Source organism: Pristiophorus japonicus, chromosome 11 (genome assembly GCF_044704955.1).
Source record: "Pristiophorus japonicus isolate sPriJap1 chromosome 11, sPriJap1.hap1, whole genome shotgun sequence".
NCBI lineage: Eukaryota > Metazoa > Chordata > Chondrichthyes > Pristiophoridae > Pristiophorus > Pristiophorus japonicus.
Genome location: NC_091987.1, coordinates 76915069 through 77059247, shown reverse-complemented (window position 1 = coordinate 77059247; position 144179 = coordinate 76915069). Strand labels below are relative to the sequence as shown.

The window sequence follows — 144179 nt, the reverse complement described above, 5'->3', positions numbered from 1 at the left end:
AAGTCTGTCTAAAGCTGAAAGAGCCTACAGTATAGTTGAGAAAGAAGCATTAGCATGTGTATATGGGGTTAAGAAAATGCACCAATACCTATTTGGACTTCGGTTTGAGCTTGAAACCGACCACAAACCGCTCATTTCACTGTTTTCAGAGAGCAAAGGTATTAACACCAATGCTTCGTCCCGCATCCAAAGATGGGCACTAACATTGTCCGCCTATGACTATGTTATCCGCCACAGACAGGCACAGAGAACTGTGCTGATGCCCTCAGTCGGCTACCATTGCCCAGCATTGGGGTGGAAATGGCGCAGCCCGCAGACTTGCCTCTGGTCATGGATGCTTTTGAGAGTGAGGGGTCACCCATCACTGCTCGCCAGATCAGGACCTGGACCAGCCAGGATCCTGTGCTATCACTTGTAAAAAGTTGCGTCCTCAATGGGAGCTGGTCGGCTGTTCCCGGGGAAATGCAAGATGAAATTAAGCTGTTGCACCGACGCAAAGATGAAATGTCCATCCAGTCAGATTGTCTCTTATGGGGTAATTGTGTGGTTTTGCCAAAAAATGGCAGGGAAACATTTATATGCGACCTACACAGTACCCATCCAGGCATAGTCATGATGAACGCTATAGCCAGGTCGCATGTTTGATGGCCTGGCATTGGCTCGGACTTAGAGTCACGTGTACACCAGTGCAACATGTGCTCACAACTGAGCAATGCACCAAGGGAGGCTCCATTGGGTCTGTGGTCATGGCCCTCCAAACCGTGGTCCAGGATCCACGTAGATTTTGCCGGCCCCTTTCTCGGAAAGATGTTTTTAGTTGTAGTGGACGCTTACTCTAAATGGATTGAATGCGTAATCATGTCATCCAGCACATCCACTGCCACCATTGAAAGCCTCCAGGCTATGTACGCCACCCATGGCTTGCCCGACGTCCTTGTCAGTGACAATGGACCGTGTTTCACCAGCTCGGAATTCAATGAGTTTATGACCTGCAATGGCATCAAGCATGTCAGGTCTGCCCCGTTTAAGCCCGCGTCCAACGGTGAAGCGGAACGGGCAGTCCAAACTATCAAACAGAGCTTGAAACGCGTGACGGAAGGCTCCTTGCAGACCCGCTTATCTCGGGTTCTGCTCAGCTACCGGACGCGACCTCACTTGCTCACTGGGGTTCCCCCTGCAGAATTGTTAATGAAGAGAGCACTCAAAACCAGGCTCTCCCTAGTCCACCCGGATCTAAATGATCATGTGGAAACCCGGCGTCACCGGCAAAACATGTACCACAATCGCGTGGCTGTATCACGTGACATTGATGTTAACAACCCTGCGTTTGTCCTTAATTACCGTCATGGTCCTAAATGGGTCACTGGCACTGCCTTGGCCAAGGTTGCGAATAGAGTGTTTATAGTCAAACTATTGAATGGACAAATGTGCAGAAAGCATTTGGATCAGACCAAATTGCGGTTCACCGACAACCAGGAACAACCTGAAGAGGACATCACCATCATCGATCCACCAACACACACCCAACCAGCTATCGACCTCGCTGTCAATCAAGAGGATGAACCCACCATGCCCAACAGTCCTGTCAGACCAGCCACGCCGCAGTGCAGCAATGGTCTGACCAACTCACCTGTGCCAGAGTTTGAACTCAGACGATCAACCAGGGTACATAGCGCCCCGGATCGTCTCAACTTGTAAATGATTTGTATCAAAGACTTTGGAGGGGGGGAGTGATGTTATGTATGCAAACATTGTAACTGTGTAAAACTTGCCACCAGAGGGCGCAACTGTTGGAGGCCCAATGGTCACCTGCACACCTCATGCAAGGGAGTATAAAAGGTTGTCTGCCATGCTGCTTAGGCACTCTAGAGTTGTATTAAAGAGACGAAGGTCACATCAGTTTTAGCTCACAGTACTCAGTCTTGTGGAGTTCTTCCATACTTAACACAAACCTTGCATCTGGCCTCGCCCACACAGAGCATGGGGTCAGACACATTACATTGAGGAGAGACTGTGCATTGAGCTCGGAGCATGGCATGCTCAGGTTAATGTAAAATATACTCACCCTCAGCAACCGAGTCGTTGTTCCACTTCTTTTAACATTGGGCGTTGTCCTGGGCACCGTGTCCTCACTGACACTATTTCAGCAATTTCCTGCCAGAGCCTGTGAAATGTTTGGGGCTGTGGCCTCCTTCCAGCCTCCATCCTCAGTAGTTCCTGACGCCTCACCAGGGCATCAATAGTGCATCCACAGCGGCATCAAAGAGCCGTGAGCGCACTGGCGAGCTGCTGTTGCATCTGCCATCTTCACCCCATGAGTGAGTGCGTAGGAAGTGAATATACGTATGAGGCAGTGCCATGCCCAGTCCCCATCTTAATTGAATCCAGGTGGCAGCAGTATGTCTGTGGTGCACTTACATAAGAACATAAGAAATAGGAGCAGGACTAGGCCATTTGGCCTCTCGAGTCTGCTCCGCCATTCAAAAAGATCACGGTTGATCTGATCTGGGGCTCAGTTCTACTAATGGTGACAGATTAGGAAGGGGGAAGGTGCAGCGAGACCTGGGTGTCAAGGTACATCAGTCATTGAAGGTTGGCATGCAGGTACAGCAGGCGGTTAAGAAAGCAAATGGCATGTTGGCCTTCATAGCGAGGGGATTTGAGTACAGGGGCAGGGAGGTGTTGCTACAGTTGTATAGGGCCTTGGTGAGGCCACACCTGGAGTATTGTGTACAGTTTTGGTCTCCTAACTTGAGGAAGGACGTTCTTGCTATTGAGGGAGTGCAGCGAAGATTCACCAGACTGATTCCTGGGATGGTGGGACTGACCTATCAAGAAAGACTGGATCAACTGGGCTTGTATTCACTGGAGTTCAGAAGAGTGAGAGGGGACCTCATAGAAACGTTTAAAATTCTGACGGGTTTGGACAGGTTGGATGCAGGAAGAATGTTCCCAATGTTGGGGAAGTCAAGAACCAGGGGTCACAGTCTAAAGATAAGGGGTAAGCCATTTAGGACCGAGATGAGGAGAAACTTCTTCACCCAGAGAGTGGTGAACCTGTGGAATTCTCTACCACAGAAAGTAGTTGAGGCCAATTCACTAAATATATTCAAAAGGGAGTTAGATGAAGTCCTTACTACTCGGGGGATCAAGGGGTATGGCGAGAAAGCAGGAAGGGGGTACTGAAGTTTCATGTTCAGCCATGAACTCATTGAATGGCGGTGCAGGCTAGAAGGGCTGAATGGCCTGCTCCTGCACCTATTTTCTATGTTTCTATGTTTCCCTGATCGCTCCCCATAACCCTTCACTCCCTTATCAATCTAAAATCTGTCTATCTCCACCTTAAATATATTCAATGACCCAGCCTTCACAGCTTTCTGGGGCAGTGGAGGCTGGGCCATTGAATATATTTAAGGTGGAGTAGACAGATTTTTACAAATGATGATTCTTCTTCTTCTTCGGCAGTCCTTCGGAGTTGAGGATGCCTTGCTTCCACACTAAAAATTAGTTCTCAGGTGACTGATGAGTCCAAAGCGGGACCTACAGTCTCTGTCACAGGTGGGACAGACGGTGGTTGGAGGAACGGGTGGGTGGGGTGCTTGGGTTGCCGTGCGCTCCTTCTGCTGTTTGCGCTTGGCTTCCGCTTGCTCCCGGCGAAGAGACTCAAGGTGTTCGGCTCCTTCCCGAATGCTTCTCGTCCTTGAGCGGTCTTGGGCCAGGGATTCCCAGGTATCAGTGGAAATGTTGCACTATTTCAAGGAGGCTTTGAGGTTGTCCTTGAAGCGTTTCCTCTGCCCACCTGGGACCCGCTTGCCGCATCGGAGCTTTGAGTAGAGCACTTGTTTTGGGAGTCTCGTTTCGGGCATGCAGACAATGTTGATTGAGCGTGGTCAATGCTTCAATGCTGGGGATGTTGGCCTGAGCGAGAACACTGACGTTAGTGCGCCTATCCTGCCAATGGATTTGCAGGATCTTGCGGATGCAGCATTGGTGGTACTTCTCCGGTACTTTGAGGTACCTGCTGTACATAGTCCATGTCTCTGAAGCATATAGGAGGGCGGGTATCACTACTGCTCTGTAGACCATGAGTTAGGTGCCAGGTTTGAGATCCTGGTCTTCAAACGCTCTCTTCCTCAGATGACCGAAGGCTGCATTGGCACATTGAAGGCGGTGTTGGACTTCATCATCGATGTCTGCCCTTGTTGACAGTAGGCTTCTGAGGTATGGGAAATGGTCCACGTTGTCCAAGGCCTCGTCGTGGATCTTGATAATCGGGGGAAGTACTGTGTGGTGGGGGCAGGTTGGTAGAGGACCTTTGTCTTACGGATGTTTAGTGTAAGGCCCATGTTCTCGTACATAGAAACATAGAAACATAGAAACATAGAAAATAGGTGCAGGAGTAGGCCATTCGGCCCTTCTAGCCTGCACCGCCATTCAATGAGTTCATGGCTGAACATTCACTTCAGTACCCCATTCCTGCTTTCTCGCCATACCCCTTGATCCCCCTAGCAGTAAGGACCTCATCTAACTCCTTTTTGAATATATTTAGTGAATTGGCCTCAACAACTTTCTGTGGTAGAGAATTCCACAGGTTCACCACTCTCTGGGTGAAGAAGTTCCTCCGCATCTCGGTCCTAAATGGCTTACCCCTTATCCTTAGACTGTGACCCCTGGTTCTGGACTTCCCCAACATTGGGAACATTCTTCCTGCATCTAACCTGTCTAACCCCGTCAGAATTTTATATGTTTCTATGAGGTCCCCTCTCATTCTTCTGAACTCCAGTGAATACAAGCCCAGTTGATCCAGTCTTTCTTGATAGGTCAGTCCCGCCATCCCGGGAATCAGTCTGGTGAACCTTCGCTGCACTCCCTCAATAGCAAGAATGTCCTTCCTCAGGTTAGGAGACCAAAACTGTACACAATACTCCAGGTGTGGCCTGACCAATGCCCTGTACAACTGTAGCAACACCTCCCTGCCCCTGTACTCAAATCCCCTTGCTATGAAGGCCAACATGCCATTTGCTTTCTTAACCGCCTGCTGCACCTGCATGCCAACCTTCAATGACTGATGTACCATGACACCCAGGTCTCTTTGCACCTCCCCTTTTCCTAATCTGTCACCATTCAGATAATAGTCTGTCTCTCTGTTTTTACCACCAAAGTGGATAACCTCACATTTATCCACATTATACTTCATCTGCCATGCATTTGCCCACTCACCTAACCTATCCAAGTCGCTCTGCAGCCTCACAGCATCCTCCTCGCAGCTCACACTGCCACCCAACTTAGTGTCATCCGCAAACTTGGAGATACTACACTCAATCCCCTCATCTAAATCATTAATGTACAGTGTAAACAGCTGGGGCCCCAGCACAGAACCCTGCGGTACCCCACTAGTCACTGCCTGCCATTCTGAAAAGTACCCATTTACTCCTACTCTTTGCTTCCTGTCTGACAACCAGTTCTCAATCCATGTCAGTACACTACCCCCAATCCCATGTGCTCTAACTTTGCACATCAATCTCTTGTGTGGGACCTTGTCGAACGCCTTCTGAAAGTCCAAATATACCACATCAACTGGTTCTCCCTTATCCACTCTACTGGAAACATCCTCAAAAAATTCCAGAAGATTTGTCAAGCATGATTTCCCTTTCACAAATCCATGCTGACTTGGACCTATCATGTCACCTCTTTCCAAATGCACTGCTATGACATCCTTAATAATTGATTCCATCATTTTACCCACTACCGATGTCAGGCTGACCGGTCTATAATTCCCTGTTTTCTCTCTCCCTCCTTTTTTAAAAAGTGGGGTTACATTGGCTACCCTCCACTCCATAGGAACTGATCCAGAGTCAATGGAATGTTGGAAAATGACTGTCAACGCATCCACTATTTCCAAGGCCACCTCCTTAAGTACTCTGGGATGCAGTCCATCAGGCCCTGGGGATTTATCGGCCTTCAATCCCATCAATTTCCCCAACACAATTTCCCGGCTAATAAGGATTTCCCTCAGTTCCTCCTCCTTACTAGACCCCCCGACCCCTTTTATAACCGGAAGGTTGTTCGTGTCCTCCTTCGTGAATACCGAACCAAAGTACTTGTTCAATTGGTCCGCCATTTCTTTGTTCCCCGTTATGACTTCCCCTGATTCTGACTGCAGGGGACCTACGTTTGTCTTTACTAACCTTTTTCTCTTTACATATCTATAGAAACTTTGCAATCCGTCTTAATGTTCCCTGCAAGCTTCTTCTCATACTCCATTTTCCCTGCCCTAATCAAACCCTTTGTCCTCCTCTGCTGAGTTCTAAATTTCTCCCAGTCCCCAGGTTCGCTGCTATTTCTGGCCAATTTGTATGCCACTTCCTTGGCTTTAATACTATCCCTGATTTCCCTTGATAGCCACGGTTGAGCCACCTTCCCTTTTTTATTTCTATGCCAGACAGGAATGTACAATTGTTGTAGTTCATCCATGCGGTCTCTAAATGTCTGCCATTGCCCATCCACAGTCAACCCCTTAAGTATCATTCGCCAATCCATCTCAGCCAATTCACGCCTCATACCTTCAAAGTTAGCCTTCTTTAAGTTCTGGACCATGGTCTCTGAATTAACTGTTTCATTCTCCATCCTAATGCAGAATTCCACCATATTATGGTCACTCTTCCCCAAGGGGCCTCGCACAACGAGATTGCTAATTAATCCTTTCTCATTACATAACACCCAGTCTAAGATGGCCTCCCCCCTAGTTGGTTCCTCGACATATTGGTCTAAAAAACCATCCCTTATGCACTCCAGAAAATCCTCCTCCACCGTATTGCTTCCAGTTTGGTTAGCCCAATCTATGTGCATATTAAAGTCACCCATTATAACTGCTGCACCTTTATTGCACGCACCCCTAATTTCCTGTTTGATGCCCTCCCCAACATCACTACTACTGTTTGGAGGTCTGTACACAACTCCCACTAACGTTTTTTGCCCTTTGGTGTTCTGCAGCTCTACCCATATAGATTCCACATCATCCAAGCTAATGTCCTTCCTAACTATTGCCTTAATCTCCTCCTTAACCAGCAATGCTACCCCACCTCCTTTTCCTTTTATTCTATCCTTCCTGAATGTTGAATACCCCTGGATGTTGAGTCGGTGAAGGTTTTTTTCGATGGTTTGGAGTTCAACCTCCGAGTATGCGCAGGCACAAGCATCATCTGTGTACTGTAGTTCAATGACAGAGGATGGGATGACCTTGGATCTGGCCTGGAGGTGACGGAGGTTGAACAATTTCCCATTTGTTCTGTAGAATAGTTCCACTCCAGCCTTTCTTGACCCCGGTCCGCACATGTATTGGGTCTGTGGTGGATCCGTTGGTCAGGATCACGGCTTGCATGTCATCGTGAAGCAGGCGGAGGATGGTGACAAACATTTGAAGGCAGCCGACTTTGAGGAGGACGCACCATAATCCCTCATGGTTGAGAGTGTTGAAGGCCTTTGTGATGTCAAAGAAGACCATGTACAAAGGCTCCCTGCCTTTCTCTTGAATTTGACACGCAGTGAAGATCATATCCATTGTGCCCCTTAGTGGGTTGGAATCTGCATTGCGACTCTGGGAGGAGCTCTTCAGCCACTGGGAGAAGGCGATTGAGCAGGATTTTACCGATGACTTTCCCAGTGGCAGACTATTCATCTTTCTTGAAGATGGTCATGATTACAGCGTCTCTGAAATCCCCTGGCATGCTCTCCTCCTTCCAAATAAGAGAAATGAGTTCATGGATTTGCACCAATAGTGCTTCTCCGCCATGCTTTAGTGCTTCGGTGGGGATTCCATCTGCTCCTGAGGTCGTGTTGTTCTTCAGTTGTCGAATGGTCTTTTCAACCTCATGCCAGGCGGGACTTGTTCTGAGGTGGTGGCAGGTAGCATGCTGTGGGATGGAGTCGAGAAAGCTCATGTCGAAGACACAGTCTCGGTTAAGGAGATCTTCGAAGTGCTCCTTCCAGCGGGCATTGACTGCCTCTCTGTCCTTGATGTGCACCTCTCCATTCTTGGTCCTCAGTGGGGTAGGACCTTGGGTGCTTGGGCCATAGGTGGTCTTGACTGCGCTAAAGAAACCTCTCACGTCGTGGTTGTCAGCTAGTTGCTGGATCTCCTGCGCTTTCTCTACCCACCATGATGATTGCCGCCTGGGTGTTGCCATCTCACATACCGCCACTTACCGCCTCCAGAGTAGAGTGCAACGCCTGACTTAATGCTACATTCCCGTTTTCAGGCGGCAAAACTAAATGTTACGGTTGGAGGCGGCAACTACCGCCTGGCATTAAAATCTCCATTTAGACGGTGACATCGCCTCAAGAATGACATCAGAGAATTTTGACCCCTATGTCTTTGGCTGCAAATGAGGAAGAGGTTTATTGGTATCAGGAAGAATGTTGTGGCAGGAGGAACACTGAGCTTTGGGGTGGGGGACAAGGGGCAGGAGGGATGGTGGGGGGCGGGTAATGGGCATTGCCGGCAGACAGCAAAGAGCAGTGGTGCCCGAGTCTATTTTTTAATTTAAAGACGACATTCCATTCAGCATTCTTTTTAAATGTGGTGGCTCCAAGCCGGCCTTGCATCGCTGCCTGCCCTGGGGAACATTGGGCGCCTTGTCCCGAGGTTTCTGCACCCAATTTTCAGAGGAGTGGGCACTCACTATCATATCATTAGCCCCATCAAGTCTCTTCCCCCAATCACACCAATCTGCACATGATCTGCTTTGTGATTAGTGATTTAATGATATGTGACAGTTGCAGTTAGCCCAGACGTTATTCGTTAGAAAAAGGTGTAGTGCCAGAGAGTTGGTGGATAGCTAACGTAATACCTATATTTAAGAAGGGGGATAGAACATGTCCAGTCAGCTTAACATCGGTGGTAGGAAAAATAATGGAATCCCTACTAAAGGAGAGAATAGAAGAACATCTAGAAACCGAAAGTATAATAACAAATAGTCAGCATGGATTTCAAAAGTCTTGCTTGACCAACCTCACTGAATTTTTTGAATAGATAACAGAGAGAGTAGACAATGGTGATGCAGTAGATGTAATTTATCTAGATTTCCAAAAGGCTTTTGATAAGATACCCCATAATAGACGAATGAACAAGGTCAGAGAATGTGGAGTCAGGGGACAAGTAGCAGAATGGATTGCTAGCTGGCTTCAAGACAGAAAGCAGAGAGAAGGGGTAAAAGGTAGCTATTCACAGTGGCAGAAGGTGGGTAGTGGTGTTCCACAAGGATCAGTGCTGGAACCACTGTTGTTCACAGTTTATATTAATGATTTAGACTTTGGAATCAAAAACACAATTTCTAAATTTGCGGATGACACCAAGTTGGGGTAATAGTCAATACTGAGGAGGACTGTAACAAATTACAGGAGGACATTAATAAACTTGCAGAGTGGGCATATAATTAGCAAATGAAGTTCAACACAGATAAATGTGAGGTATTAAATTTTGGTAGGAAGAATAGGGAGGTCACTTATTACTTGGAGGGTGCAAGTCTAGGTGGGGTAGAGGAACAAAGGGATCTTGGAGTATAAATACACAAATCACTAAAAGTTGTGACACAGGTTAGCAAGGCCATAAAAAAAACAATCCAAGCACTAGGGTTTATTTCTCGAGATATAGGGCTAGAACCTCTACTTTATTTGCCGGCTTAACACCCACTTAACCGCTGAAATGACGTATAATGCCCAGATATCACCCATTTTGGCACAAAATAGAAACTGGCGGGCTTTTTTAGGAGACTTATCACCAAGCATTATTTTCCCCATGTGCTTAACGGCAAGAAAAAATATTACCACCCGTCCACTTTTTTTGGTGGAATTAGCAGAATGGACGATTTCAACGCCCATATTATCGCCCAGCGTTACTATCCTCACGGACTTAACGCTGAGATTCAATAATAACGCCCGCCAACTGTTTTTTGTCGTAAAGAGCATATTTACCCAAACTAGCGGTCATGGAGATCGCCCACTGTCAATTTCATCATCTTGCACACATATCGCCCAGAATATCGCCCGCTCCAAAAACCGCCCACAAAAAATGGAACTAACTGGGACGGGCGCCAGCGGTGTGGTTGGCATTTGTTAAATCCCACTCTTACTTGAGGAGCTGATATCGGAAAGAGCGCTGATGTGAGTGACAACGCTGACACACTGCTGTGTGTGTGCAGCTCAGACATCAATGGTGCCCATCACCTTGGTACCAGTTAAAGTTTATGTTGATTGATCAAAAGTTGTATTTAACCCTTTCACCGTAAGGAATCACCAGTGTGCAATGGTCCAGCTATCTAAGACAATGTGCAACAAGGTTATGTTCAATAACAAAAGTTTAATACCAACATTGGTCTGAAATCATAAGTGACACAGCCAATAACACCCAACCCCCGCCCACATCCCACCTTTTCCACCATTGACATAAATCACATGGTCAACATGTCCAGCAACACATGCGTGGTCCCCAGCCCCCATACATTGCAACAAATTGCATACACCCAGGTGGAGATATAACACAGCCATCACCTACACCTCACTTTCCTTCCCCCCTCTCTTTCTTCTCCCCACCTCTATCCCTTCCCCTCCTTGCTCCACAGGGCTTGGTCAAGAGGGATGAAGGCAGATGCGGTGGGTGCACGAGTACTGGAGTGGGGGGTGCCGAGGGGGCAATATTCTCTGATGAAAAGCAGGATCTTGGTCCTTGCTCTCATCTGTCATTCGCAGTGGTGGTGCGGAACCTAGGGGTGGAGTGCCGTGCTCGGGGACCACTGGGAGCCCTCTGTCACCATTATTCCTGGCTACCAGCTCCAGGGCCCCCTCCATCCCTTCCATGTTGTATCTTATTTGTTGGACAAAAACTCGGTGCCAACTATGTTCTTGGTGCTTAGTAGGCTTTTTGCTACTGGTGAATCTCCGTCGTGCCTCCCACAACAGCCAGACAAGCACACACCACACCCATACACGTTTTCAGTGCCTCTGAGCTCCCTCTCTCTCTGTCTCCTCTTCTGCGCATGTCATGATGACCCTTGACCTCCTGAATCGTGAGAATCGAGCGTTGCCATGCCGTTGCTAAGGATGGCCACACTTTACGGCAGAAGGTCAGAAAAATTTAACGCTACTGCCCATTTGATATCGCTCACGGTAATGCCCATTTTCAAATTTGAGAATGGGCGAGAAGCCGGCGATCTGAAAACCCTTTTATAGCGGCCACACCGGAAATAACGCCCATTTTTGGGCGATAAGCTCAAAAGTGGAGGTTCTAGCCCATAGAATTGAAAAGTAGGGAAGTTATGCTTAACCTGTATCGAACCTTGGTTAAACCACATTTAGAGTACTGTGTACAGTTCTGGTCGCCATATTATAAAAAGGATAGAGAAGCACTGGAGAGGGTGCAAAGATTTACAAGGATCTTACCAGAAATGCAAGGATATACACATCAGGAAAGGATGAACAGGCTGGGTCTCTTTTCTCTTGATAAAAGAAGGCTGAGGGATGACCTAATAGAGGTCTTTAAATTATGAAAGGTTTTGATAGAATGGATACAGAGAGAATGTTTCTACTTGTGAAGAAGAGCAAAACTAGAGGCCATCAATATAAGATAGTCACCAAGAAATCCAATAGGAAATTCAGAAGAAAATTCTTTACCCAAAGAGTGAATGTGGAACTTGCTACCACAGGGAGTGGTTGAAGCGAATAGTATAGATGCATTTAAGGGGAGGCTAGACAGGCATATGAGGGAGAAGGGAATAGACAGTTGCAGTTGGTCCAGACTGACACTGTGTAGAAGGAAGGTATCTACTAGAGTTCAAAATTAATCTCCAGGGAACAGGAGTACTATAACTAGGGCCAATAAAGAATAGAAAATTGCTGACACTGGTCTCCAAGTTATAGGCACAAGTACAAAATCATGTATGGTCGTTGGGTTCAATGTTGCCTTGGCAACATGACTGCTCTGTAGTCATTTTATCTCAGTAAAATACACCCCCAGTATTTATTAGTTTATTTCTTTCATTATTTCATTGTTTTATCTTACATCCTTCCGAGCAACAGCTGTTTTCCTCAGCTCCTGAGTTTCAGCTGAAACTGCTTCCATATGGTTTCCATATTTATCAAGTATTCCATCCTTCAACTTGGTATGTAAAATCGAAAAATTCTAAATTTATAATGATTCTATTCCTGCATTATCTTCCGATTGTTTGTTTATTCGGAAGTAATGGACATTAGAATTTTCCGATGTTTGTTCTTGCACAGCATCAAGATTTCTACGGAAGAGGAAGCAGTGACAGATCGAATAGTAAAATATTGATTGAGATATATAAAAGAGTTATGTAGCTCATTACTTTGTGCGATTTTGTGTCAAACATCAGTTGTTCTACAGGGCTGCTTTCGGTTTCTTCTACCTCAAGGGTTGGGGATTGTTATTGAAATTGTAGTCCTGACATCCCGCTGGAATAGTTGTTGCCTGTACACTTGTTCACCAGAGACTAATATTTTAACTTGAGTGACAGGAGAATATCTTTGTACATTAGCCATGAATCCTTAGCGATATATTGGCAACAAATAACAGTGAATCTTACTGAGTACTTCTTAACCTTTTATCTGCCTTCCTGGGTCCGCCTGTGTTCTGCAACAAAGAGCCCGACAGAACCGTGTGGAGACCTGAAATGTTAAAAATGTGCATTACCGGTAACAAGGTTACAATTTTCTTTTGCTCTCCCACTCTAGTCTTATATACAAGTCCTGAGTTCTCTGTGTCATTGCTGTAAGAATTGTTTTAGAATCATATTAAAAGGAAGAACAAAGAGTAATTATGGATTCTGAAAAAATAACCTCCTGATATCTCGCACCATCATTATTCATGGCAGCACGTGCACTTTGATGACTCACTGCCCATGCACATTTTCTATTTCTCTCTTTTATTTTTCTCTTGTAAGTTACTTATCTCCACCTATTCCTTTTACCTAACAGGCTAGGCAATGGATTACTCAATGACCACTGTTAATGGAGCATCACAATAACTGAGCAGGAAACATGATTTGAGCAGGGCGACCCACACAATGCCAATGTTTCCTTCATTCAAGATGGAGCACTGTGTCTGCATATAGTGGGGAGAAATTGCTCCCTGTCGTACAAAAGGGATGTTGGGGGGCCAATTGATAATTTGTCCTTTCATAATAGAGAGGAATTCCATTCCCTGAATGTCCAGCTTGTTTGCGGCCACAGACAGCGCACGGAATGGGAGGTACCTAATTCCATTGGAGATAACATTAATTGGTTGGGACTGAGGTGACACAGAGTAGGGTTCGTTCTCTGATTGGCAGGATGTGACAAGTGGTGTTCCCCAGGTATCTGAAATGGGGTCTCAGCTATTCACCATATATATTAATGACTTGGATGAAGGACTAGAGAGTTGTACAGAAACACAGAAACATAGAAAATAGGTGCAGGAGTAGGCCATTCGGCCCCTCAAGCCTGCACCACCATTCAATATGATCATGGCTGATCATTCCCTCAGTACCCCATTCCTGCTTTCTCTCCATACCCCTTGGTCCCTTTAGCCGTAAGGGCCAGATCGAACTCCCTTTTGAATATATCTAACAAACTGGCCTCCACAGGTTCACAATTCTCTGTGAAGAAGTTTCTCCTCATCTCGGTCCTAAATGGCTTACCCCTTATCCCTAGACTGTGACCCCTGGTTCTGGACTTCCCCAACATCGGGAACATTCTTCCTGCATCTAACCTGTCCAGTCCCGTCAGAATTTTATATGTTTCTATGAGATCCCCTCTCATTTTTCTAAATTCCAGTGAATTTAAGCCTAGTCGATCCAGTCTTTCTTCATATGTCAGTTCTGCCATCCCGGGAATCAGTCTGGTGAACCTTCACTGCACTCCCTCAATAGCAAGAATGTTCTTCCTCAGATTAGGAGACCAAAACTGTACACAATATTCAAGGTGAGGCCTCACCAAGGCCCACTACAACTGCAGTAAGACCTCCCTGCTCCTATACTCAAATCCTCTCACTATGAAGGCCAACATGCCATTTGCCTTCTTCACTGCCTGCTGTACCTGCATGCCAACTTTCAATGATGTACCATGACACCGAGATCTCGTTGCACCTTCCCTTTTCCTAATCTGTCACCATTCAGATAATATTCTGCCTTCCTATTTTTGCCACCAAAGTGGATAACCTCACATTTATCTACATCTGCCATGCATTTGCCCACTCACCTAACCTGTCCAAATCACCTTGCAGCCTCTTAAAATCCTTCTCACAGCTCACACTGCTACCCAGCTTAGTGTCATCTGTAAACTTGGAGATATTACATTCAATTCCTTCGTCTAAATCATTAATGTATACTGTAATAGCTGGGGTCCCAGCACTGAACCTTGCGGTACCCCACTAATTACTGCCTGCCATTCTGAAAAGGACCCGTTTATTCCTACTCTTTGCTTGCTGTCTGCCAACCAGTTCTCTATCCACATCAATACATTACCCCCAATACCATGTGCTTTAATTTTGTACACCAATCTCTTGTGTGGGACCTGGTCAAAAGCCTTTTTAAGGTCCAGATACAACACATCCACTGGTTCTCCCTTGTCCACTCTACTAGTTACATCCTCAAAAAATTCTAGAAGATTTGTCAAGCATGATTTCCCTTTCATAAATCCATGCTGACTTGGACCGATCCTGTCAGTGCTTTCCAAATGCGCTGCTATTACAACTTTAATAATTGATTCCAACATTTTCCCCACTATCGATGTCAGGCTAACCGATCTATAATTCCCTGTTTTCTCTCCCTCCTTTTTTTAAAAAGTAGGGTTACATTAGCTACCCTCCAATCGATAGGAACTGAACCAGAGTCCATGGAATATTGGAAAATGATCACCAATGCATCCACTATTTCTAGGGCCACTTCCTTAAGTACTCTGGGATGCAGATTATCAGGCCCTGGGGATTTATCGGCCTTCAATCCCATCAACTTCCCTAACACAATTTCCTGCCTAATAAGGATTTCCTTCAGTTCCTCCTTCTCGCTAGACTCTCGGTCCCCTAGTATTTCCAGAAGGTTATTTGTGTCTTCCTTCGTGAAGACAGAACCAAAATATTTGTTCAATTGGTCTGCCATTTCTTTGTTCCCCATTATAAATTCACCTGATTCTGACTGCAAAGGACCTACATTTGTCTTCACTAATCTTTTTCTCTTCACATATCTATAGAAGCTTTTGCAGTCAGTTTTTATGTTCCCTGCAAGCTTACTCTCAAACTCTATTTTCCCCCTCCTAATTAAACCCTTTGTCCTCCTCTGCTGAATTCTAAATTTCTCCCAGTCCTCAGGTTTGCTGCTTTTTCTGGCCAATTTATATGCCTCTTCCTTGGTTTTAACACTAAACCTACTTTCCCTTGTTAGCCACGGTTGAGCCACCTTCCCCATTTTATTTGTACTCCAGACAGGGATATACAATTGTTGAAGTTCATCCATGTGATCTTTAAATGTCTGCCTTTAACCCTTTAAGTATCATTGCCAGTCTATCCTAGCCAATTCACGTCTCATACCATTGAAGTTATCTTTCTTTAAGTTGAGGACCCTGGTCTCTGAATTAACTGTGTCACTCTCTATCTGAATGAAGAATTCTACCTTTATGGTCATTCTCCCCTAAGGGCCTCGCACAACAAGATTGCTAATTAATCCTCTCTCATTACACAACACCCAGTCTAGGATGGCCAGCTCTCTAGTTGGTTCCTCGAGATATTGGAATATATCTATATTCAATGTTTCATTCCCCTGTACTAATGTCTTTTGGGTTGATGGATGCAAAAATTTATTGCAATTCTTTTTGCAAGAACAAAGTGAAGGATAAAACCCAGCAGCTTCCTTTAGTTGCTATACTAAATTAAGGTGGCTTTCTCCCTACTTATCAACATCATAATTCTCTCACAAAGAAAGTAGAGGGGTGAGACAGAAACAGCACATTACATCATTAACCCCACTGACAGGAGAAGCTTCACTGAAAAAAACATTTCTGACATAAGTTAAAAACACAAAATGGGAAAAACAATTTCAAAGTAATTCAAATTACCACATAAAATCTAATGATACTAAACTTGAAATAAAAGTTTTACTGGGCTAGCACTTCTAGGTTTCATCTTTAAAATGCATAATTTATGGAATACTGAAACTTTGAATTCTGATATAACAGGAGTTTTGTTTTTGCTTAATTAAAAATTCCATGACACTACAACAACCCCTGCAGCAATATTTCACTAGCTGTTATTGTCTAAAAATGTCACTTACTGAAACTTCATGAAAATAACCCACAATGAGTGTCAAAAACATGTTCCAGGTGCCATGTGGGTGATATAAGTAGGTGTAGTTCTGTTCACATTGTCTGGATGTTCGCAGGTCCCAGACTCCTGGAAACCTGTCTCGTTTAATCATTTTTAGCAGATTTTCATGGCGGGGTGAATTGCTGATGGATTTACAATCATAATTGAAATCATTTTTAACAATGCAGTCATACTTCCAGTTATTTGTATTGTAATTAGTGTCATGTTTTGTTGAGAAACTGACATTCCATTTTGTGTAAAAATGGCACTCCATGAAATAAAACACAAAATGCAATGCCATGTTGCTCTTAACATTAAGAGGCCTTATTAGTTCAATGTGAAAAAATACCTCATACAGTAAATTCCCCCTTCAGTGATTACTTAATTCTTAATCACTAGTAGATAAATCACTGATGGATAACACTGCTAGAGTGAAATTATTGAATCAAAATTAAATGTTTGAATAATTTAATGATTTATCGCAACATCAGCCCTTAAATCTAACAACCACACTGAGTTGACCTTTCCTTGCAGTGGATTAATTTTGTAGAGACCTTGGGAGAGAAATTCCCCAGCACCCCGATTGGGAGCGGTAACCTACTCAGGGCAGGACTTACTGTGCCCACCGCGGAAGTCCTGCCCTGGGCGCAGCATTGCGGTTACTGCCCCTCATTGGAAGTGGAGCTTTTTTTAATGTCAAAAAATATTCTCAGGTGAGCTGTAGTTCCCAGGGGTCATGGATGAGCTTCCTTGTGCCCGGGACTTACAGGAGCAAGTCGGTCCAAAAGGGGGCCAGCGAGTTCCGGGGCGCTACTGGGGCGAGTTGGTCAGTGCTACGCAGCTGCTCCGCGTAGCGCTGACATGTTTCAATGACCCTCCTCTTCGGTTCAAGGGTAGCACCGCTGTGTAGTCTGCCGGGCCTGTGATGGCCTCCACTGGACCACCAGAGTGGCATAGTGCTGAGTCCACAGCCCAGCACCCACAAACGGAGCACCAGGTTGCATGATGGCAGCCAGGACCACGCAAGGGAGGCAGAATTTGAACCTACCGGTGAGTTGGCCAAACTGCCAAAATGGCGGCGCAGGGCTCTCCCCACCTCCCCTTTAACTTCCGCCCGGCGAGCAGTGGTCAGCCCGGTTCGCGACTAGTGGGGCTGGTGCTGACACCACTCGCAGCAGCCTTGCAATAGAAACATAGAAACATAGAAAATAGGTGCAGGAGTAGGCCATTCGAGCCTGCACCGGCATTCAATAAGCTCATGGCTGAACATGCAACTTCAGTACCCCATTCCTGCTTTCTCGCCATACCCCTTGATCCCCCTAGTAGTAAGGACTACATCTAACGCCTTTTTGAATATATTTAGTGAATTGGCCTCAACAACTTTCTGTGGTAGAGAATTACACAGGTTCACCACGCTCTGGGTGAAGAAGTTTCTCCTCATCTCGGTCCTAAATGGCTTACCCCTTATCCTTAGACTGTGTCCCCTGGTTCTGGACTTCGCCAACATTGGGAACATTCTTCCTGCATCTAACCTGTCTAAACCCGTCAGAATTTTTAATGTTTCTATGAGATCCCCTCTCATTCTTCTGAACTCCAGTGAATACAAGCCCAGTTGATCTAGTCTTTCTTGATATGTCAGTCCCACCATCCCGGAATCAGTCTGGTGAACCTTTGCTGCACTCCCTCAATAGCAAGCACGTCCTTCCTCAAGTTAGGAGACCAAAACTGTACACAATACTCCAGGTGTGGCCTCACCAAGGCCCTGTACAACTGTAGTAACATCTCCCTGCCCCTGTACTCAAATCCCCTCGCTATGAAGGCCAACATGCCATTTGCCTTCTTAACCGCCTGCTGTACCTGTATGCCAACTTTCAATGACTGATTTACCATGACACCCAGGTCTCGTTGCACCTCCCCTTTTCCTAATCTGTCACCATTCAGATAATAGTCTGTCTCTGTTTTTACAACCAAAGTGGATAACCTCACATTTATCCACATTATACTTCATCTGCCATGCATTTGCCCACTCACCTAACCTATCCAAGTCACTCTGCAGCCTCATAGCATCCTCCTCGCAGCTCACACTGCCGTCCAACTTAGTGTCATCCGCAAATTTGGAGATACTACATTTAATCCCCTCGTCTAAATCATTAATGTACAATGTAAACAGCTGGGGCCCCAGCACAGAACCTTGCGGTACCCCACTAGTCACTGCCTGCCATTCTGAAAAGTACCCATTTACTCCTACTCTTTGCTTCCTGCCTGACAACCAGTTCTCAATCCATGTCAGCACACTACCCCCAATCCCATGTGCTCTAACTTTGCACATTAATCTCTTGTGTGGGACCTTGTCGAAAGCCTTCTGAAAGTCCAAATACACCACATCAACTGGTTCTCCCTTGTCCACTCTAATGGAAACACCCTCAAAAAATTCCAGAAGATTTGTCAAGCATGATTTCCCTTTCACAAATCCATGCGGACTTGGATCTATCATGTCACCTCTTTCCAAATGCACTGCTATGGCATCCTTAATAATTGATTCCATCATTTTACCCACTACCGATGTTAGGCTGACCGGTCTATAATTCCCTGTTTTCTCTCTCCTGCACTTTTTTTAAAAAGTGGGGCTACATTGGCTACCCTCCACTCCATAGGAACTGATCCGTGGGGCAGAAAGGGGCCAGCACTCCATAGGAACTGATCCGTGGGGCAGAAAGGGGCCAGCGCCCGACGCTAAGGGGTTGTCGCTAATGGCACTGGCGGGGCGTGGCACAATTTTGCGGGAGCCGGTAGTGCCCCCACCCTGGGTGAAAACTGTTTTACGCCCCGTTAGCACCCCCGAAGGCGCTAACGGGCATTGCAAAATGGGCAATTTCGACCCCTATCTTTCTTATAATCCATAGCACTGGGATACAAAGATCAAAATAGAGCCGAGACTGTTGTAGATAAGAAAGAACCTGCAGTTATGTAGCACCTTTCACAACTGCAGAATGACCTGAAGCCCTTCACAGCCAATAAATGAATTTTAAGGGAGAACAAATTGAATTAAAACACATTATCAATTGGACTTCTAACACAATTTACATGTTGCCCTTGAGTTCTTTTTACAATACCAATGTAGTATTGCAGCATTTGGCCAGTTTATATCACATAGAACCTATATAATTTCACACAATTGTTCAGACTTGCTAAAGTGATGGCTAGACTTTCGGCACATCATCATCCATTTAGTGCCCATATAAGCGCTGAGATTCAGGCTATTGCCCATTTTTGATGAAAAATGGAAACTAGCTCCCGAATATCACCCATTTATCGCCGGCGCAACTTTCGGTATACAGGAATGAGCTGCACAGCCCGGCCTATTTTTAAAAAAATATGATGCCATCCTTGTGCAAGGCCAAGAATACTGGGTGTAATGGAAACTAGTGCCCAATTATCGCCCAGATGATCGCTGAGCGCTACTTTCGGTTTTTCTCCCATAATTCACCCAAATGATCGTTGGCCCCAAAAGACGCTGAAGAAAAGCTGCAATCACTTGACCTTAACTCGGCACTGTGGACGCTATTTTGTAACTCGGAGGATCTTTAATAAAAGGCTGCTTGAAGTGATTGAGAGGAGAAGCAATTTGTGAGTGATTTTAAGGGCGTTTTTGACTCTTGCCAATCATCTAATCACATTTGTATTTGTTGAGGACAAATTAAGGGCATTTATAGTGATTTATAGTGATATGACTTGTAATTTTTCAACCAGTATTGATGACTAATCACATGCTGCAGAATAGAGATGGGAGAAGGTTTATTCAAGAGCATTATGTGCCCAAAGAGGTGGCAGACTGCTCTCGAGGAGGAGACGTTACACCCAACGCATTTATAGGGATAAGCGATCATACCTGGACTTGTCCGATAATACGTGCGTTAGAAGGCTGCAATTCCGAAAGGAGGTCATCAGTGAGATATGCCGACTAATTAAGGGAGATGTGCAGCCTACCAGCACCATCAGGACCACACTGCCCGTTGAGGTTAAGGTCACTGTGGCACTTTTCTTCTACGCATCAGGCTCCTTTCAGGTCTCAGCTGGCGACATTTGCGGTATCTCTCAGCACGTCGCACATTGCTGCATTCAATAGGTGACTGAAGCCCTTTACGCATGCAGGATGGACTTTATAAACTTCCCTATGACCAGGGAGGTACAGAGTGAGAGGGCTTCTGTTTCTTGAGAATAGCAAACTTCTCCAAGGTGCAGGGAGCAATAGACTGTACGCACATCGCCCTGCGAGCACCTTTACAGGATGCAGAGGTGTTTCAGAATCGCTCCCTGAACGTGCAGCTCGTTGTCGACCACAAGCAAATAATCATGGCAGTAAATGCAAATTTTCCAGGGAGCATCCATGATGCGCACATCTTGCGTGAGAGCATTCTCTCTGACCTGCTTAAGGGTCAGCCACAAGGTCACGGTTGGATGCTGGGGGATAAAGGATATGGCTTTGCCAGCTGGCTCATGACCCCCCCTGCGTAAGCCCCAGACAGAAGCCAAGAAGTGCTACACGCAATATCGTCGAAAAGACAATTGGAGTTCTGAAGCAGCACTTCAGATGCCTGGACCATTCAGGAGGCAACTTACAATACCACCCTGAGAAGGTCGCTGAGTTCATTGTGGTATGCTGCATGTTGCATAACCTAGCTATCAGGAGAAAACAACAATTGCCAGATGGGACCGCTGGTCCACCTCAGGAGAGAGGGGAGGCAGAAGAGGAGGATGAGGAGGAGGACGAGGACCTCGGGGAGAACAATCAGCCTGGTGATGAACCCATGCCTCCACACACACCACTGGAAAAGCCCCGTGGTAGTTACGAGCCACAAAACTCTTGCATCAGCAGCTCATAAATGAACACTTTGTGTGAAGTTACGTTGGTGACAGTTACAGTTCCATTACGTTTCATCCTTGCCTGGCCTGGCCATGGCCATTGTTTGCAACCCTTGTATTGATGTTTTACCTTTCGTTATTAGAAGACACTTCACAACAATTGTGAAGTTAAATCATTTTTTTAAATAATTTGACAGGTACTTGAAACATTTTTTTAACAGACATATATAACCCCCACCCCCCACCCCAACAGTGAACAACATTTTTAATATAACAACACTCTCCCACCATCCTCAACAGTCCAAATTCAACAATTTTTTTTCTAACAATATGCGGCCCACTTCCCCCCCGCCACCTGCAGCCATGCTTCCCTCCTGTAACTTGACCCCTCCTTGTTGTAATCCCGTTTCCCACATAATCCCCGAGTAACAGGACCAAGACATCTTGCAGCTGCTGCTGCTGTGGGGGGTGGGGGGGGTGGGTGGTGGTGCGGGGGGAGGGGCACGGTGGTATCAGCAGAATAACCTCAGTGGCTGGAGGAGAAGATGTTTGCGAAGAAACGTCTTCCGAGTTAGAAGGAAGTTCTTCCTCTTGTCTCGCATCTGTCATGCTGGTTGGTGGTACGGCACCTTGGGGTGCAGTGCCATATTCTGAAACTATCGCGTGCCACAAGGCATCGATAGAGTCGGCCGTTCGCCCCAGTGCCACAACTATCCGCTCCATGCCCTCCGTTATTCTCGCAGACAGTGTGACAATGTTGCCGGTCAACCCACCAAGCGCCTGGAGGAGCTCTCGACCTATGTCGACGCTCGCCCTCGACAGTGACACCATATTCTCATTGACATCTGCCCATTGCAGCGCATGCCTACCTCACCGACTCAACCTCTGCGGGGTCAGTGTGGGCACTGGACGACTTGGAGTGCCCTGCTGCAAGCTGCTTGGCCTCGCTACTTCATCCGTTGGTACCACAGATGAGACATCAGGCTTGGTTTCGTCCTCCTCCTCCTCACTTTGCTGTTCGTCGCTCGTGGTGATCGTGACCTGCAGCAATACAGGTGTTGCTGCAGGGGCCTCCCATTGCGCCTGGGGAGCTGGAAAACATAATTGAGGTTATTAGAAGAGAAAGGAAGACATGAGAATGCTTGCGCTGCGCTGGCATATGTAGGAGGAGCAACATTACTGCAATAAATGTGAACAAGAGACGTTACATCTGATTAACATAAGAGTACAGAAGAGTACAGAAACTGCATGCATAACATTACATCATTCATCTATTATAATCGAATGCAATTAAATTACTTTAAATTACCACTGCTTTACACATTACTCACGTGGCACATAAACGGGATCTGCACCACCACGGGTGGCAGAACAATTATGGGTGCCCACTAATGCAAGGGGGAGAGGGTGCAGCTCAGCAGGCCCTCCTCCGTTCCACGTCTGCTCTGCATGATTCTTAGATATCTTCCTCTGCAAACGTGTCAAGAGCATGGCATAAGCTAATTGCCCAGGTACTATTACAGAAACATAACTGAGATTGTAATCCACAATTAGTCACCCCACATGGTATTCATTGTTAACGTTAACATTATATGCTAATACGGTTTGTATCCACAATGGATGCATGGTTATAACATCTACGTTCAGAGAAAATATTTAATGAGATCTTGTTTATGAACTAATGCTTGACACCAAACATCTAGCGTACAATCTCCAGGAAAGGCCCAATCCACGGGCCGTGCCATTCTTAAGAACATAAGAACATAAGAAATAGGAACAGGAGTAGGCCATAAGGCCCCTCGAGCCTGCTCCGCCATTCAATAAGATCATGGCTGATCTGATCATGGACTCAGCTCCACTTCCCCGCCCGCTCCCCATAACCCCTTATCTCCTTATCGTTTAAGAAACTGTCTATTTCTGACAAATTTATTCAATGTCCCAGCTTCCACAGCTCTCTGAGGCAGCGAATTCCACAGATTTACAACCCTCTGAGAGAAGAAATTTCTCCTCATCTCTGTTTTAAATGGGCAGTCCCTTATTCTAAGATTATGCCCTCTAGTTCTAGTCTCCCCCATCAGTGGAAACATCCTCTCTGCATCCACCTTGTCAAGCCCCCTCATAATCTTAAACGTTTCGATAAGATCACCTCTCATTCTTCTGAATTCCAATGAGTAGAGGCCCAACCTACTCAACCTTTCCTCATAACTCAACCCCCTCATCCTCGGAATCAACCTAGTGAACCTTCTTGAACTTCCTCCAAAGCAAGTATATTCTTTCGTAAATATGGAAACCAAAACTGCACGCAGTATTCCAGGTGTGGCCTCACCAATACCTTATATAGCTGTAGCAAGACTTCCCTGCTTTTATACTCCATCCCCTTTCCAATAAAGGCTAAGATACCATTGGCCTTCCTGATCACTTGCTGTACCTGCATACTATCCTTTTGCGTTTCATGCACAAGTACCCCCAGGTCCCGCTGTACTGCGGCACTTTGCAGCCTTTCTTCATTTAAATAATAACTTGCTCTTTGATTTTTTTTCTGCTAAAGTGCATGACCTCACACTTTCCAACATTATACTCCATTTGCCAAATTTTTGCTCACTCACTTAGCCTGTCTATGTCCTTTTGCAGATTTTTTGTGTCCTCACACATTGCTTTTCCTCCCATCATTGTATCGTCAGCAAATGTGGCTACGTTACACTCAGTCCCTTCTTCCAAGTCAATATAGATTGTAAATAGTTGGGATCCCTGTGGCACCCCACTAGTTACTGGTTGCCAACCAGAGAATTAACCATTTATCCCGACTCTCTGTTTTCTGTGTCTGAGAGGAGGTAGCCTGAGGGGAGGTAGGCGGTTTATTTGAATCGATGGAGGTCCCCCAGGGGGGGGAGTCAGGACCACTGGTGAGCTCGGCAATGACAGGACTGTAATGGGAGGGGGCACCGTGTTCATGGGCTATGCTCAGAGACCTCCGTGTGGCCGGAGCTAATGTCCCAAAGGCAGACAGTGAGCCAGGGCAGCTCTCCCCCAGTCCAGGCTAGGTCACTGTGTCAGTGACAGCAGCCGGAGAGACTCACACAGTCTGGGCAAAGGTGACCAGACCCCTCAGTGCTCAGTCATGCCCCATCCACCAACGTAACCAAAAAGGAGATGGTGCCCAAGTTAAAGAGTTGCTCACAGCACACAAGAATTCTCCTTCTAAACTAAAGTGGTAGAAATGCCGAATGTTTGCGGTCTGTCTGTTTCCAGTCATTCCTTTGGCCACAATTTTCGATCAAAGCCTTTAAATAATAATAATTAATACTGTTGATTAAATGTAAGGCATCTCAGCAAAATTAGACTTAAAGGGTGCAGGTTCCGACCCCAGTCCAAATCTTAGCAGGGAATCTACCCAAGATTATCCAGCTTAATTATAATCCAGCAGATTTACATTCGAATTAATGAGTCAGTGGATTATTACAATTTAAAATGTAATAGTGATGTGAAATGGGCCATGGCGATGCATCTTGCCGATGCAACAAGACTGTTCCACCGCTTGCGGCACTGGTCTGCCTCATGCCTATTGTGGGCCACCGATGAGACCAGGGTAGTGCTATCGCCCGATATTTTTTGATAAATGTGGGGGGGAGGTTTCCCACGCCCACCCCGGGTTAATTGGCCCCACTGATTTTCCACTTCATTCACCAGGGCCTCATTAGCCTCATCAGAGAATACTTTTGCTCTCCTTCTCCCTGAAAGCTCTGGCTGCATACTATTATCGGTAGATTCTTCGCTTGACATTTTACACACTGCACACACTTCTTTCCATCTTCCTTCTCTCGCTCCCTCTCGTTCAGTCTCCTGAGCATGCGCAGATAACCCCTGACCTCCCGAATCACGGGAAAAGTTCTTTGCTGAAAAAAAAACGTGCAAGCGCAGAATGGCCGTTGCTATGGACACCAGCCTTGCACGACTAAATACATCGCCATGGCCCATTTCACATCACTAAGGCTATCGACCAAAGTAAAAAGGTGAAACTAGCGGTTTTTAAAATGGGCGATATTCCAGCGATCCTGAAAAATAAAAAAAGCACTAAGGCCGGAAATATCGGCCATTTTTGGGCGATAGCGATCATAGTGGAAAATCTAGATGTATATTTATCAATATACCTTTTAAATGTGGCTTAGATCTGAATTGATCTCCCATTCGCCTCGTTGTCATGTTAGCATTTAGCAGCACTCACTTTGAATCCTTTTACATTTATTTTGTAACATTTCAATCCTCTTCCAGATTTTTATTTATTTCCTTATAGAGCATCTGTCTCTCTTGATAGCTTCTTTGATTGTTACTTCTGATTTGACTTTTTGTTTGATTTCTAATTTTTAAAGTTTATTTAATAACAAAAATGAAGCATTTTGATCAATAATGTATAACGATATTGGCATCTTTCTTTCTGTCACAGTATATATGGGATTAAAAACCAAGTTCACTCAGAAAATGGCCCAGCTTGTTTTGTTTCAATAGAGTTGATGTGCCCCTGCTTATTTCCCAGGTGCAAATTAAAGGCGAAAAAGGAGAGCCATGATGCCAGGATGCTGCACTGGAACTTTTGGGAATTCCTACAAAGGGTGGGGGGGGGTGGTGGGGGGCAAGTGTTTGTGCCTATAATGGGTGAAACCATTGAAATTATATTGAAATGACATCACAGAGCCTCCTACTTCATTTTTCTGGGTCTCCTTTTGGTGCAGGTCCCCTTGGAGGTTTACCCACAGAGAATGGTCGCTAAGGGGCACCCAGTTCCACTCAGGCTGGACAATCTAATAAGTTGTAGGCAGCAAGCAGAAGGAGGCTGGAAACGGGTCGGGTAATATGTTCCTACAGGTGCAGCAAAGGTTACTTGGAGTTAGAGGACTCTTGACACCTTCAGCCAGTGGCCATTATTGCTGGAACCGGGCTCTTAAACCTGCAGCGGTAGTTGACTTTCCTCCTTCAATTTCAGGTACAAGACTCTACAAAGGTGTGTGAGTGCAGCGGGGGAACATAAGGTTTATTAAAATAAGCTTAATGCAGAAATACGTGGGTTCAGGTCAGCTGCTTTTCATCTACCCTGACGTGCCCATGCGGGAGGGAAGGAGGATAGTTGTCCCTAATCGCTCCAGAATACAGATGTTAGCCTAGAGTTGCCTCTGTTTGCATTATTGTGACCAGAAGAACTATTGATATGTGTGACAAACTGGAACAATTGTGATTTTGTGATGGTATTAGTTGCTTTAGTTCTATCACTGTATAGAAAATCAGCTACACTCACAGGAATCATTTCCCAGCTTGATTTTATACATTGTTGTGATGATTAGTCGCGTTGATGACTGGCCAGTTTCCTTGAGGAAGTTTGGTGCCCCACAGCTCGCCGGACAGATTTAAACGAGTCTGGGACTCAAAATCACGGGAGCCTCTTTGGCTGCTGGAATGGGTAGTTGGCCAGTGAGCTCTGGCGCTCTGATACACAAAAGTCAAAACTGACCCCACTGAGTTTGTGACCACCTAAATCCCTAATTATTTTTGTAACCTACAATCAAGTTCTTAACCAGATATTAATCAAACTTCTTTTTAAACAACAACACTTGTCTATATATAGCACCTTTAACGTAGTAAAATGTCTCAAGACGTTTCACAGGAGCATTATCAGACAACATTTGTTAATATTTTACTCGCCTCCTTCAGTTCAATCTAGCTCCCTAATTTACGATTGATTCCATGATCTTCAGTTCTTTTTCAATTAGATCAATTGCTAAACATTTGTGGTTAACATAACATTTGCTTAAGAAGAATTAATTATATTGTGAGAGGCATGAATGACACAGGACTCAAGGACCTGTGAGCAGTCACTGTTTACTTTCTGTTTCAGAAAATGAAGGATTGTGAAATACATGTCAGGTTTTATTCTGCACACTTTGTAATTTCAGTTTGGGCATTGAGCAAAAAGATAAATGTCAAAAGTAAAATATAAAACTTTACAATTATGAAGCTTTTCTCCAAAGTTACTGCCTGACTTATGGCAAGCAAAGAATACACCTTGAAGTGAAACTCTGAATGTTGGCCGGTCCAAATCTTGCACTCACTCTGTTTATTTGGGCAGAAGCTATGTTCCACACATTGTCAAAAACGCCAGTTTCACCAGTTATAGCAGGCGCTGAAGAAGGCAAATGGCATGATGGTCTTCATAGCGAGAGGATATGCGTATAGGAGCAGGGAGGTCTTACTGCAGTTGTACAGGGCCTTAGTGAGGCCACACCTGGAATATTGTGTTCAGTTTTGGTCTTCTAATCTAAGGAAGAACATTCTTGCTATTGAGAGAGTGCAGCGAAGGTTCACCAGACTGATTCCCGGGATAGCGGGACTGACATATGAAGAAAGACTGGATCGACTAGGCTTATATTCACTGGAATTTAGAAGAATGAGAGGGGATCTCATAGAAACATATAAAATTCTGACGGGATTGGACAGGTTAGATGCAGGAAGAATGTTCCCGATGTTGGGGAAGCCCAGAACCAGGGGTCACAGTCTAAGGACAAAGGGTAAGCCATTTAGGACCGAGATGAGGAGAAACTTCTTCACTCAGAGAATTGTGAACCTGTGGAATTCTCTACCACAGAAAGTTGTTGAGGCCAGTTTGTGAGATATATTCAAAAGGGAGTTAGATGTGGCCCTTACAGCTAAAGGGATCAAGGAGTATGGAGAGAAAACAGGAATGGGGTACTGAAGTTGCATGATCAGCCATGATCATATTGAATGGTGGTGCAGGCTCGAAGGGCCGGATGGCCTATTCCTGCACCTATTTTCTATGTTTCGATGTTTCTATAGGGGGATGATCCAACCACCTTTGGAATTGAGATAATCCAGTGTGATTAAAATCCACCACCACAAGCCTGCTCAGAATCAAGCCATGATTTTAATTTGCGGCAGGAATCGGGCAGGCAAGGGGCCAAGGCAGGTGGGCAGCATAAGGCCCAAGTGATTTTAACTGTCTGTCGCCTGCCAGAAACCGGCGAGAAGGGGCAGCTGATTGGTAGACGGGAACACAATGTCGAGTGGCAGGAAGATTCCGCCAGGCTCCAAATGAACGGTCCCTAGCACTCAGGTAAGTCACGTGGAGAGGGTTTCAGGAGGGCCTCACAAATAGGTTAGAGCCCAGGCAGGGGTGACGTTAACTTTCCAGCGGGTGTCCTTCTCACTTGCTCAGAAGAGCAGATTAAGATCGAAGACTGCCGAAAGAGTGTGGGGCATCAGCGGGTGATTTTACCGGTCCTCCTGGTTTCCACTGGGCGGACAATGTTAAAATCACCCCTATGCTCCAGTCTGTGAAAATTTAAAAAATTCATTCTACATGTATTTTAAAATGCATTACATTATAAATCTTTGCCAATTATAAACAGCGGGACACTGGTGGAAATTAAATTCTATTTATTGATGTTTCTTTATGAAGTACCTATCAGAACCTCTTTGAATGAAATGCAAATTAATTGATGTTTTGAAAAAAAATGTCCTCTATAAAGAATGTGTTTATGAGCTGCATCCCTGTTAATTAGGAATAATCATTCAGAATTATTATTGGAGAGTCAGATATTCAAATTAGGCAGACACATCACCTTCACAAAGCTACTTATTCCTGCTTAATAGGTTATCAGGAATAGAATGTATCTACCACAGGACTATAACACTCGCAGTTACAACAGTTATTTTTAGTCTTGTGAAGCAATCAGTTCCTTGATGGGGTTTAGGACAACAAAATGGTTACACGGGATTGGATGCATAAATGCAGTCAAGAACTGAATGCCTGCCAGGAACTATGAACTATTCCCTCAGACCCAATAGAGTGGGCTGTCTAGCAGGTAATTAATTTTCATTTTTATCAACTAAAAAACATTGATAAATGTAAAAACATATTTAGATTTTCCACTGTGGCACAAACCACAAGTGGGAGCTGCTCGCCTAACAGATACTATAAACCCAGACAAACATGCAGTGGAAAGTGGTACACATGCATAGAAAAATATTTTTTGTCTATACAGTCTATATTAAAAATTAATCCAACTGAGAATTTGGTTCGGAATCTGGTTCTGCACCTTTATAGTTAACACTGACTTATACTAATATTAAAGATATTAAAGATAGAGTAACTATGTCAATATGGCAGTAAATATTGTTTATATTTAGTGCTTCTCCCCACCTCAAAGGAATATGCTGATACAGATGTGCAGAGCTCTGCTCACTAATATCCGGTTAAATCTTAGCATTAACAGCTCGGCAACTCTATTGATGTCCCTTGATTCTCAGGAAAAATATTCAGAATTGGGGACTGAACGGCACAATGAGTTAGCTGTTGTATTTTAGGATTTGAGTTCAAATCTAGCCCAGAATGATTGGATGAAAGTCTCCCTGTGAGGATCCTACTAGTGAAATTAGTATGGGTAGTCTCAATTTAGTTCCGAGTGAGTATAGGCCCACAGTACAAAATTACCTATTAATTCAGCACTAATTGCTACTGATATCAAAGAAATCACAAGATGGCTAGTGTGGAAAATGGCAAAAATGCCGCACTGGTGCAATAGAGGTACTCTTCAAGGTTCAGCTGATACATTATGGTGGTCAGAGTTGAAGGAGTTTATTAGTATGTCACTGACTTGGGAACAAAGTCTTATGTTCCCCAGACCTGACATGCTTCGCAGCCTGGAATCCACTGGTTTTCCAGAATGCAAGGTGAGAGGAAGTGAACTACCAGCTCAACTCTGGCTCACCTAGTAGTCCAGCCCAAGCTCCCGAAGGCAGAAGCTGTCAGTAAATAGACCACTTCTGATCTCTTGCCAGGGCTGGGATTAAGGTTAGGACTAGTCACACCTACTGGAGCGACTGGTCTCCATTGCAGTTCCTGACCCCCTTTCCTTGCTCTGGTAGGAGATCTTGGTGTTGTGGTGCGAGCTCACACAATTTTACAAAAATGAGGAAACCTCCCCCAATCCCACAAACTCCCATGGGTCAGCGGCAGAGGTTCCTAATGGGCACATTCCAGTATTTATGCCAGGATCTCACACCCATGCATTTTCAGCCATTTGGCACCTGTATCTTGTGGATTTGGCATTTTCCAAAACTTAGCATTTATTTCAGCAAAGCAGGAACTGGTGTTTCAAGCCTGGTTAGACTGCAGATTCAAGGTGACGATTTGGTCTGACTATGAAGATCTAAGCTAGGTCTACACAAAGTTGATCAACAACAAGAACTTACATTTAGCACCTTTAACGTAGTTAAACATCCCAAGGAGCTTCACAGGAATGTTAGCAAAGAAAATTTGACACCGAGCCACATATTAGGGCAGGTGACCAAAAGCTTAGTCAAAGAGGTAAGTTTTAAGGAGTGTCTTAAAGGAGGAGAGAGAGGTAGAGAGGCAGAGAGGTTTAGGGAGGGAATTCCAGAGCTTAGGGCGTAGGCAACAGAAGGCACGGGTCGCCTATAGGGATTTGATTAAAATCAGAAAGAGAACCAGAATTGGAGGAATACAGAGGGTTGTAAGGCTGGATGAGGTTACAGAGATAGGGAGGGACAATGTGATAGAGGGATTTGAAAACAAGGATGAGAATTTTAAAATTGAGGCATTGCCGGACTAGGAAGCAATGTCGGTTAGCGAGCATAGGGATGAGGGGTGAATGGGATTTGGTGCGAGTTAGGATAGGGGCAGCAGAGTTTTGAATGAGTTCAAGTTTACAGAGGGTGAAAGTTGGGAGGCCGGTCAGGAGAGCATTGGAATAGTTGAGTCTACAGGTAACAAAGGCATGGACGAGGGTTTAAACAGCAGATGAGTTGAGGCAGAGGCGGAAATGGGCAATGTTACGGAGGTGGAAATAGGCAGTCTCAGTGACGGAGTAGATATTGAGTCAGAAGCTCATCTTAGGGTCAAATAGGATGCCAAGGTTGCAAATGGTCTGGTTCAGTTTCAGACAGTGACCAGGGACAGGGATGCGGTTGATGGTTAGGAATGGAGTTTGATGAAGGGGACCGAGGACAATGGCTGCGGTCTTCCAAATATTTAGTTGGAGGAAATTTCTGCTCATCCAGTACTGGATGTCAGACAAGCAGTGTGACAAATCAGAGACAGTGGAAGAGTCGAGAGAGGTGGTGGTGAGGTAGAGCTGGGTGTTTGCTGGGTGTGCATGTGGAACCTGATGTGTTTTGGATGATGTCACCGAGGGACAGCATGGAGATGAGAAATAAGAGGGGGGCCAAGGATAGCTCCTTGAGGGACTCCAGAGTGCGAGAGTGGGAAGAGAAACCATTGCTGGTGTTTCTCTGGCTATGACTGGATATATAGGAATGGAACCAGGCGAGAGTAGTCCCACCCAGCTGGACAATGGAGGAGAGGCATTGGAGGAGGATAGTGTGGTCAACCGTGTCAGGGACTGCAGACAGGTCAAGAAGGATGAAGAGGGATAGTTTACCATAATCACAGTTACATTGGATGTCATTAGTGACTTTGATTAGGGCCATTGCTGCGGCAGGGGTGGAAACCTAATTGGAGGAGTTCAAACATGGAGTTGTGGTATAGATGGGCACGGATTTGGGAATGTTCCTACCAATGTTCCCTGTAATTTTTATTTTAGGCGCGTGGTCCCTTTAAATTTACTGCACAGCATCTTTTCCAGCGTTGCAGCTGGTGAGCAGCCTGCACGGGACCTCCCAATCGCTGCTTGGCTGCGCGGCTTAGGGAATGTTGGTTCCTACCCATTCTTACAGGAGGGGCACATTGCCACTTAACTTATGACTTGAGCTCTCAACTATTAAATCATCATGGAAGAATTTGGACAACTCCAGAATATTTGCTTTGGTTCCCCAATCTCCCACCACAACTTCGGCAGAATATTGATGGAAATTCTGGAGAAAAAATGTAAACACCAAGAAATTATTGCTGGATTTACTTATATGCGGCACAGATTTCCATTGTCTCCAACAGAGCTCAGTGCAGGAGTTTATGAGGGTGCAGCTGAATATAGCAGGATTGGAAATGATGGTGCTCGACCCTGAGCTAAGCTTCAAACTCCGATCCAGTCCGTTGCTAAGTCTACTCTACTTCCACTCTGAAGCTGGGGAATCAGAAGAATCGCCACCGATATTATCTTTCATTTCTTCAGTGTGGTGTTGTGCGAACTTTCCAATATAAAACATTTCAATTTTGTTACATCTGTATTGGAAATTTTGTTTTGAAAAGCTTGTTAGTAGTAACAGGAATAAGTGTAGAAACCAGCCACAGATAGAAACTAACCTAAGCTTGGTTGATTCAACTGGGCCGAACCAAATCCAGTTCAAGTTTTGCCTCGTTTGTCACGTTTCTCGCAGGAAATTTCATGTAAAAAAGCAGTGAAAAAGCACTTGAATAATCTAAAACCAAAACTGATTTTTGAATACAAACAAAATAATAAATAAATCTTCATTTATGCTCCCAATTACTTTAGAACACTGAAAAACAAGTTTATTATTCTGAGCAGTGGGGATAAAATAGGTTGAAATGATGGGGGGGGCGGGGGGGGGGAGCGCGGTGGAGATAGAAACATTGGGCCCAAGTTTCCACAAGAAAAAAAACGGACGCCCCTCCGAGCTGGATGCCCCTTTTTAGCGCCTAAAACGGCGCCTAGAAAAATCCTCGCTATTCTCCACCTACTTACAGGTCCTCTGGCCCACGGCGCAGCCAGCACGAGCTGTGGGGGGGGTGGAGCCAGGTCCCTGCGCTGAAAACAGTGCCGGGACCTCTGCACATGCGCGCTACAGTTGGCACGCAAGTGCAGTAGCTCCAGGCGCCGAACTGTGTGGGAGGGGCCCGAAGCACGCAGCCCCTAGCCCTGGCTGAATGGCCTCACTGGGGCTGCGTGAATAAGGCTCCTCCCACGGCCAGCTCCTGCTCCCCCCCCCCCGCCCCGCCCCCTACCGGACCTGACACCCGCTCCCCCCTGCCTCTGGACCAGACCCGACACCCGCTTTCCCCCCCCACTCCCCGCCGGCCAGACCCGACCCGACACCCGCTCCCCCCTCCCCCCGCCGACCAGACCCGACCCGACACCCGCTCACCCCCCCCCCCGCCGACCAGACCCGACCCGACACCCGCTCACCCCCCCTCTCCGCTGACCAGACCCGACCCGACACCCGCTCACCCCCCCCCCCGCCGACCAGACCCGACCCGACACCCGCTCACCTCCCCCCCCCCCGCCGACCAGACCCGACCCGACACCCGCTCCCCCCCCTCTCTCCCTCCCCCTCTCTCTCTCTCTCTCCCTCCCTCCCCCTCCCTCTCTCTCCCTCCCTCCCTCTCTCTCTCTCTCTCCCCTCCCTCCCGCTCAGCGGCACGAACGGCTGCAGAATTCTCTCTGGCTGAAGCACTTTCACACAGGTAGGAAGATGGTTTATTTAATCTTTACTTGGCTTATAAATGTTTATTCAGGTTGGATTTATTTGTATAATATTTGTAGAAGTATGAATAAGGATTTATTGTCGAATTTAATGAGTTCCCTTCCCCCCCCCCTCCCCCCACCTCGTTCTGGACGCCTAATTTGTAACCTGCGCCTGATTTTTTAATGTGTAGAACAAGTTTTTTCAGTTCTACAAAAATCTTCACTGGCTCCATTCTACTTTAGTTTGGAGTACATTTTCACTGTGGAAACTTTCAAATCAGGTGTCAGTGGCCGGACACGCCCCCTTTTGAAGAAAAAATTCTGTTCTAAACTAGAACTGTTCTACCTGACTAAAACTGCAGAAAAGAAAATGTGGAGAATTGCGATTTCTAAAATAGTCCGTTCTCCACCAGTTGCTCCTAAAAATCAGGCGCGAATCATGTGGAAACTTGGGCCCATAGAAACATAGAAAATAGGTGAAGGAGTAGGCCATTCGGCCCTTCGAGCCTGCATCGCCATTCAATGAGTTCATGGCTGATATGCAACTTCAGTACCCCATTCCTGCTTTCTCGCCATACCCCTTGATCCCCCCTAGTAGTAAGGACTACATCTAACTCCTTTTTGAATATATTTAGTGAATTGGCCTCAACAACTTCCTGTGGTAGAGAATTCCACAGGTTCACCACTCTCTGGGTGAAGAAGTTTCTCCTCATTTCGGTCCTAAATGGCTTACCCCTTATCCTTAGACTGTGACTCCTGGTTCTGGACTTCCCCAACATTGGGAACATTCTTCCTGCATCTAACCTGTCTAAACCCGTCAGAATTTTACCTGTTTCTATGAGATCCCCTCTCATTCTTCTGAACTCCAGTGAATACAAGCCCAGTTGATCCAGTCTTTCTTGACAGGTCAGTCCCGCCATCCTGGGAATCAGTTTGGTGAACCTTCGCTGCACTCCCTCAATAGCAAGAATGTCCTTCCTTAAGTTAGGAGACCAAAACTGTACACAATACTCCAGGTGTGGCCTCACCAAGGCCCTGTACAACTGTAGTAACACCTCTCTGCCCCTGTACACAAATCCCCTCGCTATGAAGGCCAACATGCCATTTGCCTTCTTAACCGCCTGCTGTACCTGCATGCCAACCTTCAATGACTGATGTACCATGACACCCAGGTCTCGTTGCACCTCCCCTTTTCCTAAACTGTCAACATTCAGATAATAGTCAGTCTCTCTGTTTTTACCATCAAAGTGGATAACCTCACATTTATCCACATTATGCTTCATCTGCCATGTATTTGCCCACTCACCTAACCTATCCAGATTTGCAAGGAAACACCCCTATAAACTGGAAATAATGTCTGCCCACGTTGTTGGTGCACCACAGAAAAACATTTGTTTTCAGCACTGAAACTGCATCACAACCCCAAATTAATCGCACTTTGCAGAAGAGCTAAAATCATGTCACAATGAATTTGCAAAAGGTTCTGAAATTGAGAGCTTAAATCCAGTAGCGGTAATTGTGCAGAATGACCAGCAGTTTAAAGAATACCTACATCCTCCCTCTTTTTTTAATAACAGACATCTTTTCTTTACCACTTCCACCTGGCTCTTTGCGCCATTTTGTTTTTGATTTCTCCCTGAGGTACGAACCCAGAAGATGCATGATATTAAGTAGCTGTTGTTTTGCTGTGAAAAGTTCTTCTTCAAAACACACCATGAAATACATACAACAGCTCACCAAGACCCCTCACCGGCTAGTAAAAGTTGGAGGTCACATGGGTTGTAAACATGACAACTGGACCCCGTGGATTTAGCTCAGCCCTGTTGAATAGGTCAAGCTTTGGTTGGCTCAGTGGAACTCATTATTTTTCACAGTAATGGGGACTGGTTTTTGAAAGAGAAGGCCGGTTAATGTTTCTGGTGTAGACCCTTCATCAGAACTAGAAACTGAAAGATAAGCAAGCTCCTTTATAAATAAAGCCTTTACACTTTGCTTTTCACAGAAAAAAGGAATGTGGATGTGATTTTTAAAAATTCATTCCTGGGATGTGGCCGTTGCTGGTAAGGCCAGCATTCATTGCCCATCCCTACATGCCCATTGGAGCTGTCTTGTATTTCAGGGCGTTTTTTTTGAGTTTGTGGTTATTTGATTGGTCAGCTTTTTGGGTCTGAATTAGCTTTTTTGAAGTTGTTCAACAGCTTTTGTTAGTTTTCTGGATAAGTGTGAGGTTATCCACTTTGGTGGCAAAAACAGGAAGGCAGATTATTATCTGAATGGTGACAGATTAGTAAAAGGGGAGGTGCAACGAAACCTGGGTGTCATGGTACATCAGTCATTGAAGGTAGACATGCAGGTACAGCAGGCAGTTAAGAAAGCAAATGGCATGCTTGCCTTCATAGCGAGAGGATTTGAGTATAGGAGCAGGGAGGTCTTGCTGCAGTTGTACAGGGCCTTGGTGAGACCACACCTTGAGTATTGTGTGCAGTTTTGGTCTCCTAATCTGAGGAAGGACATTCTTGCTATTGAGGGAGTGCAGCGAAGGTTCACCAGACTGATTCACGGGATGGCAGGACTGACATATGAAGAAAGACTGGATTGACTGGGCTTGTATTCACTGAAATTTAGAAGAATGAGAGGGGATCTCATAGAAACATATAAAATTCTGATGGGACTGGACAAGTTAGATGCAGGAAGAATGTTCCCGATGTTGGGGAAGTCCAGAACCAGGGGTCGCAATCTAAGGATAAGGGGTAATCCATCTAGAATCGAGATGAGGAGAAACTTCTTCATCCAGAGAATTGTGAACCTGTGGAATTCTCTACCACAGAAAGTTGTTGAGTCCAGTTCGTTAGATATATTCAAAAGGGAGTTAGATGTGGCCCTTACGGCTAAAGGGATCAGGGGTTATGGAGAGAAGGCAGGAGTGGGGTACTGAAGTTGCATGTTCAGCCGTGATCATATTGAATGGTGGTGCAGGCTTGAAGGGCCAAATGGCCTACTCCTGCACCTATTTTCTATGTTTCTATTTTTCTCGGTGACATGTGTTTATCCAGTAAGTACCAGTAGTTGATCCATACAGACCACAAGTTTCACAGATTCTCTCGCAAATTAGTTGATCTCAATTGTGACAACAATACAGACATTACAGTTGGTCTCAGTGCCCCATATCAGGGAGGGGAAAATTGTTCAGGGTGCCGGGTTTGTGGGGGTGTGGAGCATTACCACCCGGGAGAGGCGAGCCGGCGTGGAACGTCCCTGTGCCCGATCCCTAGCACCCCTGGTGGGACCGCCTGTGAAATCTGCCAGTTCGAGCTGTACAGGCCGCAGTGAGGGAAGGAATGTCTACCTGAGGTACGTGTGATTGTTTTTTATTTTTTTATTTTTGCGATTTCTGTTGCTGTGGCATCAGTAATGTATTGGGAATGTTTTTGGTGTTTTTTTTCAGATTGTTTTTCCATGGAAGCCACTCTTGGGGCGCTCCACGGCCGACTGCTTAGCTCGGGATTTTCAGTTGCTCAGCCGGCCTAGTGCCCTAAAAGAGGTGTGGAACGCCTTCCTTAGCACTCCACTCCACATTCAGGATCCAGCTGGTGAATATTGAAACTGGAGATGCAAACCATTTCCCGGCACAAAATTTATCGCTCCGTCCGGGTTAACACCGCAGCAAAGGCGGGAACGAATTTCCACCCCTAAGTGTTAAAATTATTTTTTTTAATGTATTTTTCTGTACTTTTAAAGTCTTACGTTAATAAAAGCAGTCATAAGAATTTCAATGACATTCACTGGTCAGGAGTTGGGCAAATAGCCCAACTCTCTGTCCGCGGAGGCCCTTCACCTTCGGATGCGAGCGATCTGCCAAGAGGATTCTTGACAGATTGCAAGTTCCGTGTTTAGGCACAAGCCCTTTACATGCCTAAACCCGGAACTTGCGAGGCTCGTACGGGGCACCTGTGCACCTCGTACGTGCCCATAGGGGCCACGAATTCAGGCCCAATATAGCATCTTTCATGACTTCAGGACGTCCCAAAGATATGTCCTTACTATACAGTATAAATGCACACGAGGCCCATGCTTGAGAGAAGGTCAGTCTGTGACCTGTCCTTTATTCCTTAGCACTCAAGTGCAGGAAGTGGGTGGAGCTTCCCCTTTTATATCTGAAGGTCTAGGTTAGGAGTGTCTCCCACAAGTTCACCACCTAGTGGTCAGTGTTCTCCCGGTGTACAACTTAGGTCAGTTTATACATGGATTACAATGCTGGTTGAATACATGACATCACCTCCCCCCCCAAAATCTTATTGGGATCACAGGTTGAGTCTCTCTGGTGGTTTATGCTCCCTTGTAGAGCGCCTGAGTTGGGGCTCCGGTTGTTGGGTGCTGGCCTGAGTGTCTGCTGTTTGTGGTGCCTCAGACCTGTCCGGACTGCCCACAGTGACTGGGCTATCCTCCCTTTGGTTCCTGTGTTCGGTCACCTGTGGTGGAGTGAACTCTACATCGTGTTCTTTCTCTGCTTCTTCTATGGGGTTGCTGAACCTCCTTTTTGTTTGATCCACATGTTTGCGGCAGATTTGTCCATTGGTAAGTTTAACTACCAGAATCCTATTTCCCTCTTTGGCAACCACAGTGCCTGCGAGCCATTTGGGCCCTGCAGCGTAGTTGAGGACAAAAACAGGATCATTTACATCAATACATCGCGCCCTCGCATTCCTGTCATGGTAGTCATATTGTGACCGGCGCCTGCTCTCGACAATTTCTTTCATGGTGGGGTGTATAAGGGATAACCGGGTTTTGAGCATCCTTTTCATTAGCAGCTCTGCGGGTGGAACCCTTGTGAGTGAGTGTGGTCGGGATCTATAGGCCAACAGGAGGCGTGATAAGCGGGTTTGTAGGGAACCCCCTTGGATTCTGAGCATCCCCTGTTTGATTATCTGCACTGCTCGTTCTGCCTGGCCGTTTGAGGCCGGCTTGAACAGTGACGTTCTGACATGGTTAATTCCATTGCTTGCCATGAAGTCCTGGAATTCAGTGCTTGTGAAGCACGGGCCATTGTCGCTGACCAAGATGTCCGGTAGACCGTGGGCGGCGAACATTGCCCGTAGACTTTCTACCGTGGCAGAGGATGTGCTTGAATTTAAAATGTCACACTCGATCCATTTGGAGTAGGCGTCTACTACAACCAAAAACATTTTCCCCATGAAAGGACCTGCGTAGTCCACATGGATGCGTGACCAAGGCTTGGTGGGCCATGGCCAGGGGCTAAGGGGGCTTCCCTGGGCGCATTGCCCAATTGGGCACACGTGTTGCACCTGCGAACACAAAGTTCCAGATCTGCGTCTATCCCTGGCCACCAAACCTGTGACCTGGCAATTGCCTTCATCGTGACAATGCCCGGGTGCCCATTGTGAGTTCTCTGATGAACACCTCTCTGCCCATCTGGGGCATGACTACGCAGTTTCCCCACACTAGGCAATCGGCCTGAATCGAGAGTTCATCCTTGCGCCTGTGAAATGGTTTAAATTTCTCAGGGCATGCCCTGTACGTGGCTGCCCAGTCCCCATTCAGAATGCATTTCTTGACTAGAGACAATAGCGGGTCTTTATTTGTCCAGACTTTAATCTGACGGGCTGTCACGGGTGAGCCTTCGCTTCCGAAAGCTTCAACAGCCATGACCATCTCAGCAGCATGCTCGGGTAGCCCCCTCAGTGGTGGCTAGTGGGAGCCTGCTGAGTGCATCGGAGCAGTTTTCGGTGCCCGGTCTGTGCCGAATTGTGTAGTCATAGGCGGCTAACGTGAGTGCCCACCTCTGTATGCGGGCCGATGCATTTGCATTTATGGCCTTGTTGTCGGCCAAAAGGGAAGTTAGGGGTTTGTGATCTGTCTCCAGCTCAAATTTCCTGCCAAACAGGTACTGGTGCATTTTCTTTACCGCATATACACATGCGAGCGCCTCTTTTCTACCATCCTTTAGCCCCTTTCTGCCTGGGACAGACTTCTGGAGGCATAAGCTACCGGCTGTAACTGACCCTTGGCATTGACATGCTGCAACACACACCCGACACCATAGGATGACGCATCGCACGTTAACACAAGTTTCCTACATGGGTCATATAGCGTTAACAGATTGTTGGAACATAACAAATTGCGTGCTCTATTAAAAGCCCTTTCCTGGCTGTCCCCCCAGATCCATTCGCAACCTTTGCCTAGGAGCACGTGTAGCGGCTCTAGCAGCGTGCTCAATTTGGGAAGAAAGTTACCAAAATAGTTCAGGAGCCCCAGGAATGAACGCAGCTCCGTCGTGTTACGGGGTCTGGGTGCTCTCTGGATCGCTTCCGTCTTGGATGCAGTAGGGCTGATCCCGTCTGCTGCTTCCCTCATCCCCAGGAATTCTACCTCTGGAGCTAGGAAGACGCACTTCGCCTTTTTCAGTCGCAGCCCTACCCGGTCCAGTCTGCGTAGCACCTCCTCCAGGTTGTGGAGGTGTTCTTCAGTATCGTAACCCATAATGAGGATGTCGTCCTGAAAAACCACTGTCCCTGGAATCGACTTGAGGAGGCTTTCCATATTTTGTTGGAAGATCGCGGCGGCTGAGCGAATCCCGAACGGACATCTGTTATACTCAAACAACCCCTTGTGTGTCGTGATGGTGGTCAGCTTCTTCGACTCACTCGCCAGCTCCTGGGTCATGTAAGCTGAGGTCAGGTCCAATTTTGAAAAAAGTTTGCACCGGATAGCGTCGCAAAGAGGTCCTCCGCTCTCGGTAGCAGGTACTGGTCTTGGAGTGACACTCGATTGATGGTGGCCTTGTAATCGCCACATATCCTGACCGACCCATCCGCCTTGAGCACCGGCACAATCGGGCTCGCCCAGTCACTGAATTCGACTGGTGAGATGATGCCTTCCCTCAGCAGGCGGTCCAATTCACCTTCTATCTTTTCCCGCATCACGTACGGCACCATTCTGGCCTTGTGGTGTACTGGCCTGGCATCCGGGTTTATGTGAATCACTACCTTGGCCCCCATGAAAGTGCCAATGCTAGGTTGAAATAATGAGTCAAATTTGTCCAGGATCTGTGAGCATGATACTCGCTCCACAGAGGAAATTGCATTGACATCGCTCCATTTCCAGTTCATGACAGCAAGCCAACTCCTCCCCAGTAGTGCGGGACCATCCCCTGGGACAATCCAGAATGGCAACCTGTTCTCCGAACCTTTGTGGGTCATGACTACCGTGGCGCTGCCAAGCACCAGAATGATCTGCTTTGTGTAAGTCCGTAACTGTGCGTCAATCGGCGATAATTTTGGCCTCCTGGCTTTGGACGCCCACAACTTTTCGAACTGTTTGATACCCATCAGGGACTGGCTGGCCCCCGTGTCTAACTCCATTGATACTGGGATGCCATTGAGGAGCACTTTCATCATTATCGGTGGTGTCCTGGTGTATGAACTGTATACGTGCTCCACATGAACTCGCTGAACTTCAGCTTCCAGCGATTCCCCCCAGCGTTCATTTCTGCAATTTCTGCAGGTATTTTGCTCACCTCTGCAAACTCCAGCTGAGTGTGTGCCTCCACGCCTCCAGCATTTGCTGCGGTTTGAAACAAAAGGTCCCTTGCCAGTCGATCGTCCCTGACTGCCCCTGTTATTGCCCTTGAGTGCGCCATTAACAGGTGTTGATGGCCCCATTACTGGCCGCATTGTCCCTTGCAATGGCGTGAATCGCCATTCAGCTTGCCATTGTCTCTGTCGAACTCCCCCTCTGGGTTCGACTACATGTTGGGGTATGCCCGACTGCCCTTGTCTGCCTGGAGAACTGTGTGCTGCTTTAACAATGTTGAATCTCTGTCCCAACCATTCCTTAACACAGTACTTCTTGTCTGTTCTGCTCGTGGCCATGCTCGTGTGGTTTAAATTCTAGTTTCTTGTCGCCATTGATATGTTCTTACTATACAGTATAAATGCACACGAGGCTCATGCTTGAGAGAAGGTCAGTCTGTGACCTGTCCTTTATTCCTTAGCACTCAAGTGCAGGAAGTGGGTGGAGCTTCCCCTTTTATATCTGAAGGTCTAGGTTAGGAGTGTCTCCCACAAGTTCACCACCTAGTGGTCAGTGTTCTCCCGGTGTACAACTTAGGTCAGTTTATACATGGGTTACAATGCTGGTTGAATACATGACACTGTTTAGGCACAAGCCCTTTACATGCCTAAACCCGGAACTTGCGAGGCTCGTATGGGGCACCTGTGCACCTCGTACGTGCCCTTAGGGGCCACGGGTTCAGGCCCAATATAGCATCTTTCATGACTTCAGGATGTCCCAAAGTGCTGTATAGCCAATGAAGTACTTTTGAAGAGTGCACTGTTCAGAATTTTGTGGTAGATTTTGACTCTGTGCGACAGTGTAAAACAAGTGATAGGGAATCGGCAGCCTGTTTTACAACTCGCCCGATTTTTACTTTCATTGACCAGGTCCTACTAGTTGTAATTCTCTTCCTAATCCCTTCTGCCCGACTCTCTCTACTCCTCTTTAAAAATGCATCTCTTCACCTGAGTTTTTGGGCACCTCCAATCTTTCCTTTCCCAACTTGGCATTCGTTTTACACTCATCCATCTCTGAAGCTTCTTGGGACACTTGTACCTAAGGAAGCGTGCCACTAAATACTTGCATGTTTACTCCATTATCTCTTCCCTGCTGCCTGGGAACAGGACCGGCCAAACACATTGGAAGTGTGCTCCATCTTCCAGCCCAACTTGCACTAAAATTTGGTGTCGCAGCCCATCAGCATGGTCTATTACAGGTGCAGGCCCAAGTCTGCCCATTTGGCAAAACTTCAGAAATTCCAAGCTACATAAAGCGGTTGTAATGAGTATTCACCAACTTATTCTCTCCATAATGCCTGGGAAATTAGCAGAACCCAGGTGCTACAGACAGGAGTAGCGAGACCATTATATCTCAGCGCTTTTGTTATTCGTTTTAAAAAACCATATAGGCCCCAAAATTCCTGGGACTGGACATAAGTCACATTCATGCCTGATGGGGGAACCGAGAATATCAGCGATTGTGCTGGAATTTCACCCTTTCTGGAGCAGAACTTTAAATTCCTGTTCGGGATTGGGGGTTGGAGGAGATCCATGTGTGGAACTTTGCCCTCGTACCCCTTACATCAAAGGGGGAGTTCCTGGGCCTCTTTCTTTTTTTTCAAAAATATACTTTATTCATATAAAGTTTTCACAATACATTGGAAAATAGCTCAGTACCTTGCGGTCAGCAATTCCATACAATTCATTTGGATACTGACAGCAGTTCCATACAATGCACTAGGTTGCATTTCATTTCAAGGTACAGTTTAGTATAATCCGTAAATCACGTTACATGTAGTACTGTGCAAATGAGGGTGTTACATGCAGATGAGAACAGGTTTACATTAGATTCCAGAATACATTTCCATACCGATCACGAATCACGTTACATGTAGCACTATGCAGATGAATGCAGTACACGGACCGGATGGGGATGGGCTTCTTCCTTTTATGCCTTTGACAGGCCTCAGTGGAACCCATGCCAGTTGAGACATGCCATGTGTCCCTGTGAGGATCCTGGATCTATTACGTTTTTTAGTTAAAGTGGAAGCAGTGAGAGCTGAAGAGCTTTAAAAAAATATTCTCCGAGTCATTTGGGCCCCTGCAAGACTCCGCTCCACTTTCCCACATTACAACACTGACTACCCTCCAAAAGTACTTCATTGGCTGTAAAGCGCTTTGAGATGTCCGGTGGTCGTGAAAGGCGCTATATAAATGCAAGTCTTTCTTTCTTTCTTTTTTAGAAGGCTGAGTGAGCTCACACTAGGACGACTCCTCCTGATTTGCCCTTGATGGCTTACCCTGGCTATGCAAATGATCTCATCTCTGAAATTCGTGATAGGGTCTTCGGTCTTGGATACGGCAGGCACAGGTTCCACTCTGCTGCATTTACACCGGCAGAGTAGGGTCCCCAGAATTTTCAGGCCATTCTGTCAGTCCATTGTAAAAGGAGAGATGCAGTGCATTCATCCAGACACTAGAGGGAGAACTTTCAGCATTTCTGTAGCATGAGGAACATGTTGCTTTGTAAGCACGCTAACATTGAAGCACTGACCACACTCGATCAGCTCCGCTGGGCAGGCCATACAGTTTATACGCCAGACACGAGACTCCCAAAGCAAGTGCTCTACTGGGAGCTCCTTCATGGCAAACGAGCCAAAGGTGGGCAGCGGAAACGCTACAAGGACACCCTCAAAGCCTCCCTGATAAAGTGTGACATCCCCACTGACACCTGGGAGTCCCTGGCCCAAGACCGCCCTAAGTGGAGGAAGTGCATCCGAGAGGGCGCTGAGCATCTCGTGTCTCAATGCCGAGAGCATGCAGAAATCAAGCGCAGGCAGCGGAAACAGCGTGCGGCAAACCAGTCCCACCCACCCCTTCCCTCAACGACTATCTGTCCCACCTGTGACAGAGTCTGTGGCTCTCATATTGGACTGTTCAGCCACCAAGGAACTCGTTTCAGGAGTGGATGCAAGTCTTCCTCAATTCCGAGGGACTGCCTATGATGATGACAACATGTCAACCTAAAAACCTGCAAAAAGTGACAGTTTGAAAAGAGCTGATACATTCCTTAAAAAAGCTAACAATTAAAAATAAAGTACAACTGAAAACTAACCCTGAAAAAAGGCCTATGATCATACCCACTGATTCAAGTTTGCTAAATAAATTAAATTGCTTTTTATTACATTGGATTTCAAGATTTTTATTAGTGTTTTGAGATCACATTCTGCAATTCAATTTGTTTTTCTGTGGAAACTGAAAGCTAATGGCTTCACATATGCATCGCAGCCTAATGTTCATTTTTGAAGTGGAGAGTTAGCTTTTTCCAGCCCCCATTCATGCTTCTCATGGTGGAGCCCAATAAATTGATGATTTGGAAACCAATTAAATCCTTAGTGGGATCACTCACTTTTGTGTGGTTGCTGATTTAAGGCCGTTGTCATGTGCAATTGGCCTCGCACTTCACTGCCTGCAATGCAAGTGTATGAGAGTAGAAAACCTCTTGGGGTAGAGCTTCTGCTAGGTTGCACTAGTACTTCCGGAATAATTTGACCAAAATTGGCCAAACCAGCACAAAAGGTCGCGGAATTTCAAGCGCAAATTACGCCCAGCGCAAATAGAATTTTCGCGATCTTTTACGCTGATTTAAAAAGCAGCGTGCTGGAAGCTGGCCCCGCCCACAAAAATGGCCACGCTGTCAGATCAAGTTAATCACCATGACAAATTTCCACTATTTGCACCCATTTGCAGGCCTTCAAGGAGGTTTTTAAAATTAAGCTTTTTTTTAATGCACCAATTTATTCATTATTTAAAAGTAATTATTTTGCTAAGAAACTGACTAGTGTACACTAATGAACCTAGTAAATGGATCTGTATAGTTTTTTAAAAACCCATTTTGAGCTGTGTTAATAAAACTGCAACAGTTTACCACTCTTAAATATATCAATGAATATTTTTTAAAGCTAGGAGAAAAAAAACAAACAATTACGTTCTAAAACCGATTGTGTTGGTTCATGGATGACATTGGCCGAGATTTTCCTTATTTTGGAGGGTCCAGTGCCGCCGGGGTCTGTGGCGGGTTGCGGCCCTGCTGCTGTCTCCATCCCACTCTAGAAAATTAATTTTCCGTTGATAGGGCTTGTCAAGCCCGCCCAGCGCGTTTCTCGGTCCAATTAGAGGAAACGGGTCTGGTGACATCATTCATGACGCATCATCAGCCAGTTTCCTTAAAGGGGCCATGGCCAACTTTCTTTTGACATTTGTGCTGTCAGTGTTTTACAGCATTGAAGTGCTGGGCAATCACTGCACGGAGGTGCAGGACTGTACCCAAGCTCTCCCATGATTCCCTCTATGTGCTTATGGAGGACGTCAGAGCTCGCACGGAGGTCCTCTTCCCTTCCGATGGGCGGAAGAGACCCCCCCAGGAGACTAACACGGTCTGGTTACACATTGCTGAGGATGTCACAAGCAGGGATGTCATCAGGAGGACCTGGCTGCAGTGGCGCAAACCTTTCAATGATCTAAATAAAAAATCAAAATACTGCGGATGTTGGAATCTGGAATAAAAACAGAAAATGCGGAAATCTCAGCAGGTCAGGCAGCATCTGTGGAGAGGAAGCAGAGTTAACGTTTCAGGTCGATGACCCTTCGATGATCTAATTAGATCACGAAACACTAGTGCAAACCAACACTCACCTGCATCCTGCAGTGCCTCTCATCACAATCCCACCACTCTGCCTTCCCGACCCTATTCCTGCACATCCTTACTCACACCAACTTACCTTGCACTTCCACCCATCCCTCTCTCTGGGCTCAATTTTGGCCGAGCCCGTTTTTTGGCGCACTTACCGGAGTTGCGCTGCTTATGTACATTCCCAGATGCGCCGGAAAAAAATGTTGGCACTTTGGCAGCTGTCTGGCCTCTTCACTGCAGTCACGCAGCGTGGCCTGTCGTTCTGCACTGGAAAATGTGCCGGGATGTCTGCACGTGCGAAGTGGTGATTCGTGATGTCCGCGCATGTACAGCAGCGCTGCAAGTCTGCAACAACAGTCCCAATTGATGTAGGTCTCTCTGTCAGTTTGAGAGCGTGGCGATGTTCTTCCTCCCTCTCGTCAGCATTGTGCTGTTTCTCCTCACACTGCCGCTATTTTACCACCTCATTGGTGCTGAATTTACATCATTCCCTCTCTTCAAATCTGTGTTGCTCTTGTTATCTCTCTCTCGCTGAAACTGGGGCTCCTTTAGGTAAAATTCTCCCGTTCATAAATTCTGTCTCCTTTGTTGGACTAGGGCGGGCAGGAGAACTGATAGAAATCACCAGCAGGCAGGAGCACTATCAGTTCTCCTGCCTGCCCCTAGCCCAGGCCGAGTGGCCTCCCGCACCGGCCCAGTGCCTCCCCGGGCCGTGTGCAGAAAGGTGAATTGCAGTTTGAAGATGAAGGTAGGATTTACATTTTTTATTTCTTATAGAATTGTTAGTAGTTTTTGTTTGCAAACATTGTTCAGGGTAAGGCTTGGTTGGTTTAGGTGCAGGTCCTCTACGCTTCCCGCCCCTATCCCAGGCCGAATGGCCTCTGATGTTCCTACCTGCGCCAATTTCTTTAACTCTCCGCAAGGGTTTTCTGAAGTGGCCACATACACTGGCCTAAGTAGAAATGGAATAACTATAAGCTGGCTAAAGTTGCCTAAATGGGCAGAACTGATGTAGGTGGCTGGTAATGCCCCCTTTTGAGAAAAAAAACTAACCTAAAAAAAACGTAACTAAGTGATTCACACTGGTGAAAATTAATTGGGGAAACTGGGGATTTTTAAGTCACGCTAGAAAAAGGTTACTCCAAAAAAAAAACGGAGCAACTCCTGGCCAAAATTGAGCCCTCTGTGTCTACATTATCACATCCCCATCTCACAAGCCACCTCTCAGACTCACCCTTATCCTAGTCCAATCATCCAAATAACAACACACAAGGGTAGCCACTTGGGTATTTTATCCAATGTTCATGTAAAGTTTCTGTTAATGTGGTGTCAAACATTGAAACCTTCAACACTTTGCGTTCTTGGATAGATTTGTGTGCACCTTTGGTAGTGGCTTAGTGATTTGCAGTGAATAGTGAGACATAATGGTATCCCACGCAATGGTGGTGAGTGTGAAAGGAATGGCTTGGGCATTGTAGGGATGCTTTATCATGTTGGTGTGTGGTGGTGTCAACCTGGCGTATCATGTGGCAGCCATATGGGTGCACAGCGTCAAGTGAAGTAAATGTGGCCTCCTGTGCTCAAGTGCTGATGCCCTCTGTCCTCTGGTCAGTGGTGTTGTTGTTGGTGCTGCTGGTGTGCCTGATGCTGCTGGTGTTTGGGCTCATCGTGGTCAGATTCTGAGGAACAAGGTGAGACAGTATAAAGGGCACCCATGTTGATGGAATAGGTGGCAGGTGAAGTAGAGATGACAGAAGCATTCTGTCAATGGTGAGAGAGTTCTTCCAATGAGGTGAGAGTGGATGGAGAGTGGAAAGATGGAAAGCCTGCAGCATCAGTGCTGGAAATGAACTGATAAACAGCTTATGGCTGAGGAAAGTGATGATCTGTCAGGTGGAAGCTTTTACTGTTCATTTGCAGTTATCAAGTAATGAGCTGAAGCAATGGCCATTCAACTCCTACCTCAGGTTCACAGACATGGTCCCCGAGCAGCATGGACCCAGTGGACGAGCAGTGAAAGTTAAAAGAAAAAGTTAAAAGCATTATTAGGGGTCTGTCAACAACCCAGTAATTGGTTTAATTGGGTCGCCCGCCTCGGGGTCAAGTCGGATAGGAGATCACACACACACCATTGGGAGAGGCGTGTTGTGGCAGCTTGACAGCGGGATCCTCTGTCAAAAAAAATCTAATTTCCCACCTGACCCTCCACCGATCCCAGCCGCTGACCCCCTGGAAAATTCCAGCCGTTATGTTTGTGATTATGCAAATGTGTTTTGAGTGGAAACTCGAACCTCAACTTTACTTCGGAAGCCTAGCACAGTTTTGAGCGCAATTTGCATCCATATTGTTGATTCTGCCCAAAGTGGAAACTCTAGCTTATCATTACAGAAATCAGAATCAGGTGAACAAGTCAATTGTAAGTAAATTGGCCCAACAACAACTTGCATTTATATAGTGCCCGTAACGTAGTAAAATATCCCAAGCAGCTTCCCACCAAAAACGAAATATAGGCAACTAAGTATAAGATTTGAGGCCTTTTCCTGCAAGTAAATATGTTTTGAAAGACAACATTACATTAATTGTTACCCATGGAACCACACATTAAAAGCAGTAATTTCTTCAGCGGAGGGGAGAAGATTGGTGAGAGAAAAAAAAAATCACCTATCTTGGCATTTCTTATCTCACTTCTAAATATAGACATAGCTTCTTATGTTTAACTAGGTTTGCAATCTGTCTCACTCTTTTTCATCATGTATGACTTCTCTGATTTCAGTAACTCGGCCTATTCGTTAGACACAAGTGAGTGGAGTACTATAGTTTAATAAGATTGAAAAGAAGTAATTTCTGCAAGCAAGTTTAAGTTAAATTGGTGGTGATAACCTTCCAGGGCTGGGACTTTTATCACCCGGCATGGAAGTCCCACCCCCAATGTGGAATTGGGTCATGCGCCCCTCAAAGGTAGCGGTGTGCTGGGCTGCATGATAGCGGCGTGGTCGACACAAGTACCGCCATTGTTGGGCCAACGCAAGATTCGTCCGACAAAATAAAATGCCACCCTGGGCGCTAAAGGCCTCCCCTTTAAGGGGCACTTTGGCGGCAGATGTCAGCCAGCTTCACGACCCATGAAGCAATTTCCCCCGCGGGGCTCAAAAGGGTCGGCGCGGGGATGTTGAGGGGTCGGCGTGCCTGGCGATGTCGTCATTGCCGGTTGTGCGCTGGTCCAGGGTGTTAACTGCGGGGCGTGGCGCTGTCGGCCCCCCAAACCTCCAGGGCAATTTCCCCAGAGGCACTAGCATTCCCTCCCCTGAGCGAAAATGCCATTGTGCCCCATTAGCGCACCCCGGAGGCACTAGCGGGGCTATAAAAAGGGCCAATTTTGGCCTCTAAGAATTTGATGACGTTTTTTGAGAAGGCTGAACAGTAGGTTTTTATAGCTGGCTCATCAAATTGAATAACATCAATTTCTTGGCTAGAAGCAGGCAGCATATGTCTTGATCTGCAGCTTTGATAACTACAAAGCATTATTACAGGATGTATCACAACATCAGAACCATGTGCTAAAAATACTTCACTGCAGTTCATGCCTGTTTACCAAAACTTGTGAATGGGAAGCTTAGTTTTAAGGGAGAATTTCCCCAGATACTGAATCGTTTCCATTCTGAATGAAAAAACCCTGCTGGATTATAGCAGCAATTTAAATTGGGAAAGTTGCCCAACAGCCATAAATTTAGCCCAGGGCAGAACGTTTGCCAGAGCGAGTCAATTAAGTGATGGGCCTCTGTGCAAGGCAGGCTGATGATATATTCATAAACAGATAAAATACAGTTGGAAAGAAGGAAAGAAAGGAAGGAAGGTAGGAAGGAGCCTGTCACGACCACTAGATGTCTCAAAGCACTTTCCAGCCAATGAATTACTTTTGGAGTGTAGTCACTGTTGTAATGTAGGAAGCACGGCAGCCAATTTGCGCACAGCAAGCTCCTACAAACAGCAATGTGATAATGACCAGATATCTATTTTTGTGATGTTGATTGAGGGATAGATATTGGCCAAGACACCGGGGATAACTCCCCTCCTCTTCTTCGAAATAGTTCCATGGGATTTTTTACATCCACCTAAGAGAGCAGACGGGGCCTCGGTTTAAAGTCTCATCCGAAAGAAAGCACCTCTGACAGCGCAGCACTCCCTCAGCACTGCATTGGAGTGTCAGCCTAGATATATGTCCTCAAGTCCCTGGCGTGGGTTAGTTAGCATAATGTTTAAATAGTTGTTTCATTTAAGTTCTTCATATTTCACTTAGAAGTCCAAATACAGCACCAAAATCAATTAACATCCAGTTCCCCAAACTCAGTTTAATCTCCCTAGTTTATTTCCAAAATGGCTGGCACTGGAATTAAGATCAGCACAATACAATGGCCCAGATTTTGCTGGAGTGGGACTTCTGCTCGCCACATTTTGGGAGGAATTTCAAGGCCTTGGAGAGGGTGCTGAAGAGATTTACTAGAATGGTACCACGGATAAAAGACTTCAGTTATGTGGAGAGACTAGCGAAACTGGAGTTGTTCTCTTTAGAGCAGAGATAGTTGAGAGGAGATTTGATAGAGATGTTCAAAATCTTGAAGGGTTTTGATAGAGTAAATAAGGAGAAACTGTTTCCAGTGGCAGAAGTGTCGATAACCAGAGGACACAGATTTAAGGCAATTGGCAAAAGAGCCAGAGGAGACATGAGGAAAAAATGTTTACACAGCGAGTTGTTAGGATCTGGAATGCATTACCTGAAAGGGTGGTAGAAGCAGATTCAATAATAACTTTCAAAAGGGAATTGGATAAATACATGAAAAGGGAAATTTTGCTAGGCTATTGGGAAAAAGCAGGAGAATGGGACTAACTGGATTGCTCTTTCAAAGGGCCAAATGGTCTCCTTCTGTGCTGTATCATTCTATGATTCTATAATTTTACAACGTGCCCCATTAGTTAGACTTTTTTGCCTCGTGCATCGGCTCGAGATGTACTTGCACTGTAAGTTGCTGGAAGTGTAGCTGATAACAGCGCAGTGAGGGCAATAGGACATCTGGGACCTTGGTGAACAACAGGCACAACCATCTACCTCCTTAACTGAAAAGATTTAAGGATTGAGAAAGAAACAGGGGAATGCGGAGAAGGAAATAGGGTGAATTATCATCAAATTAGGTACAGAAAGAGAAATAAAGAGAGAAAGAAAGATTTGATTAAGAGAGAGAAAAAAAATAAACAGAAGAAAAAAATTACATTTTAAAAATCTCAAACAACAATTTACTACCTATAGAAGTAAGACTCCACAATTTAAATTATTTACTTGCTGAGCTGGAGAGGTTGATTTGCATTGCAGAGAAACTTCCTCATTAAAAAGGTACTTACGCTATTAAGTACAATCCTTAATTTTCTATGGCGCGTTTAATTGCCAATTAATGCACAAATGCAGCAACTTCATCAAACGCAATGGGAGGTTGAAGGCGAGATGTCATTTTCACGAGGCTAACAGTGGAGCAGTACAAATCATTCAGCAATTTGTGGCAATTCCCAATTCACAGAGTATCTCTTTGCCGCAAGTTGCTAGAGGAATTACACATTAATAACAGTGACTGCCATTAAACACACATTTTTTCACAGCAAATTTTGGGCTATTGGGCTGGATTTTCGGATTTCTCCGTTTTGAGCGAAAATAGAGGCTGTGCGGGATAATTAGCGTTTTCGCTCCGTTAGTGATTTAAGGCGTAACTTACGGCAGTTGGGGTCGCAAAGGGAGGTATTGCACAATTACTCGTGGTACAAATACGCGATCCTCAACAACTTTAGTGCGGAGTCGGCAGCGCTGTGAGAGAGGCCTTGGGGGAGGGGGGAATTCAAAAAAACATTCAAAACACATTACCAAGACCTTTACCTAACAAATCGCTGCAAAAAAAATAAAAAAATAAAAACTTTATCTTACCTTTTTTTTAGGTTTTCCAACTTACTGTTGCTGGCAGGGCTGCACCGCTAGGTTTTACCTGGCGGTGTTTTGGGCGCGGCGTACAGGTCGGGTGAGTGCCAAATCTTGGACATTGTTGCAATCCGAGTTGTTCCACGTCAGGCGCAACTCTCCCTGTGGTACTCTCAAGCGCCGCCGCAAACAAGGAACCGAGGATCCCGACCGGGCTTAGTGACCAGGTTTTCGCCGCAGAGCGTCAAATCACGGCGAAAACCCGGTCGTAAACTGCCCGAAAATCCAGCCCAGTGTTTTCTATCTGGTTTGTGCAGTGCCCTGCAATAATAAAATGTAAGCTAGCTTTGGATCCAGGAGTGATTGGCCCAGAATGTGTTATGTAATGATGTGATTAAATGATGACTCAACCAGGTGTAATAAAAACCCATCTGCACGAAAGTTGGAAAAGTTGGTGAAGAGTGCTGTACAGAATGAAGGTCTTAATGATCCGGTTCGATGGGAGGAAGGGAACTTTGGATTGTGCCACCTGGCTAATAGTAGTGGCAGATTTGGACTGTGTTCATGCCAAATTCTTGAAAGCTGCTGTAAATGGTGGAAGAGGAACATGGTCTGGGTGAACAGTGCCAAAAACCACTGACTTACTTTTCAGCTGCCTTTCTGCTTGAGGCAGGGTTCCAGAGCACAGCTTCAGTTCCAATCCATGAGAAGGCAGATCCTAATTAGCGTGAAAACTGCTGATGTTAGTGGTGCATCTATCAGATGCTGTGAAGGACAACAGAGCAAAAAAGAATAGGCAGGATTTTCCTGTCATGAGCAATGTGCAGAAAATATTATGGCTTTATGTAAGTTCATAAGCTTCAGTAGATCCCCACTTATTGTACTTTGATTTGTGTAAGGCTTGTTGAAAGGCTTTAAACCTTTCAAGCCTCATGTGGTCCTCGAAAAGAAACTGTAAACTATAGAAATACTTGACCAAATCTTGGATTTCATCTGGGATGTGTATTCAATTACATAGAATCATATAGAAATTACAGCAAATTTGGCCAAATATGTCAATGTTGTTTATCTTTCATATGAGCAAAAGCCCTAATCTTATTTTAGTATCATCTGAAAATTTGGACCACTCCCTCGAGCCCTATATCCTGCTCTATGTAAGAGCAGATGTGAGTTTCACTGATATTTACCGGGGCGTGGTTTAGGATTACTGGAGAGGAGTTATGGTCAGGAAACCTGGAAGTACTGGTTTCCCCAAATGTCATGAAAGTTTTAACTGGGTAGGTTTAGTGGTGATAGTGGAGAGGGGAACAGATCATGGAGGGGTGGGTAGAGCATGGTTGGAAAGGTCATTAATGGCATTGGGAGGTTGGGGAAGATCGCCGAGGAGGGGAGAGATGGAGGGGTCAGGGATCATGGGGGGAGATCGTGGGTGTGGGAGAGATGGTGAGGTCAGTGATCGCGAGGATCAGGGGAAATCGTGGGTGTGGGAGAGGTGGTGGGGTCGGAGAGATCACGGGGCAGTCGGGGGTGAAATTGCAGGTGGTCAGCGATCATGGAGAGTCGGGGGGAGATTGTGGAGGTGGGGTTTGGACAGATTGCCAGGGGAGGAGGGATAGTTACAAGGTTAGCTTTTTGGCCTGGAGGAAATACTCCTGCTCCTCCTGGCCCACAAGCAGTGCTGTAAAGGCACCTTATGGATCTGGCCCATTTCACCAACTTTATTCTGCCAGATTTCCCGAGGCCTGGGAAACCTGGCCGACAGTAGTTAAAGATAAAAACCTTGTTAAAATGGAGACACAGTCTCCTTAAAATAGCTTCAATGACAGAATAGGCTCCTGAGCGACGATTAGTCGCCCATCCCGGCTTTGTTAGAACCAGAAGAGGATAATTTCGAGGTGGTTTCGGTTTGGATTTGAAATTTTTAACATTTTAACTTCCCACCCGACCCGAACCCACCTGATTTTGAGGGTTAAAATTACCCCCAGAGGCAAGGTTGTCAACTGTTGCCCACCCTATTCAAGGTGTTCATCGATGAGTGATGGATGGCATCGTACAGGACAGCATCTGAGTGTCTGTTTCAGGCATTTCTAAACAGATAATATTGTGATGCTAGCAGAATCACCTGGGAATGCAGTGCCCTCTACTCACTATCCTGAACAAAGAGCAAGCTAGAACACAACGCTGTGTTGAATAAATGTAACATTCACAGAATATACAAACAGTCCCATGGCCAGATAGGGCAGAGGTCAAATTTAATACAGAGTAAAAATGAGTGCAATACTGGGATAAAATCAGATCAGGATGTAACTCGGCTCAACTCATATTGAAGTACAAAACTTCGCTTGACATGTAAATCCATTATCAGATTCAATAAAAGTACATAACAGCATCTGTAAACTATATATCTAGTGCACTCACAGATTAACATGGCATAAATGGAAACTAAACAGATGGGAGTGGAGATTAAAAACATTACATAGGATATACGACATAGAACCAGGCCATTCGGCCCAACCAGTCCATGCCGGCGTTTATGCTCCACTCAAGTCTTTCCTCATCTAAATCTATCAGCATAACTCTCTATTCCCTTCTCCCTCACATGCTTCTCTAGCCTCCCCTTAAATGCATCTATACTATTCGTTTCAACCACTCCCTGTGGTAGCGAATTCCACATTCTCACCACTCTTTGGTGAAGAAGTTTGGCTGGAATTTTCCGGGGTCTATGCGGGCGCTATTGGAGGCAGGTCGGGTGGTAAAGTTGAAATTTCTTGCAGCAGGTCAGGACCCACCGTCATCCCGGCCCCACGTGACTTTTCCTCGGGTGCGTCTGTCAGCGCGACCCGACCGGCAGAGGCGGGCGACCCAATTTAAAGGATTATTAGCTTGTTCTCAGACCCATAAGAGTCTTTTTAACCTTACCTTTGCAATTTCACTGGATGCCCACAGGACTCACGCTGCTAGGGGACCACGTCTGTCAACCTGAGGCTGGAGTTGAGTGGCCATTGCTCCAGATGATTAGTTGACAGCATCAAATGGAGCATAAAAGCTTCCCACCTGCCAGCTGATCACTTTCCTCAGACAGAAGCTGTTGCTGACTGCCGTCCCAGCACATTTGAGATTTCTGGAAGCTGCGCGTGTCTCCAGAAATGTCTCCATCCAGTGTCACCTCATTGGAAGAAGCTCTCTCACCATAGACAGATTGCTTCTGCCATCTCTACTTCACCTGCCATGTATTCCATCAAAATGGGTGCCGTTTTAACTGTCTCACCTGGGTCCTCAGAATCTGACCACAATCAGCCCCAACACCAGCAGCACCAGGCACACCAGCAGCACCAATAGCAACAGCACCAACCTTCTCTGCAATTACCTGATGCTGCACAGGACAGAGGTCATCAGCACCTGACCATATTGCTGCCCGGAAGGCAAGGGATGGCCTCACCATGGCCTAACTTACTTAACTTTATGGCTGCCACAATGTGCGCCAGGTTGGCACCACCACACACCAACACCATAAAGCACTCGACAATGATAAAGCCATTCCTTTCACACACACCATCATTGCTGGATGTACCGTTACGTCTCACCATTCACTGCAACTCACGAAGCCACTTCTAAAGGTGCACACAAATCTGTCCAGAAAGTGTTGAAAATAAAGATTTTTATGTGTGATAGCACATTAACGGAAACTTTACATAAACATTGGATAAAACTCCGAAGTGGCTACCCTTGTGAATTTACTTGCGTGTCATCTTTCTCTTCCGCCTGCTTGTACAAGGTGCTACCCCTGTAGTTTCAGCAGAGGTAGAGGCAGCCTGCTCACTTCCCTACAGCCAAGGAGCTGGAGAGAAACTTGCTGCACATCAGTGATGCCATGAGGACCCACGTCTACACTGACATCCCTCCTAGAGAGGAGGTCTAAGAGCCTCTGCCATCTATAAGTAGCCATCTATCCTCCATAGAGACCATGTGCTCCTGTGAGTGGTGCATCAGCTGCTCCACGCAGGTGACCATCCTCTCCATGGAAGAGCTTACAGTCGCCATCGCCTGCAACACGATGGTGCTCATGTTGAAGATGGAGTCTTCCATTCGCTGAACATTTGCAGACATCATGCTCGCAAAACCTGTCACAGGCTCCTGCACTTCTTCCTGCTCCTCCAGGATCACCCTCTTTCTGGATGGCCCCCAAGGCTCTGTGTCTGCATGCAGCTGAGCAGAACTAGGAGCATCCTGCACCCTCCGGTGAGGAGTCTCTACTGCTGACCCTGACTCCACCATCTTCTCTTGCTCACTTGTGACTTGTGCCACACCAGGTGACAACACTACTCTATGTCGCGTGGAACCAACTCAGGTGTGCGTTTCTACGCTGGTGCTGGGGGTGCTTATGTCTGGAGGCTCCTCTGAGGAGTTGTCTTCCTCTTCCTCCTGGACAGGAGAATGGGAGGATGGGGTGCCTCTTGATGGACCTGTGGGAGAGTAAACGGATGAGTTAGATATGCCATAGGAAGAATGGGTACAGATGCCATTATGCACGTGATGAACATTCACTGGCTGCTGACATCAGTCCCCCAATGAATGACTGTTATATACCATGTGGCTGTGTGATATGTAATTCTGTCACCAAGTCATGTTCCAGTGGCAAGGATTAACCAAGACGACTGGAGACAAGCTCTGCTGCACGGACCTAGTACGCACACATATCAGGCGTGGACTGGCCCATGCTGCCCGTAGGCCCTCGCCTCTTCTGGGCCCCGAACTCACGCCTCTCCTGGGCCCCGATCATGTCGCTCTGCAATCTCTTGCCACTCCTTCGCCCCAACCTCGCCATCTCCCATCTCCAGCTGCTCGGCGAATCCAGATAGTTCTAAAGCAGCCTCCTCTGTTGTTGTAAGGTTTTCAAATGATGGAGGGTTCTCTCCCTCTCCCTCTTATTTTGGGCTATCTTTTCCCGCAAGGAAGGAAAGAAGAGAAGGTTGAGTGAGAGAGATGGAATGAGTGTAAATAATGGATGAATTAGATCTTTAGATGGAGACTATGATGGAGTGGGTTGGCAAAGCCAAGTAGCCTCCTTGTGTGTTGTTAGTTGGTATGATTGCATTAGGATGAGGGTGAATGTGAGGGGTTTTTAGTCAGATGGGGATGCGATAATGTAGATAGAGAGAGGGATAGGTGGACGTGCAAGGTATGTTGGTGTGAGTAAAGATGTGCAGGAGTAGGCTTGGGAAGGCAGAATGATGGGGATGTGATGAGAGGCACAGCAGGATGGTCGTGTGTGGCTTTGCACTCACATTTCCTGATCTAATGGGATAATTGAAACTTTTGCGGCAGTGCACCTTGTGCGTGCACATATTGCAGTGTGGGCTGGCCTGTGCTGTCCCTGGGCCCTCGCCTCTTCTGGGCCCGAACTCACGCCTCTCCTGGGCCCCGATCACATCGCTCTGCAATCTCTCGCCGCTCCTTCGCCCCAACCTCGCCACTCCCTCTGCTGCTTGCTGGCTCTCCTGCTGTGCCTGCCCACACTCCAATCAGTGACCTTGATTTTGGTGACGTCCAATCCAGATACCCTTCTCCAAGTCATCGCTCTCCTGCACCAGCTCGCGCTGCTCCTTGAAGCGGCTTCCACGTTATGCCTGGCCGCCGCACCTCTGCTCCTTTTATGGCCCCGACCTGCAGCTGGTGGTTTCTCACAGGTCGGGGCCTCCACGCTGCTCCCAGGCCGCCATAAATGGAGCGGAGGAGCGGCGACCTGGGAGCAGCATATTTTAGATTAACTTTCAAATAGCATGTGATCATGGCCCCTTTAAATATCCTGGCTCAAAACATGTCAAGGATGATGTCAGCAGACCCGCACCATTTAATAGGGCTGGGTAACATGCAGGGCGGGCTTAATAGGCTCTATTGACATAAAATCGTTTAGTGCAGTGGGATCGAGCCAGCAACGGGGTTGCAATCCATCATGGCCACCGCCCGCACCAAACCCGCCCAGGTAGGGAAGATTCCAGCCATACAAACATAATGAATTTCTAAAGGGTTCAGCAGTTTTCCAGGGCAAATGTAAAGGTACATTCATAACTGGAGCACAACTCATAGATTTACAAATAGCTTTAAATAATTAGAAGAAACTTGGAGCAGAGTCAACGATTAACCTATTAATGTCAGCCTGGAATTTAAATGGCTAGGACATGCGACTGAATTTGATGGGTTGGAGGTGGTAAAATGAATGCATAAATTTGAACTGCTGCTAGTTCACTTAAATCTAGTCGTTAGTTCCCATTGAGATGAACACCACACCTGCTGTGATGGTGAGCTGATATCATTGCTTTCTATCAGAGGGGGAAGTGATTGTAACCACATTTTTTATAAACAGGTTACATATTTCAATACACGTAGCGCACAAAAGTAATCTTCCCCCATGAGATTGCAACCTCAGTAAATGTTTGGAGGAGGGATTGAAATTCCTGTTACTGCACAGACAGTGTGTTAAATGGAAATTACATTTTTCTCCCACTGTTTTAACATGTTCATATGAATGCACAACACTCTGTCCTTTGTGGAGGCTCAGTGACAGTAGGTTGACTATAATTATTCACACATACAGCCTACAATTCCAATAAACTCAGGCAGCTCTCTAAAATTCTGTAGGCAAGGTACTTTACATACAGGAAGTTATATATGGGCTTTAAATCTACCCTACTGCCTAAAATAGACAGTACAAAGTGTCATTGACCTGAAACGATAACTCTGTTTCTCTCGCACAGATGCTGCCTGACCTGCTGAGTATTCCAGTATTTTCTGATTTTATTTCAGATTCTAACATCTGGAGTATGTTGCTTTTGTAATATTTAACTGGTCAGGGGTCAAGAACCAGGGGGCATAGATTTAAAGTAATTGGTAGGAGGTTTAGAGGAGATTTGAGGGGAAATTTCTTCACCCAGAGGGTGGTGGGGGTCTGGAACTCACTGCCTGAAAGGGTGGTAGAGGCAGAAATCCTCACCACATTTTAAAAGTACTTAGATGTGCACTTGAAGTGCTATAACCTACAGGGCTACAGACCAAGAGCTGGAAAGTGGGATGAACTGAATAGCTTTGTTGGCCGGCGCAGACACGACGGGCCGAAATGGCCTCCTTCCTTGCTGAAAATTTCTATCAAATGTTCATTCCATAGTCATCTTCTGGTAAAATTAAATTGCTTTTAACCACAGACGCCTAAGCTAAACAGACAGTGAAACACAGCATGTCAAACTCCTTACCTAATTAAAGGAGTCTATAATGGAGGTTAGAACATAAGAACATAAGAAATAGGACCAGGAGTAGGCCATACGGCCCCTCGAGCCTGCTCTGCCGTTTAATAAGATCATGGCTGATCTGATCATGGACTCAGCTCCACTTCCCTGCCCGCTCCTCATAACCCCTTATCCTCTTATCATTTAAGAAACTGTCTATTTCCATCTTAAATTTATTCAATGTCCCAGCTTCCATAGCTCTCTGAGGCAGTGAATTTCACAGATTAATAAGCTCTGAGAAAATAAATTTCTCCTCATCTCTGTTTTAAATGGGCGGCTCCTTATTCTAAGATCGTGTCCTCTAGTTCTAGTCTCCCTCATCAGTGGAAACATCCTCTCTGCATCCACCTTGTCAAGCCCCCTCATAGTTGTTATGTATGTTACTATATGTACTGTAACACCAGACCACTGAATGTACCTTCACACTCTATACACCATACCTGTACCACCAGAGGGTGCTACTGGTGGAGACCTAAGGGTCACCTGCACACTGCAGGTAGCCAAGAATAAAAGGGAGCTCATCTCATTCTGTCCTCACTCAAGGAGCTGCAAAAAACGGACTAAGGTCACCACAGTTCAAGTACAATACCCTTACCTCGTGGAGTCGTTATTAGAGTGCTTGTATAGACTACAATAATCTTATACGTTTCGATAAGATCACCTCTCATTCTTCTGAATTCCAATGAGTAGAGGCCCAACCTACTCAGCCTTTCCTCATAACTCAACCCCCTCATCCCTGGAATCAACCTAGTGAACCTTCTCTGAACTGCCTCCAAAGCAAGTATATCCTTTCATAAATATGGAAACCAAAACTGCACGCAGTATTGCAGGTGTGGCCTCACCAACACCTTATATAGCTGTAGCAAGACTGACCCGCTTTTATACTCCATCCCCTTTGCAATAAAGGCCAAGATACCATTGGCCTTCCTGACCACTTGCTGCCTGCATACTAATCTTTTGTGTTTCATGCACAAGTCCCCCCAGGTCCCGTTGTACTGCAGCACTTTCAATCTTGCTCCATTTAAATAATAACTTGCTCTTTGATTTTTTCTGCCAAAGTGCATGACCTCACACTTTCCAACATTATACTCCATCTGTCAAATTTTTGCCCACTCACTTAGCCTGTCTATGTCCTTTTGCAGATTTTTTGTGTCCTCCTCACACATTGCTTTTCCTCCCATCTTTGTATCGTCAGCAAACGTGGTTACGTTACACTCAGTCCCTTCTTCCAGTCGTTTATATAGATTGTAAATAGTTGGGGTCCCAGCGCTGATCCCTGCAGCACCCCACTAGTTACTGGTTGGCAACCAGAGAATGCCAACTCTCTGTTTTCTGTTAGTTAGCCAATCCTCTATCCATGCTAATATATTACCCCCAACCCCGTGAACTTTTATTTTGTGCAGTAACCTTTTACGTGGCACCTTGTCAAATGCCTTCTGGAAGTTCAAATACATCATATCCACTGGTTCCCCTTTATCCACCCTGTTCGTTACATCCTCAAAGAGCTCCAGCAAATTTGTCAAACATGACTTCCCCTTCATAAATCCATGCCGACTCTGCCTGACCGTATTTTGCTTTTCCAAATGTCCTGCTACTGCTTCTTTAATAATGGACTCCAATATTTTCCCAACCACAGATGTCAGGCTAACTGGTCCATAGTTTCCTGCTTTTTGTCTGTCTCCTTTTTTAGGCTCAGGGATAGGATGCCATATGCATGGCTGATGCATAGGTTGGAAGATATAATCACACTTCTGCTTCCTACAAGTATAATTGCATATACAGGTTGAAACTCTCTAATCCGGCACCCTCGGCACCTGGCCTGTGCCAGACAAGAGAATTTGCCGGACCACGGGAGGTCATGCCGATCCCAGACTTAAAAATCCCACTGTCAGCAAAGTTTTAGAATTGCTTCCTACAAAAGCCATTTTTGCTAATCTATAACTGTAGTACCATGGGCTCCATTGTGGCTATTTTGATGTAAATAGGGCCGCATTGTGGCTATTTTGATGTAAATAGGATTGATCTAGGGAGTGTGCTTGCAGGTTGGAAATGAGATTCGCCGACGGGTTGCATGGCAAAAGGGGCTGCTGTTTGGTGTAAGGAGTCCCATTGTTCAGTGCGGAGGCCAAAAGAGCCCATGCTGAAGCCAAGGTCGTGTACGTGGAGTGCGGCTCCATCACCCACCGCTGGTCAGCAAGGGAGACGTGGGCAGTGAGCTGTCGGCGTGGTTGGCGTAGTCTCCGACAGGAGATCCTGTACAGCTTCCCATATCGTGACCATTGTTGGCCGAGAGGTGAGAGATAGAATGTCCCAGTAAACCCATACCGTCAACGTCGCTGGGCAAATGTCCATTCAACACCCTGATGCCACTATCGAAATAAAGGCCGTTGGGGGCGCAAGAGATGGGTCCTCTTGACACTTGGAAGTTATAGGTCTCTGGGATGTAGTTCAACCCCAATCCGTTCATCATGCTGTACATGGACTTCAGGGCTTGGCATTTCCTGCGAAAGCCCCTCGGTCTGCACCTGAAGGAGTCCTCCTCAAACATGAACTCGCTGGCCGGGTCAATGGTCCAGTAATGACCTTTGCCAGGTCTGCCCAGGCCCTTGGCAGTTTGATGAAGCACTTGTTCAAAAAGAGGTTGTGACACACGGAGTTCTTCCAGCCTTGGTAGGAGCCTCGGAAAAAGGTGAAGCGGCTCTGGAGGAATTGGTAGATCTCGCTGAGAGCCAGCCGCTTGGTGGGAGAGCTCTGGATAGCCATCACAATCAGGGGAATACGGCGGCTTCTCCGGGCGCTGTATGCCAGCATTTCTTTTCTTAGTTTTGGTAGTGGAGTGGCTGATTCCATCACAGAGGTCTGACAATGCTGCTGACAATGACTCGGCCCAGTCATTGTCAGCAACATTGTCAGCAGTACCCGGTTTAACTAAACACTAAGATCCCCTCACCTGACACCCGGTTGAGCCCTCACCTCCTCTGTGACTCGGCAGTGTTCCCACCCTCCCTGTAACGCCTCGTTCCGTCCCTATGGGAACCCGTGGCTCCTCCTGATCCCAACCCCATTTTCAGGCGTGATGGCTGCGAAGTGGTTCCCGTGGACATGGGGAAATCATTCACCAATTTCATGTATAAAAAGGATTTCCAGACGGCCTCCAAGTCTAACATCAAAAAGGTGAGTGGCAGCTGGGGCAGGTGTTGTTGGGCGGGGGCAGCAACGATGTCACTGGGCCCGAGGGCCGCCCGCCCGCTCACCGGCATTTGTGCCTCAGATCTGTGGCAGCTTTCAGCCTGATTTGCTTTGGTTGATGTCTGTGCCGTTTGGAGGAATCGGTTTTCGTGGGCACCCGTGCTTTATCGCGTATTGGGATCTGTGTAAGTACAGCAATCGGCCTTTCCCTGTTATTATCCATACTCTTAAAAATTACTCAACTTGATGAACACAGGACACAGCGCTGGTCACGGCACCTCGCGGGAATGATGCCGGACCAGGGAGGTTGCTGGATCAAAGAGTGCTGGATTTCAGAGGTTCAACCTGTATTAAATATGCAACATGTTTCAGTAGGTGTAATGCTGAGACTGTGTTACATCTTGAAATATGTCATGTCTTATCTCTGCAGCAATAACTATGTGTTTATCGTGTGTTTTTTCTTATTTTTATAGATATATGTGCCACAGCCTCAGCAGCAGCAGATTGAGCCCTCTTACCAGCACACCTCCCCCTATTATTGGGGGGAAAATTGCGGTCGGAGGCTTTCTTCTTACGAACACCTCCGACCCGAAAAAAATCTACGAAAGTACCTGGTGGTCCCAGAGGAATGTAAGATCCCGGTCGGAGGCCTAGATGCGCTGTGCAGCGCATGGGGAGATGTCTTTCAGGTACGTATGTACAAGTTGGATTCACGTGGGCCTGGACCACCAATCACTATGCAGTATTCTCATTGATAAAAATGGGAACTCTGTTTGTACGGGCTCCCATTACTATCAATGAGAAAAACCCCTAAAACACCAAAACACAGCATAATAAATAAAACACCTCACATATTTAAAATTAATTGAAATTAAATGTAATTAAATGTTTTAGAAAAAAAATTATTTGGGGGAATTTTTTTTAACGTGTTTTAATAGTGTTAAAAATAAACTTACCTTAATGGACAGGGTTTTTAACATAAAAATGAGTGCTTAAATTGAATTTTTATATGTTTTAAAACTCTTATGTTGGTAAAAGTAAGCTATGCACCTGCTTTTACCAGGCGTAAAAGTTTGAAGGACATTCGCTGGGCATGAGTTGGGCAAATAGCTCAATCCCCCCCCGCGCGGATGCCCTTCTCCCAGGGATGCGGAGGATCTGCCAAGAAAAATCTTGACAGATCGGAAGAGCCGGTTTTTGGCACATGCTCATCGCGTCCCGCAAACCGGCTTTTGCGGGGCATCGCATTCCGTATGCACCCAGCAAGGCCAGAATTTTTGGCCATTATGACTCGAAGCTGGCATCAGCCCAGATGCACACACTTGAAAACATTTTATTGATTTGGAAGAAGAAACACAGGATGAGTTATTTCTCATGGGCATGGAAGGGGTAAAAGTAATAGCTGCAGAAGAGGGCTGGTGCTAAGTGCTGGTGTAGCATCAACACAAACTTTGTTGAGTCATTTTGTGATTTAGACCGCATGAAACAAACATTAAACAAAAAGTAATTCATGAGCATAATTGGGTGCATCAATCATCTTCCTCCTTACACAACCTGTGGTTTACGATAGTTGTGGATTGCACTATCCAGTTGGACATTGTCATGAAGTAAAGATTCCATGTTCTGCAAATGCCAATGAGCAGTATACAGCTTCAATGGATTCAACGAGAGCTACCGTGAGCATGCAGGTAACAAGCATCTCTCAGGAATGTTTCCATTAATGTTGCCAAGGCATGGAAGTCCATATTAAATGTCACCTGCCATTGTTCGGCCCATTTATATATTTTGAGGTGGAACTCTCTTGTTCAGATTGTGGCGTCCAGGATCTGCATATCTCATTGAGAAAATCAGGAGAGTTGGGAAAATTGACTAAACAGTATGTGTTTTCCTGTAATTCAGTGGCCTGGAACTCAATGGTATTGAAGGAAGTTTAGTAATTTTCAAATTACCTTTTGGTCTCACTGGAGTCAGAAGTTAGCTCGCCATCTGTTTACTTACTTGAAGCAACAGTCCACTTCGGCATTTGTTCTTGCCAATTGTAACAGTTACAACTGTTTAACTTGTACTCATCACATGGACCCAAGTGAATACTCTCGTCTAGTGTTGCCAGTTTTCTTAATTTTCTGCATCTTGTTCTCACGGTATTGGATTTTCCAAATAGGTCAATGGCTTTTGTTTGATAAAATTTGAATTTGTAAGCATCTGTCATCATTGGTCAGAGAATACATGCCTGCCTCGATTCAGTGAGAAGTTTCTTTGTGAAAAAAAAAGTTGAATGTGGCCAATATTTGGACCTATTTTCAATGGAATTGCTGCTGTTGGAAACCAATTACAAGTGATCACAGGGCAAAGTAAGAATGTGGCATTTCACATTCCCAGTACGTAGTTGTAAGATTTGCCCAATAAGGATGGCCTTGGGGAAAATTCTACATCATGACTCTTATCTGTTGGCCAGTTAATGATTTTGATTTGTAAAGATTATTTCTGCTTGTTAATCATATTTAAAGATATACAAGCATCATGATTATTTCATAAATTCTGATTAAACCAGTGGAATTGCAACTAAAATATCTTTGGAGCGTATTCTGTATCACAACAGAATGTTGAAACCTGAAAGCTGAGCTGTTGAGTTAAGGGTAACATTTCTGTGACGTAGATAAAATGTTATTGAAAATAAGGATAAGATTATAAATTATTAACGAGAGTTGCAGGTTGCTAAACGGTTATTTATGGTGAAATGTGTGCTTGCTTTCGGAGATATGAGCAAGCTGTTGCAGAAGAAGAAAGGGATAGCATCTGTCTGAACAATGGCTGCTCGCTGGAACAGAATTTTATTACTGGGATCACTGATCCTTCCGGCATGCTTCATAGCAGGTAATTTAATATGTTGTTTTGTAATTTAATTTAGTTCTTGGCATGTTAGGTAAGTAAATGTGCTGTAATGTAGCTGTGATCTCAAGTGTTTAATGTTTATCTGCATAGATGTCCACTCTCCCACTTTATGTGGGAAATCGGCAGGCTTCATCGAACCTGCAACCAGCCCAATTACATCGACTCGGGGATATAGATAGAGGGGCGGAAATTGAGCACCGCCCCAAAACGGGGCGTAACTATCGTTTTTGAAAAATTTTCTCCGCCCCAGTCCATGGGGCAGAGATACCAGACAAATTCAGTACTTTGACATTTTTTTGGCTCGGGGCAGAAGTCGTGCTCTTGCAGCAAGTCCGCCGCCCCGACCTGTCATCAGCACCACGCTGATGACGTCAGCGCATCTCTGATGACATCAGCGCGACACGTAAGTGCCCCAACATCTCTCCCCTTCAGTTAAAAGGGAGGGCCACTGTGAACTCTGCAGCCACTTCAGTGGCAAACAATGGGCGACCAAGGAGGGTTTCGGCCCGCCCAGTGGCCTGGCACCCAAGAGGAGGTGCCAGGCTGCCTGTTGGCGGCCCGGCTGAACCCACAGTCATAATTGTCGGTCCAACCTGGCAGTCGGCCAACAAAACAAAAAACATGGTCTCGTCGGCAGTGGCACCTCCCCTTTAAGGGTGGTTGCGCCACCGAGCCACTGGGTGTGTACCAACAGCAAAAGCACCGACCGGCAGCAGCGCAGCTCCCGCGGGACAAATCTGGGAAAGGGGCAATTTCCTGAGGGGCAATTTTGGGAAGGTGTCCCCGCCGGTCGGTAAGGGGTCGGTGCATGCATGCTGCGGCGGGAAAATGGGCGGAGCGGTCCCCTACACTGCTCCAACCCGAGGAAGGGCATTTATTTTTAAAATGGCGGCCCCTCTATGGAGACTCCGCAACGACCCGTGTCCGCCGCTTTTAGGCAGCCAGAGGCCTTATAAAGAGGGGCAATTTCAGCCCCAGAGAGATGAGGGGGAGCGCTGTGGTAGAATTACTGTGCGCTGCAGAGCAGGAACAGGAAGAGTAGGAGGGAGAAGAAAAGTAGGTCTTTCAGCAAAAGGCAGCAGCGCCTCCTCCATCAGCTGCACAGAACCCAGATATCCATGGCCCTGCATTCAAAGGAAGAATTATTTCAGAGACTGATAGGCTGTTATAAAAACCCAACTGCTTCACTAATGTCCTTTAAGGAAGGAAGCCTGCCGACTTTACTCAGTCTGGCCCATATGTGACCAGTCCCACACCAACGAACACGGTTGACTCTTGACTGCCCTCTGAAGTGGCTTGGCAACTCACTGAGTTGTATCAAACTGCTACACTGCAGTGGCTCGAGAAGATACTCTAATACTTTCTTAGGACAACTGGGGACAGACAATAAATGCCGGCCTTGCCAGCATCCCGAGAATTTTTTTTTTTTTGAATCACTTAAGTCTGCCAGGTAGTTTGTGATGAGTTCTGTTCATTGAGTCTGTTCACACTATAAGTGCACCTTCTGCTACCCAGTGAGGTGCTGAAGAAGTGTGATGAAGAAGTATTCCTGTATCAACCCACCTTGCCAGCCAAAGGAGGCCATCTCAACATGAATGAAAATGGGACTGCGAGCTGAATTAATGCTAGGTTTTGGCAAAGCTTGCTGGTAGGATAACCCTGTTACTAACTTCAGTGTCATAGTGGGTCATTGGTCAATATGCCCCAATAGCCAGCTTTTCAAACTTGTTTTGACTGTTGCACTAATAAAGTAACAATAGAGTAAAAAAAAGTCTTGAAATCAGAACAGCCTAAGAGTGGAACAGAATTTTTTATTTATATCAATCTTAATTTAGCTATTTGCACACATGTTCAGACCAGGCAGGTACATTCTAATAGTGAGTCCTGAAAGGCCTCATAAAAAGGATTAAAAAATCAGTAAGGAAAAATTCTGTTCACATTACAGTTAACGGGAACATTTCCCAGAACTGCACGGATTTTCAGTCTTCTTCATGGAGAAACGTTTTACAAAGGTTGGAACTCAACATCCGATTTATGCTGCTCACCCGCAGGAACCAAGATTGTGCCCAGATTATCAATGACAACAACGACATTGAGAATTCAAACTTTAATGGGAGTCTTCCCACCAAACTAATAATGCATGGATACAGGTAATCAGAGACAATTTTACATTTTTTTTGTGAATTCTAGTAAAATCTACACGTGAGCAACCTGGAAGAGACATGCTTGTGTGACAATGGTACAAAACTACAATAAAATGTTTGGTCCCGGTTTTAACTGTGGGCGGGTGGGTAACGAGATGAATTGGAACCCCTCACCTGCTGCTCCGCAAATGATGCCCAGCTATTGCATTGCCTATTGCAACCTCCCATGCCTCAAATAATTCCCGTTTTGAGCAGGAAGTTGCTGGGAAGAGATAGAAAATCCTATAGCCCAGAGGTCACCCACTGACACCACACAGATGGCTGGATTGGCTTCGGGGCAGCCTCGTGGGGGGTCTCGTATTCAGGAAAGGTGGGATTCATGGCAGGAAAGGCCTAAGCTTTCTTTGCGGAGCTCGGAGGAGCACTCCTGCTCACCCTAGCGCCACAAGGAAAATTGTTTAAAACTTACCTGTTTGGGCCTCTTCTGGCCTTGGCTCCTCTTCCTGTTGATTTCACCTGGTGAGAAAGCTACAGTGGCTTCCACACTCAGGCCACCAGTGAAAATTGCAGACGAACCTTGAAGATGTCATTGATACGCGACATGCATATGCATAGAAGGCTGACATTACTTAGTAAGTGTCAGCCTTGGCTCAGTTGGTAGCACCCTCGCCTCTGAACCAGAAGGTTGTGAGCTCAAGTCTCACTCCAGAGACTTGAGCACGTAATCTAGGTTGACACTCCAGTGCAGTACTGAGGGAGTGCAGCACTGTCAGAGGTGCTGTCTTTCAGATGAGATGTTGAACCGAGGACCCTGCTACATAAGAACATAAGAACGTAAAAAATAGGAGCAGGAGTAGGCCATACGGCCCTCTCGAGCTTGCTCCGCCATTTAATACGATCATGGCTGATCCGATCATGGACTCAGGTCCACTTCCCTGCCTGCTCCCCTTAACCCCTTATTCCCTTATCGGTTAAGAAACTGTCTATCTCTGTCTTAAATTTATTCAATGACCCAGCTTCCACACCTCTCTGTGGCAGTGAATTCCACAGATTTACAACCCTCTGAGAGAAGAAATTCCTCCTCATCTCAGTTTTAAATGGGTGGCCCTGTCTGCTGTCAGGTGGATGTAAAAGATCCCATGGTGAAAGTTGCTGGATTCTGTTATTCATCCTGTTATTTGACGCAGTTTTGGTGTTTTACTAAGCCAGATCATAAGTTTGAATTACAGGGTTTGTATTTAAATGAACTTTGCTGGTCATTTCTATGCCTTGTTGTTGAACGTAGAAATGAACCGTTTAGCCTCAACTAGCAGGAAAGCCAGATATCATCAATTTGAATCACTCCATTTCTTGGTTGAGTATGGAGGTGTCCATGAGAAAGACTGTGGGACACCTCTACCAAACTGAACGGGCCATCATTTTTTGTGGCAGGGCATCTAATGGTGTCTGTAACCAGTTCTGGATGAGCAGAAATTTTCTCCAATTAAATACTGGGACAACCAAAACCAATGTTTTTGATCCCTGCCACCAACTCCGTTCCCTAGCCACTGACCCCATTCCTCTCCTTCGCATCTGTCTGAGGCTGAACCACGCTGTTCGCAACCTTGGTGTCATAATTGGCTCTGAAGTGAGCTTCTGACTATACAGCCACCTATTTCCACCTCTGTAACATTCCCCCGTCTCCACACCTGCCTCAGCTCATCAGCTGCTGGAACCCTCATCCATGCCATTGTTACCTCTAGACTTGACTATTCCAACGCCTCCTGGGTGGCCTCTCACATTCAACCCTACATAAACTAGAGGTGATCCAAAACTGCCCGTGTCCTAACTTGCATCAAGTCCGGTTCACACATCACCCCTATGCTTGGTAACCTACACTGACTCCCAGTTAAGCAACGCCTCGATTTCAAAATTCTCATCTTGTTTTCAAATCCCTCAATGGCCTCACCCCTCCCTATCTCTGTAATCTCCTCCAGCTCCACAACACCACCACCCCCACCGCCCCCCGAAATATCTGCATTGTTCTAATTCTGCCCTCTTGAGCATCCCTGATTAAAATCGCTCAACCATTGGTGGCTGTGCCTTCAGTGCCTAGGCCCTAAGCTCTGGAATTCCCTCACTGAACCTCTCCGCCTCTCTACCTCTCTTTCCTCCTTTCAGGCGCTGCTTAAAACCTATCTATTTGTCCAAGCTTTTGGTCATCTGCCCAAATTTCTCCTTGCGTGGCTTGGTATTAAATTTTTGTCTTACAACACTCCTTTGAAGTGCCTCGGGATGTTTTACTACATTAAAGGCGCTATATAAATACAAGTTGTTGTTGTTGTTGTTGTCTGCTGTTGGTTAGTCTTGCCCTTGCATGTTTAGATTTTTAAATGTTTTACGTGGCAAGTTGCTGAAAGTGTGAGCTGATAATGTCGCAGCAAGGGAAACTGGACATCTGGGACCTGAATGAACAGAGCAAGTCATTGTGCATCTCCTTAACCAATCAGACTGAAAGATGTAAAATTAACAGCACAAGGACTGAGTAGTGTAAATTAGAATGCAGCTGCTGGTGTTTTCACCCAGGGATGCTGCAGGGGACGCAACCAATGTTTGAGTCCGGGGCACTACCGGGCCGATGCTCACGGCGATGATGTCACGATCTCCGGGCGAAGGAGATCGGGGCGCAATGCTCAACCGCCGCTGCAAACCTCCTGCCGAAGTTAACGGAAGTCGTTCATCTTGCTCATCTCCCGGTCGTTAAGTGGTTAATACCCCATTATCGCCCCCGGAGGCAATAATGGGAAGCGCTAAGGAGAAACATAGAAACATAGAAAATAGGTGGAGGAGTAGGCTATTCGGCCCTTCGAGCCTGCACCACCATTCAATAAGATCATGGCTGATCATTCCCTCAGTACCCCTTTCCTACTTTCTCTCCATACCCCTTGATCTCTTTAGCCGTAAGGGCCATATCTAACTCCCTCTTGAATATATCCAGTGAACTGGCATCAACAACTCTCTGCGGTAGATAATTCCATAGGTTAACAACTCTCTGAGTGAAGAAGTTTCTCCTCATCTCAGTCCTAAATGGCCCACCCCTTATCCGAAGACTATGTCCCCTGGTTCTGGACTTCCCCAACATCGGGAACATTCTTCCTGCATCTAACCTGTCCAGTCCCGTCAGAATCTTATATGTTTCTATGAGATAGAAACATAGAAACATAGAAAATAGGTGCAGGAGTAGGCCATCCGGCCCTTCGAGCCTGCACCACCATTCAATAAGATCATGGCTGATCATTCCTTCAGTACCCCGTTCCTGCTTTCTCTCCATACCCTTTGATCCCTTTAGCCGCAAGGGATCCCCTCTCATCCTTCTAAACTCCAGTGAATAAAGGCCCAGTTGATCCAGTCTCTCCTCATATGACAGCTAAGCCATCCCTGAAATCAGTCTGGTGAACTTTCGCTGCACTCACTCAATAGCAAGAACGTCCTTCCTCAGACTAGACCAAAACTGAACACAATATTCCAAGTGAGGCCTCACTAAGGCCCTGTACAGCTGCATTAAGACCTCCCTGCTTCTATATTCAAATCCCCTAGCTATGAAGGCCAACATACCATTTGCCTTCTTTACCGCCTGCTGTACCTGCGTGCCCACTTTCAGTGACTGATGAATCATGACACCCAGGTCTCGTTGCAGCTCCCCTTTTCCTAGTCTGCCGCCATTCAGATAATATTCAGCCTTCGTGTTTTTGCCCCCAAAATGGATAACCTCACATTTATCCACATTATACTGCATCTGCCATGTATTTTCCCACTCGCCTAACCTGTCCAAGTCACCCTGCAGCCTCTTAGCGTCCTCCTCACAGCTCACACCGCCACCCAGTTTAGTGTCATCCGCAAACTTGGAGATATTACACTTTATTCCTTCATCTAAATCGTTAATGTACATTGTAAAGAGCTGGGTCCCAGCACTGAGCCCTGTGGCACTCCACTAGTCACTGCCTGCCGTTCTGAAAAGGACCCGTTTATCCCCACTCTCTGATTCCTGTCTGCCAACCAGTTCCCTATCCATGTCAGTATATTACCCCCAATACCATGTGCTTTGATTTTGCACACCAATCTCTTGTGCGTGACCTTGTCAAAAGCCTTTTGAAAGTCCAAATACATCACATCCGCTGGTTCTCCCTTGTCCACTCTGCTAGTTACATCCTCAAAAAATACCAGAAGATTGGTCAAGCATGATTTCCATTTCATAAATTCATGTTGACTTGGTCCGATCTTGTCACTGCTTTCCAAATGCACTGCTATTTCATCCTTAATGATTGATTCCAACATTTTCCCCACGACTGATGTCAGGCTAACCGGTCTATAATTACCTGTTTTATCTCTCCCTCCTTTTTTAAAAAGTGGTGTTACATTAGCTACCCTCCAGTCCAAAGGAACTGATCCAGATTTGGAAAATGATCACCAATGCATCCACTCTTTTGAGGGCCACTTCCTTGAATATTCTGGGATGCAGACTATCAGGCCCCAGGGATTTATCGGACTTCAATCCCATCAATTTCCCTAACACAATTTCCTGCCTAATAAGTATATAGAAACATAGAAACATAGAAAATAGGTGCAGGAATAGGCCATTCAGCCCTTCTAGCCTGCACCACCATTCAATGAGTTCATGGCTGAACATGCACTTCAGTACCCCCTTCCTGCTTTCTCGCTATACCCCTTGATCCCCCTAGTAGTAATGACTTCATCTAACTCCCTTTTGAATATATTTAGTGAATTGGCCTCAACTACTTTCTGTGGTAGAGAATTCCACAGGTTCACCACTCTCTGGGTGAAGAAATTCCTCCTCATCTCGGTCTTAAATGGCTTACCCCTTATCCTTAGACTGTGACCCCTGGTTCTGGACTTCCCCAACATTGGGAACATTCTTCCTGCATCTAACCTGTCTAAACCCGTCAGAATTTTAAACGTTTCCATGAGGTCCCCTCTCATTCTTCTGAACTCCAGTGAATACAAGCCCAGTTGATCCAGTCTTTCTTGATAGGTCAGTCCCACCATCCCGGGAATCAGTCTGGTGAATCTTCGCTGCATTCCCTCAATAGCAAGAATGTCCTTCCTCAAGTTAGGAGACCAAAACTGTACACAATACTCCAGATGTGGCCTCACCAAGGCCCTGTACAACTGTAGCAACACCTCCCTGCCCCTATACTCAAATACCCTCACTATGAAGGCCAACATGCCATTTGATTTCTTAACCGCCTGCTGTACCTGCATGCCAACCTTCAATGACTGATGTACCACGACACCAAGGTCTCGTTGCACCTCCCCTTTTCCTAATCTGTCACCATTCAGATAATAGTCTGTCTCTCTGTTTTTACCACCAAAGTGGATAACCTCACATTTATCCACATTATACTTCATCTGCCATGTATTTGCACACTCACCTAACCTATTCAAGTCACTCTGCAGCCTCATAGCATCTTCCTCGCAGCTCACGCTGCCACCCAACTTAGTGTCATCCGCAAATTTGGAGATACTACATTTAATCCCCTCGTCTAAATCATTAATGTACAATGTAAACAGCTGGGGCCCCAGCACAGAACCTTGCGGTACCCCACTAGTCACTGCCTGCCATTCTGAAAAGTACCCATTTACTCCTACTCTTTGCTTTCTGTCTGACAACCAGTTCTCAATCCACGTCAGCACACTACCCCCAATCCCATGTGCTTTAACTTTGCACAATAATCTCTTGTGTGGGACCTTGTCAAAAGCCTTCTGAAAGTCCAAATATACCTCATCAACTGGTTCTCCCTTGTCCACTTTACTGGAAACATCCTCAAAAAATTCCAGAAGGTTTGGCAAGCATGATTTCCCTTTCACAAATCCATGCTGACTTGGACCTATCATGTCACCATTTTCCAAATGCACTGCTATGACATCCTTAATAATTGATTCCATCATTTTACCCACTACTGAGGTCAGGCTGACCGGTCTATAATTCCCTGTTTTCTCTCTCCCTCCTTTTTTAAAAAGTGGGGTTACATTGGCTACCCTCCACTTGATAGGAACTGATCCAGAGTCAATGGAATGTTGGAAAATGACTGTCAATGCATCCACTATTTCCAAGGCCACCTCCTTAAGTACTCTGGGATGCAGTCCATCAGGCCCTGGGGATTTATCGGCCTTCAATCCCATCAATTTCCCCAACACAATTTCCCGACTAATAAGGATTTCCCTCAGTTCCTCCTCCTTACTAGACCCTCTGACCCCTTTTATATCCGGAAGGTTGTTGGTGTCCTCCTTAGTGAATACCAAACCAAAGTACTTGTTCAATTGGTCCGCCATTTCTTTGTTCCCAGTTATGACTTCCCCTGATTCTGACTGCAGGGGACCTACGTTTGTCTTTACTAACCTTTTTCTCTTTACATACCTATAGAAACTTTTGCAATCCACCTTAATGTTTCCTGCAAACTTCTTCTCGTACTCCATTTTCCCTGCCCTAATCAAACCCTTTGTCCTCCTCTGCTGAGTTCTAAATTTCTCCCAGTCCCACGGTTCACTGCTATTTCTGGCCAATTTGTATGCCACTTCCTTGGCTTTAATACTATCCCTGATTTCCCTTGATAGCCATGGTTGAGCCACCTTCCCTTTTTTATTTTTACGCCAGACAGGAATGTACAATTGTTGTAGTTCATCCATGCGGTCTCTAAATGTCTGCCATTGCCCATCCACAGTCAACCCCTTCAGTATCATTCGCCAATCTATCCTAGCCAATTCACGCCTCATACCTTCAAAGTTACCCTTCTTTAAGTTCTGGACCATGGTCTCTGAATTAACTGTATTATGGTTACTCTTCCCCAAGGGGCCTCGCACAATGAGATTGCTAATTAATCCTCTCTCATTACACAACACCCAGTCTAAGATGGCCTCCCCCCTAGTTGGTTCCTCGACATATTGGTCTAAAAAACCATCCCTTATGCACTCCAGGAAATCCTCCTCCACCGTATTGCTTCCAGTTTGGCTCGCCCAATCTATGTGCATATTAAAGTCACCCATTATAACTGCTGCACCTTTATTGCATGCACCCCTAATTTCCTGTTTGATACCCTCCCCAACATCACTACTACTGTTTGGAGGTCTGTACACAACTCCCACTAACGTTTTTTGCCCTTTGGTGTTCTGCAGCTCTACCCATATAGATTCCACATCATCCAAGCTAATGTCCTTCCTAACTATTGAATTAATCTCCTCTTTAACCAGTAATGCTACCCCACCTCCTTTTCCTTTTATTCTATCCTTCCTGAATGTTGAATACCCCTGGATGTTGAGTTCCCAGCTTGATCATCCTGGAGCCACATCTCCGTAATCCCAATCATATCATATTTGTTAACATCTATTTGCACAGTTAATTCATCCACCTTATTGCGGATACTCCTTGCATTACGACACAAAGCCTTCAGGCTTGTTTTTTAACACCCTTTGTCCTTTTAGAATTTTGCTGTACAGTGGCCCTTTTTGTTCTTTGCCTTGGGTTTCTCTGCCCTCCACTTTTCCTCATCTCCTTTCTGTCTTTTGCTTTTGCCTCCTTTTTGTCTCCCTCTGTCTCCCTGCATTGGTTCCCATCCCCCTGCCATATTAGTTTAACTCCTCCCCAACAGCACTAGCAAACACTCCCCCTAGGACATTGGTTCCGGTCCTGCCCAGGTGCAGACCGTCCGGTTTGTACTGGTCCCACCTCCCCCAGAACCGGTTCCAATGCCCCAGGAATTTGAATCCCTCCCTGCTGCACCACTGCTCAAGCCACGTATTCATCTGCGCTATCCTGCGATTCCTACTCTGACTAGCACGTGGCACTGGTAGCAATCCCGAGATTACTACTTTTGAGGTCCTACTTTTTAATTTAGCTCCTAGCTCCTTAAATTCGTTTCGTAGGACCTCATCCCTTTTTTTACCTATGTCGTTGGTACCAATGTGCACCACGACAACTGGCTGTTCTCCCTCCCTTTTCAGAATGTCCTGCACCCGCTCCGAGACATCCTTGACCCTTGCACCAGGGAGGCAACATACCATCCTGGAGAGTCAGTTGCGGCCGCAGAAACGCCTATCTATTCCCCTCACCATTGAATCCCCTATCACTATCGCTCTCCCACTTTTTTTCTTGCCCTTCTGTGCAACAGAGCCAGCCACGGTGCCATGAACTTGGCTGCTGCTGCTGCCCTGATGAGTCATCCCCCCCCAACAGTACTCAAAGCGATGTATCTGTTTTGCAGGGGGATGACCACAGGGGACCTCTGCACTACCTTCCTTGCACTACTCTTCCTGCTGGTCTTCCATTCTCTATCTGGCTGTGGACCCTTCTCCTGCGGTAAGACCAACTCGCTACATGCGCTATTCACGTCATTCTCAGCATCGTGGATGCTCCAGAGTGAATCCACCCTCAGCTCCAACTCCGCAACGCGGACCGTCAGGAGCTCGAGGCGGATACACTTCCCGCACACGTAGTCGTCAGGGACACCGGAAGTGTCCCTGAGTTCCCACATGGTACAGGAGGAGCATAACACCCGACCGAGCTCTTCTGCCATGACTTAACCCTTAGATACACTTAAATTGACAACAACAACGTTAAAAGTTACTGACTAATATAAAAAGAAAAAGAAAAACTACTCACCAATCACCAGCCAATCACTTACCCCCTAGGCTGTGACGTCACCTTTCTGTTTCTTTCTACTTCTTTTTTGCCTTCTCTCCCCGCTGCAGCTGCACAGGTACGCCTTTTATAGGCCTCCGACCCCGGACTCACGCCTCACCAAGAACTCCCGACGCCTCTCGCAGCCTTTTATAGGCCTCCGACCCCGGACTCACGCCTCACCAACGAACTCCCGACGCCTCTCGCGGCCTTTTATAGGCCTCCGACCCCGGACTCACGCCTCACCAACGAACTCCCGACGCCTCTCGCAGCCTTTTATAGGCCTCCGACCCCGGACTCACGCCTCACCAACGAACTCCCGACGCCTCTCGCGGCCTTTTATAGGCCTCCGATCCCGGACTCACGCCTCACCAACGAACTCCCGACGCCTCTCGCGGCCTTTTATAGGCCTCCGACCCCGGACTCACGCCTCACCAACGAACTCCCGACGCCTCTCGCGGCCTTTTATAGGCCTCCGACCCCGGACTCACGCCTCACCAACGAACTCCCGACGCCTCTCGCGGCCTTTTATAGGCCTCCGACCCTTCAGTTCCTCCTTCTCACTAGACCCACTGTCCCCTAGTGCCTTCGGAAGGTTATTTGTATCTTCCTTTGTGAAGTCAGAACTGAAATATTGGTTCAATTGGTCTGCCATTTCTTTGTGCCCCATTATAAATTCACCTGAATCCGACTGCAAGGGACCTACGTTTGTCTTTACTAATTTTTTCCCTTCACATATTTATAGAAGCTTTTGCAGTCAGTTTTTATATTCCCTGCAAGCTTCCTCTCATACTCTATTTTCCCCCTCTTGATTAAACCCTTTGTCCTCCTCTGTTGAATTCTAAATTTCTCCCAGTCCTCAGGTTTGTTGCTTTTTCTCGCCAATTTATATGCCTCTTCCTTGGCTTTAACACGATCCTTAATTTCCTTTGTTAGCCATGGTTGAGCCACCTTCCCAGTTTTATTTTTACTCCAGACAGGGATGAACAATTGCTGAAGTTCACCCATGTGATCTTTAAATGTTTGCCACTGCTTATCCACCGTCAACCCTTTGAGTATCCTTTGCCAGTCTATTCTAGCCAATTCACACCTCATACCATCGAAGTTACCTTTCCTTAAGTTCAGGACCCTAGTTTCCAAATTAACTTTATCACTCTCCATCTTAATAAGGAATTCTACCATATTATGGTCACTTTTCCCCAAGGGGCCTCGCACAACAAGATTGCTAATTAGTCCCTTCTCATTACACATCACCCAGTCTAGGATGGCCAGCTCCCTGGTTGGTTCCTCAACATATTGGTCTAGAAAACCATCCCTAAAACACTCCAGGAAATCGTCCTCCACCGCATTGCTACCAGTTTGGTTAGCCCAATCAATATGTAGATTAAAGTCACCCATGATTACTGCTGTACCCTTATTGCACACATGCCTTATTCTTGTTTGATGCTGTCCCCAACCTCACTACTACTAGTTGCTGGTCTATACACAACTCCCACTAGCGTTTTCTGCCCTTTGGAATTCCACAGCTCCACCCATACCAATTCCACATCATCCAGGCTAATGTCCTTCCTTACAATTGCATTGATTTCTTCTTTAACCAGCAACGCCACCTCGTCTCTTTTTCCTTTCTGTCTATCCTTCCTAAATGTTGAATACCCCTGGATGTTGAGTTCCCAGCCTTGGTCACCCTGGAGCCATGTCTCCGTGATGCCAATCACATCGTATCCGTTAACTGCTATCTGCGCAGTTAATTCATCCACCTTATTCCGAATACTCCTCGCATTGAGGCACAGAGCCTTCAGGCTTGTTTTTTTAACACACTTTTCCCCTTTAGAATTTTGCTGTAATGTGGCCCTTTTTGTTTTTTGCCTTGGATTTCTCTGCCCTCCACTTTTGCTATTCTCCTTTCTATATTTTGCTTCTGACTCCATTTTGTTTCCCTCTGTCTCCCTGCATAGGTTCCCATCCCCCTGCCATATTAGTTTAACTCCTCCCCAACAGCACTAGCAAACACTCCCCCTAGGACATTGGTTCCGGTCCTGCCCAGGTGCAGACTGTCCGGTTTGTACTGGTCCCACCTCCCCCAGAACCGGTTCCAATGTCCCAGGAATTTGAATCCCTCCCTTCTGCACCACTCCTCAAGCCACGTATTCATCTGAGCTATCCTGCGATTCTTACTCTGACTAGCACGTGGCACTGGTAGCAATCCCAAGATTACTACTTTTGAGGTCCTACTTTTTAATTTAACTCCGAGCTCCCCAAATTCGTCTTGTAGGACCTCATCCCATTTTTTACTTATGTCATTGGTACCTATATGCATCACAACAACTGGCTGTTCACCCTCCCTTTTCAGAATGTCCTGCAACATCCTTGACCCTTGCACCAGGGAGGCAACATACCATCCTGGAGTCTCAGTTGCGGCCGCAGAAAGGCCTACCTATTCCCCTTACAGTTGAATCCCCTATCACTATCGCTCTGCCACTCTTTTTCCTGCCCTCCTGTGCAGCAGAGCCAGCCATGGTGCCATGAACTTGGCTGCTGCCCTCCACGATGAGTCATCCCCCTCAACAGTACTCAGAGCGGTGTATCTGTTTTGCAGGGGGTTGACTGCAGAGGACCCCTGCACTACCTTCCTTGCACTGCTCTTCCTGTTGGTCACCTATTTACTATTTGGCTGTGTATCCTTTACCTACGGTGTGACCAACTCACTAAATGTGCTATTCACATCATTCTCAGCATCGTGGATGCTCCAGAGTTCATCCACCCGCAGGTCCAGTGCCGCAATGCGGTCCGTCAGGAGCTGGAGGCGGATGCACTTCCTGCACACGTAGTCGTCAGGGACATTGGAAGCGTCCCTGACTTCCCACATAGTACAGGAGGAGCATAACACATGTCCGAGCTGTCCTGCCATGACTTAACCCTTCGATACACTTAAATTAGCAACAACAATGTTAAAAGGTTACTTACTGCTATAAAAAGAAAAAGAAAAACTACTTACCAATCACCAGCCAATCACTTACCCCCTTGGCTGTGACGTCACCTTTCATTTTCTTTCTACTTCTTTTTTGCCTTCTCCCTGTAGCTGCACAAGCTGGGCCTTTATAGGCCTCTGCCGATCCCCGGACTCATGCTTCAGCGACCACGAACTCCCGCTGCCTCTCGCGGCCTTTATAGGCCTCTGCTGATCCCCGGACTCACGCCTCAGCGACCACGAACTCCCGCTGCCTCTCACGGCCTTTATAGGCCTCTGCTGATCCCCGGACTCTCGCCTCAGCGACCACGAACTCCCGCTGCCTCTCGCGGCCTTTATAGACCTCTGCCGATCCCCGGACTCACGCCTCAGCGACCAAGGAGGCCAATTTCTAGGCCTCAGACTGAAATAGGTAAAACTTAACATACTCTGGTGAGTTGTAACTCCCGTGCAAATACAGCAATTTCATGACATTCAATGCATTTCAGTGGTGAGGCAGGCAGCAAGATGCTGGTTTTTTTAAGCTAATGGCAGAGTGGCGCAACTCGGACAGCAACTTTTGTATACTTGAGGCTAACCGTGCATCCTACCTTCGCCTGAAGTTGCTGTACCATATGCACATAAATAACAGCGAGTACCATAAGCCCCACTGTTATTTGAGCCGATGTTAGATAGAGAGTGACAACTCATTTACAGAAGGAGAAAACAGGAGAAATTTACCCTGAAAGAAAAATGTGGCTCCAAAATGACAGAATGGAATAGTAAAGTATGAACATTTAACACACTTGCCTGGAATGCATCTCTCCATGGAATTATTAACCTCTTTATTTCAAACAGATTAACACCTCCATTAGCAGAGAGGGGTGTTCAGATAAATGCATTAAATATTCATATGTTAGTATACCAGCACACAATTTCAGATATATTTGTAATGTGCTTGAACATTTTTACAATGATATTTGATTATTTCCTAATTTTGTCATTATTTTTCTTTTGAGGATCATGGGAAGTAAACCTTCTTGGGTTGACACCCTGGCAAAAGAACTGATTAGTGCAATGGATGTGAATGTTATTCTTGTCGATTGGATTATTGGTTCAACAGCTGCCTATAACTATGCAGTGAAGAATACAGCTAAGCTAGGATTGGTGGTTTCTACCCTTGTTGCAAGCTTTCTTGTAAGTATCTGACTATTGTGTTAACTGAAAGTATAATCTCCAAGCTCAGTGACTATGCTAACACCATTAAAAAAAAATCAACTACTGAATCCCATATTAAAACCAAAGCACTGTGCCACATATTGGTAGGGTGTGGGTTTGCGGTTAAAATGGAGTTTGCATTCTAATGACATAATCGGGATGTGACATAGCCATTTAAATTAGAACCCTGTTCCTCTTGAGCAGATGGGCTTCCTGTGCCTCAAGTCAGCCAAATGAAAATGCTGGGGGCGGGAATACGTCAAGAACGCAGAGCGAACACCCCCCACATGCTATCCTACCCTCCCCTACCTGTGCCATTTATTTCCATACCTCGAGAGCCTACTATCAGCAAGGGCAGACATTGACGACGAGGTCCAACACTGCCTCCAGTGCGCCAGCACAGTTTTCGGTCGCCTGAGGTAGAGAGTGTTCGAAGACCAGGCCCTCAAATCTGGCACCAAGCTTATGTTCTACAGGGCTGTAGTGATACCGTCCTCCTGTATGGCTCAGAGACGTGGGCCATATAAAGAAAACACCTCAAATTGCTGGAGAAATACTGCCAACGATACCTCTGAAAGATCCTGCAAATTCCCTGGGAGGATAGACGCACCAATATCAGTGTTCACAATCAGGCCAACATCCCCAGCATCGAAGCATTGACCACGCTCGATCAGCTCTGCTGGACGGGCCACATCACCTGCATGCCTGACACGAGACTCCCAAAATAGTGCTCTACTCGGAACTCCGACACGGCAAGCAAGCCCCAGGTGGGCAGAGGAAACGCTTCAAGGACACCCTCAAAGCCTCCTTGAAAAAATGTAACATCCCACCGACACCTGGGAATCCCTGGCCCAAGACTGCCCAAAGTGGAGGAAAAGCATCAGGGAAGGAGCTGAACACCGAGTCTCTTTGCCGAGAGCAAGCTGAAGCTAAGCGTTGACACTGGAAGGAGCGCGCGGCAACCCGGGCACCCCACCCACCCGTTCCTTCAACCACCATCTGCCCCACCTGTGACAGTGACTGTAGAGCCCACATTGGACTCTTCAGCCATCTGAGAACTCATTTCTAGTGTGAAAGGAAGTCATCCTCGACTCCGAGGGACTACCTATGATGATGCACAACATAGCACAGCAATGAGGATTAGAGCTGCTGGAGAAGCAAGGCACAGTGCATACCTTCTTCACAGGAGGAGGAGAAGGAGGAGGATGAGCATCAGCTGGAAGACGAGAAGGAGCAGGAGGTACCTGAGGTCCAGATGCCAGCAGCACCCAAGCACATTGTTGCCCGGGCGACCAGAGATGGCCTCATCATGGTCTGATTTAATTAATTTCCTGCATTGTACCCATATGGCTGCCACATGCCGGGCCAAGCTCCCACCGCCCCAACAACACCATAAAGTATCCCTACAATGGCCAAGCCATTCCTTTCACACTGACCCCATTGCTGGAGGTAACATTATATTTCATCATTCATTCCAACTCACTAAGCCACTTCCAAAGTAGCAGAAAAAAATGGGCATGAAAGTAGTGAAAATAAATATTTCCTTATATGTGTCTTAACAGTGGCGGATCCTTAATAATAACACTTGTTTAAACACCCATGTACTTACACATGTGCATCTACTTCTGTGTCATTTTTCTTTTCATGTGCTTCTACGAGGTGCAACCCCTGTTGCTTCAGCAGAGATAGAGGCCGACTGCTCACTTCCCTGCTGCGACTGCATAGACACCTTTGCCGGACATCCTCTGGGTCTTGGAGCCTGTGATGGCCCTGCCAAAGTCTGCTGCTCCTGTGCAGGGCAGACTGGACCATCGCGATCTGAGGAGGCATCTGGGTCTCTGAGTGAGAGGGAGGCAATGGGGGATGCGTGCTTTGAGAGGAGCCCCCACTTCCATGTCCCCTCTCACCATCATCCCTCTCATGGGCCACCCGCACTTCCCTGCTAGCGAGGTGCTGGAGAGCACCTTGTTGTACAGCAATAGGGCCATGAGGACTCAAGTCTATGTTTACATCCTTCCTAGAGAGGTCTATGAGCCTCTGCAATTTGTTGTCAATAGCTAGCATGTGCTCATGTGAGTGGCACATTTGCTGCTCCAGGCAGGTGGCCATCCTTTCCATGGAAGAGCATACGGTCGCCATCACTTGTGACATGGTGGTGCTCATGTTGGAGATGGACTCCTCCATTCTCTTCACATTTGCAAACATTATGGCTGCAAAACCTGCCAGAGCCTCCTACATGCCTTGCTGCCCCTCCGGGATCGCACTCTTTCTCAATGGTGCCCGAGGCTCAGTGTTTGCAGGGAGCTCAGCATAGCTGAGAGTGTTCTGCACCCTCCGGCAAGGATTCTCCACTGCTGTTCCTGTTAACGCCATCTGCTCTTGCTCACTTGTGAGTTGTGAGATACCAGGTGACAACACTACTCTGTCTCATGTAGGACCCGCCGAAGTGTATGGATTTGTGCCTGGGTCTGCTAATGGTGCACCATCAGAGGCTGGAGGCTCTTCTGAGGAGTCGTCTTCCTTCTCTGACTCAACAGTGGGACACAGGGGGTGGGGGGGGGGAGGCGGGGGGGGGGGGGGTTGCTCTTAATGGACGTTTGTGAGAGTAAAGAGTGAATTTAGAAATGTTATGTTAAGAATGGGTAATGATACCATTATGCACATGATGAATATTCACTGGCTACTGACATCGCTCACCATATGAGTGACTGCTGTATGCCATATGGCTGTATGAGATGTAATTCTGTCACCAAGTTGCTGAGATGCCCTCCTCTCTCCATCTCCCACTGCCAACAGCTCTGAACTCGAGACCACCCCCAGGGCCACCCCCTCTGGTGGAGTTAAAGTGTTGAAGAATGGAGGGCCACCTCCTGTTCTCTCCCTCTCCCTGATATTGTGGGCTCTCTTCTCCTGCAAGGAGGGAAAGAAGAGAAGCTTAATTGAGAGTGATGGAATGAGTGTAATGATTGTGTGGGTTACATCTGTAGATGGTGACTAGGAGGGAGTGTGGTGCCAATGCCAAATGACCTCCATCTGTGGTGTTACCTGGGTTAATTGCATTAGGGTGAAGGTGAGTGTGAGTGTGAGGGGTGGTTAGTCAGAGGGGGATGTGAGTATGTACAAAGAGAGAGGGATGGGTGGACGTGCAAGGTATGTTGGTGTGAGGAATGATGTGCAGGAGTAGACTTGGGAAGGAAGAGTGATGGGGATGTGGTGACAGGCACATCAGGATGAAGGTGGGTGTGGCTTTGCACTCACCTTTCCTGATCTCATCAGATCATTGAAGCATTTCCGGCACTGCACCTAGGTCCACCTCACCACATTTCTGCTGTTGACCTCCTCAGCTATTTGGAGCCACGATCTTTTTGTCTCTTGGGGAGGTCTCTTCCACCATCAGCAGGGAAAAGCACCTCCCTGTGTACTCTGACTCCCTCTACAAGAATGTGTAGGGAGTCATCGGACAATCTGGGTGCAGCCCTCTGCCTTTGGGTAGTTTACTAGTCTCAGCAATAACAAGATCATCCAATATACTTCCCCCACACTCCTCGATGAAGCTTCAAATGCGATATGGACAAGGCTGCTTTAAATATTCCTGGTGGAAATGAGTCATCGATGACATCATCAAACCCACACCATTTAAAAGGGCTGGGAAACGCGCATGCCTGCCTTCATAAGGGCCATTAACAGAAAGTCCCTCTGAGCAGCGGTACCGGCCTGACACGCAGCCCGCACGCACCCAACCCGACTCGGTAAGGAAAATTCTGGCCTAAAACTCTGATCTCTGGTACATTTGGTGATTATGTATTGGCCCAGACAGCAGTAATTTTGTATTTGCAGTCAACGCAAAAGTCTTCATGCACTGATTTCACTTAGAGCTTCAATAAAATATTTGCTCCTGTGCATTACATTTTTTTTTAATACTTGGGTAAAATATTTTTTGATTTACTTTCTGCTTTTCCTCTATACTTATCTATAGGTTGACCATCAACCACCATCCAAACTTCCACTCCTAACTTACCCCCCACTTCCATCAAAACCCTTATACATGCTTTAGTTACTTCTAGACTTATTGATTAAAAACAACAGATAGTTCATAAGAGTAAGCTAGCAAGAAATATAAAAACAGACAGTAAGAGCTTCTGCAGGTATATAAAAAGGAAGAGAGTAGCTAAAGTAAACATTGGTTTCTCAGAGGATGATACAGGAGAATTAATAATGCAAAACAGGGAAATGGCAGAGACTTTGAACAAATATTTTGTATCAGTCTTCACGGGAGAAGACACTAAAAGCATCCCAATAATTGATAAACAAAGGGCTGTTCGGAGGGGGGAATTTAAAACAATCACTAGAGAAAAAGTACTAGGCAAACTAATTGGACTAAAGGTGGACAAGACCCCTGGATAAGAATGTAAGAACACAAGAAATAGAAAATAGGTGCAGGAGTAGGCCATTCGGCCCTTCTAGCCTGCACCGCCATTCAATGAGTTCATGGCTGAACATGCAACTTCAGTACCCCATTCCTGCTTTCTCACCATACCCCTTGATTCCCCTAGTAGTAAGGACTTCATCTAACTCCTTTTTGAATATATTTAGTGAATTGGCCTCAACAACTTTCTGTGGTAGAAAATTCCACAGGTTCACCACTCTCTGGGTGAAGAAATTCCTCCTCATCTCGGTCCTAAATGGCTTACCCCTTATCCTTAGACTGTGTCCCCTGGTTCTGGACTTCCCCAACATTGGGAACATTCTTCCTGCATCTAACATGTCTAACCCCGTCAGAATTTTAAACGTTTCCATGAGGTCCCCTCTCATTCTTCTGAACTCCAGTGAATACAAGCCCAGTTGATCCAGTCTTTCTTGATAGGTCAGTCCCGCCATCCCGGGAATCAGTCTGGTGAACCTTCGCTGCACTCCCTCAATAGCAAGAATGTCCTTCCTCAGGTTAGGAGACCAAAACTGTACACAATACTCCAGGTGTGGCCTCACCAAGGCCCTGTACAATTGTAGCAACACCTCCCTGCCCCTGTACTCAAATCCCCTCGCTATGAAGGCCAACATGCCATTTGCTTTCTTAACCGCCTGCTGTACCTGCATGCCAACCTTCAATGACTGATGTACTATGACACCCAGGTCTCTATGCATCTCCCCTTTTCCTAATCTGTCACCATTCAGATAATAGTCTGTCTCTCTGTTTTTACCACCAAAGTGGATAACCTCACATTTATCCACATTATACTTCATCTGCCATTCATTTGCCCACTCACCTAACCTATCCAAGTCGCTTTGCAGCCTCATAGCATCCTCCTCGTAGCTCACACTGCCACCCAACTTAGTGTCATCCGCAAATTTGGAGATACTACATTTAATCCCCTCGTCTAAATCATTAATGTACAGTGTAAACAGCTGGGGCCCCAGCACAGAACCTTGCGGTACCCCACTAGTCACTGCCTGCCATTCTGAAAAGTCCCCATTTACTCCTACTCTTTGCTTCCTGTCTGACAACCAGTTCTCAATCCATGTCAGCACACTACCCCCAATCCCATGTGCTTTAACTTTGCACATTAATCTCTTGTGTGGGACCTTGTCGAAAGCCTTCTGAAAGTCCAAATATACCACATCAACTGGTTCTCCCTTGTCCACTCTACTGGAAACATCCTCAAAAAATTCCAGAAGATTTGTCAAGCATGATTTCCCTTTCACAAATCCATGCTGACTTGGACCTATCATATCACCTCTTTCCAAATGCACTGCTATGACATCCTTAATAATTGATTCCATCATTTTACCCACTACCGATGTCAGGCTGACCGGTCTATAATTCCCTGTTTTCTCTCTCCCTCCTTTTTTAAAAAGTGGGGTTACATTGGCTACCCTCCATAGGAACTGATCCAGAGTCAATGGAATGTTGGAAAATGACTGTCAATGCATCCACTATTTCCAAGGCCACCTCCTTAAGTACTCTGGGATGCAGTCCATCAGGCCCTGGGGATTTATCGGCCTTCAATCCCATCAATTTCCCCAACACAATTTCCCGACTAATAAGGATTTCCCTCAGTTCCTCCTCCTTACTAGACCCTCCGACCCCTTTTATATCCGGAAGGTTGTTTGTGTCCTCCTCAGTGAATACCGAACCAAAGTACTTGTTCAATTGGTCCGCCATTTCTTTGTTCCCCGTTATGACTTCCCCTGATTCTGACTGCAGGGGACCTACGTTTGTCTTTACTAACCTTTTTCTCTTTACATATCTATAGAAACTTTTGCAATCCGTCTTAATGTTCCCTGCAAGCTTCTTCTCGTACTCCATTTTCCCTGCGCTAATCAAACCCTTTGTCCTCCTCTGCTGAGTTCTAAATTTCTCCCAGTCCCTGGGTTCGCTGCTATTTCTGGCCAATTTGTATGCCACTTCCTTGGCTTTAATGCTATTCCTGATTTCCCTTGATAGCCACGGTTGTACAATTGTTGTAGTTCATCCATGCGGTCTCTAAATGTCTGCCATTGCCCATCCACAGTCAACCCCTTCAGTATCATTCGCCAATCTATCCTAGCCAATTCACGCCTCATACCTTTAAAGTTACCCTTCTTTAAGTTCTGGACCATGGTCTCTGAATTAACTGTTTCATTCTCCATCCTAATGCAGAATTCCACCATATTATGGTCACTCTTCCCCAAGGGGCCTCGCACAACGAGATTGCTAATTAATCCTCTCTCATTACACAACACCCAGTCTAAGATGGCCTCCCCCCTAGTTTAATTCCTCGACATATTGGTCTAAAAAACCATCCCTTATGCATTCCAGGAAATCCTCCTCCACCGTATTGCTTCCAGTTTGGTTAGCCCAATCTATGTGCATATTAAAGTCACCCATTATAACTGCTGCACCTTTATTGCACGCACCCCTAATTTCATGTTTGATGCCCTCCCCAACATCACTACTACTGTTTGGAGGTCTGTACACAACTCCCACTAACGTTTTTTGCCCTTTGGTATTCTGCAGCTCTACCCATATAGATTCCACAGCATCCAAGCTAATGTCCTTCCGAACTATTGCCTTAATTTGCTCCTTAACCAGCAATGCTACCCCACCTCCTTTTCCTTTTATTCTATCTTTCCTGAATGGTGAATAACCATGGATGTTGAGTTCCCAGCCCTGATCATCCTGGAGCCACGTCTCCGTAATCCCAATCACATCATATTTGTTGACATCTATTTGCACAGTTAATTCATCCACCTTATTGCGGATACTCCTTGCATTAAGACACAAAGCCTTCAGGCTTGTTTTTTAACACCCTTTGTCCTTTTAGAATTTTGCTGTACAGTGGCCCTTTTTGTTCTTTGCCTTGGGTTTCTCTGCCCTCCACTTTTACTCATCTCCTTTCTGTCTTTTGCTTTTGCCTCCTTTTTGTCTCCCTCTGTCTCCCTGCATTGGTTCCCATCCCCCTGCCATATTAGTTTAACTCCTCCCCAACAGCACTAGCAAACACTCCCCGTAGGACATTGGTTCCGGTCCTGCCCAGGTGCAGACTGTCCGGTTTGTCCTGCTCCCACCTCCCCCAGAACCGGTTCCAATGCCCCAGGAATTTGAATCCCTCCCTGCTGCACCACTGCTCAAGCCACGTATTCATCTGCGCTATCCTGCGATTCCTACTCTGACTAGCACGTGGCACTGGTAGCAATCCCGAGATTACTACTTTTGAGGTCCTACTTTTTAATTTAGCTCCTAGCTCCTTAAATTCGTTTCGTAGGACCTCATCCCTTTTTTTACCTATGTCATTGGTACCAATGTGCACCACGACAACTGGCTGTTCTCCCTCCCTTTTTAGAATGTCCTGCACCCGCTCCGAGACATCCTTGACCCTTGCACCAGGGAGGCAACATACCATCCTGGAGTCTCGGTTGCGGCCGCAGAAACGCCTATCTATTCGCCTCACCATTGAATCCCCAATCACTATTGCTCTCCCACTCTTTTTCCTGCCCTCCTGTGCAGCAGAGCCAGCCACGGTGCCATGAACTTGGCTGCTGCTGCCCTCCCCTGATGAGTCATCCCCCTCAACAGTACCCAAAGCAGTTGAAATAGGAGCAGGAATCGGCCACCTAGCCTCTCGAGCCTGCTCCACCATTTAATAAGATCATGGCTGATCTGATCATGGAATCAGCTCCACTTCCCTGCTCGCTTCCCATAACCCTTTATTCCCTTATGGCTCAAAAATCTGTCTATCTCCACCTTAAATATATTCAATGATCCAGCTTCCACAGGTCTCTGGGGCACAAATTTACAACCCTCAGAGAAGAAATTTCTCCTCATCTCAGTTTTAAATGGGCGGCCCCTTATTCTGAGACTATGAGCGAGAGGCGGCGGCAGTCTGAGCGGCGGAAGTTCGTGTTTGATGAGGCCTATAAAGGCTCAGCGGCAGCGAGAGGCGGCGGCAGTCCGAGAGGCGGGAGTTTATGGTTGGTGAGGCCTATAAAGGCTCAGCGGCAGCGAGAGGCAACGGCAGTCCGAGAGGCGGGAGTTCGTGGTTGGTGAGGCCTATAAAGGCCCAGCGGCAGCGAGAGGCGGCGGCAGTCTGAGAGGCGGGAGTTCCTGGCATTGGTGAGGCCTATAAAGGCCCAGCGGCAGCGAGAAGCGGCGGCAGTCCGAGAGGCGGGAGTTCCTGGCGTTGGTGAGGCCTATAAAGGCTCAGCGGCAGCGAGAGACGGCGGCAGTCCGAGAGGCGGGAGTTCCTGGCATTGGTGAGGCCTATAAAGGCCCAGCGGCAGCGAGAAGCGGCGGCAGTCCGAGAGGCGGGAGTTCCTGGCGTTGGTGAGGCCCATAAAGGCTCAGCGGCAGCGAGAGGCGTACCTGTGCAGCTGCAGCGGGGAGAGAAGGCAAAAAAGAAGTAGAAAGAAATCAAAAGGTGATGTCACAGCCAAGGGGGTAAGTGATTGGCTGGTGATTGGTGAGTAGTTTTTCTTTTTTCTCTTCTATAATAGTGAGTAAACTTTAACATTGTTATTGCCAATTTAAGTGTATCTAAGGGTTAAGTCATGGCAGGAGAGCTCGGTCGGGTGTTATGCTCCTCCTGTACCATGTGGGAACTCGGGAACGACTCCAGTGTCCCTGACGACTGTGTGCAGGAAGTGTATCCACCTCCAGCTCCTGACGGTCCGCGTTGCGGAGTTGGAGCTGAGGGTGGATTCACACTGGAGCATCCATGATGCTGAGAATGACATGAGTATCACGTGTAGCGAGTTGGTCGTACCGCAGGGAAAGGGTCCACAGCCAGATAGGGAATGGAAGACCAGCAGGAAGAGCAGTGCAAGGAAGGTAGTGCCGCAACTGAGACTCCAGGATGGTATGTTGCCTCCCTGGTGCAAGGGTCAAGGATGTCTCGGAGCGGGTGCAGGACATTCTAAAAAGGGAGGGAGAACAGCCAGTTGTCGTGGTGCACATTGGTACCAACGACATAGGTAAAAAAAGGGATGAGGTCCTACGAAACGAATTTAAGGAGCTAGGAGCTAAATTAAAAAGTAGGACCTCAAAAGTAGTAATCTCGGGATTGCTACCAGTGCCACGTGCTAGTCAGAGTAGGAATCGCAGGATAGCGCAGATGAATACGTGGCTTGAGCAGTGGTGCAGCAGGGAGCGATTCAAATTCCTGGGGCATTGGAACCAGTTCTGGGGGAGGTGGGACCAGTACAAACCGGACGGTCTGCACCTGGGCAGGACCGGAACCAATGTCCTAGGGGGAGTGTTTGCTAGTGCTGTTGGGGAGGAGTTAAACTAATATGGCAGGGGGATGGGAACCAATGCAGGGAGACAGAGGGAGACAAAAAGGAGGCAAAAGCAAAAGACAGAAAGGAGATGAGGAAAAGTGGAGGGCAGAGAAACCCAAGGCAAAGAACAAAAAGGGCCATTGTACAGTAAAATTCTAAAAGGACAAAGGGTGTTTAAAAAACAAGCATGAAGGCTTTGTGTCTTAATGCAAGGAGTATCCGCAATAAGGTGGATGAATTAACTGTGCAAATAGATGTCAACAAATATGATGTGATTGGGATTACGGAGACGTGGCTCCAGGATGATCAGGGCTGGGAACTCAACATCCATGGTTATTCAACATTCAGGAAAGATAGAATAAAAGGAAAAGGAGGTGGGGTAGCATTGCTGGTTAAGGAGCAAATTAAGGCAATAGTTCGGAAGGACATTAGCTTGGATGATGTGGAATCTATATGGGTAGAGCTGCAGAACACCAAAGGGCAAAAAACGTTAGTGGGAGTTGTGTACAGACCTCCAAACAATAGTAGTGATGTTGGGGAGGGCATCAAACATGAAATTAGGGGTGCGTGCAATAAAGGTGCAGCAGTTATAATGGGTGACTTTAATATGCACATAGATTGGGCTAACCAAACTGGAAGCAATACGGTGGAGGAGGATTTCCTGGAGTGCAAAAGGGATGGTTTTTTAGACCAATATGTCGAGGAACCAACTAGGGGGGAGGCCATCTTAGACTGGGTGTTGTGTAATGAGAGAGGATTAATTAGCAATCTCGTTGTGCGAGGCCACTTGGGGAAGAGTGACCATAATATGGTGGAATTCTGCATTAGGATGGCGAATGAAACAGTTAATTCAGAGACCATGGTCCAGAACTTAAAGAAGGGTAACTTTGAAGGTATGAGGCGTGAATTGGCTAGGATAGATTGGCGAATGATACTGAAGGGGTTGACTGTGGATGGGCAATGGCAGACATTTAGAGACCGCATGGATGAACTACAACAATTGTACATTCCTGTCTGGCGTAAAAATAAAAAAGGGAAGGTGGCTCAACCATTGCTATCAAGGGAAATCAGGGATAGTATTAAAGCTAAGGAAGTGGCATACAAATTGGCCAGAAATAGCAGCGAACCCGGGGACTGGGAGAAATTTAGAACTCAGCAGAGGAGGACAAAAGGTTTGATTAGGGCAGGGAAAATGGAGTACGAGAAGAAGCTTGCAGGGAACATTAAGACGGATTGCAAAAGTTTCTATAGATATGTAAAGAGAAAAAGGTTAGTAAAGACAAACGTAGGTCCCCTGCAGCCAGAATCAGGGGACGTCATAACGGGGAACAAAGAAATGGCGGACCAATTGAACAAGTACTTTGGTTCGGTATTCACTAAGGAGGACACAAACAACCTTCCAGATATAAAAGGGGTCGGAGGGTCTAGTAAGGAGGAGGAACTGAGGGAAATCCTTATTAGTCGGGAAATTGTGTTGGGGAAATTGATGGGATTGAAGGCCGATAAATCCCCAGGGCCTGATGGACTGCATCCCAGAGTACTTAAGGAGGTGGCCTTGGAAATAGTGGATGCATTGACAGAAATTTTTCAACATTCCATTGACTCTGGATCAGTTCCTATGGAGTGGAGGGTAGCCAATGTAACCCCACTTTTTAAAAAAGGAGGGAGAGAGATAACACGGAATTATAGACCGGTCAGCCTGACATCGGTAGTGGGTAAAATGATGGAATCAATTATTAAGGATGTCATAGCAGTGCATTTGGAAAGAGGTGATATGATAGGTCCAAGTCAGCATGGATTTGTGAAAGGGAAATCATGCTTGACAAATCTTCTGGAATTTTTTGAGGATGTTTCCAGTAGAGTGGACAAGGGAGAACCAGTTGATGTGGTATATTTGGACTTTCAGAAGGCTTTCGACAAGGTCCCACACAAGAGATTAATGTGCAAAGTTAAAGCACATGGGATTGGGGGTAGTGTGCTGACATGGATTGAGAACTGGTTGTCAGACAGGAAGCAAAGAGTAGGAGTAAATGGGGACTTTTCAGAATAGCAGGCAGTGACTAGTGGGGTACCGCAAGGTTCTGTGCTGGGGCCCCAGCTGTTTACACGGTACATTAATGATTTAGACGAGGGGATTAAATGTAGTATCTCCAAATTTGCGGATGACACTAAGTTGGGTGGCAGTGTGAGCTGCGAGGAGGATGCTATGAGGCTGCAGAGCGACTTGGATAGGTTAGGTGAGTGGGCAAATGAATGGCAGATGAAGTATAATGTGGATAAATGTGAGGTTATCCACTTTGGTGGTAAAAACATAGAGACAGACTATTATCTGAATGGTGACAGATTAGGAAAAGGGGAGATGCAACGAGACCTGGGTGTCATGGTACATCAGTCATTGAAGGTTGGCATGCAGGTACAGCAGGCGGTTAAGAAAGCAAATGGCATGTTGGCCTTCATAGCGAGGGGATTTGAGTACAGGGGCAGGGAGGTGTTGCTACAGTTGTACAGGGCCTTGGTGAGGCCACACCTGGAGTATTGTGTACAGTTTTGGTCTCCTAACCTGAGGAAGGACATTCTTGCTATTGAGGGAGTGCAGCGAAGGTTCACCAGACTGATTCCCGGGATGGCGGGACTGACCTATCAAGAAAGACTGGATCAACTGGGCTTGTATTCACTGGAGTTCAGAAGAATGAGAGGGGACCTCATAGAAACCTTTAAAATTCTGACTGGGTTCGACAGGTTAGATGCAGGAAGAATGTTCCCAATGTTGGGGAAGTCCAGAACCAGGGGACACAGTCTAAGGATAAGGGGTAAGCCATTTAGGACCGAGATGAGGAGGAATTTCTTCACCCAGAGAGTGGTGAACCTGTGGAATTCTCTACCACAGAAAGTTGTTGAGGCCAATTCACTGAATATATTCAAAAAGGAGTTCGATGAACTCCTTACTACTAGGTGGATCAATGGGTATGGTGAGAAAGCAGGAATGGGGTACTGAAGTTGCATGCTCAGCCATGAACTCATTGAATGGCGGTGCAGGCTAGAACGGCCGAATGGCCTACTCCTGCACCTATTTTCTATGTTTCTATGTTTCTATGTCCCCTAGTTTTCGTTTCCCCTATGAGTGGAAATAACCCCTGCATCCACCTTGTCGAGCCTCCTCATTATCTTATAAGTTTCAACAAGATCACCTCATTCTTCTGAACTCCAATGAGTATATGCCCAACCTACTCAACCTATCTTCATAAGTCAACCCCCTCATCTCCAGAATCAACCTAGTGAACTGAACAGCCTCCAATACAAGTATATCCTTCCTTAAATACGGAGACCAAAACTGTACTCAGCACTATAGGTGTGGCCTCACCAATGCCCTATACAGTTCCAGCAAACCTCTCTGCTTTTATACCATATCCCTCTTGCAATAAAGGCCAACATTCAATTTGCCTTCCTGATTAATTGCTGTACCTGCATATTAGCTTTTTGTGTTTCAAGCACAAGGACCTCCAGGTCCCTCTGTAACTGCAGCACTTTGCAATTTTTCTCCATTTAAATTATAATGTGCTTTACTATTTTTTCTGCCAAAGTGGATAACCTCACATTTTTCCACATTATACTCCATCTGCCAAATTTTTGCCCACTCACTTAACCTGTCTTTATCCCTTTGCAGATTTTGTGTGTCCTCCTCACAATTTGCTTTCCCACCCATCTTTGTATCATCAGCAAACTTGGCTACATTACACTCGGTCCCTTCATCCAAATCATTAATATAGATTGTAAATAGTTGAGGACCCAACAGCGATCCCTGCGGCACCCCACTAGTCACTGTTTGACAACCGGAAAATGACCCATTTATCCTGACTCTCTGTTTTCTGTTAGTTAGCCAATTCTCTATCCATGCTAATATATTACCCCCAACCCCGTGAACTTTGATCTTGTGCAGTAAACTTTTATGTGGCATCTTATCGAATGCCTTTTGGAAATCCAAATACACCACATGCACTGGTTCCCCCTCATCCACCCTGCTTGTTACATCCTCAAAGAACTCCAGCAAATTTGTCAAACATGATTTCCCTTTTATAAAACCATGCTGACTCTGATTGATTGAATTACCTTTTCCAAATGTCCCGCTACTGCTTCCTTAATAATGGACTCCAACATTTTCCCAACGACAGATGTTAGGCTAACCGGTCTATAATTTCCTGCTTTTTGTCTGCCTCCTTTTTTAAATAGGGGCGTTACATTTGCAGTTTTCCAATCCACTCGGACTGCCCCAGAATGCAGGGAATTTTGGTAGATTACAACTAATGCATCCACTATCTCTGCTGCCACTTCTCTTAAGACCCTCGGATGTACCTGTAGAAACTCTTACTGTTACACTCATAATAAAGTGATGCAACTGAGTACTGTAGACAATGAGTAAGTGTGACCTTAGCTCTTTTATTTAAACTCCAGAGTGTTGGTACAGCATGGGAGGGCTGCTTTTTCCAGTGCTCCCATAGGATGCTGGGATCCCTTGGGACTCCAACAGGTAGGCCCTCTGGTGGTGGTATGATACAGGTTGCCTAGGGTTACATATATTACATCACTCCCTCCCAATATCAATAGTACACTTATTTACAGGGTGAGATGATCTGGGGCTTTTTGCTCCCTTGTCGATCGTCACGGTACAAATGCAGGTGTGGGTGAGTTGGTTGGTTCTTCGCTGGGCTGCTGGACAGCAGGTCTTGCCGGGCTACTGGGGATGGTGAGTTCAGCTTCGTGGTCAACCGTGATGTCAGTTGCCATTTGTGTGTGTGTTGGAGGGTCGAAGTTGGTGGTGTCCTCTTCGGGTTGCTCCTGGCTGTTTGTGAATCGCAATTTGATTTGGTCCAAATGCTTTCCGCATGTTAGTCCATTGGCCAGTTTGACCTGAATCACCCTACTCTTTTCTTTGGCTATGATAGTGCCAGCAAGCCACTTGGGGCCATGTCCATAGTTGAGTACAAATACAGGGTCATTGACTTCAATATCGTGTGACAAGTTTGCGCGATCATAGTACATGCTTTGTTGATGCCGCCTGTCCTCGACGTGATCATGGAGATCAGGGTGGACAAGAGAGAGCCTTTTTTTGAGCGTCCTTTTCATGAGCAGCTTGGCTGTGGGAACCCAGGTGAGCGAGTGGGGTCTGGTGCGGTAGCTGAGCAGGACTCAGGACAGGCAGGTCTGCAAGGGGCTTTCCGACACACATTTCAAGCTTTGCTTGATGGTTTGGACTGCCGTTCTGCTTGGCCGTTGGATGCGGGCTTGAACGAGACAGATGTGATGTGCTTGATCCCGTTGCGGGTCATGAATTCCTTGAATTCAGCACTGGTGAAGCACGGCCCATTGTTGCTGACAAGGACGTCAGGCAGGGTGTGGCAAACATGGCTCGTAGGCTTTCGATGGTGGCAATGGACATGCTTACAGACATTATTACACATTCAATCCATTTTGAATAAGCATCCACAACAGCCAAAAACATTTTGCCTAGAAATGGATCCTAGACCACGGTTTGGAGGGCCATGACCACAAACTTAGCGGTGCCTCTCTGGGTGTATTGCTCAGTTGGGAGCAAGTGTTGCATTGGCGCACGCATGACTCTAAGTCTGAATCGATGCCGGGCCACCACACATGGGATCTGGCTATAGCTTTCATCATTACTATGCCTGGGTGGGTACTGTGTAGGTCGCATATGAACGTTTCCCTGCCTTTCTTCGGCAAAACCACGCAATTACCCCACAAAAGACAGTCCGCCTGTATGGACATTTTGTCTTTGCGCCACTGGAACGGCTTGATTTCTTCATGCATCTCCACTGGAATGCTGGACCAGCTCCCATGGAGGACACAGCTTTTTACCAGGGACAGTAAAGGATCCTGGCTGGTCCAGGTCCTGATCTGGCAGGCCGTAACAGGTGACTTTTCATTTTCGAATGCATCCACCACCAAGAGCAAGTCTGCAGGCTGTGCCATTTCCACCCCGGTGGTGGGCAATGGTAGCCAACTGAGAGCATCAGCGCAGTTCTCTGTGCCTGGCCTGTGGCGGATTGCATAGTTGTATGCAGACAGTGTGAGCGCCCATCTTTGGATGCGGGCAGAAGCATTGGTGTTAATCCCTTTGCTCTCTGAGAATAGCGATATGAGCGGCTTATGGTCAGTTTCTAGCTCAAACTTGAGACCAACCAGATATTGGTGCATTTTTTTCACCCCGTAAATGCATGCCAGAGCTTCTTTTTCAATCATGCTGTAAGCCCTTTCGGCCTTGGACAAGCTCCTGAACGCATAGACGACCGGTTGCAACGTTCCCGATTCGGTAGCTTGTTGTAACACACACCCGACCCCGTATGACAACGCATCGCAAGATAGCACTAATCGTTTACATTGGTTATACAGAACAAGCAGTTTGTTGGAACATAACAGATGTCTGGCTTTCTCAAATGTAGCCTCTTGTGATTTCCCCCATACCTAGTCGTCTCCCTTGCATAGTAGCACATGTAGGGGTTCTAGCAAGGTGCTTAACCCGGGTAGGAAATTATCGAAATAGGTGACGAGTCCCAGGAATGACCACAGCTCCGTCACGTTCTGTGATCTTGGCGCGTTCTTGATGGCCTCCATCTTGGCGTCGGTGTGTCTGATGCCGTCTGCCGCGATTCTTCTCCCTAAAAACTCGACTTCTGGCACCAGGAAAACACACTTCGAGCATTTCAACCTGAATCCCACGCGATCTAGCTGATTTAGAACCTCTTCCACGTTCTGCAAGTGTTCGATGGAGTCCCGACCTGTTAAGTCCTAACTCTAATGTACTGACTTACACGAGACACATGCTGAAGTCAAGGTCACTCAGGACCTGCACCTTTAATTCCAGCTCTCCAGTGCTGCACTTGCCTGAGACCTCTCTTTATATACCACAGTGGGACAGGTATGGAGTGTCTCCTGCAAGTGCACCCCTGGTGGTAAGGTATGCTTATGTTTACAGGTCACATCCAGTTACAGTCATGTATAGCATGGTAAGATACAGTTACATACAGTAATGTGAGATACATTACATTTTCCTCCCCCAAGGTCTTATTTCCTTTATAGATTCAGTCTCTCAGGTGGTCTGCGCTCTCACGTGGAGCGTCTTAGTTGTGGTTCAGTTGTTTGCCTTGGTGCCTGTTTGTCGTTCGGTATGATTGCTAGTATCTTGGCTGGGCTGTCTGTTTCGTTCGGTGTGATTGCTGGTATCTCGCCTGGACTGTCTGTTGAGACTGCCCTTTCCTCAGGTTGTTCCACCTGTCTGTCCACCAGGTGTGGTGTGAGTTCCACATTGTAGTCTGCCTCTGGTTCTTCAGTGTTATCAGTGAATCTACTTTTTACTTGGTCTACATGCCTCCGGCAGGTTTGGCCATTGTCCATGTGTACAACCAGTAGCCTGTTTCCCTCTTTGTCTGTTACTGTCCCTGCAAGCCATTTGGGATCCCGACCATAGTTTAGCACAAACACTTTGTTCCCTATCTCATTCCACCTCCCCCTCGAATTCCGGTCATGGTACTCAATTAGCTTTTGACGCTTAGCCTCAACAATTTCATGCATGTCTGGGAAGATTAACAAGAGCCTGGTCTTTAAGGTTCGTTTCATCAATAGTTGCGCGTGGAGAACCCCAGTCAACGAATGCGGACGAGATCTGTATGCCAGCAGCAGTCGCGACAGGCGGCTCTGCAGCGTGGGACCTTGGATTCTGAGCATGCCTTGTTTAATGATCTGCACTGCTCACTCCGCCTGGCCATTGGAGGCCGGCTTGATAGGAGCCGTCTTAACATGATTTATGCCGTGGTCAACTATAAAATCGTGAAATTCTGCACTGGTGAAGCACGGACCATTATCACTGACCAATGTGTCAGGAATGCCGTGCATTGCAAACATGGTTCTAAGGCTCTCCACAGTGGTAGAGATGGTGCTCGAGTTTAAAATGGTGCACTCGATCCATTTTCAAAATGGATCAACGACTACGAGGAACATTTTGCCCATGAATGGGCCCGCATAGTCTACATGCACCCGCGACCACGGTTTGGTGGGCCAGGGCCAGGGGCTTAGGGGGGCCTCCCTGGGGGCATTACTGAGTTGGGCACAAATGGTGCACCGACGAACGCAGAGCTCCAAGTCCACATCAATGCCAGGCCACCAGACGTGAGATCTGGCTATGGCCTTCATAAGGACGATCCCCGGGTGCTCGCGATGGAGCTCCCGGACAAACGCCTCCCTGCCTTGTAAGGGCACAACTACCCGGCTGCCCCATATCAGGCAGTCTGCCTATAGTGAGAGTTCATGCATGCGCCTATGGAAGGGTTTGACATCCTCGGGGCAGGAATCGCGAGCCTCTGCCCAGTCACCGGTTAAAACGCATCTTTTAACTAGAGATAACGTGGGGTCGCTGGTCGTCCAGGCTCTGATTTGGCGAGCCGTCATGGGCGAACCTGTGGATTCAAAGGCATTGATTGCCATGACCATCTCACAGTCCTGTTCGTCGGACCCTTCTGTGGTCGCCAGGGGTAGTCTGCTAAGCACGTCGGCACAGTTATCTGTCCCTGGTCTGTGCCTTATCGTGTAGTCGTAAGCCGCCAGCATGAGTGCCCACCGCTGAATGCGGGCCGAGGCGTTGGCGTTGATTGCCTTGCATTTGGATAGTAGGGACGTGAGGGGTTTGTGGTCGCTTTCTAATGCAAACTTGGCCCCGAAAAGGTATTGGTACATCTTTTTAACACTGTACACGCACGCGAGCGCCTCCTTCTCAACCATACCGTACCCGCGCTCCGCCCGCGAAAGTGACCTGGAGGCAGAAGCAACGGGCTGTAATTTACCCGCATCATTGACGTGCTGTAAAACGCACCTGACCCCGTACGCTGACGCATCACACGTAAGGATTAACTTTTTACCTGGGTCAAAAAAGGCTAAAACATTCTTGGAACATAGAAGGTTGCGTGCCCTATTGAAGGCGCGTTCTTGGGCGTCCCCCCAAAACCAATCGCACCCCTTTCTGAGTAGCACGTGGAGAGGCTCCAGCAGCGTGCTCAAGTTCTGCATAAAGTTCCCAAAGTAATTGAGTAGCCCGAGAAAGGCGCGCAGTTCTGAGACATTCCGGGGCCTGGGTGCCAGGCGAATCGCTTCGGTTTTAGATTCGGTTGGGCGGATTCCATCAGCGGCAATCCTTCTGCCCAAAAATTCAGCCTCAGGCGCAAGAAACAGACACTTGGATTTATTAACTCTTAGGCCTACCCGATCCAATCAACTTAGTACTTCCTCTAGATTGCGGAGATGAGAGTCGGTGTCCCTGCCCGTGATGAGTATGTCATCTTGAAACACAACCGTACCCGGGATGGACTTGAGCAGACTTTCCATGTTGCGCTGGAATATAGCAGCTGCTGACCTGATGCCGAATGGGCATTGATTGTACACAAAAAGGCCTCGATGTGTGTTGATGGTGGTGAGTAGCTTAGACTCTTCGGTCAGTTCTTGCGTCATATACGCAGATGTGAGGTCAAGTTTCGAGAAAAGTTTTCCTCCAGCCAACGTGGCAAATAGGTCCTCCACTCTGCGCAGTAGGTATTGGTCCTGTAGGGCGACTCTGTTTATGGTAGACTTGTAATCCCCACAGATTCGCACGGATCCATCAGGCTTCATGACGGGGACGATGGGGCTTACCCAGTCGCTGAATTCCACGGGAGAAATTATGCCTTCCTGCAGAAGCCGGTCCAGTTCGTTTTCAATCTTTCCCTCATCACATAAGGCACAGCTCTAGCCTTGTGATGGACCGGTCTGGCATTCTGTGTGATGTAGATCCTAACTTTAGCCCCTTTGAAGGTGCCCACACCTGGCTGAAAGAGATGTTCAAAACGGCTTAGAACTGTTGAGCAGGAGGTCCATTCCTCTGACAACATGGCGTGAACATCATCCCATTTCCAATTAAGTTCTGCTAGCCAGCTTCTCCCCAACAGGGCTGGGAAATCCCCGGGGACAATCCACAGGGAAAGTCGGTTCACCATCCCTTTGTGTGTGACTGAGAGCATGGCGCTACCAAGGACTGGGATGATTTGTTTAGTATAGGTCCTTAGTTTGGTGTCGATCTTTGTGAGTTTTGGTCTTTTGCTTTTGTGCGGCCACAGCTGTTCAAATTGTTGAACGCTCATGAGGGATTGACTGGCCCCCGTGTCCAGTTCCATGTTAACGGGTATCCCGTTGAGTAGAACCCTCATCATAATTGGAGGCGTCTTGGTGTAAGAACAGTGGACATTGATAGTGTTAACCCGCTGTACCTCGGCGTCCCGTGCACTGTTCCAACCGTCTTCCGATCCGCTTTCCGACCCTTCCGATTCGTATACCAGCCGAGCTGCTGTTTTTCTGCACATGCGAGCCAGATGACCTGTGTCGTTTCAGTTTCTGCAAACAGCATGCTGAAATCGACACACCCTGACTGAGTGCCTTCCCCCACATCTCCAACACAGACCATTCCATTGTTTCCGAAGGATGAGCTGCGTCTGGCTGATCTCCCTTGAGCTTCTCTCAATCTGTTGTTGACTGCTCGCATTGTGGGTTGATGAGGTGTGATCGGCCGTTCATGTGGCCCTTGATTTTGATGGCTTCTGGCGCCACTGTCTGCTGTCGAAGGCCTGTTCTCCTGCCTTTGTCTGTGTGTGGGGGTAGCGGTTTGTTTCACAATGTGAACCCCTTGTTCCGATGCCTTGTTGGTTGTCGTACCCAAAGTATAGATCAGCCTCGTTTCTTCTTCGCCTGCCAAGAACGTTTGTGCAACCAGTGCTGCTGCCTCTAGAGTCAAGTTCTTAGTCTCTATAAGCTTTCGGAATATGCCTGCGTGGCCTATTCCTTCAATAAAAAAGTCTCTCAGTACTTCTCTCCTTAGTTCATCGGGGAACTCACATGAACTAGCCAGCCTCCGAAGTTCCGCCACGAAGTCGGGTATGCTTTGGCCCACACAGCGTCTGTAGTTGTAGAACCTGTGTCTAGCCATGTGTAGGCTGCTCGCTGGCTTCAGGTGGTCTCTCACCAGTGTGCTCAACTCCTCAAACGACTTGCTTGCTGGTTTCTCGGGTGCCAGCAGGTCTTTCATTAAAGCGTATGTTTTTGAGCCACAGCTGGTTAAGAGATGGGCTCTTCTCTTGTCTGCCTTATTGTTGCCCAGCCAGTCTTTGGTCACAAAGCTTTGCTGGAGCCTTTCTATAAAGTCATCCCAATTGTCTCCAGCATTGTATTTCTCATCTGAGCTGTTGGTAGCCATTCTGTGGATTCTGTGATTCCCGTAACTCATCGCCACTGTTAAGTCCTTACTCTAATGTACTGACTTACACGAGACACATGCTGAAGTCAAGGTCACTCAGGACCTGCACCTTTAATTCCAGCTCTCCAGTGCTGCATTTGCCTGAGACCTCCCTTTATGTACCACAGTGGGACAGGTATGGAGTGTCTCCTGCAAGTGCACCTCTGGTGGTAAGGTTATGCTTATTGTTACAGGTCATATCCAGTTACAGTCATGTATAGCATGGTAAGATACAGTTATATACAGTAATGTGAGATACGTGACACGACCTGTGACCAATATTTCATCCTGGAAAACCACGGCGCGTGGAACCGACTTTAGCAGGCTCTCCATGTTACTTTGGAAAATTGCCGCGACCAATCAAATCCCAAATGGGCAGCTGTTGTAGATGAACAGACCTTTGTGCGTGTTGATGCAGGTGAGGCCTTTCGAAGATTCCTCCAGCTCCTGCGTCATGTAGGCCGAGATCAGGTCCAACTTGAACGTCTTTCCTCCAGCCAGGGTCGCAAATAGGTCATCTGCCTTGGGTAGTGGGTACTGGTCCTGTAGCGAAAAGTGGTTAATCGTTACTTTATAGTCCCCAAAAATTCTGACAGTGCCATCGCCTTTGAGAACCGGAACAATTGGACTGGCCCACTCGTTGAACTCCACCGGCGCGATGATGCCTTCTCGCTGCAGCCTGTCCAGCTCGATCTCCACTTTCTTTCGCATCGTATATGGCACCACCCGTGCCTTGTGGTGGATAGGCCGTGTACCGGGAATCAAGTGGATCTGCACCTTCGCCCCCGAGAAACTTCCAATGCCTAGCTCAAACAACGACGGGAACTTGCTCAGAACCCGGGCACATGAGGCGCTGTTGATGGACAAGAGCACTCGGATGTCGTCCCAGTTCCAGTGGATTTTTCCCAGCCAGCTTATGCTGAACAGTGTGGGGCCATCTCCTGGCACAATCCATAGTGGGAGTTTGTGCACTGCTCCATCATAGGAGACTTTTACTTCTGCACTGCCAATAACAGGGATCAGCTCTTTGGTGTAAGTTCTTAGCTTGGTATGACTGGGGCTAAGCTTGGGCTCGTGTGCCTTGTTGCACCACAGCCTGTCGAAGGTCTTTTTCCTCATGATAGACTGACTCGCACCCGTGTCCAATTCCATGGATACTAGAATTCTGTTCAGTTCAACTTTTAACATGATCGGTGGACATTTCGTGGTGAAGGTGTGTACCCCGTACACTTCTGCCTCCTCGGTTCGAGTCTCTAGTTCAGCCTGATCCACCATGGAGCGATCTTCCTCTGCAACATGGTGGTTTGCAGGGTTTGCAGCTCGTCTGCACATTCGCTGGAGGTGTCCCATTGTTCCACAGCCTTTGCACGCATAGTGTTTGAAGCGACATTGATGGGCTGAATGATCACCTCCGCAGCGCCAACAAGGTGTTAACTGCCTCGCATTAACGATTGATGGCGGACTCTGGGTCATCTGAGGTCGTGCAGCTGCCAGCGTGTACGTTCTGCCATATGCATTCCTGCCTGAAAACAACATTACTTTGTGTACAGTACTAGCCGAAACCTCTTTATGCTGTGAAATTTGTTTGGTGTTATCGCTGGTGGACATAAATGCCTGGGCTATCATTATGGCTTTGCTCAGATTCGGTGTTTCAACAGTCAATAGTTTGTGAAGGATTACCTCATGGCCAATGCCAAGCATAAAAAAGTCTCTTAGCATTTGCTCAAGGAATCCATCGAATTCGCAATGTCCTGCAAGGCGCCTTAGTTCGGCGATGTAGCTCGCCACTTCCTGGGCTTCAGACCGTTGACATGTGTAAAATCGATACCTTGCCATCAAAACGCTTTCCTTCGGATTTAGGTGCTCCCGGACCAGCGTACACAGTTCTTCATAGGATTTGGTTGTTGGTTTCACTAGAGCTAGAAGATTCTTCATGAGGCCATAGGTTATTGCCCCACAGACGATAAGGAGGATCGCCCTTCGTTTGGCGGTGTTCTCGTCCCCTTCCAGCTCATTGGCCACGAAGTATTGGTCGAGTCACTCCACGAAGGCCTCCCAATCGTTCCCTTCTGAGAATTTCTCCAGGATACCAACAGTTCTTTGCATTTTCATGTGGTGATTCGTTATCTCGTCGCCAATTGTTACGCTCATAATAAAGTGATGCAACTGAGTACTGTAGACAATGAGTAAGTGTGGCCTTAGCTCCTTTATTTAAACTCCAGAGTGTTGGTACAGCATGGGAGGCCTGCTTATATACAGTGCTCCCAAGGGATGCTGGGATCCCTTGGGACTCCAACAGGTAGGCCTTCTGGTGGTGGTATGATACAGGTTGCCTAGGGTTACATACATAACACTTACCATCTGTTTTTATATTTCATGCCGATGGCCTGCATCCTAGGGTCTTAAAAGAAGTGGCTGCAGAGATAATGGATGCATTGGTTGTAATATACCAAAATTCCCTGGATTCTGGAACGGTCCCAGCGGATTGTAAAACCCCAAATGTAACAACCCTATTTAAGAAAGAAGGGACACAGAAAGCAGGAAATTATAGATTGTTAGCCTAACAGCTGTCATTGGGAAAATGCTGGAGTCCATTAGCAGTAGCAGGACATTTAGAAAATCATAATACAGTCAAGTAGAGTCAGCATGGTTTTATAAAAGGGAAATCATGTTTGACAAATTTGCTGGAGTTCTTTGAGGATGTAACGAGCAAAGTGAATAAAGGGGAACCAGTAGATGTCGTGTATTTGGATTACCAGAAGGCATTCGAAAAGGTGTCACGTAAAAGGTTACTGCACAAGGTAAGAGCTCACGGGGTTGGGGGTAATATAGTAGCATGGATAGAGGATTGGCTAACAGAAAACAAAGAGTCGGGATAAACGGATCATTTTCAGATTGGCAAACTATAGTTGGGTGCCACGGGGATCAGTGCTGGGGCCTCAATTATGTACAATCTAAATTAATGAATTGAATGAAGGGACCAAGTGTAATGTAGCCAAATTTGCTGATGATACAAAGATAGGTGTGAAAGCAAGTTGTGAGGAGAACGCAAAGAATCTGCAAAAGTATATAGACAGGCTAAGTGAATGGGCAAAAATTTGGCAGATGGAGTATAATGTGGGAAAATGTGAGGTTATCCACTTTGTTAGGAAAAATAAAAAAGCAAAATATTATTTAAATGGGGAGAGATTACAAAATGCTGCGGTACAGAGGGATCTGGTGGTCTTTGTGCATGAAACACAAAAGGTTAGTATGCAGGTACAGCAAGTAATTAGGAAGGCAAATGGAATGTTGGCCTTTATTTCAAGGAGGATGCAGTATAAAAGTAGGGAAGTCCTGCTACAACTATACAGGGCGTTGGTGAGACCACACGGAGTACAGTTTTGGTCTCCTTATTTAAGGAGGGATATACAGGTGCGACATCCAAAATCCGGAGTTCCGGAATCCGGACACCTGGCCAATCCGTGGCGGGGTCGTCCGGAAATTGGAAAATGTTCCGAAATCTGGACTCCCCACCTCGGCTGCCTGACCTCCCCCGACCTCCGGCCCGACCTCCCCCAGCTTCCAGCCGCCTGACCTCCGGCTGCCCAACCTCCCTCTGGCCTCCAGCCCCGACCTCCTCCAACCTCCAGCCGCCCCTGCCCCCGACCTCTGCCCAACCGACCCCACCGACCTCGGCCTGACCATTTCCCCCACCTTGGCTCGACCGACCCACCCCCCGACCTCCGGCAACCCAGCCGACCTCCGCCAGCCTCGTCCCAATCGACACCCCCGCCCCTGACCTCGGCTCAACCGACCCCCCGACCTCGGCTCGACTGACCCCCCCCCCAACATCCGGCAGCCTGATCGACCTCTGCCGGCCTCGGCCCGACCGACCTGCCCCGCCCTCAGCCCAACAACCACCGCCCCAGCTTCGCCCCGACCGACCCCCTTGACCTCCGGCGGCCCGACCAACCCCACCCCTTCCCCCCCGACCAACCCCCACACCCCCCCCCCGACCTCTGGTGGCCCGACTGACTACCCCCCCAGACCTCCGGCGGCCTGACCCACCCCCACTCCCGTACCCTACCTACCTCCCTTGGCCCAGGCAAAGACGTTCCGAAATCCGAAAATACCCGGAATCCGGAACGGCCCCAAGGTTTCCAGATTTCGGACGTCACACCTGTACTTGCATTAGAGGTTCACGAGGTTGATTCCTAAGATGAAGGGGTTGTCTTCTGAAGAAAGGTTGAGCAGGTTGGGCCTATACTCATTGAAGTTTAGAAGAATGAGAGGTGATCTTATTGAAACATATAAGATTCTGAGGGGACTGGACAGGGTAGATGCAGAGAGGATGTTTCCCCTAATGGGGGAATCTAAAACTAGGGGGCATAGTTTCACAATAAGGGGTCACCCATTTAAAACGGAAATGAGGAGGAATTTCTTCTCTCAGTGTGTCATGAATTTTTGGAATTCACTGCCCCAGAGAGCTGTGGAGGCTGGATCATTGAATGTATTTAACGTGGAGTAGACAAATTTTTGAATGATATGTGAGTCAAGGGTTATGGGGAGCAGGCATGGAAGTGAAGTTGAGGCCAAGATCAAATCAGCCATGATCTTACTGAATGGCGGAGCAGACTTGAGGGGCCAAATGGCCTACTCCTGCTCCTATTTCCTATGTTCTTATGTGGACTCAACACGGGTAATTTTAACTTTGGCGATAGTGTTTCCAATAAAAGGAAAATCCCACTTCCTTGTTCCCCAAGGCATTCAATTCAAAATGCTACCCCTGCAATGGTCTAGCCCTGCCTTACCTCTGCCAACCTCCTCCAGTGTTATGTCCCATTCCATATCTTTTGGTCCTCTAACTCAGGCTTCCTACATTTCACTTCTTCTTTCTATTCCATCATTAATAGCAGAGTCTTCAGCCCTACTGTCTGCAACTCTGTCCTTAAGTGCCTCTACCTCACAACCTATCTATTCAACCACAGTTTTAATCAACTCTGCTAACTCCACCGTTATCACTCAACATTATTTTCTCTTATGTGAACAGCCTGTGACATTTTCTACATTAAATATAAGCTATTGTCAATATACAGCAAGGTTAGAAACATCTTTGCTCTTGGTATTTCATAAATAGAATATATCTATTTGCTAACACTATAGTTAAAATGGCAAAATATGAATTAACCATATCTATACTTACAGTCATATGGAAGCACAGAAGACTCTGTCCATTTGATTGGAATCAGTCTAGGGGCACATGTGGCTGGATTTGTGGGTCGCATGTTCCACGGCAAACTAGGACGGATCACAGGTAAATATATACATGAAAGATCTAGTTTACCCTTTTTTAAGTAAGAAAAGCCTCACATATTAAGGAATATGCCATTATTTCTATGTTGTATTTTGTTTAGATTACAGGTACATATATCAATACCAAAAAAACATGAAAGCAAAAGCTTGTGCTTTGGGCCTTTCACATCTTCAAGACATATTAAATTAAAGAGTTTTACAGCAAATAAATTAATTTTGAAGTGTAATCACTGTTGTAATGTAGGCAATTGTGGCAGCCAAATTGCACATAGAAAGTTATCACAAATATGAATAAGATAAATGAACAGATAACTGCTGAGAATTTTGGGTGTCCCCATTTTTGGAGACGCAGGGTCCTTTCCCTGCGCCAGAATGCTGAGGTCTGAGGTTCCCAGATATTGTGCCTTAAGCCTTATTATAAAGGAGCCAGCATGATGCTGCAGCCCACCGGCAAAGATCAACAGCCCACAGTTAAATAGGTAAGTAAGTCCGTCGATTTGGTCCGATCAGGATGGATCAGGGATCGAAGAGGACCGAGAGAAACCATGGGACTGGAATCCGGGATCCGAGAATCAGTGGGTGAGGAAAAAGGCGGCCAGGGATCCAGGGATTGGGGCACGGGTCATTGCCTGAGTCGGGGATTGGGCCTAGGTCGGGGTCAGGGCCAGGGATCACGGGTGTAGATGTTGGGGATCACGTGGGTTGGTGCCAGTGATCGCGTGGGTTAGTGTCGAAGACTGCAAGGGTCCATGTCAGGGATTGTGAGGGTTAGTATTTGGAATTGAGGGGATCAGTGGCATGGGATCGTGCGGGTCACTGTTGGGGATCCTATCATAGAATCATAGAAATTTACAGCACAGATGAAGACTATTCGGCCCAGCGTGTCCGTGCAGGTCGACAAAGAGCTATCCAGCCTATTCCCACTTTCCAGCTCTTGGTCCGTAACCTTGTAGGTTACGGCAATTCAGGTGCATAGCCAAGTACTTTTTAAATGCTTTGAGGTTTCTGCCTCTACCACCCATTCAGGCATGAGCTCCAGACTCCCACCACCGTCTGGGTGAAAACATTTCTCCTCAAATCCCCTCTAAACCTCCTATCAATTATGTTAAATCTATGCCTAGTTATTGACCTCTCTGCTCAGGGAAATAGGCCTTTCCTATCCAAGCCATTTAGGATCTGGTCCTGTGTAACGAGACAGGAAAAATAAACGATCTCCTCGTAAAAGATCCTCTCGGAATGAGTGATCACAATATGGTTGAATTTGTAATACAGATTGAGGATGAGGAAGTTGTGTCAGAAACGAGAGTACTATGCTTAAACAAAGGGGACTACAGTGGGATGAGGGCAGAGTTGGCTAAAGTAGACTGGAAACAAGGACTAAACGGTGGCACAATTGAGGAACAGTGGAGGACTTTTAAGGAGCTCTTTCATAATGCGCAACAAAAATATATTCCAGTGAAAAAGAAGGGCGGCAAGAGAAGAGATAACCAGCCGTGGATAAGCAAGGAAATAAAGAAAGTATCAAATCAAAGACCAATGCGTATAAGGTGGCCAAGGTTAGTGGGAAACTAGAGGATTGGGAAGATTTTAAGCAACAGCAAAGAATGACTAAAAAAGCAATAAAGAAAGGGAAGATAGATTACGAAGGTAAACTTGCACAAAACATAAAAACAGATAGTAAAAGCTTTCACAGATATATAAAACGGAAAAGAGTGACGAAAGTAAATGTTGGTCCCTTAGAAGATGAAAAGGGGGATTTAATAATGGGAAATGTGGAAATGGCTGAGACCTTAAACAATTATTTTGCTTCCGTCTTCACAGTGGAAGACACAAAAACCATGCCAAAAATTGCTGGTCATAGGAATGTGGGAAGGGAGGACCTTGAGATGATCACTATCACTAGGGAGGTAGTGCTGGACAGACTAATGGGATTGAAGGTAGACAAGTCCCCTGGTCCTGATGAAATGCATCCCAGGGTATTAAAAGAGATGGCGGAAGTTATAGCAGATGCATTTGTTATAATCTACCAAAATTCTCTGGACTCTGGGGAGGTACCAGTGGATTGGAGAGCAGCTAATGTAACGCCTCTGTTTAAAAAAGGGGGCAGGCAAAAGGCAGGTTAGTTTAACATCTGTAGTGGGGAAAATGCTTGAAACTATCATTAAGGAAGAAATAGCGGGACATCTGGATAGGAATACTGCAATCAAGCAGATGCAGCATGGATTCATGAAAGGGAAATCATGTTTAACTAACTTACTGGAATTCTTTGAGGATATAACGAGCATGGTGGATAGAGGTGTACCGATGGATGTGGTGTATTTAGATTTCCAAAAGGCATTCGATAAGGTGCCACACAAAAGGTTACTGCAGAAGATGAAAGTACGCGGAGTCAGAGGAAATGTATTAGCATGGCTAGAGAATTGGCTGGCGAACAGAAAGCAGAGAGTCGGGATAAATGGTCCTTTTCCGGTTGGAAATCAGTGGTTAGTGATGTGCCACAGGGATCAGTGCTGGGACCACAACTGTTTACAATATACATAGATGACTTAGAGGAGGGGACAGAGTGTAGTGCAACAAAATTTGCAGATGACACTAAGATTAGTGGGAAAGCGGGTTGTGTAGAGGACTCAGAGAGGCTACAAGGAAATTTGGATAGGTTAAGCGAATGGGCTAAGGTTTGGCAGATGGAATACAATGTCAGAAAGTGTGAGGTCATCCACCTTGGGAAAAAAAACAGTAAAAGGGAATATTATTTGAATGGGGAGAAATTACAACATGCTGTGGTGCAGAGGGACCTGGGGGTCCTTGTGCATGAATCCCAAAAGGTTAGTTTGCAGGTGCAGCAGGTAATCAGGAAGGCAAATGGAATGTTGGCCTTCATTGCGAGAGGGATGGAGTACAAAAGCAGGAAGGTGTTGCTGCAACTGTATAAGGTATTGGTAAGGCCGCACTTGGAGTACTGCGTGCAGTTTTGGTCACCTTACTTAAGGAAGGATATACTAGCTTTGGAAGGGGTACAGAGACGATTCACTAGGCTGATTCCGGAGATGAGGGGGTTACCTTATGATGATAGATTGAGTAGACTGGGTCTTTACTCCTTGGAGTTCAGAAGGATGAGGGGTGATCTTATAGAAACATTTAAAATAATGAAAGGGATAGACAAGATAGAGGCAGAGAGGTTGTTTCCATTGGTGGGGGAGACTAGAACTAGGGGGCACAGCCTCAAAATACGGAGGAGCCAATTTAAAACCGAGTTGAGAACGAATTTCTTCTCCCAGGGGGTTGTGAATCTGTGGAATTCTCTGCCCAAGGAAGCAGTTGAGACTAGCTCATTGAATGTTTTCAAGTCAAAGATAGATAGATTTTTAAGCAATAAGGGAATTAAGGGTTACGGGGAGAGGGCGGGTAAGTGGAGCTGAGTCCACGATCAGATCAGCCATGATCTTATTGAATGGTGGAGCAGGCTCGAGGGGCTAGATGGCCTACTCCTGTTCCTAATTCTTTTGTTCTTATGTTCTTATTCTATCTAAGCCCCTCATAATTTTATACACCTCAATAAGGTCTCCCTTCAGCCTCCTCTGTTCCAAAGAAAACAACCCCAGCCTATCCAATCTTGACTCATAGCTTAAATTCTCCAGTCCAGGCAACATCGTCGTAAATCTCCTATATACCCCCTCTAGTGCAATCACATATTTCCTGTAATGTGGTGACCAGAACTGCACGCAGTGCTCTAGCTAACTAGTATTTTATACAATTCAAGCATAATTTCCCTGCTCTTATATTCTATGCCTTGGCTAATAAACATAAATATCCCATATGCCTTCTTAACCACCTTATCTACCTGTCCTGCTACCTTCAGGGATCTGTGGACATGAACTTTAAGGTCCCTCTGTTCCTCTACACTTCTCAGTGTCCTACCATTATTGGCCCTCTGCAAATGCATTACCTCACACTTCTCTGGATTGAATTCCATTTGCCACTGTTCTGCCCACCTGACAGTTCATTGATATCTTCCTGCAGTCTACAGCTCTCTTCTTCATTATCAATCATGCAGCCAATTTTAGTATCATCTGCAAACTTCTAAATCATACCCCCAACATTCAAGTCTAAATCATTGATATATACACAAAAAGCCAGGGACCCAGTACTGAGCCCTGTGGAACCCCACTGGATACAGCCTTCCAGTCACAAAAATACCATCAACCAATACCCTTTGCTTCCTGCCTCTGAGCCAATTTTGGATCCAACTTGCCACTTTGCCTTGTATCCATGTGCTTTTACTTTCGTGACCAATCTGCCATGTGCGACCTAATCAAATACCTTGCTAAAATGCATATAGACTACATCAAATGCACTGCCCTCATCGACCCTCCTTGTTACCTCCTCAAAAAATTCAATCAAGTTAGTCAGACACAATCTTCCCTTAAATCCATGCTGACTGTTCTTGCTTCATCAGTGTCTTTCTAAATGAAGATTTATCCTGTCCCTCAGAATTTTTTCCAATAATTTTCCCACCACCAAGTTTAGGCTGCTCTCGGGCCTCCGTTCCTTCTTATACCCGCACTGCTCTCGCTGCTCTCGCCACTCTCGGGCCTCAGCTGCTCTCGCTCCCAGATTCTGTTGCTCAACCAATCAGTTACCAGCTATCCTGTGATGTCACTCCAGAATTTTAAAATATTTTTTTCTCTCCTCTCTGATCCCGACCAGGTTCGCTGCTTTGCCTCACGAGGGTCAGTGTCGGGGATCGTGGGGGTTGGTGTGGGAATCGCAAGGGTCAGTTTCTGGGATTGCAAGGGTCAGTGTCAGAGATCTTGGGGGTTGCATAACAGGGGTCAGGAGCAGTAGCGATGGAGGGGTCAGGAGCAGCGGGTCAGGAGCGGTGACAATGGGGGCGTCAGGAATAGATGAAATTGGGATCGGGAGCAGCAATTATGTGGTGGCGGGATGGGGGAGGGGTGGGGAAACAGTTCCTGTAATGTGGGGTCAGGAAGAGCACTTCTACACATCCCAGCTGCATATTCAGATAAGTTACTTATCTTATTTCAGGCAATCCTAAGGGCAGGTTTCCCTGAGTGCAGTCCCAGATGGCGTTGACTATCTCAGGGCAAACCAATGTTGGAGAGGGAACCTCAAGCATGTGTTAGGCTCCTTGTTTACATATGCAAAGGACCTAATGCCTGTTTCAGGCGTGGATAAAGGATGGCTCTTGTTTATCCTTACTCAATATGGTGCACCGCACACTTTCTGCCTGCCATATTGGAGCTTCAGTAGTCTATGTAGTGCCTAAAGAACAGGTGCAAAAAAAAAACAATTTCTCGACAACCGAATACAGCTGTGTTATACACTGTTAGGGTAAATAAAATTTGGTTTAACTGGTACTATAAAGTGTTAGGAGGCATAGTGAGCTGCAATTAAAATGAAAGCATATAACAGATACATTATAACTTAGAAACATAGAAACATAGAAAATAGGTGCAGGAGTAGGCCATTCGGCCCTTCTAGCCTGCACCGCCATTCAATGAGTTCATGGCTGAACATGCAACCTCAGTACCCCATTCCTGCTTTCTCACCATACCCCTTGATCCCCTAGTAGTAAGGACTTCATCGAACTCCTTTTTGAATATATTTAGTGAATTGGCCTCAACAACTTTCTGTGGTAGAAAATTCCACAGGTTCACCACTCTCTGGGTGAAGAAATTCCTCCTCATCTCGGTCCTAAATGGCTTACCCCTTATCCTTAGACTGTGTCCCCTGGTTCTGGACTTCCCCAACATTGGGAACATTCTTCCTGCATCTAACCTGTCTAACCCGGTCAGAATTTTAAAGGTTTCTATGAGGTCCCCTCTCATTCTTCTGAACTCCAGTGAATACAAGCCCAGTTGATCCATACTTTCTTGATAGGTCAGTCCCGCCATTTATCCACATTATACTTCATCTGCCATGCATTTGCCCACTCACCTAACCTATCCAAGTCACTCTGCAGCCTCATAGCATCCTCCTCGCAGCTCACACTGCCACCCAACTTAGTGTCATCCGCAAATTTGGAGATACTACATTTAATCCCCTCGTCTAAATCATTGATGTACAGTGTAAAACAGCTGGGGCCCCAGCACAGAACCTTGCGGTACCCCACTAGTCACTGCCTGCCATTCTGAAAAGTACCCATTTACTCCTACTCTTTGCTTCCTGTCTGACAACCAGTTCTCAATCCATGTCAGCACACTACCCCCAATCCCATGTGCTTTAACTTTGCACATTAATCTCTTGTGTGGGACCTTGTCGAAAGCCTTCTGAAAGTCCAAATATACCTCATCAACTGGTTCTCCCTTGTCCACTCTACTGGAAACATCCTCAAAAAATTCCAGAAGATTTGTCAAGCATGATTTCCCTTTCACAAATCCATGCTGACTTGGACCTATCATATCACCTCTTTCCAAATGCACTGCTATGACATCCTTAATAATTGATTCCATCATTTTACCCACTACCGATGTCAGGCTGACCGGTCTATAATTCCCTGTTATCTCTCTCCCTCCTTTTTTAAAAAGTGGGGTTACATTGACTACCCTCCACTCCATAGGAACTGATCCAGAGTCAATGGAATGTTGGAAAATGACTGTCAATGCATCCACTATTTCCAAGGCCACCTCCTTAAGTACTCTGGGATGCAGTCCATCAGGCCCTGGGGATTTATCGGCCTTCAATCCCATCAATTTCCCCAACACAATTTCCCGGCTAATAAGAATTTCCCTCAGTTCCTCCTCCTTACTAGACCCTCCGACCCCTTTTATATCCTTGAAACAATACACATTCCTGTTTTCATCAATAATAAAAAAAATCTTTGTAAATCATAGTTACCTTAATAACTAACACATCTGCATCATAAAGCACAGAGGTAATTGGATAAAATGAACTTTTACTTTAAGAATCTGATTTTTGGTATCCAATTTATGTTTTAGCAGAAACAATATGATTCAGTCCAAAATATACCCTGAGTTATTTATTTATTCAGGTTTCATAATTTTGCACAGTTCTGGTCTCCATATTATAAAAAAGATATAGAGGCACTGGAGAAGGACTGAGAGGTTAGACTTATCAGGAAAGGCTGAACAGGGCCTGGGGCTCTTTTCTCTAGAAAAGAGAAGGTTGAGGGGTGGCCTGATAGAGGTCCTTAAGATTATGAAAGGGTTTGATAGGGATGATGTTTCCACTTGCGGATGAGACTAGAACTAGGACCATAAATAAAAGATAATCACTGATAAATCCAATAGGGAATTCAGGAGAAACCTCATTAACAGGAGAATGGTTAGAATATGGAACTCGCTACCACAAGGAGTAGTTGAGGTGATTGATGCATTTAAGGGGAAGCTGGATAAACACATGAGGGAGAAAGGAATAGAAAATATGTAAATGGGGTTAGATGAAGAGTGGGAGGAGACTTGTGTGGAGCATAAATACCTGCATGTACCAGCTGGGCTGAATAGTCTGTTTCTGTGCTGTACATTCTATGTAATAAAAGAAAGACGTGCATTTATATAGCACTTTTCACAACCACTGGACGTACCAAAGCATTTACAAAAGTGAACTAATTTTTTGAAGGGTAATCACTATTGTAATGTAGGAAACATGGCAGATAATTTGCTCCCATAAACAGCAATGTGATAATGACCAGATAATCTGTTTTAGTGATGTTGATTGAGGAATAAATATTGGCCAGGACCCTGGGGATAACGCCCCTGCTCTTCTTTGAAATAATGTCATGGGATCTTTTAACGTCTCATCCAAAAGACGGCACCTCCAACAGTGCAGCATTCCCTTGGAGTGTCAGCCAAATTTTGGTGTTCAAGTCTCTGGAGTAGGACTTGAATCCACAACCTTCTGACTCAGAGGCAAGGGTGCCACCCACTGAGCCACAGCTGACACTGTAATATTATACAATTAAAATATTTGTCCTTTCCATGTGGATCTGGAAAAAGAACAATAGTTCCAGCTTTTAAAAATATCTCATTCCTATCCCTGTTTCTCCATTTTTTAGGTTTAGATCCCGCTGGGCCCTTGTTTTCAAAGGCAAGTGTTGATGAACGCCTTGATCCTAGTGATGCAATGTTTGTTGAAGCCATTCACAGTGATTCCGACAGTAAGTGTGAAATGTATTGTTCTCCTCTCCTCAGTGTAGTCTAGAAGATTACATTTAGCATTCTTTGTATCAGGAGTGAGTTTGGATGACAGAGCGAGTAACAGCAAAGACTGCAGTATCTTTGGTAAAAGAAGAAATTGGGGTAAATTTTTGTCTTCATCCCATGTGATAATCTGCTGGAATGGTTCGCTCGTCCATTATAGAACCTACTTGATTTTCATTCCGTTCAGGTAAGTGAATGGTGGGCCAGACTGCAGGGAGCAGAAGCTTCTACGTAGTCCTCTCCCTCCATTTCTGCACATCTGAGCCATTACCACGACTATTCTTGGCCTTCCAGCGCCTTTCACCAGAAAGTCCTAGGAGCAATGGTAACAAGAGTGTCCAAGGGGGAAGTGTGGGCCACCCACTCCCCCCAAGTCAGCATTTATATATGGCTGGTGGAGATGGGGTCGCCAGCCATGGCATATAGAAGTTGCTTTGAGTGGAAGTTGCTTTGTCACTCAAAGACCCTGCTAAGAAAGTCCGATTCAGTCAGCGCCTCACTACCAACCTGGTGACTCCCAGTGATCCAGAGACGCAGAGTGTCCACAGCACCTGGTCTGCCCTCAAGGCCTCCATAATTAGCATCTGTGAAGAGGCTCTCGGTCACTCGACCAGGAAACACCAATACTGGTTCGACGAGATCGACCAGGAACTAATAAACTGCAAGTGCAAGGCATTCTTGAACTGGAAACAGCAACACAACTCGAGAGCAAGAAAGCAGCTCTAAAAACGTCTGAAGGCCGAGGTCCAACAAAAAACTCTTGACCTAAAGAACAGATGGTGGGTGGAGAAAGCGCAGGAGATCCAGCAACTAGCCGACAACCACGACGTGCGTGGATTCTTTAGCACAGTCAAGATCACCTATGGTCCAAGCACCCAAGGTCCTACCTCATTGCGGGCCACGAACGGAGAGGTACTTATCAAGGACAGAGAGGCAGTCAGTGCCCGCTGGAAGGAGCACTTCGAAGATCTCCTTAACCGAGACTCTGTTTTCGACGCGAGTGTCCTCGACTCCATTCCGCAGCATGCTACCCGCCACTACCTCAGCACAACCCTAGCCCGGCATGAGGTTGAAAAGGCCATCCGACAACTGAAGAACAACAAGGCCTCAGGAGCAGATGGAATCACCGCTGAAGCACTAAAACATGACGGAGAAGCACTTTTGCCGCGAACACATGAACTCATTTCTCTTATTTGGAAGGAGGAGAGCATGTCAGGAGATCACAGAGATGCCGTAATCGTGACCATCTTCAAGAAAAGGGACAAGTATGATTGCGGTAATTACAGAGGAGTTTCCCTGCTGTCTGCCATAGGGAAAGTCATCGCAAGAATCCTCCTCAATCGCCTTCTCCCTGTGGCTGAAGAGCTCCTACCAGAGTCGCAATGCGGATTACACCCACGAAGGGGCACAATGGACATGATCTTCACCATGTGGCAAATTCAAAAGAAATGCAGGGAACAACACCAACCTCTGTACATGGCCTCCTTTGACCTCACAAAGCCCTTTGACACTGTCAACCATGAGCGATTATGGAGCGTCCTCCTCAAGTTCGGCTGCCCTCAAAAGTTTGTCACCATCCTCCGCCTGCTTCACGATGACATGCAAGTCTTGAACCTGACCAACGGATCCACCACAGACCCAATACATGTATAGACCAGGGTCAAACAAGGCTGTGTCATCACACCAACGCTCTTCTCGATCTTCCTTGATGCAATGCTCCATCTTGCCCTCAGTAAGTTCCCCACTGGAGTGGAGCTAATCTACAGAACAAACTGAAAACTGTTCAACCTCCAATGCCTCAGTCCAGATCCACGGTCGTCCCATCCTCTATCATTGAATTGCAGCATGCAGACAATGCTTGTGTCTGCGCACACTCGGAGACCGAACTCCAAATCATCATTAACACTTTCACTGAAGTGTACGAGAGAATGGGCCTTACACTAAACATCCGTAAAACAAAGGTTCTCTACCAAACTGCCCCCATCACACAGTACTGCCCCCCGATAATCAAAATCCATGATGAGGCCTTGGGAGCCTACTGTCAACAAGGGCAGACGTCGATGACGGAAGTACAACACCACCTTCGGTGTGCCAGTGCAGCCTTCGGTCGCCTGCAGAAGAGAGTGTTTGAAGACCAGGACCTCAAACCCAGCACCAATCTCATGGAACAGTAGTGGTACCGGCCCTCCTATATGCCTCAAAGACATGGACTAGACTTTCCATTATTGTGCAGATCGCCCAAAAATGGGTGTTATTTCCAGCGTTGGCGGTAAATATGGGTTTTGAGATCGCCAGATTATCACCCATTTTCAAAACCCCAACTTTCCATTTTATAAAATGGGCGTTTCTGCGAGCGATCTGAAATGGTCATTGCGTTAAATTTTTTGACCTTTTGCCGTAAAGTGTTGGCGTCCATAGTAAAGGCATGGCAACGGTCATTTACCGGGTTTCAGGAGGTCAGGGGTCATCAATACATGCGCAGAAGAGGAGAGAGAGAGGGAGCAGGGAGGAACTGAAAGCGTGTGTGGGTATGTTGTGTGCTTGTTTGGCTGTTTTGGGAAGCAGGTGAGAGATTTGCCAGCAGCAAAAGGCCTACTGAGCACAAATAACATTGCCACCGAGTTTCTGTCGAGAAAATAATATTTAAAATGTAAGGGATGGAGGAGGCGACACAGCACGCTGTGGAGACTGACGCTGACGAAAGTAGTGAGGTGGGAGAGGAACAATTGGGAGGACGCAAACGAGCGAGGAGATTCTCCAACGAGGCAAATGCCTCCCTCCTGTAGGAGGCGGAGTCACGCTTAGGTCAATTGACCCAGGGTGAGCGTGGGAAGCCCACCCCAAAGGTCTACCAGAGGATATGGGCCGAGATGGTCTTGTCAGCGACCAACGAGGTGCGTGAGGGCAACCAATGCTGGAACGACATTGTCGGGTCCGCCAGAGTAAGTATTACATTTATTTACATTTACATATATATTTGTATAATTTGATTTGTAAGTGTAATGATTGATTAAAATCAGATGTGATGTCTTGCACTTATACCGGGAATGTTTTACTCAAAATCTGCGATAACAGTGTACGTCTTTAGGTAAAGAATGATAATTATCGTAATGTGTTGTATCAGTCTCTGTGACAGTACCTAGCGATGATATCACACAATGATCTCATGCCATGTCGTGCTGGTGTTACCTTTTACAGAAGTAGCTTGCGAGGAATAGGGCCGAGCAGAGGTGAACGGGTGGCACGTCCCCAGGCAACAGCGAGCTCACCGACATCGAGGAGCCGGTGCTGGCACTAGTGGGGAGCCATCTCCGGTCGGCCACGCAAGCAGCAGTAGAACCCGATGTGATGCCACGTGAGTAAAGTATACACCATTGCGTGATGTAAAGTCAATATATGTCACACCCACTCATATCCGACGAATAATATATGATACATGATTGATAAAAGTGTTCTCTAAATAATGATTGCCTCCTGAGGATCATTGCAATGCAGAATTTGGTCATGGTCATGAAATGTGATGTCTGTGATGATTTTGATAGAGGTGGTGCTTTTGTGTGCATATGCTGTGTGTAGTGTTGGACTCACCTTGTGACCCTAGCACCCCTTCTCCTCTAATCACCTCATTTATGTTTTGTAGCTCAGCTAGCAGCGTGGCCCCATGCAACACCACCGAGCCCAGGAGCTGGTCGTGCGGGGCCGGAGTCGCCAGACGATGGTGCATCTGGTGCTGAGGAGCCCCGATTATCGCCCGTGGAGCTGCAGGGTGCCTTCTCTACGGATGAGGGTGCGGACTTCGAGGAGCCTGCATCGCCAAGCTCCATAATACAGTCGACCCTGATGACATTTAATGCTCCTGTAGCCATTCCCTCCTCCACTGTGGAGTACCGGGCTCAAGCACCTTGCCGCAGGGCACCCGAGGTGTCTCCAGGACGGCGCGGACCAAGGGGACGCAGCAGGTCTACTCCAGGATCGGCAGATCTGAGCAGCGACATGGTACACTTGTCCAGTAGGAGTGTTGACATAGGTCAGCAGATCCTACAGACAATGGGGGGCATATCCCAACAGATGGCCAGCATGTGTGAGTACGTGCCGCGGATGACGGAGGCGCTAGAGGTGATAGCCAGGAACACTGGTGCCAGAGGGCTCCCAGTGGTCCCGGAGCACGGCACTGCACCCCAAGGTGCCGCACCCCCATTGCCAATGACACAAGGGAGCCAGGAGGAAGATCTTGCTTCTGGCTCGGAGCACGTTCCCATCTCGGGACTGTCCTCTCCTGTATCCGTCCAACCAGCGGTTCTGCTGTCATACCCCCTCCCCAATGAAGCAGAGCCTGAGGAGCTCCTTGGCCAGGCAGCTTGGAGTCAGGAGGGGTAGAGGTGGGGAGGAGAAACGGGAGGTGGGGGGAAGGAAAGTGAGGTGCATGGCCGCAGGTGTTGTCTTGTTCACAGTATTTTAATGTTGTTGCTGCTATTTTGTTGGGAGGTTAGGGGGAAGGGGCGGGGAGGGAACCTTGTTTTTTTGCATTTGAGTTCGATGTTTATGAACTGTGGTTGGAAATGTGAAAGATTTAATGAATATATAAATGTTATAAATTTGTTGTAGGCTGGGGTGGAGTGTTTTTTACAGTTATAATTATGATTTCATACAAATGTTCTCATTAAATGTTTTTTTATTTAATATAACCTTGTTGCGCATTGTCGCAGACAGCTGCACTATTACACACTGGTGATTCCTTAACATGAAAGTGGATAATTAAACTTAACTTGAATCAACTTAAACTTTAACTGTCACCAAGGTGATGCCCACCATTGATGTATGTGCTGCAGACACAGCAGTGTTGCAGCTTTGTAAATACCACCAATATTATTTCAAGCAAAGCACTCATTTATGAGCTGCTGACACAAGAGTCTTGCAGCTATGTAGCCACCATGGGCCCTTTCCTGCAGTCTAGAGAGGGGCGGGGGCATGCTTTCATCGTCAGCCTGATTGTCTGGTCCGAGGTCAGCATCCAGCTCCTCGTCCTCCTCTTCCTCTCTCTCCTGAGGTGGACCAGCAGTCCCTTCCGGCAATCCTTGTCCCTCCTGATAGCCAAGTTGTGCAGCATGGAGCACACCACCACGAATTGAGCTACCTGCTCAGGGTGGTATAGGAGCTCGCCTCCTGAGTGGTCTAGGCATCAGAAGCGCTGTTTAAGCACTCAATGGTTTTCTCGATGATATTGCGAGTGGCTCTGTGGCTCTCGTTGTATCGCTTCCCGGCTTCGGTGTGGGTGTTACGCAGGGGGGTCATCAGCCAGGTGGCGAGGCCATATCCTTTGTCACCAAGCATCCAGCATTGACCTTGTGGCTGACTGGTAAACATGTCAGATACAGTGCTCTCGCGCAGGATGTGAGCATCATGGATGCTGCATGGAAATTTTGCATTCACTGCCATAATAATTTGCTGGTAGTCAACAACGAGTTGCACATTCAGGGAGTGGAATTCCTTTTGGTTCCAAAAAACCTCTGCATCCTGAAAAGGTGCCCGCATGGCGATGTGTGTACAGTCTATTGCTCCCTGCCCTTGGGGAAGTTAGCAATTCGGTAGAATCCTAAAGCCCTCTCAGTCTGAGCCTCCCTGGTCATAGGGAAGCTGATAAAGTCCAACCTGCATGCGTAAAGGGCTTCAGTGACCTGTCGAATGCAGCAATGTGTGGCATGCTGAGATATAGCGCAAATGTCGCCAGCTGTGGCCTGAAAGGAACCCGATGCGTAGAAGGAAAGTGCCGCAGTGACCTTGACCTCGACGGACAGTGCGGTCCTGATGGTGCTGGCAGGCTGCAGATCTCCCCTGATGAGCTGGCATATCTCACTGATAACCTCTTTGCGGAAGCGCAGTCTCCTAAGGCACGTGTTATCGAACAAGTTCAGGTAAGACTGCTTCTCCCTGTATGTGCGTGGGGTGTAAGGTCTCATCCTCCTCAGCAGTCTGGCATGTCTTAGATAGGGCACATAATGCTGTTGAATATACCTTCTGCCATCTCTAGTCTGCAGCATGTGCATGGTCATCAAGACAGGCTGAGAAATGACAGGCCCCATTCCAATAACTATATTATAGCTATTGTTCACAAACAATAATTTTTCCCACTAAGACACCTAAACTAAATTCCATTCATCCTTAGTATGATACGATGATTGTTCAGATGTTCAAATCATCTTAAAAGAACTCCATAGTACATCAAAACTCCCCAGAAGTTGAAGCAGCCTTTTAAATGAAGCGACCTGCGATTTACAAAATGGCGTCCATACCGCTGTGATTAGTTCAGGTGAAAGCAACTTTTTCACAGTGGTTTTTTTCGTTGATAAATATTTTTGTCGATATGTGTGCGAGGTGCCGAAAGTAACACGGCGATATTTTGGGCGTTAGTTTCGGCAATTATGATCTTTACGACAAAAAAAAGTGGGCGAGCGGTATTATTATTTCTCGGCATTAAGTAGATGCCGAAAGTAACGCTGCGCGATAAGTGAGCGATAAGTGGGCGTTATTTTCCATTTTGTGCCTAAATAGAAACATAGAAACATAGAAAATAGATGCAGGAGTAGGCCATCCGGCCCTTCGAGTCTGCACCACCATTCAATAAGATCATGGCTGATCATTCCTTCAGTACCCCTTTCCTGCTTTCTTTCCATACCCCCCTTGATCCCTTTAGCCACAAGGGCCATATCTAACTCCCTCTTGAAAATATCCAATGAACTGGCATCAACAACTCTCTGCTGTAGGGAATTCCACAGGTTAACAACACTCTGAATGAAGAAGTTCCTCCTCATCTCAGTCCTAAATGGCCTACCCCTTATACTAAGACTATGTCCCCTGGTTCTGGACTTCCCCAACATCGGGAACATTCTTCCTGCATCTAACCTGTCCAGTCCCGTCAGAATTTTCTATGTTTCTATGAGATCCCCTCTCATCCTTCTAAACTCCAGTGAATACAGACCCAGTCGATCCAGTCTCTCCTCATATGTCAGTCCTGCCATCCCGGGAATCAGTCTGGTAAACCTTTGCTGCACTCCCTCAATAGCAAGAACGTCCTTCCTCAGATTAGGAGACCAAAACTGAACACAATATTCCAGGTGGGGCCTCACCAAGGCCTTGTACAACTGCAGTAAGACTTCCGTGCTCCTATACTCAAATCCCCTTGCTATGAAGGCCTGGGCAATATCTGGCGTTAAACCTCATCTCAGTGTTCAAATGGACGTTAAGTGGGCGCTATCGATGCAAAACAAGTGGAAAGTCTAGCCCATGGACTATGTACATCAGGCACCTCAAAGCACTGGGGAAGTACCACCAACGCTGCCTCCTCAAGATCCTGCAAATCGATTAGCAGGATAGGTGCACCAACGTCAGTGTTCTTTCTCAGGCCAACGTCCCCAGCATCAAAGCATTGACCACGCTCGATCAGCTCTGATAGATGGGCCACATCGTCTGCATGCCCAATAAGAGACTCCCAAAACAAGTGCTCTAGTCGGAGCTCCAACACGGCAAGTGAGCCCCAGGTGGGCTGAGGAAACGCTTCAAGGACACCCTCAAATCTTCCTTGAAAAAGTGCAACATCCCCACCGACACCTGGGAATCCCTGGCCCAAGACCACTCAAAGTGGAGAAGAAGCATCCGGGAAAGCGCCGAACACCTCGAGTCCCTTCGCCGGGAGCAAGCGGAGGCCAAGCACAAACAGCGGAAGGTGCGCACGACAACCCAAGCACCCCACCCACCCATCCCTTCAGGCAATGGCCCTTCAACCACCATCTGCCCCATCCTTGACAGAGACTGTAGGTCCCACATTGGACTCAACAGTCACCTGAGAACTCATTTTTAGTGTGAAAGCAAGTCATCCTTGTCTCTGAGGGACTGCCTAAGAAGAGAAGATAGAAGTTGCATATATTGTGATGATATTCTTTGTGTCTCAAAAGTGCAGGTGTGTGTTTAACTGGGCCTGCTCCCTCTCGATCAAACTGGGATAGTGAGGTTTCATATCTCTACTTTTGGTGTGTGTTTTCCCAAAGCCTCTATAGTTATAAATGTACATTGTTGTCCTGTTTCTGGAAAGGTGTGATGACCCCTCTTTGGCTTATTTTTTAGTAGCTCAAGTATGATGACCTTCTGTGATCAGGAAAATTGGAAGGTGCTGGATTATTCAAAGAGTTTGCACAGATTTTGCACCTTTTTCACTAGCTGAGTGGGCTGCTCCTGATTGGTCCAAACCATGTGCTGCAGATAATGAGGTCATGGAAAGTTGCATGTTGATATGGAGCATTTGTCCATCACAGTATTTGTAGACCTGTACTTTCATAACTATGACAGGACAGACTTAAAATAGTTATCAAACAACAACCTCAACTCTAGATTTTGTAATAAATGAAACTTATGAAATGCAACACAGAAAATCAACACTGCATAACAGTCTGATAACTGCAGAGTATCGATTGTCAATCCTTGATACCGTTGCTGTTAACAAATACCTCATATCCAGTACTAGTGTGTGTGTATTTCCTTCCTCTAATTTTCTAGCCACTGCCTAATCCAAGTATTCGTGTATTATTTTGGTAACTTACAGACTTTGGAATTTCTCGACCAGTTGGGCATATTGATTTCTACCTGAATGATGGAAAAGACCAACCTGGCTGTAGACGTTTATTTTTATTCTCAGGTAACATTTTAGTATGCTGAACTTGGCATTTCTAACTATGCATGGTTTAGCCGCACTGACATGATTGATTCAGTTACTTACGGCAAAGTTCTGATGAAGGATCATCGATCTCAAACTTGGACTTAGAAACATAGAAACATAGAAAATAGGTGCAGGAGTAGGCCATTCGGCCCTTCGAGCCTGGAATAAGAGACTGAGTGTAACGTAGCTAAGTTTGCTGACGATACAAAGATGGGAGGAAAAGCAATGTGTGAGGAGGGCACAACAAATCTGCAAAAGGACATAGACAGGGTAAGTGAGTAGGCAAAAATTTGGCAGATGGAGTATAATGTTGGAAAGTGTGAGGTCATGCACTTTGGCAGAAAAAAATCCAGGAGCAAGTTATTATTCAAATGGAGAAAAATTGCAAAGTGCTGCAGTACAGTGGGACCTGGGGGTACTTGTGCATGAAACACAAAAGGATAGTATGCAGGTTCAGCAAGTGATCAGGAAGGCCAATAGAATCTTGGCCTTTATTGCGAAGGGGATGGAGTATAAATTCTTGCTACAGTTATACAGGGTATTGGTGAGGCCACACCTGAAATAGTTTGTGCAGTTTTGGTTTCCATATTTACGAAAGGATATATTTGCTTTGGAGACAGTTCAGAGAAGGTTCACTAGGTTGATTCCGGTGATGAGGGTTTTGACTTATGAGAAAAGGTTGAGTAGGTTGGGCCACTACTCAGTGGAATTCAGAAGAATGAGAGGTGATCTTATAGAAACGTATAAGATTATGAGGGGGCTTGACAAGGTGGATGCAGAGAGGATGTTTCCACTGATAGGGGAGACTAGAACTAGAGGGCATGATTTTAGAATAAGGGGCCGCCCATTTAAAACTGAGATGAGGAGAAATTTCTTCTCTCAGAGGGTTGTAAATCTGTGGAATTCGCTGCCTCAGAGAGCTATGGAAGTTGGGACATTGAATAAATTTAAGACAGAAATAAACAGTTTTTTAAATGATAAGGGGATAAGGAGTTATGAGGAGCGGGCAGGGAAGTGGACCTGAGTCCATGTTCGGATCAACCATGATCGTATTAAATGGCGGAGCTGGCTTGAGGGGCCGTATGGCCTACTCCTGCTCCTATTTCTTATGTTTGTATGTTAACTCTGTTTCTCTCCACAGATGCTGCCTGACCAGCTGAGATTTCCACCATTTTCTCTTTTTATTAATGAATTTCTCAAGTAGTTTAAGCTTCAATATAACGGTAATGATACATAGAAACATAGAAAATAGGTGCAGGAGTAGGCCACTCAGCCCTTCTAGCCTGCACCGCCATTCAATGAGTTCATGGCTGAACATGCAACTTCAGTACCCCCTTCCTGCTTTCTCGCCATATCCCTTGATCCCCCTAGTAGTAAGGACTTCATCTAACTCCCTTTTGAATATATTTAGTGAATTGGCCTCAACTACTTTCTGTGGTCGAGAATTCCACTGGTTAGGCTGTTCTATACAAGTACCAATAGGTGGAGCATGCATGGCCTCAACTACTTTCTGTGGTAGAGAATATAACCATTGCTTACTGTCTTTCTTTTATTTCAGTGTACAAGCTTCTAATCTGTGATCACATGAGAGCAGTTTACCTGTATATTAGTTCCATCAAGAATCATTGTCCATTGGTCGCTTTCCCTTGTCAGACTTATGAATACTTTACCAATGGACAATGCCTGGACTGCAATTACCACTCCCTGCGGCGCTGTCCACGCATAGGTACAGAAGAAATGCTGATATGTTTTGTTAGTATGTTTACTAATAATAATGCTCCACCTGACCCCCCAAAATCATTTAAAACATTTAACTAACCTGTTTTTGAGCTGCCTGCAGGGTTTCCATTTAAAAACCGCTGGTTAGGCTGCTCTATACAAGTACCAATAGGTGGAGCATGCATGGCTTATGCACCGCTCATTGGGACCTGAAAATTGCATGGAAGTCCTATTGACATCATAGAACCCCCAATTTGCATTGGCCAATGAGGCACACCCCTGTTTCTGGCAGGACCAGCATGGAGCTCCTATACAAATGAGGCAGGATGAATGCAAGGGCAGCTCCTGCCTCACTTGGCAGATGGCAAATTGCAGCAACACTCAAGACAACAATGCATTAAGCCCTGCAGCGAGCCCGGTTTAGATTGAAGCTCTGGGAAGGGGCAAGCAGCAAGATGGAGGCAAAAAAAAATAGTGACATACTTTTCTTTCGCAGGGATCTGGAACCATCATCAATGGTTACCTACCATCTAAATGTTCAGAGAGCAGTAACCCTTTCTGTTGATAAAAGGAGGGGATCCCCTCTTCAGGAGCACAGATAGTGATGTGAATGAATCATTGGCGAATTGTTGTATAAGATCGTCAGAGCACAAGTAAAGTCAGTTTCTCTCCTCCAAGTGGTGCTGCAAACCACTATTGAACTTGATGTATGCAACTGCATAATGGGAGCATCTGTTCCGTCAGTAATGCAGCAGTGACCTGCAGACTGACTGAACTGAGTGATGTCCCCTATTGGCGTCCAGAAGTGCCGGATGATGTAGCAGATTAGTGGAGTGGTCACTTTTGCTTCATCTGAGAGTGCCACCCAGATGTTGCTCTATGGCTCCAGCTGACACAGATCTGACTGATAATCCACCTCCTATTGTCTTGAACTGCTCGACTATAGTCTCCTGCTGTTTTTAAGACTGGTTCTTGCAGTAACATGCATTAGAAATATTGGGGCATGCTTTAAACATGCTGACCATCCACAGTTCCCATACGAATATATAAAAACTAAATCCCCCTTTGTGCCTTTTCAGCAGAAATGTGAATTTATTTAAAAGAAACAAATGAATGTCTGTGTTAAAAAAGCAGAGATTTGAGAATCCACCCTGAGGATATAATAAATATAGGACAATGCACCTGCATGAGTACATTAAGTATTCATAAAGGAGCAGCAAATGGTCACCTTTTACTACCAGGAGCCAGTTCAAGAGTTAACATCCGCTCAATTAATGCCAACTCACACAATTACTACCGTTCCATGCACAATAATTGCAAGCTAATTATAACATTCACAGACACACACAGAGTTAACTGTAAAAGATCTCTGCAATAGCTCTTCCTTTCACTTAAACAGCTATTTGTTGTATTTTGATTGTTTTTAGCTATACAGTACAAATGATTTTTGTAAAATTATATACCATTTTCCTGATGACATTTTATGCAAATTGAGCTGGGTAGCGAGAGTCACATCTGCATCTGATGTTACAATGAGAAACTGGAATCCTAGATCAACTCAAATTCTGATTAATTTTTCACAACATTTCCTTGTCAAGAGTTTGATTTTTGCCCTTAGCATTTTGAAATATGGCAACCAGGAGCAGTAATATTTTTTAACTCAGTAATCCCGACTCAGCAGCCTTCAGTAACATTATGGCTGTAGCATTAATTTTCTTAGGTTTTAAAAGTGATGTCACAGGAGATATTTAAATAAAGTCCTTACTGGAATAGATAGGGCCAAGACCTTGGGGTAAATTTTGACTTTCTGCAATAGTTTAAGATGGGCGCTAGCGAATCAGCAGCCCGTTTTATATGTCTACTGATTTTTTATTTCCATTGAAGCTAATAAAAATAAAATTTGGGAGAGATGTAAAACGGGCTGCCGAGTTGCTATCACCCATTTTATACTATAGCACAAAGTCAAAATCTACCCCCTTGCCTTATTTCTGTCATCAGTAAATCTTATGTAACACTTATAGGAAACTTGTGTAAGATATAATATTAAAATGTTTTCACAACAATATAGGACTTTTGGAGCGTGGGGGCTTGAGCACAGATGTGCAACCAAAAGAAGTTAAAGTGTTCCTGATGACATCAAGTAGCTCACCTTTCTGTGGTAAGTGAGTGTACTGTTCCTCCACACTAATACATGCATGTTCTGTCTTTCTAAACATGATTCCATTTTAATAATGGATGGATGATGGTGCATTACAGAGGTCATTGTGGTGCTGGATTGCCTTGGAGCCAGTATGAGCTCAATAAGCTTTCCTCTTATGATTTATGGTGTCATTTGAACTCTTGATTGTGTTACAGCATTGTAACATAGTCCCAGCAATTTATTAATCCATATATAACTCAGACATACTATTGGGCCTTATTGATTTATAATGCTCCATGGCTGGTGAGTTGTCCTAAATTTATTATATCCTCAGAGTAGAATCTCAAACGGCTCAATTTTAGACACTTCAGAAGAAATCAAAACCTCTATCGTTTTTTTGACGGCTATTGTGCTTCCTGACTAAAGTTGAGATACACTAAAGCCTCAAGGCATTATTCATGATAATATTGATCTTTTAATAGATGGTGCTTGCATAAATGTTACAATTTTAGGGTCCTCCCCAAGATTTTACAGGCACAGTGGGGCTAATTACTTGCGTAAATGGTCTGAACGTTGTACATTTAGGGATGTGCCTGTATTTCCTGATACCTAATTGTACAGTAGCACACCCAGAAGTGTAACAGTAGTATCTTCTTGTAATCTGACAAATATTTGTGTTTTTTGTATATGTGCTTTTTCTATTGCTACAAAGGTGGACCGTGGACATACTTGCTAAGAAGAAGTCAGATATGAATCATTTAGCAGCATATAAACAAACAGAGCAACAGTTATGATTGGATTCACTTATTACAATTGGTACAATTGGTCTCATATCGTAATGCAATATAATGAGCACACATCAGTGGGTTGTCTTCCTTGAACAAAATAATCCTAATTTCACTCCTTCATGCTACTTCTGAGCCTGGCCAAAGCTTGCCCACGCAGCTTTCTGTCTACAGATCTGAGTGATTTCCTATGTGTCTAGGGATGAGTTTAATCCTGCCCGCCTGAGAGGACCAAGGCAGGCGGCTGGTTAAAATTGCTGCACAGTACTTACCAAACCATTCCTGCTGGCCGTCATTTTAAGCACGCAGGTTTTTTTTTAGTCAACCAAGATTCCCACCAGAGACTGGCATAAGCCTCATAAATACATACAAATCAGGGTCCTATGCTAAAATTAGGATCCTCCCTGCCCCCCCCAAAGTCATTTTAATGTGATATCACAGAAGTCCCACCCGGCACCAGTAAAACGTGATTGGTCTTTAAGAACCACTGAAGCAGTATTTAAAGGGGCACTCACCTGCACACAATTGGTTCACAGGATGTGTCATTGGGCTGTTTGGATTGCCAGGAGAGTTTCCAGCTTCCACATTGCTTCTTTCTCACATTATTTTGCAGTACTTACCCTCAGGAAGCTCGATTTACTTATCATTGGGTACTATTATTGCCAGTTTCACTGGGATGGAGGAACTGTTGGAGGTAAAGGAGTAGCAGCAGCAACCGGCACCAGCAGCAGCTGGGCCTATTAGAAGACAGCAGGTGAAGGGGTGCTTTTAGGAGGCCAGACCCAGTTCACTTTCTTGCATCTATGCAAGAAGCAGTGGATCAGGACGCTTAGCTTCTCCAGGCAGGCTGTTGTAGACCTCCCAGCCTCCTGCAACAAGGCCTGCTGCCTGCTGGACCAAGGGGTCTTGCTTTTCCAGTAGCTCTCAAAGTTACACAGTTCTCAACCTCTTTGCTGCATTCTATAATATTGATCAATATAAGACCTGTGGGGAAAAGGTCTCACAAGAGTGTGTCTACATCTTTCCCTCAACCATCATTTTTTAAGTATTTCTGTTCTTCCTTCTTGAGTTGGTCACACACCATCCCTAGCCAAAAAGATGGACGAGTGACCCATCCTGAGCCTCTTTCAATGGCACCTTGGAAGCACCCACTGCCAGGGCAGTACATTTTACTACTGTGTCAGTTTCTCTATAAAATGGAGCCCTCAGAAGACTCATGTTCTTTGGGACCGTTCCTTACGTACAATATTATTACTGAGAACCATTGCTTTAAATGATCTAATCTTATATTTCCTTTGTTACTGATTGATCTGTGACATAGCACACAGGGAGTGAAATCATCTGTAATCAAGCTTATAGTGCATGGAGGCAGGAGGAATACTGACAGGTGACCATATCTACCAAACGTAATAATATATGAATTTACATTTGCTTACTTTTTTAGGTCTTATAAATATACAAATATATACACAACCACACATATATGTTCTATGCACCATTTTCTTTCAAGAAACTGAGCAGAAGATATCCCATACCTTTATCAGTGTATCTAACGGGTACGCGAGAGTACCAAAGATGACTCACCTTTCCTTTTTCCCATCCTTCCCTGTGGGATAGAGACTACCCTTTGTTTAATTCCAATGAAATAGCTGATATCAGAAATTACCCACATAAACAACCTCAGACAAGAAACAAAGGAATTTTCCCTAGTTCCTATTTTTATGTTACTTCGGTTTGTTTTATTAGTTTTTTTTTTGCAGGATGCCAGATAGCTCGAAGTGGCTTTGGAATGATCTCACTACAGGCTTTATTTCCTGTAAACGCAGAAATTGTTTTATTACCTAATGTAGTGATTCTGCAGCTGGGTTAGGGGTCACAAATAGATATGTATAATATGATTATGTTTTTATTTGCAATCCATTAAATTAAATTATAGATTGATAATATGTTTTATTGTCTTCTAGATTACTTTCAATCTGTGGTTTTACTGGCATTTTCATTGGTTGTCTATTTCTGGCATCCAAACAGAAGTGATAGTGTTTTCTGATCTGTGTATGTAGGATTACATAGGATATACAGCACAGAAACAGTCTATTCGGCCCAACCAGTCCATACCAGTGTTTATGCTCCACTCGAGCCTCCCCCTGTCTTTCCTCATCTAACTCTATCAACATAATCCTCTAGTCCCTTCTCCCTCATATGCTTATCTAACTGCTCCTTAAATGCATCTATGCTATTTGCTTCAAACACTCCCTGTGGTAGCGAATTCCACATTCTCACCACTCTCTGGGTAAAGAAGTTTATTCTGAATTCCCTATTTGATATTGATGGCCTCTAGTTATGCTCTTCCCCATAAGTGGAAACACTCTCCCTGTATCTACTCTATCAAAATCTTTCATAATTTTAAAGACCTCTTTTACGCCACACCTCAGCCTTCTCTTTTCAAAAGAAAAGAGACCCAGCCTGTTCATCTTTTCCTGATAGGTATACTCTTGAATTTCTATATCATCTTTGTAAATCTTCTCTGCACCCTCTCCAATGCCTCTATATCATTTTTTTAATATGGCGACCAGAATTGTATGCAGTACTTACTCCAAGTGTGGTCTAACCAAAGTTCGATACAAGTTTAACATAACTTCATTACCTTTATCCCTCTAGAAATACACGCTAGGGTTGCTTTTTTATGGCCTTGTTTACCTGGTTCGCTACTTTTAGTGATTTGTGTATTTGTACTCCGAGATCCCTTTGCTCCATTCCCTCACCCAGACTCTCATCCTCCAAGTAATATTCTCCTACCAAAATGTAATACTTCATATTTATCTGTGATGAACTTCATTTGCAAATATATGCCCATTCTGCAAGTTTATTAACGTCTTCCTGTAATTTATTGCGGCTCTCCTCAGTATTGACTATCTCTCCCAATTTGGTGTCATCTGCAAATTTAGAAATTGTGTTTTTGATTCCAAAGTCTAAATCGTTAATATAAATTGTGAACAACAGTGGTCTCAGCACTGATCCTTGTGGAACACCACTACCCACCATTCTGCCAGTGTGAAAAGCTACCTTTTACTCATTCTGTGCTTTCATTCTTGAAACCAGCTAGCTATCCATTCTGCTACTTGTCCCCTAACTCCGCATTCTCTGACTTTATACATTAATCTATTATGTAGTACCTTATCAAAGGCCTTTTGAAAATATAGATACACTACATCTACTGTATTACCCTCGTTTGCTCTCACTGTTACCTCTTCAAAAAATTCAATGAGACATTTTGATGTATCATGTTGAGAAGTATATTAATCAGGTTTCCTGCAGAAAGATGCTGGCAATACTCCTTTCTCAGCTCAGAGGATTAGATTGGAAAAAGAGTATTTTCTGAGTGCAACATTCAATTCTTTGTTTAACAGATGGGTGAGCTCCCAATGGGTGCAATGCCCATATTGGAAGCTTATTTGTGGATAAGGAATCCAGCATGCTGCAGACTTTAAAAGCCAGCAGCTGGATCTTATTGCGATGTATGCTTTGTGGAGGCATGATTTACACTGGAATAGGCTGAAGAAGCAGTACCAAGAGCTCCAAGGTTCCCAGCATTTGGTCCTGTTGGAGTTAATGCAGCTCAGGAGCAGATAGATATCTTTGGCACCCAAGGCCACATATATGTGTCATCCAAAGTACATGGGAGGTGATGGAAACCCATGTCAGTGTGCATGATAACTCTCAAAGCATACTGATTCATGCAGAGAAAGTTCAGAGATCTCAGTTGGTCTGCTAAGCTTTGTTCAGTCACCACAACATTCTCTTAAGTAGGACACCAAAGTATACACGGTCCCTCCCTCCTAGTGGGATGGAAGTTGCAACCTCCCTTCATAAAACCTGAACTGCCCTCTTAAGGGGCTTCCTGCCCCCAGTGTCCAACAGATGATCCATTCTTGCCCTACCTTCAGCCAGCAACACCGGTGTGGATGCATCTGTGAATCTGGGAGCACTTCCTGCTGTTGAGCCCTTCCCTCCTGAGGTTGCTGCTCCTTCATCCACTCTAGCAGTTGTATCCTGTGCTGCTGTCAAAGTGGCTTCAGTTCCTCTACTGCACAGCTACCATTGCTTCAATAGATGATTTGAACAGGGCACTTTCACAAGACTTCCAACATCTGCTTGAGACCATTCGCTCTGTGATGACACCAAACCAGTAGCTCCTCTGAATCTGAGCCCTGCAAGGAGTGGTCACAGATATTACGGATGTCTCTGTGGATAGTGACAATGAGCCTGTGTCCTTGAGGCCCCCCTCCAATGAGTAAACATGACAAAGTATCAGTGCACAGCACCCCTTGATACTGCAAGAAAAAGGCTACCAGAAGCCGGTCCCTCCTGCACAGCTGCTTCACTAAAATAAGGGAATGGGTGACCAACAGGAAGAACAGTGCAAGGAAGGTAGTGCAGGGGTCCCCTGCGGTCATCCCCCTGCAAAACAGATACATCGCTTTGGGTACTGTTGGGGGGGATGACTCATCAGGGGAGAGCAGCAGCAGCCACGTTCATGGCACCGTGGGTGGCTCTGCTGCACAAGAGGACAGGAAAAAGAGTGGGAGAGCTATAGTGATAGGGGATTCTATTGTAAGGGGAATAGATAGACGTTTCTGCAGCCACAACAAGAGACTCCAGGATGGTATGTTGCCACTCTGGTGCAAGGGTCAAGGATGTCTCGGAGCGTGTGCAGGACATTTTGAAAAGGGTGGGTGTGGTGCATATAGGTACCAACGACATAGGTAAAAAACGGGATGAGGTCCTACAAGATGAATTTAGGGAGCTAGGAGCTAAATTATAAAGTAGGACCTCAAAAATAGTAATCTCAGGATTGCTACCAGTGCCACGTGCTAGTCAGAGTAGGAATCGCAGGATAGCTCAGATGAATACGTGGCTTGAGGAGTGGTGCAGAAGGGAGGGATTCAAATTCCTGGGGCATTGGAACTGGTTCTGGGGGAGGTGGGACCAGTACAAACCGGACGGTCTACACCTGGGCAGGACCAGAACCAATGTCCGAGGGGGAATGTTTGCTAGTGCTGTTGGGGAGGAGTTAAACTAATATGGCAGGGGGATGGGAACCTATGCAGGGAGACAGAGGGAAGTAGAGCGGGGGCAGAAGCAAAAGATAGAAAGAAGAAAAGTAAAAGTGGAGGGCAGAGAAACCTATGGCAAAAAGCAAAAACGGCCACATTACAGCAAAATTCTAAAGGGGCAAAGTGTGTTAGAAAGGCAAGCCTAAAGGTTCTGTGCCTCAATGCGAGGAGTACTTGGAATAAGGTGGACGAATTAACTACACAGATAGCAGTTGACGGTTATGATGTAATTGGCATCACGGAGACATGGCTCCAGGGTGACCAAGGCTGGGAACCCAACATCCAGGGGTATTCAACATTTAGGAAGGATAGACAGAAAGGAAAAGGAGACGGGGTGGCATTGCTGATTAGAGAGGAAATTAAGGCAATAATAAGGAAGGACATTTGCGTGAATGATGTGGAATCGGTATGGGTAGAGCTACGGAATACCAAAGGGCAGAAAGCGCTAGTGGGAGTTGTGTACAGACCATCAAACATAGTAGTGAGGTTGGGGACAGCATCAAACAAGAAATAAGGGATGTGTGCAATAAAGGTACAGCAGTTATCATGGGTGACTTTAATCTACATATTGATTGGGCAAACCAAATTGGTGGCAATGCAGTGGAGGAGGATTCCTGGAGTGTATTAGGGATGGTTTTCTAGACCAATATGTCGAGGAACCAACTAGAGAGCTGGCCATCCTAGACTGGGTGATGTGTAATGAGAAAGGACTAATTGGCAATCTTGTTGTGCGAGACCCCTTGGGGAAGAGTGACCATAATATAGTACAATTCTTTATTTAGGTGGAGATTGACACAGTTAATTCAGAAACTAGGGTCCTGAACTTAAGGAAAGGTAACTTCGATGGTTTAAGGTGTGAATTGGCTAGAATAGACCGGCAAATAATACTTAAAGGGTTGACGGTGGATAGGCAATGGCAAACATTTAAAGATCACATGGATAAACTTCAGCAATTGTACATCCCTGTCTGGAGTAAAAATAAAAACGGGGAAGGTGGCTCAACCGTGGCTAACAAGGGAAATTAAGGAAAGTGTTAAATCCAAGGAAGAGGCATATAAATTGGCCAAAAAAAGCAGCAAACCTCAGGACTGTGAGAAATTTAGAATTCAGCAGAGGAGGGCTAAGGGTTTAATTAAGAGGGGGAAAATAGAGTACGAGAGGAAGCTTGCCGGCAACATAAAAACTGACTGCAAAAGCTTCTATAGATATGTGAAGAGAAAAAGATTAGTAAAGACAAATGTAGGTCCCTTGCAGTCGGATTCAGGTGAATTTATAATGGCAAACAAAGAAATGACAGACCAATTGAACAAATACTTTGGTTCTGTCTTCACGAAGGAAGACACAAATAACCTTCCGGAAGTAATAGGGGACCGAGGGTCTAGTGAGAAGGAGGAACTGAAGGATATCCTGATTAGGCAGGAAATTGATGGGATTGAAGGCCGATAAATCCCCGGGGCCTGATAGTCTGCATCCCAGAGTACTTAAGGAAGTGGCCCTAGAAATAGTGGATGCATTGGTGATCATTTTCCAACCGTCTATCGACTCTGGATCAGTTCCTGTGGACTGGAGGGTAGCTAATGTAACACCACTTTTTAAAAAGGGAGGGAGAAAACAGGTAATTATAGGCTGGTTAGCCTGACATCAGTAGTGGGGAAAATGTTGGAATCAATTATTAAAGATGAAATAGCTGCACATTTGGAAAGCAGTGACAGGATCGGTCCAAGTCAGCATGGATTTATAAAAGGGAAATCATGCTTGACAAATCTTCTGGAATTTTTTGAGGATGTAACTAGTAGAGTGGACAAGGGAGGACCAGTGGATGTGGTGTATTTCAACTTTCAAAAGGCTTTTGACAAGATCCCACACAAGAGATTGGTGTGCAAAATCAAAGCACATGGTATTGGGGGTAATGTACTGACCTGGATAGAGAACTGGTTGGCAGACAGGAAGCAGAGTCAGGATAAACGGGTCCTTTTCAGAATGGCAGGCATTGACTAGTGGAGTGCCACAGGGCTCAGTGCTGGGAACCCAGCTCTTAACAATATACATTAATGATTTAGATGAAGGAATTGGGTGTAGTATCTCCAAGTTTGAAGATGACACTAAACTGGGTGGTGGTGTGAGCTGTGAGGAAGACGCTAAGAGGCTGCAGGGTGACTTGGACAGATTAGGTGAGTGGGCAAATGCATGGCAGATGCAGTATAATGTGGATAAATGTGAGGTTATCCACTTTGGGGGCAAAAACACGAAGGCAGAATATTATCTAAATGGTGGCAGACTAGGAAAAGGGGAGGTGCAACGAGACCTGGGTGGCATGGTACATCAGTCATTGAAAGTTGGCATGCAGGTACAGCAGGCGGTGAAGGCAAATGATATATTGGCCTTCATACCTAGGGTATTTGAGTATAGGAGCAGGGAGGTCTTACTGCAGTTGTACAGGGCCTTGGTGAGGCCTCACCTGGAATATTGTGTTCAGTTTTGGTCTCCTAATCTGAGGAAGAACGTTCTTACTATTGAGGGAGTTCACCAGACTAATTCCCGGGATGGCTGGTCTGACATATGAGGAGAGACTGGATCAACTGGGCCTTTATAAACTGGAGTTTAGAAGGATGAGAAGGGATCTCATAGAAACATATAAGATTCTGATGGGACTGGACAGGTTAGATGCGGGAAGAATGTTCCCGATGTTGGGGAAGTCCAGAACCAGGGGACACAGTCTTAGGATAAGGGGTAGGCCATTTAGGACTGAGATGAGGAGAAACTTCTTCACTCAGAGTTGTTAACCTGTGGGATTCCCTGCCGCAGAGAGTTGTTGATGCCAGTTCATTGGATATATTCAAGAGGGAATTAGATATTGCCGTTACGACTAAAGGGATCAAGGGGTATGGAGAGAAAGCAGGAAAGGGGTATTGAGGGAATGATCAGTCATGATCTTATTGAATGGTGGTGCAGGTTCGAAGGGCCGAACGGCCTACTCCTGCACCTATTCTCTATGTTTCTAAGTGTCCACCTCAAACCTCTAAGACTCCAGGGGAACCTTCCCAGCCACCCATCACTAAGACATGTCTCACTCAGGGAGTATCTCATAGAAGTAGTGGACTAGGAGCAAGAGCAAGTCATTAGCTGACACAAAGGGTATACAAGGTTTTAAGAAGTATTTGTAGATAGGATGAATGGATTTTCTGGCACCTTTGAGTGAATGTTATTCTGTAAATACAGCTTGACCACATGGAGTCCTGAGTTAGTTTCTATGTATGTTTGTAACTTTTGAGAGTTGGATGATGGCAGGGAAAATGTAAACATCTGTCTTATGAAGGAGATTGGTATGTCTTTGAGAGGAAGTGATTTTGTGAGGGTGTAGGAGGAGAGAACAAGTGGATGTGAAGGTGCTTTAATTCATTGAAAGTACTGGGCTATAAGTTGTATCCTCCATTCTTTGACTGCTGGCTATCCTTTTCCACATCCTCCCTTTTCTGTGCATGCTCCTCATGCTGTGGGGAGGTAAGTGCTGCCCCTCTATCTTCATCATTATCCCCTTCATCTTCCTTGAAGCAGCAAGACTTTCTTCACTGAATGTTATGTAGAATGCAGCAAGCTACAATGATCTTGGAGACTCTCGGTGGGCTGCATTGCAGGGCTCCACCAGATTTATTCAGGTACTAAAATGAGACTTCAGAATGACTATAGTCTGGTCTAGCACGTTATGTAGTGGCAGGGACTTCATCATATCTGTCTGGCATTGTAAGCTATAACTGCCGGGGATAGCCCTGATCACTAATCAACCATCCTCATATATGACGGGTCATGAACACTGGCATGATAGATTGTCGCATGATGAAAGTGTAATAGTAGCTTCCTGTGTATTGTGCATTCATATACAGGATAAGCTTGGTCAAAGAGGTATGTTTTAAGGAGTGTCTTGAAGGAGGAAAGAGAGGTAGAGCTGCACATTAATCAAATGTAAGCCTTTCCTGTTCATATGGGCTTTTTGCACACATGCACTCTGACGACTCCTAACTCGCACGAAGTCCCGCTCATCCACCATCCCTGTGCTCACTGACCTACATTGGCTTCTGGTTAAGCAACACCTCGATTTCAAAATTCTCATCCTTATTTTCAAATCCCTCAATGGCCTCACCCCTCCTTATATCTGCAATCTCTTCCAGCCCCATAACCCCCCCGAGATGTCTGTGCTCCTCTAACTCAGCCCTCTTGAGCATCCCTGATTATAATCACTCAACCTTTGGTGGCCATGCCTAGGCCCCAAGCTCTGGAACTCCCTGCCTAAACCTCTCATAAGAACATAAGAATTATGAACAGGAGTAGGCCATCTAGCCCCTCGAGCCTGCTCCGCCATTCAACAAGATCATGGCTGATCTAGCAGTGGACTCAGCTCCACTTACCCGCCCGCTCCCCGTAACCCTTAATTCCCTTATTGGTTAAAAATCTATCTATCTGTGATTTGAATACATTCAATGAGCTAGCCTCAACTGCTTCCTTGGGCAGAGAATTCCACAGATTCACAACCCTCTGGGAGAACAAATTCCTTCTCAACTCGGTTTTAAATTGGCTCCCCCGTATTTTGAGGCTGTGCCCCCTAGTTCTAGTCTCCCCGACCAGTGGAAACAACCTCTCTGCCTCTATCTTGTCTATCCCTTTCATTATTTTAAATGTTTCTATAAGATCACTCCTCATCCTTCTGAACTCCAACGAGTAAAGACCCAGTCTACTCAATCTATCATCATAAAGTAACCCTTTCATCTCCAGAATCAGCCTAGTGAATCGTCTCTGTACCCCCTCCAAAGCTAGTATATCCTTCCTTAAGTAAGGTGACCAAAACTGCACGCAGTACTCCAGGTGCGGCCTCACTAATACCCTATACAGTTGCAGCAGGACCTCGCTGCTTTTGTACTCCATCCCTCTCGCAATGAAGGCCAACATTACATTCGCCTTCCTGATTACCTGCTGCACCTGCAAACTAACTTTTTGGGATTCATGCACAAGGACCCCCAGGTCCCTCTGCACCGCAGCATGTTGTAATTTCTCCCCATTCAAATAATATTCCCTTTTACTGTTTTTTTTCCCAAGGTGGATGACCTCACATTTTCCGACATTGTATTCCATCTGCCAAACCTTAGCCCATTCGCTTAACCTATCTAAATCTCTTTGCAGCCTCTCTGTGTCCTCTACACAACCTGCTTTCCCACTAATCTTTGTATCATCTGCAAATTTTGTTACACTACACTCTATCCCCTCTTCCAGGTCATCTATGTATATTGTAAACAGTTGTGGTCCCAGCACCGATCCCTGTGGCACACCACTAACCACCGATTTCCAACCCGAAAAGGACCCATTTATCCCGACTCTCTGCTTTCTGTTAGCCAGCCAATTCTCTATCCATGCTAATACATTTCCTCTGACTCCGCGTACCTTTATCTTCTGCAGTAACCTTTTGTGTGGCACCTTATCGAATGCCTTTTGGAAATCTAAATACATCACATCCATCGGTACACCTCTATCCACCATGCTTGTTATATCCACAAAGAATTCCAGTAAATTAGTTAAACATGATTTCCCTTTCATGAATCCATGTTGCGTCTGCTTGATTGCACTATTCCTATCTAGATGTCCCGCTATTTCTTCCTTAATGATAGCTTAAAGCATTTTCCCCACTACAGATGTTAAATTAACCGGCCTATAGTTACCTGCCTTTTGTCTGCCCCCTTTTTTAAACAGAGGCGTTACATTAGCTGCTTTCCAATCCGCTGGTACCTCCCCAGAGTCCAGAGAATTTTGGTAGATTATAATGAATGCATCAGCTATAACTTCAGCCATCTCTTTTAATACCCTGGATGCATTTCATCCAGACCAGGGGACTTGTCTACCTTGAGTCCCATTAGCCTGTCCAGCACTACCCCACTAGTGATAGTGATTGTCTCAAGGTCCTCCCTTCCCACATTCCCGTGACAAGCAATCTTTGGCATGGTTTTTGTGTCTTCCACTGTGAAGACCGAAGCAAAATAATTGTTTACGGTCTCAGCCATTTCCACATTTCCCATTATTAAATCCCCCTTCTCATCTTCTAAGGGACCAACATTTACTTTAGTCACTCTTTTCCGTTTCATATATCGGTAAAAGCTTTTACTATCTGTTTTTATGTTTTGCGCAAGTTTACTTTCGTAATCTATCTTTCCTTTCTTTATTGCTTTCTTCGTCATTCTTTGCTGTCGTTTAAAATTTTCCCAATCTTCTAGTTTCCCACTAACCTTGGCCACCTTATACGCATTGGTTTTTAATTTGATACTCTCCTTTATTTCCTTGGTTATCCACGGCTGGTTATCCCTTCTCTTACCACCCTTCTTTTTCACTGGAATATATTTTTGTTGAGCACTATGAAAGAGTTCCTCAATTGTGCTACCATTTAGTCTCCGCCTCTCTACCTCTCTTTCCTCCTTCAAGGCTTTCCTTAAAACATACCTATTTGACCAAGCTTTTGGTCATCTGTGCTCATTTCTACTTATGTGACTCGGTGTCAAATTGTTATCTCATAATACACTTATGAGGACCCTGCCAGTCTGTAGAACTGCATAGTCTTTCCTTTGTTTCCCTAATTCCATTGGGAAAGAATGGTTTTCATGGCCCTTTTACAGAGCATCAGTCACCTTCTTGACGCAATGGTGTACTACTTAAGGTTGCCAGATGCTGCCTGGTACGATCTAGTTATAAAGAAATGTGAGACAGCGGTGAAGTTGACTGTTACAGGTACTTTTGTTCTCCTGTTGGAAATGGGTCACAGGGCTACAGCCTCTTTGGGGAGACATTACGTTCTGAAGCAGTGAAGTACAGAAAAATTTAAGTAAGACCTTCTTGGTCTGAAAGTCCAATGGAGTTGCTATCTGAGTGCAGGGAGTAGACCCCTTCTGTGATGTCTCACGCTAAGTGCCTCACATTGAGCCTCTTCCATTTCCTCATCCTGTCTCTCTTCATAGCATAGGAACAGAGGGTTTCCCATTGGGAAATCCATGCCCTCTGTCATGTATATAGACCATGTATACTAACTGTATAGTCACATAAGGTGTGCCACCAGAGGGCACTGTGGTGAGAGGCCTGAGGTTCACCTGCATAGGTGTGCAGGGCCCAGTATAAAAGGCTGCCCACCATGCTTGTACCTCACTCTGGAGTTACAATAAATGGGACTAAAGTCACAACAGCTCAAGTACAATACTAGTCATTCATAAGAGTATTAAAGACATAACACCCTCAGTGCAAAAGTGAACTTTCTGCACAACTGACTAAACAGCACAGCAAAGGTCTTGACAAAGCCACAAACATATACAATTGATAAGAAGGCAAAGAAGAAACAACCTTCAACTGTAAAAATCAAAATGGCCTCTTCAGTGCACCTCGTATGTGTGCAAAACTGGCAGTAAATCAAAAGAAAATTCATCCATACATGCCTGATCAATTAATTTTTTGCATTTTCTCCAACCAGCAAAACATTTTCTGGTCGAAATATTTTTAAAACAGCTAGGACCTCGTGATCAGCGTGTTGATATAGCATTCCTGAGCAACAACTACACCACCATGTCAAAATTGCAACTAACAATGTAAGTGTTTAATTTGACTTTTTTTTAAAAATGCACACGTTTATTTATATGCTTGCAGAAAAGTTACAGAAGTTTAGTTTGATCTGTAAACTCCCCTTGTAAAGGATTTTCAATGTACTTGAGACTGTTGGATGTTAGCCAAGCAGTTCCATATAATACGTCAGTTCAAATGCAATAGTTAAGGCAAAAGCACGACCATTATGTAAGCTTGCAATGAATGCTAATTTAATTTTCAACATTTCTGTTATAATATGATAGTTATTGTAGTCCTTTTGTAGTCATCATGTTGGCAATGAAACATACACAATAATGTGGCCAAAGTGTATGACAAGGCTGTAATACAATGAAATGGTTAAGATGAAGTGACAAACTGAGGTGAAGCTCATCATCGGGAACCAAGATTGTAGTGGGAATTTTAACTCTCTCCGCCCAGCGGGAACTGGCGGAATGGGAGATAGAATCTAAGCGGTACACTTACCACCCTATGGACATTTTAACTGTTATCTTCGGCAGTTAAGGCACCCACCTGACTCAGATAAATCAGGGTCCTATATCAGGGGACATAAGACCCCAAAGCTATTTTAACGTGGAATAACTTCATTGGAAGTGCAGTGTAAACCCCATTTATGCGCAGAAACAGGGTTTCTGCCATACTTCTATCCAAGTTACAGTGACGGAGCAGAAGCTGCTCCATGGCATTTTTAATCTTCACACGACCAGCTTGGATAACTATGAAGGAAGACTGGAAAAATAATTAGAGTTGAAACATTCTTTTTTTTTACATTATTAAACCTCTCAGTTTATGTTTTCCTTATAGACCTAATAAGCAATCAAGAGAAAGAACAATGAAAAAAGTCATATCACATGATGCCAGCTATGGGAACATGAATGCCATCATTATTAAACTGTTGTCCAGTTGGCATCGGAAAAGCTATGTAATTCATATTGAGAAGTTACGTGTTAGGGAGCTCCCTTTGAATGACAGGTAAATAGTTTCTCTTATTGCTAGGTAAGATATCAACATAATGTGACTGTTTCCCTCAAGTTTTTTCTCTTTCTCGCCTCATTTCCTAAATGAGTTGATTTATCATGGTGCATGATTCCACATGCACCAGCAGCTCTCAACCAAGCAGCCATACTTGATATGTGAACATTCGTAGTCTGTTTCACTGAGATGAGTATTATTTTGAAAGCTCAATCCTCTCTTCCTCTGACGTGCATATCTGTATATTTTCATTGGATAGAAATCAAGAATGGGAACTCAGTTAATTTTGCTCTCCCTAACCTAAGGACACTCAGGGCACTCATGCCCAATAAGGTTCATCATAGGTAGTCCCTCGAAATCGAGGAAGATTTGCTTCCACTCTAAAAGTGAGTTCTTAGGTGACTGAACAGTCCAATATGGGAATTACAGTCTCTGTCACAGGTGGGACAGACAGTCATTGAAGGAAAGGGTGGGTGGGGAGTCTGGTTTTCCGTACACTCCTTCCACTGCCTGCGCTTGCTTTCAGTCTGCTCTCGGCAACGAGATTCGAGGTGCTCAGCGCCCTCTCAGATGCTCTTCCTCCACTTAGGACGGTCTCTGGCCAGGGACTCCCAGGTGTTGGTGGGGATGTTGCATTTTATCAAGGAGGCTTTGAGAGTGTCCTTGAAACGTTTCCTCTGCCCACCTGTTCAGCAAACTCAGCACAGACCAATAATCTAATCTTCCTGGTCTTGACAGAGGAGTTTTGCACCATACAGTGAATTTACCCACAGAACTATCAGGGAGCTTATAATGCTATTCTGTGTGGGCTGGCACAGTTGCTGCTAGGGGAGGATTTTATGGACCATATATGGAGATATTGCAGATGCTGTCCCCATGATTATCCAACAGACTCCCTGCCAAAAGCATCTATTTGAAGAATTGACCCTTTAAAATACTTCTGTGGGTGGTGAATGGGATCAGTTGTATTTGAATCCGAGATGAGCTTCCGACCACATAACCACTCCATCAGCAAAACTGCCTACTTCTACTTCTGTCTGCCACTGCCTCAGCTCAATTGCTACTGAAACTCTCATCCACGCCTTTGTTACCTCTAGACTTGACTATTCCAATGATCTCCTGGCCGGTCTCCCATCTTCCACCCTACATAAACTTGAGCTCATCCAAAACTCTGCTGTCCCTATCCTAACTCGCACCAAGTCCCGTTCACCATCACCCCTGTGCTTGCTGACCTACATTGGCTCCCAATCCGGCAATGACTCAATTTTATAATTCTCATCCTTGTTTTCAAATCCCTTCATGGCCTCGCCCCTCCTCATCTCTGTAACTCCTCCAGCCCTACAACCCTCCAAGATCTCTGCGGTCCTCCGATTCTGGCCTCTTGCACATCCCCAATTTTAATTGCTCCACCATTGGTGGCCTTGCCTTCAGCTGCCTTGGCCCTAAGCTCTGGAATTCCCTTCTTAAACCTCTCTACCTCTCTCTCCTCCTTCAAACCTACCTCTTTGACCAAGCCTTTGGTCATCTATCCCAATATCTCCTTATGTGGCTCGGTGTCAAATTTTGTTGGATAACACTCTTGTGAAATACCTTTGGACATTTTACCACATTAAAAGGTGCTATATAAATGCAAGTCAGTGCTGTTGTTGTTACTGGCAATAGTAATCTGATTAGAAGCCCAGTAATAGTAGTAAGGAAACATCACGTAGGTGCACCAATCCTGTGTGCCATTATTGTGGGGAACTACATGCTTGTATTTACGTAAATCATTCACAATCTCAACCATGTGAGAGATGTTTGTGGTAAGAATTACATAGAGTCTACATCACAGAAGCACATGGCTCGCAGGAAGAAAAAGTTTTTATGAGTGTTAAAGAAATCATTGTACTACGTATTAAAAAAGCAACTTTTACGTTATACTGTGATTATACCGTGAACAGCTATGGCACTATAAGCCAAATAGTTACCCACTCTAACTATTATTTTATTTTATTTTCAGTGAGAGACCACCCCGCTGTATCTATAATATAGTCATAGATAAAGAATTATTTTTTCACCAGTTTGGTAACTGTCTGTAGAAGCAGAATGTCTGTACATCTGTTGCTTCAAGAACAAAGCTGCCAGACAAGACTTTAGTTACCAAAAGAAGTGAGTAGGCTTAAATATTGCAAATGTTCCTTTCTAGGGATAAAAACATAATCCAACATATTTTACTGTGTAAGTTTATTGGGTAGATTATGAACAAGGAAGAATCCTGAATTATCTTCAGTTGCATTGAATGCGAAAGTTTGTTAGAATTTGTCATAACATGATATAATAATATAGACCATACTTCAAGCAAATTTCAGCCAGCAGATTGTGGTCACCACATGTAGCGGGCATACTATTAGAA

At 45.9% G+C, this 144179-nt stretch overlaps 1 protein-coding gene and 1 pseudogene across 1 annotated transcript; one reads left to right on the top strand and one right to left on the bottom strand.

The window, feature by feature from the left end:
• Window positions 1–61085: 61085 nt before the first annotated feature.
• LOC139275540 (forkhead box protein F1-B-like) lies at window positions 61086–64516 on the bottom strand (annotated as a pseudogene).
• Window positions 64517–65114: 598 nt separating this feature from the next.
• Window positions 65115–143865, top strand: pla1a (phospholipase A1 member A). Its single transcript, XM_070892969.1, has 11 exons — window positions 65115–65181; window positions 67145–67349; window positions 79984–80161; window positions 106443–106551; window positions 114586–114687; window positions 123324–123416; window positions 124996–125163; window positions 127225–127314; window positions 140688–140802; window positions 141620–141787; window positions 143787–143865. Exons 1-11 carry the CDS (start codon window positions 65115–65117, stop codon window positions 143863–143865), a joined length of 1374 nt encoding a protein of 457 aa, XP_070749070.1.
• Window positions 143866–144179: the final 314 nt, after the last annotated feature.

Bases quoted from the DNA above. Each gene is read 5' to 3' on its own strand.
- pla1a (XM_070892969.1), top strand. From the start codon at position 65,115: ATGGCTGCTCGCTGGAACAGAATTTTATTACTGGGATCACTGATCCTT. The intron at 67,350-79,983 runs GTAATCAGAGAC...TTTTCTTTTGAG, and splicing joins CTAATAATGCATGGATACAG to GATCATGGGAAGTAAACCTT. The intron at 123,417-124,995 runs GTAACATTTTAG...CTTTTATTTCAG, and splicing joins ACGTTTATTTTTATTCTCAG to TGTACAAGCTTCTAATCTGT.